This window comes from Chelonia mydas, chromosome 7 (genome assembly GCF_015237465.2).
Source record: "Chelonia mydas isolate rCheMyd1 chromosome 7, rCheMyd1.pri.v2, whole genome shotgun sequence".
Lineage (NCBI taxonomy): Eukaryota > Metazoa > Chordata > Testudines > Cheloniidae > Chelonia > Chelonia mydas.
This window is the reverse complement of record NC_057853.1, coordinates 8,595,415-8,734,470: the sequence shown is the minus strand read 5'-3', so window position 1 is coordinate 8,734,470 and position 139,056 is coordinate 8,595,415. Positions and strand designations below refer to the sequence as shown.

The window sequence follows — 139,056 nt, the reverse complement described above, 5'->3', positions numbered from 1 at the left end:
GTTCATTATTTAAGAAGCATGGATTCTACTTAACTTCTTAAAGCTATTTTCCACCCTGTAGCTTAATGTTGTTGTTGGTCATTTGTATAATTATGTCAACAGCATTTCAACAGGCGACAAGTGTTGATGGTTAGTAAATCCCTCTTTCCTGAATTCCTCAACCCAGTTCCCATCCCCCACACACATCACGGTAATGAGGCATCAGTGTAGGCTTTTGAGAACTATTTAAAAAAACATGGAGGAAGGGCAGTGGGCCTTGCATGAGGCTACCTCTGATGCTGAAATATGGTCAGCAGAGCTCCTAAATATGTGCTTAACTTTATGGAGGAGTGCAAGTGCTTTGTTGAATAGGGATTGACTTAAGCACGTGCTGAATCAGAGCCCAAATGTTCCTCCACAAAAAAAAAAGATGGAATGGGTTAGTGGTGAATGCACCAGAGTGGGAATCAGGAGACCTGGGTTCTGTATTACTGGCTCTGTTGGAGACTTTCTTGGTCAAAATCAAACCCTGCACCTTTGGTCAAATTAAACCTTTCTGTGCCTTTGTTTTTCAATCTATGAAATGGGGAAGTCTTACCACACAGGAGTGGTTTGAAGCAAAATGCATTCATGTTTGTAAAGTGCAGTGGAATCCTCTGATGGAAGGCATTGTCGAGTACAGAGTAATCTCTGTTGACGTTGTTAATTACTAATTTGGATAATAGCTGTCAACAGAAAAAATCGCAGCTGAAGAATGCATCAGCACATCTTGAGGACTGAGAGCAGTGCTATAATGTGAACTGTGGTGAGTAATCTATGTGTTCCTTGGGTATAGTGCTTGAATGAATGCCAAATGCAGGCATTTGGTTTGTGTTTTTCTTGAAGCTTTACATGAAAACTCTGTGGGATGTGTGTGCAACAGGTTATCGTCTCTTCAAAGCAGATCTTAATTGTTCACCCTATGTCTTTTTCCTGACAAGAGAGAACTGCAGAATTAATCCAGTGCAGAATATTAAACATTTCGTTAAAATACTGCTAAGTAAATCAAGAGTAACACAGATGCTCCAAATCTCCTTCCGGTGCCCTTGGTTGCAATACTGCCTTTGATATTATTCAGCATTTTTAACATTCAACCCTGTGGAAAAAAAATTGGGAACACTAGACCTTTTAATTCATGCTTCAAAGAAAACATTTCTGAATGTGATGTAATAAATCAGTCATTACTTACTAAGTAACCTTAAAGCTTTCTTTTTGAAATCAAGAATCCAGAGGAGAAATAGGGATTTTAAAAAATTGACAGCTTTCTGGGCATTTGATGTAAAGCCTGTTTTATTGATCAGATTTCAAACCGTATTTGACATTAGTGCCATGCAGTGACATCAAATCAGAATGTTGTTCTCGCCTTAGAAACAACAGTAGAAAATATAGAATCCCCGTATGTCCCAGAAGCTTGATCTTTCTACAGAAGGGACTTATGGTAGTATTTGAGTATTTCTCAAATTCCACTGACTCAGCTGTCCACAAGCCAACATCTTTTCCTTAGTTTTTTCTGTAATGCAAACATTAGATTGTGAGTCTCTTTTTTTAGGGCTTTTGTGGATAGCCCCATCTTGATAGACCAACATTTACTTGTTCAGGATCTCTTTCTCTCTCGATTATCTAGCAACACATCTACGCTGTTTGCATAACCAATATTCTTCACCTTCTCAAATTAGTCAGGTTTTTTTCAATACAAAAATCCGTGTTGAAATGTCATAGAGCCATGAAGTTTAAGGCCAGAGAGGTCAACTAAATCATCTAGTCTGGGACCTGTATATCACAGGCCATCAGCATCACCCAGTGCACTAAACCCAACAACCAAAATGAGACCAGAGTAGTCTCCTATGGGCTGTAATACACTATTATGTGCCACAGACAGAGAAGTTGAGGTATCAAGGTGTACCAGTGTCTGTGTCCCCCCCCCTCAATGGAAGGGAAATTATTACAGGAGATATATCCAGATAATCCTGGCAAGCAACCCAGACCCACAGGCTGCAGAGGAAGGCAAAAAATCCTTAAAGTCACTGCCAATCTGACCTGCCAAGATTTTGGGATTTCTGTAGGATGGATACATCCATGGATTTAGCAGCCTGTACCATAAACTCTTGCTTGCACTGGAAAATTGATCCTTTGCTGGAAATGCTTTTCAGCAACACTTCCCCCTAAGTCACTTCCAGTTTTGGCTTAAGCATAAGGCCTTTTCTGTGTTAGAAACTGTAGAAATTGTGTTAATTAGCCTAACACCACTGAAACCTATATTAGGACTGGTGGGATTTTTTTCTAGAACTTCCCACTGTATACGAGGCTTCAAACTAAAGCACGCACATCCATTTTAATAGTTTCACAGAAATGTACTGGAGGCTGGCCTTAAGCCTCTGTTTTGAAATGGTGTTAAAATTAATTTTGCCTGCTCTGCAGTTCACATTTAAAATGTGTTTGATCATTTTCAGCAATCTTATTGTAGTGTAGACGAGGTTTAAGCAGTCAGGTGTGAGACCCTCAACACCATCCTCTATGGTATTGAACTACATCTCTTCACACTCTGAGATACAAGAGTACTGCTTTGATTCTCAAGCCTCTTGTGCGTTACAAATTTCCAACTGGGAAACAGAACCTAAATCTACAAGCTGCTATTCAGCATGGTATTTCCAGTCTATTAAAATGGCATTTCTAGTGGCTGCATCTCAGCCAGATGGGTTTCAGAACTCGAAACACAACAAAAGTCACTTTTGTCTACTCAGAGAAGGCTGGGAAACAAAGTGAGTACCCCAAGTACCAGAAAGAAAAAGCCAGGCAGAAGAAAAGCATTAAAATTATATACTATTAGCTTGAGGTGGGTTTTTTTTTGCAGGACTAATTCTGTTTTCACATACCATCTGTGGTACAGGGGGAAAGAAAGCCTTTAAGGGTATTATTGTCCGTTGGATATGAAACAGCATACTCAAGTCAGATACAGCACACGGACTCTAAGCCCTTCAGCGCATATTCATTCAGATCAAATTCTGCAATGTGGGTGTCTCTTCCCAGCTTCATGAAATGTGATAAACAAGCTGGAGCAGTTCAGATCATTCCCTCGCATTTTTCAACAATGAAAGTTGTCTCCCTGTTCACCGAGCTCTGTTGGGTTTCTTTGGAGTTCTTCTGTCTTCTCAAGTCTTTATCGCTTACTTTTCACCCCCCTTGTCCAGCTCACTAACGAATGTATTAATCATTGGTGCAAATCATTTGGGCCTCTTCCCTCTTAACCCTTTTTCAGTGTTGAAAACAGGCCATTTATGCCCCACTCTTTGTTTCGGTCTCTTAATCAGTTTCTGATCCACAACAGTACTTTGTCTTTCATATCATGGCTGCTCAGTTGTATCAGTGGCCGCTTGTGAAGGACTTTGTTCGAGACTTTTTGAAAGTCCACATAATTTATCTCTACCACTTCTCCTTAACCACTATTTGGGGATACACTCAAAGAATTCCAGAGTGGAAGCCACAATTTTCCTTTTACAGAGCCTAACGCTGAGTCTGAGGGTTTTAATTTACTCAATTTTGCCCTTAAGGATTTCTTGATTAGCTTCCTCTTTTCTTTTTTTTTAATTCCCCCTTTCAAAAGTTGTCACCATACTCATTTTTAGCCCCATCCCTCCCCCAAATACATTGAATTTTATTATATTTTTGTCACTATACCTTACTGCCACTAATACTTTAATTGCCCAACTGTAGTTATGACTTGAACTGTTTCCCATCATTCTCTCCACGGAGAAAGCGCTGGTTGGGATACTTCAGTTCAGGACTGAATTCCAATGTTTGGGACTCTGAAGCCTGATGGCAACTCACTAAAGGATGGGACCACCCTGACCTGGATGTGGGTAGTGAGTTTTTCTGTGCATTGGAGTTCTAGCTATTCACTGAAACCATAGTCTGTTGTGGGGAGAATTTATTCCCCAACCTCTCCATGGCAGCACAAATGACAGAAAGGCTGAAGATGTAATGACACTTGTAGTAGTATAAATTATTTACCGAACAATAGATAGAAGAATGCCATCTACTGCAGCGTGCTTAACGAATCTATAGGAAATACTTCTGTAGTCATGCAAGATCATTTTAAATGCAATTTCTCCACCCAAGCATTTCTTGAAATATTTCTCAAGAATATTTTGTTTGCCAGGAAACCAATTCCTATCATACTCTTAACATGCTGCTGGATATGACTGTTTATACGTATTGTCACTTTGAGGGAGGCTTGTGTCGTTGTTGCTTTTTAAATAAAACTGGTATATATTTTGTCTTAGAGATCTTCATTCTTTTGGGCACCCGTGTATTAAGCTTCCATGTTTTCTGGCATGTGCTGTTCATAGAAGTTCATCAGTTAGTAATAAAAAGGCACGAGGAAGAGAAAATATTTGGTGTTAATTTGTAATAGATACAATGCAAGCTCTCCCCACTTTGCTGACATTCTACTGAATTGGTTAGTGAGGTTAGACTAAGGGGATTATAAAGGAATTCCTACCACTGGTTTTCCTGGAATAATCTTCTTTATGCAAGGGTCAAAAAGGATAGGGATTAATAAAGCAATTAGGAATCAGATACAACATGCCATTCTGTTTGCCTACTGTTTACAGAGTCCATTAAAGTGGGGGAGGGGGAATAAATCTAGACTGAAAAGGAAGGCCATTAACCATTTTAAATTGAACATAGTCACTAGCACAAAAAACCCCACAGTCCACTCTGTGGACTTCAGCACTTTTGCTGACCGTTAAGGGCTTGGTCCTAGTCCCACTGAAGTCAATGCAAAGACACCTCGGGATCTCAGATCCACCTGTTGATAAAAAATAATCTCAAAATTAAACGTTGACAGACTTTTTAATGTGTCTCCCCCAAAAATGCAGATCGGCTGAGTATGTACATCTCTCCAGTGAGAGTTTTACTTTTTTACGTATGGAGCATGAGGTGTGGCCCCTCAGTTCTCATTTTCCTTTGGGTGTGCCACAAAGAAAGGGTTTGGCAGGACTTCATTAGCAGAAAGATTGTTGCCCTGGGTGATGCTGAGCAGTCATGCCTATGAGGAAAGACTTGGAAGGTTTGCTATGAAAACAGGGTGTACAAATATTTGTCCTGGGAAATATTTTATTTAATATGTATTTGTATCACAGTATTGAGTAGAAGCTCCCATCAGCGTCCGGGACACCTCTTTGTGCTGGGCACCGTGCATTCACATAATGAAAAGATGGCCCTTGCCCCTAAGAGCTTATACCCTAAAGCCCTATCCTGCAAAGACTTTTGCACGTTTTTAACTTCATGTGCTCCTTGTGGTTCAGTTGACTTCAGTGGGACTACTCCTTTTTCCATCAGATTAATCACATACGGTGTTTGCTGTATTGCCCTGTTGGAGCTGTTAAAGTTCAGGGCAACTGCACCATTATTCCCCGTTCTCTAGTCCAACAAGGGCACCCAGTGTAGGCTCCTGGCTCTTCAGCCTTCTCTGTCTTGCCTCTCTCTCTCTCTCTCTCTCCTGACCAGGGTAGTTTCAGGCTGCACAGCTCCCTGCCTACACTGTGAATTCCCCAGCAAAGTCAGACTCCCGAAGCTGGCCTGCGTTACTTATTTCCTCAGAGATGGTAAACGGTGCAATTGTCACTGTTAAGTTACCACCTTCCCAAGCAAGCACATTTATTCTTAAGGTTAAAGCATTACAGAGAAAACCTTTTAAAAACAATAAAAGAATCTAGAGGCCTGCTAATGAGTTTACCAGCCAGCCCCTCCCCCCACGCCAGCAAGGCCTCTGGTTGGTGACCTTCAAACCTCACACAAGGGTTTCTCCTTTAGTCACAAATTGAGCCTTTGCTTGGAACTAGCACAAAAATGGGCCAAGTCCTTCCAACCCTTCCCAGGAAGAACTGCTTCTCCCCCCCCCCGCCCCCCTTGGACTGAAGGTGCTGTCCATATGTGAGATCAGAAGTGGGCCCTGAGTCAATTTAAACTCAGGCTACTTATTCAAAAGCCCTTTTCTTTGTATACTGGTCTCTGGAGAATCCAGTTTGAACCAGTAGATGCAAGTCTCTCCTGGGGGTGACACCTCTCTAGAGGTGTTACAATCTGAGTGAATTTGCCTAATCACCCCCCACCATTCTTAGTTCCTGGAAGGCTGTGGTCCCCCTTCCCATGGAATTACAAACAATCCCTGGCCCACAAAGATGCATAAATATTTGCACTTTTAATACAATGAGCTTGTAAAATACTTAAACTTAATTCAGTAAGATTTAATTTAGTTTACTACAGTTAGTCCAGGGTATTGTGGGAAATTATTATATCTGTCACCGGGGCCTAACTCAATCGCCTATGTAAACAAACTTCCTCCGTCAGAATTGTTAGCTGCCCCACTCTGAATTAGAACTGAAGTGCCACACGCCTTGTTCCATACAGGGAAAAAAAAATAAATCTAACACTGGAGAGAGACCTACACAGCACTCTGCACATTGCCTTTCATTGTGCATAGGCCCCACTGCGTGAAGGTGAATTTCACCCAGAGTGCTGTGTCAGTCATTCAAACAGATCAGCAGCGTAAGACCAGAGAACTGAATTTTAGTTCTGCTGCACTGACTGTGGTGTTATTCATAAAATGATAACATACAGCAGCAATCCAGATTACACCTAGAAGACACAGTAACTGCACTAGCTTTTGATTATGCCCACTCTGAGGTGCTTCTGTGCTAGAGGATTTTCAGGTTCTAGGAGGTTGGTATTAACTGTGATATACATGCAGATGATCATATAAAGAAAACATCTGTTAATAATCTGTACTAAAAGCATTGTTACTTGAGTTAATTAAAAGATAATGTCAGTGCAATTGGACTGGGTGACTGTCTCCAGCACTAAGATAAATACTAAAAGAAAACCAAGGGGATTTGTAGAAAATAAATGTGGGAATGGTAGAATGCTTGTTTTCAGAAGTAGCAGGAGCCCACTCAGTCACACTGTTACATGTCGTTAATTATATTAATATTCCATATGATGTGCAGCATATCTAACAAGAAAGAGTGAATGTGAATGCCCTTTCACTAATCTGGTGGGTTACTCTACATTTAAGTGGAGAAATGGGCTCAGAAAAGCACATTCCTTTTTGGTTTCCAGAACAGGTAAGTCTATTTGTGGGGAATATGGACATTTTTCACACATGGGTGTTTACTGTGTCCTGTAAATGCCATTGGGTGTTTGGTGCTAAGTTTCATGCCCAAAAGAAAGTCTTTGGCGTTCCCAATAAATAAAGATTGACTTGTCCTTTTTCACTGAACCTGATCCTACAATACAATACACTCAGCATTTCCTAAGGGGGGAAAAAAAACCTTGGTCCAAACACACACCTTGTAATTTACAAACAAAACATATATAATAAACGAGCCCTTTCCTCTGTGACCATTTAAGTGGGTTGAGGGCAAAAACTATGTGAAATAAAGCTCTCTGGAACATAGAAACTAGACAACACAATGGAACAAAATCACGTGTGAAACTGCCTGAAAATGCTGACTAGAAGTTTCAGTCGATAGAGAGCCTTAAAGAGGAAATATCTCAGTAGCTGATAAAAGCACCCATTATCTTATGCAGCTTCTGACCTAGTTCTCGGAGTCCTACCTCTTCCTAAAAGGGGTGAACCACACTTGCTTCCACATCCAATGTTACAGTAGGAGCCATTTCACCACGGCATGAATGTCAGAGTGGCTGCCTCCAAAGCACTACGCACCAAAATGCCAAGCAGTTTAACCTCAGCCACTGTCGTGGCAGGAGGGAGCAGTCCTGCTCTCATGAATCCATGTGCTATAGACCCGGTTACTAGATAAACTCAGGCTCACAGGGAGCAGGACCTGGAACTTGCATCCCCTTTCAGTGGTACAGAGCCCTCACCACCGCTGTGTAATAGCTGCGTGAGGGGAACATGACACACTGCCGGTACGTGACGGCTATGTGCCATTACCCTGTCAGTGAACGTCAGAGCGGCTCAACAGAGTAGCAGCAATCGTTTGCTTAACTAGACACAGCTGCAACTTGGGCTGCTGCTATGCCAGCCTGAGCAAACAACCCAGAGAAAGATTTTTATGTAGGAGAGAGGAAAGAGGTTGTTGAATTGCTACCTGGCAGCTGATGCCCAGATGGGTCTGAAGTGGTTCCCCCAGCATAAGAGGTAGGGTCCTTAACAGTACAGTACCCAAATAAGGATGCATATCGATCACACTCCCTATCAGCTGAGGCAGGGCAGTGGTTGAGAAGGGCCATTGCTTCAAGGCCAGTTACTGGGGCTTTCTTGTAATCTCCACAGCATCCTCCAATTTAGGAGTAACTAGTTGTTCCAATAACAAGGTGACCGGCGTGGGATGGAATTTTGGAAGTGACTAGTGACTTTGGGTGCCAGCTGTTTACACCCTGAACGTCTGCATGGGTCAAGGGCAAATTTAATGGGTGTTTCTTGGTATAAATGTCCATTTTACAGTAAATACAATTATTCAGTATTGTTGAAAATTGGAAGTTATATTGACCTGTATCAACCTGGAAGGGCTGTGCTTTTCAGCTTCTGAAAAAAGTTCTCTATTGCTCTGGTAAAATATTTGCTTCATAGAATCCCCCATTTGCAACAGCTGTAATAAATGTCTGTTTTAATGATTCTATCTCCTGATCCTTCTCAGCAACGATTAATGTCTTGTTTAGCCCTTTGATAGTTTATAACATGCTATTTTCATGCTTTTAAGACATATCTGCAGCTGCAGGTATTTTTAAAGACACTATTCCTTTAAAAGGTCGTTTTAAAACACAGTTGGCACTGGGGTGTGTGATGAATTTTTAATAGTTAAAAACCTAGCCAGAGAGCAAAGAAATGATTTAATGTTGTAAATAAATCTCTTTGTGGGGTTTAATGTGCAAAAATGGACAGCGACAACTTTAAAAACTTTCCACAAATGCTTAGATCTATACAACAGTACACTCTCTGTATATGTATATCCCTAGCCAGTAATGGTTTATTGTATCTTTTTAGGTTTCAGAGTAACAGCCATGTTAGTCTGTATTCGCAAAAAGAAAAAGAGTACTTGTGGCACCATAGAGACTAACCAATTTATTTGAGCATAAGCTTTCGTGAGCTACAGCTCACTTCATCGGGTGCATACTGTGGAAAATACAGAAGATGTTTTTATACACACAAACCATGAAAAAACGGGTGTTTATCACTACAAAAGATTTTCTCTCCCCCCACCCTACTCTCCTGCTGGTACTAGCTTATTTAAAGTGATCACTCTCCTTCCAATGTGTATGATAATCAAGGTGGGCCATTTCCAGCACAAATCCAGGTTTCCTGGATTTGTGCTGGAAATGGCCCACCTTGATTATCATACACATTGGAAGGAGAGTGATCACTTTAGATAAGCTATTATGAACAGGAGGGTGGGTTTGTTTTGGGGGTGGGGGAGAGAAAACCTGGATTTGTGCTGGAAATGGCCCACCTTGATTATCATACACATTGTAAGGAGAGTGATCACTTTAGATAAGCTATTACCAGCAGGAGAGTAGGGTGGGGGGGGAGAGAAAACCTTTTGTAGTGATAAACACCCATTTTTTCATGGTTTGTGTGTATAAAAACATCTTCTGTATTTTCCACAGTATGCATCCGATGAAGTGAGCTGTAGCTCACGAAAACTTATGCTCAAATAAATTGGTTAGTCTCTAAGGTGCCACAAGTACTCCTTTTCTTGTATCTTTTTAGGTAGTGAAGAAGGGTACGAAAACAATGGTTTCCTCTATTCTTGCTATGACAAAGTTCCTCCTCTACCTTGGTGGGTCTTGCGCTTATTGGTGGATTTGCTCGCCTTGGAGCTTCACAGCAACCCTCAGTTTGGCTGTTTTCGTGAACCCACAGTCCAGGTCAACTCCTCCTGTGTCTGACCAGGAGTTGAGAGGTTTGGGGGGAACCCAGGCTTGCCCTCTACTCCGGGTTCCAGCCCAGGGCCCTGTGGATTGCAGCTGTCTAGAGTGCCTCCTGGAACAGCTGTGTGAAAGCTACAACTCCCTGGGCTACTTCCCCATGGCCTCCTCTCAACACCTTCTTTATCCTCACCATAAGACCTTCCTCCTGGTGTCTGATAATGCTTGTACTCCTCAGTCCTCTAACAGTACATGTTCTCACTCTCAGCTCCTCACACACGCACCACCAACTGAAGTGAGCTCCTTTTTAAACCCAGGTGCCCTGATTAGCCCGCCTTAATTGATTCTAGCAGCTTCTTGTTTGGCTGCAGGTGTTCTAATCAGCCTGTCTGTCTTGTCTCCAGAAGGTTCCTGATTGTTCTGGAACCTTCTCTGTTACCTTACCCAGGGAAAAGGGACCTACTTAACCTGGGGCTAATATATCTGCCTTCTATTACTCTCCTGTAGCCATCTGGCCCAACCCTGTCACATTGCATAATAACCATTAGGTTTGGAGCAGCTACTTTGGATCATCCAGGGAATGTACATTGTGGTTGGAGTTCATCTCTCGATCCTGGGTTCTCAGATTGTGGCCTGTGCATTACTGAGAGGGCCACATACCCCTTCTCGGGAAGCCATTCTGAGACTCACATAGTGGAGGAAGAGATTGGGAATGTTGGGAGGGAAAGTGTGAGTCCCTAGAACACCTACTTGTACAGCATGATCCATAGGATTTAACACTGGAGATCTCTGCCCTGGAATAAGCAACAAATTGATACAAATCTGTGGTCACTATGACCAAATTTCTAGATTAAAATAGATGTTCTGCCACATTTCTGCTAAAAAAACAAAAAAACTCCTTGTTATCGGTGACATTAGCTCATGGCAAAAGGTAGAGAATTCCTTGAGGAAGAGGTAATGCAATGAAATTATTCATGTAATTGATTAGCATACTAGTTTAAAATGAAGAATAAAAATAACTTTTTTTTTTAATTAACCAAATGTATTGGGCTGCATGTAATGTACAGCTCTGCCTAAGTTTCCTGTCCATGAGAACCCGTATTTCTGATGCTCTGTCAGCACAGGTTTCTTCACTTTCAGAGCACACGGTAAATCTATCTTTCCGGCCAGCCCTTCCTCTAATCTAAGACTCTGTATCGTCTTCACTTTTTCTGAGCCGTATTAATTCTTGTCGCTAATGGTGATGAATGCAGATGCCACAATTATGGTGCCATTGTAAATTAATAGATAAAACAATATAATGAAAGTTAATAGGAATTGTGCTCCTAAGTCACTTTGTCACTTTTGCAAATCCCACTGGTGTCTAAAATAAGGTTAAATATGAATTATTAGTGTGTGTGAGATAGAGAGTTTTAAAAAGGAACTGAAGTTTGGGGAACTTTGTTTTTGGGCATCCACTCTGAGACGCTTTAAAGGGCAACGATTTTCAGAGGGCAACTGCTCAGCAGTTTTTGAAAATCAGGCCCTTTAAAGTGTCTCAGAGTGGGATTGGATGCCTAAAAATGGAAGCCTCCAGAATCACTAGTCACTTTTGAAAACACAGGCCATAAAAGTGTGTGTGTGTGTGTGTAAGTATATGTAATATATTAACCGGGGGCATGAGGCAAACTTAGCTATAGGAATCATCCTGTGCTTTTCCTGTAATATAAATATAAATCATTACTGTGACACTTTGGAGGTCAACTCAGACCAGTAAGGGGTTCTGCACCACCTGCCCCGTAACCCTGGGTCCCTCCGTGTTGTGCAGCTTTGGCTCAGAGCCCTGAGACCACAGCAGCACAATGGCCTCAGGCTGAATTCCCTCAGCCTGGTTTTATTCCTTGCAGGGTGACACCAACAGCCCTTCCAGTCCTGAGTCTCCCCGAGACTGCCAGTGCTGCCATGTCCAGTGCCTCTCACTGGAACACTCGCAAAGCCTTATCCGGTTCACTGCTCCTTTAAAGAGACAGAAGGCAGCACCCACCTCTTAGTGTGGCTGAGGATTTCGCTCTTCACTTTGAAACACAGCATTGAGATGCTTGTGCAATAAAACAAGAGTAAATGAATTAACAAAGAACAGAGCTTTCAGTGAAGAATTGGGATAGAAATGGCTACTTGCAACCAAAAGGAAAAATACATTTCTAAGACTTAACAAAGCTTAACAAACTAGAAGCTTTTGTTCAAAGTAGTTTTCTCACTTCCCGTTGGGGCGGGAAGAGTCAGGGTGGGGGGGGGTCTAGCACCCCCTGGCACATCGGAAAGTTGGCACCTGTGAATGGGACTTCCATTGTTTTGGTTCCACAGTGTTTAATTTACATTGCCTTCCCTCCTGTCTGGCAGGAAACCTGTTTCTCCCTTTGTTTGGTCTTAGGCTTTCAGGGCTCTGAGCCAAAATGGCACAGAACAGGGGCCCACACGGTTACAAGGCAGGCGGTGACAGAACACCTTACAGGTGTGGGTTGACCCCACAGTGCCACAGATCCCTAAAACAAAACTATACCAACAAAAGCCATAAGCCAGCTAAAACAGAAGAACCACCAAGAACCAGTTAACTAAATTGATATAACTTTTTCCACCCTCTGCCCCCATCCATCCCCGAGATAACAAACCCAAATAGTTTGGGGTCCTGCCCTGCTTATGGAAGGCACTCTGCCCATCCCTGTGATATCCATGTTATGAAAATCTAGACAGAAATATAAAATACCAAAGATGCATGCTCTGGCTTACGTGGAAGCATAATCTCAGCCCTCGATAGAGAAGATATGAAATAGATCCACCCTTGCTGACCTTAATTGCCACGGGACATAGATTAGCAGATGGTCCCATGGATAGACTGCTGCTATATTATTTCATTTGGAGTTTCTATAAATATCTCTAGTTAATTTATGCAAATTTATTCTCTTCTTTTAACCTCCTCTAATGTGTCAATATCTTCCTGGCAATCAGGTATCCAGAATTTAATATAATGTACAGGGTGTGGTTGCACCAGGGCCAAATTAAGGCATATGCACTATAGGATTTTGCCTTAAGCCTCAGGTCCTGCATCACGTGAGTACATCACAGTCTCAGCTCTCATTGAAGGAAAAAAGTAATTCTCTAGCCCTCATGACTGAAAAGAAAGAAAAGAAAGGCTTGAGAACATGACCAGAGCAAACTGAAGCCAGGATGTTTGCCTGAATCTGCAAACAACCTGAAACAATAGCTATGAGAAGAGTGAACGGTACCATGCATCTGAATGGGGTCTTAAATCCAGAGCTCCACCAGCAAAGGACTCTGTATGTGACAAGAGGAAAAAAACTGCAGCAGACCTACTCACCTTTCCAAGCAGATATACCCTGGCTGCTGGGTAAATACTGGGCACACCCAGTATGTGTGTGTTTGGGGGAAGAGGGGAGCGCTTGCACCTCCTGGGTTGGAAATGAGACCCCATGCTGCTACCCTTGTTTCACTGATAGTGACTCCTGCTATCACCATTCCTAGTGAGAGGCATGTTCACACGGAGGAAGTGGGGTCACAGCTGTGCAGCCAAAGGGTTCCCAAATTCTGGTGTGTTTAAAACCCTGGTTTGCCTTAATCCAGCTGTGGGTTGCAGCAATATTCTACAGAAACCTCCTGGCTCTGTGATGTGTGATTGTTTTATCTGCTGCAGTCCCAAACTTCATCAGCCTTTTCTGTTCAATGTCCTATTGCAACCTTGTGTCCAATTTGCTGTCCACTGTCACCTCCAAGCCTCATCCAGTGGCACCCTTTTCCAGGTCTGTCCCTCCTGTTGAATATCTGTGTCTCAGATTATATCTCCCATGGGTGGATTAACTTCCATTACTCGTGGCTACATCTCACCTTATTTTCTATGTGGTTTTTTTTTAACCTTTTCTGCATTTTTGCTGTGTAGTTGATTCTGTATCGTTTGGTGTGGTCACCTCCTTGCTCTTCCATTTCCATTATAGTCAGATTTTTGGGACAGTCCTTTGTGAGGCCCTGCTGGCTGCTGCTCTTTGTTCCTTGCATTTGTCTTTTTGAGAGGAATTGCCGCCTATTGCACCGTAACTACTAAATCATCATTGGGATTTCTGAGACTTCTGCCATACTGGTGGATTTCAGTCCTTCCTTTTATTACCGCTGCTGCTTTGTGCATGTGTCACCTAACCCACTGACCTCTCACTGGGGCTGGGACCTGCAGCACCAACATTCCAATTCGACAAGGTACTTAGGCATGTGTCTAGCGCTGAGCATATGAGTAATTCCACTGAAGTCAATGGAACGACTCACATGCGTAAGTAACTTGCTGAATTGGGGTCTAGGGCTATAAGCATCAGCTTCCACTGATTGAGCTAATGGAGTAACTCCAACAGTTGGCAGATTTAGTAGGCTCTTATCCTCTAATTTCAACCAGACAAAATGGGGACAAAGACTCATGGTTTTCTTGTGTGGGATTCATTGATTCGAAGTCCAGAAGGGACCACTGTGATCATCTAGTCTGACCTCCTGTATAACATGGGCCATAGAATGCCCCCACAATAATTCCTAGTGCAGATCTTTTAGAAAAACATCCAGTCTTAATTTAAAAATTGTCAGTGATGGAAACTCCACCACAACCCTGTGTAAATAGTTCCAGTAGTTACCCTCACTGTAAAAATTTAAATCTTATTTCCAGTCTGAATTTGTCTAGTTTCAGCTTCCAGCCATTGGATTGTGTTATACCATTCTCTCCTAGATTTAAGAGCACATTATTAAATATTTGTTCCACTTGTAGATACTTACAGACTGTAATCAAGTCACCCCTTGACTTTCTCTTTGTTAAGCTAAATTGAGTGAGTTCTTTGAGTCTGTCACTATATGACATGTTTTCTAATCACCAGATCACTCTCATGGCTCTTCTCTGAACCCTCTCCAATTTATCACCCTCCTTCCTGAATTGTGGGCACCAGAACTGGACACAGTATTCCAGCTTCAGTCGCAGCAGTGCCAAATATAGAGGTAAAATAACCTCTCTACTCCTACTCAAGATTCCCCTATTTATGCATCCCAGGATCTCATTAGTTCTTTCGGTCACAGCGTCACATTGGGAGCTCATGAGTCAGCTGACTCCCAAATATTTTTCAAAGTCGCTGCTTCCCAGGATAGAGTCCCCCATCCTGTAAGTATGGCTGATATTCTTTGTTCCCAGATGTGTACATTTACAATTAGCCTCATTAAAACACTTATTGTTTGCTTGCACCCAGTTTACCAAGAGGTACACATGTGACTCCTTTTTCTTTCAGTGCATGCAACAGCAGCAGGATAGGGCTCCAGATTTCTTAATTTCCCAGATTCTTTACCTTCTTGGCATTAGTACCATGGTATTGCAGCTGTCTGTGAAATAATTCCTATCATAGGAGCTCATGTGCCCTGTTACTAAACTTCCCCGAGTCTCTCATTCAGTTCCGCTATCTGGGGGAAAGCCAGGATGGCGTCTGTGGTAGAAGCATTTACTTTTTGGATTATAGATTTAGCTTCTATGTCATTTAGGAGCCTCTTGGAATCATGTTTGGCTGTAGCTGTTACCCAACCGTCCAGTAGCAGACTCTTATTGACATTTCGCTTTTTGCTTTTCATGCCTTGTGTTTCTTACCCAAATAATTTCCCCCCATCAGTGCTCTTGAAGCAAGCACATCCATCAGTATGTGATAGTTATCATTACAAATAGGTTAAGTTCAGGGAATCTTTAAGTCCAGTTTTCCCCTTATACTCCACTAGAAGATCCAGGAAGGAGTAAATAATTAGTTAAAGCATTTGATAAACAGATTAGGCTGGATATTTGAATATGGGGGAGAATTTCAGGTTTACTTATAGTGGGGTACCATCCAGAGGCCCTAAATAAATATCTGGGTCCCATTGTGCTAGGCATCTATATGCATGTATAAGATAAATAATAAAGACTTGCAGAGTGATAGTTTTTGAATCGTTATGTATCCCATCACTGGATCAGAAGCACATATTGAAAGACTAAGGTCCAGATTCTTCTCTCAGCTACTCTGGAATAAATCCAAACGAACTGCATTCACTTTGGTGGAGTTGCTCTGGATTTACAATCATGTAACAGAGCAGACTTTAGTCCCTGTTCACTGTCATTATACTTTTCCATCCAGAAAGGAAGATTGTTTCCAGTCTTACTTAAACTAAGCAGCTTTAATCATTCAGTTTGGACAGCACCAAAACTGGTGTGTGTGTGGGGGAGAAACAAACACCACAGACATGAGAATCCTATAATCTTTGGTTTAGTTGTAATGAAATTTTCCAGAATGAGGAGGAAACAGATGGATTCTGATTAATTTCTTACTGAGAAAATTAAGTATAGACCTCAGCATCCAATGCTGACATCAGTGGGGTGCACGAATGTCACTCATGCATCCAGAGTACAGAAAATATCACCATTAGACTGTATTTCATTTGCCTGTTAGATACTGAACTCCGAAGTGCACGAGGATCCTATGCATTGCATTTAGCCATGAATTAAATATACAGACGTATGTAATCCTTTCCGGTAGGCCAGGTTGCTTATCAAAATTGAACTTGATGAACTGAACGAAAGCTGTATCGCTGCCATCTTTTCTTCTCACTATAGAGTCATTATTTACTGGTAGACAGAATATTAAGACAAGATGCTCCTCCTAGAGAGAATATTCAAATGTCTCTCTGTAGAGTTTGAGTCAGGAAAAGTTTCACCGCTTACTCAAGTCTGTCAAACGATGGGCCATTAGCTTGTAGGGCTATATTTTGATCTCACATCAGTGTAAATCAGAAGATAACTCCACAGTGGCTTCATTGGAGTCATTCTGTGGTTTCACTCATGCAATCTAACCCAGGGGTTCTCAAACTTCATTACACCGCAACCCGCTTCTGACAACAAAAATTACTACATGACCCCAGGAGGGGAGACCTAGGCCTGAGCTTGCTCGAGCCCCACCACCCAGGGCTGAAGGCCTCGGGCTTTGGCCCTGCAAGTCTAACGCCAACCCTGGTGACCTCATTAAAATGGAGTTGCGACCCACTTTAGGGTCCCGACCCTATTATTTCAATGAGTGGTCCCACTGAAGTCGGGGGACCATACAATGTTAGTAAAGTGAGGGAGATCTGATCCATGTTGAGGAAAGATGTTCATTATGACTAACTTACATTGTTTCAGTTAACTGCACTTGACTGTTCAAAAGGATGTCACTTGCATAGCTACCAGTGCATTTCATCACAGAACTTGATGACCGAACATAGAAAGTAGGGGACTCAGATTTTTTCTGTGCTAGGATATTTTTTCTCCCAAAGGAAAATCAATAACATTATATTATAGATGGGTATTTCCTGAGCTTTTGAAAGCTCCCCTACCGGAAAATGAAACTCGAGAGACCCCTGCTTCAGCCCCACCGTGTGTTGTTAAATGCCTGCTCATCAAATGTATACATGTCCCCACTTCTCTTTTGCAGGATGCTGCTGTAGATCAAGATTTTTTTGAAAAGATTCACATTTTGTTGCAAGTGAAATAGGTCTTTCATTTTTAGAAGCTAAACTAATTCTAGAGGCTAACTTCTGGAAGTAGAATAATGGCTGTTTTACGGTGGAGGAAAATTTAAAAATCCAGGTTTGCTGCACTCGTAAAGTCACTGAAGTCACATCTTTTAACATGGAGTGTTTTGAAAATTGCAGATGCACTGAATCTTGAGAATAGCCCCGAAATGACACTACTAAATGGAGTCCATCTTTTAAAGTCATAACCTTTATTTTAAGTGAGTCGTGCAGTTTGGGAAAACCTGACCCTGAGGTTCTTGGGATTTTGATTGTTTGACCGGGTTTTGCCCTGTGCTAACATATCATCTGTTCTTTGTCTGTGAGATACAGAGGAACTTTTCTCAACTTTCATGCTCATTAGAATACAACTGATGGTTTTTGTGGCCAGAAATATGTAAGATTCTAAAGAAGATGGAGATTGATTTTCAGAAAGTTGAGGTTTGATACACAATCGCATGTGGGTTTTGCACACACAATTAACAAAATGGCGTGTACATCCAGGTATTCATACCCATTTATGTCTGAAGCTGCCATGATTATGTGCCCAAAGATGGTACACAGCTTGTGCACCTGCAAACTTTCTGAACAGCACCATTCTCATTAATGATCTAAGCCTGTTCTCACTTCCTCAGTCGTTTCATAGTGCTCGATTGATGATTGATTGGGGATCCAACGCTAGACACTCTTAGACAAACAGCTTCCTGTCTTACGTCTTCCTTTGACTTTGTTGCTAGTGATGAGAGGCCATGCTGCCCTTTCATTGTGTCACCGGTCGTGGTGTCCCGGGAGTGGCTGATGGCCTCTTTTGAGACTACACATTATTATTATTTATTGCCCTGATAGTGTGATAGGCACACCCACCCAGGTTCGGTTTTGGCCCTCCAAACAAAGCCAGAATGTCTGTCTTTCCCTTAGAGAGACAAGGTGGCTGCGGTAATGTCTTTTATTGGACCAACTTCCATTGGTAAGAGAGACAAGCTTTCGAGCCACACAGAGCTCTTCTTCATATATTTCCCTTATTTATTTTAATCTATACCGGCAACCTACGTCAGTCCCAAGCTCCAGCTCTGCACTAAGGCTCCTAATTTAGGGCCTGATCCAACTCTCATTGATTTGTGTAACCTGATTTATGTCACTTACCATTAACCTTCCGCATATTCTTCCCCCCCACAAGAATATGCCTCTCTTTGCAATTTCAACCTAATCCATTCTGGCTACCTAACAGCCCTCTCCCTCTTTAGATAGTGTTTGCTGTCAAAGCTTTTACTTGAGGCTCTTTCACTCTGTGCCAAGTCCAGGTGGTACCCTGCTGCCTTCTTCCTTTGTTTTCTCTCTGTGCACCACTTAAATCCCACTCAAGCCCTATTTTGAGGATTTAAAAGGTGCATTGGCTTTGCTGCTGGACCTCCGACAAGGGAGAATTTCATCCTACTAGCAGAACGGCCATCTCCTACCACAGGCTGCACAATGCTTTTCCAATTCAATTACTGCGTTGCCTCAAGACCTCAGATGCTCCCAGCACTGCCCCTCCAGGATACGATACTTTATTAATGACCTGATTTACCCCATTGCTAGACACAGCTTTCTTGTGCTTACGGTCCTTCATTTGCCGTTTTTACAGATTTTTTTTCACTGAAAAATGCCTGGATTTTACAAAAACTATTATTTTTATTGATTTTTTTACCCCAATTTTGGACCACTCAAGTACATGAAAATACTGATTATGTTCACAAAATGCAATACACTACAGTAGATAGATGTGTTTATGTTCATCTATAGGCTAAGTGTCAATGGGAGGCTTTCTGTTAAAGTAAGGCAATGTAGTGGAAGATACACACACACACACACATGCATGGACTGTTAATGAACCGTTCATGAAATAAACCACAGCATTAAACTGCTTTTACTTTCAATATACTTACTTTTCTCTATTTGTTGCTTTTTTCTGTCCCCTGATATTAACCCCAACATGTACCCAAAAAACAGTGAAATTAATTTTTTGCACTGATTTTCACTTTCTTTAAATTTCTGTAACAAGCGTTGATACACTCCTAGGAAATTTTAAAGAAAATAAAAACTGAATGTGAAGGACCTTGCTCATGCTAGAGATGTGAAGTAATGCAAACTCAAAAAAAGAAAGATCCTGCTCACAACACCAACATGTAGGCCTGGATGTAAAGGAAGAAGATGCAGAGCTGTTAGGCAGAGGTGAAATCACGTAGAGAGACCAGAGGTGGATTTGTGATGAGGCTAACATGGGTGTGGAGCTTTTAATTAATTAATTTGTAAAGTGATCGTGCAATCGAGTATTCAACCACTGCAGAAATGGGTCACGACTAAAAATAGTCGAGTAAATCAGTTAAACTGAGAATATACTCAGTCAAGTGTAGCCATTTCCAAGGTAGAGAATGATTAAAATTGGACGTGAGCGTCAGGTCGCTTTTTTCTTGTTATGTAAGTGTCACACCTGAAAGACCCAATTAGCACTACTTCCCGTGTACAAGCAAGCCATTTTAGATATTAAAATGAGGTATAATGATGAATGAAAGTGTGGGACGTGTCTTGGTTATCCTAGGCTCATAACATATAATTGAATTATTTTTGTAAGCCTATTTTAAGACCTTTGATTTCTGGCTTCTGTTTTTAATTAATCAGCCTGCTCTTGCCCTTGTGCATTATTATGCTGTTCATTAGCATTCCATGAGACTGCAGAAGTTTGACTTCTGAATAAAGTAGTGTACAAAGAGAAGGGAGGCTTTTTATCTAACCACTTAATAATTTAAATGGAACTCTTCTTTAATCATTGTTTAACTGCACGATAGCTGTTTATTTAAAATGTGCATCAGCTAATTTTGCAAGCAGAAATAGAAAAATATGGATAAACATGTTAAGAAATAATGAGCCTTTTAACTATTCTAATCATCAAAAGACTTAAAATGTATCCAGGACTTACTCTGGCTCATCTTGGTGAGACAGTCATAGAGTTCGGTGAGGTGTCAAAAGGTACAAGCCTAGTTCTGTTCGAGGGAAGCAGTGGACCCTGGTAACTGCAAAGCTAAAAGCTGATTGGCAGTGTGAATATTGTTGGTATGGCCTCCAGCTGTGATGATTGGGTCTTGTGAAAGAGGAAGAGGTGGTTTGATCACAGGACTGGGGACCAGGGACAACTGAGTTCTAATCCTTTCCTATAGGTTTACTATCTCACTCACATTGGGCAAATCATGTCGGGCTAGAGAAAGCAGGGACTTTCCCATTGATTTAAATGGTGCAGGATTAAGACCTTAATCCCTTTGCTGGGGTTCCCATCTGTAAAATGGGAACTATAATTCCCCTTGCAGGGATGTTTTGAAGATTCAGTTAGATAGTATTTGAAAAGTGCTCTCAATATACTAAAAATAGTAAGCATATGTTCAGCATTTGTATGTTGAAAATGCTTTACAGCCATTATCTAATTTATCTGAACAGCACGCCTATGAAATAGGTATTAATATTCCCACTGTAGAGGTGGGGAAACTGAGTCAGGGTGAGAGATTTGTTCAAAGGCAGAGACTTCGTCAGAGTTGGGATGAGTTCACAGGTCTGTCTCATGCTCAAAGCGCCTCCCACACAAATGCTGTGTATAACCTAGTACTCTAGTACTTTGCATAGGGTAAATAGGTCTGAAGCAGTGCAGACTTATACAGGGTGAAGTAGCAATGAGCTGAAGTAGTAAATCGCACACAGCCTAGCTATAAAGAAATGAAATGATAGCTCTGAGCAGCCAACAATTGTCCATATGCCTGCTTCACACTAAGAGTGAAATTCAGCACAAGGCCTGCATGGGATGTAAGCAGTGCATGGGTGTGTGCTGTTCCTCTGGGCAGGGGTGAATTTCACCTTAACAGGATAGTAAGGACACCACAATACCACCTCTGCAGACTAGAGAGGAAAAGAAAAACAGACTGTATGAGTCTAAATTTTCAAAAATGACTAGTGATTTTGTGTGCCACCATTTTTGAGTCACCAACGTAAAATACCTTTCAAAGAGGCCTGATTTTCAGAGGGTGGATGGTCAGCACTTCTAAAAAGCAGACCCCCTTTAAGTTACCTCAAGGTAGGCACCCAAAAATTGGCCTAGCCAAAATCATTAGCTGCACTTGAAAATTTAGGCGTGTCAGTTTATATCTAGTGCACCAATCACCATTGTACCTGTGTAAGAGTATTGGATTGAAGTGTGTGTGTCTGTTTAAAAAGTAACTTGCAATTAGGTGCAAAGTACTGCACTGACCAGACCATAAATGTCACTTTAATGTTTTCTGTTGGAAAAGCAGGAAAAACGTTTAAACCGAAGATGTACATTCTTTCTCTATAAAATAGTTCACCTAGAACACAGTCATAACACAACAAACGCTCTGACCGCTCCCCAGCCCGGATATTTGGAATTTTGCACTGATGTGCAACCCCATTACAGTCATGATTATTTGTCAAACGCTGCCAGTGCAGCTGGCACTGTATGAGCCAGAGGAGAAGATGAGGCCCTAGCCCCGAAGAGCTGACAACTGAAGCAGGAGGCCAACACAAAACACACAGATAGAAGCTTCCTCTGGTTCTATCTCAAATCTTTTAAAATATGTATAATGGGTGATTCAGGGCATTTTCCTTGATGTTATTGTCCGAGGGCTTCACAAAAATTTGGAGGCAGGACTGAAAGAAAAAGAGAGTGGGAGCACTAAGCTAAGAATGGAGTCCCACTCACAACGGGCAGCATGGAGGAAGAAATGAAATCTGACACTAAGGGCTTTAGCCTGCTCCACTTTAAGTCACCATTAAAACTCCCATTGATTCCCCCCTCCTTCCTAGGAGTCAGATTGGGCCATAGGGGTGAGGGGAGGCAAGGGATTTATTGGTGGAACTGGATTTTGTGGGACCCTCGCTCTCATTCTCTGCAAAATTATCTAAATGGGTTGCATTTGCCACTGTAAATTTAATAATACAACAGATTGCGCTAGAGAAGGTAGAGTGATTTTTAAGGTCTTGCATATAGTAATGCTGGAAAAGTTAGACAAAGGTCAGTTTGAAGGACCATACTTGGTTGAAATCCACAATATGAATAACTCTTCAGCTTTACTCAAAACACCTGTGGTGGTCCACTCAGTTTATCCACTATCTCTTTGCATTACATGGTGACGATGGCTGGTACTGCAATAGCACTTAAAGGCCCCACCCAAGATCAGGGTGCCATTGCACTATGCACTATACTCACACAGTAAGAGACAAATCCTCCCTAAAGAGTCTGGAGTCTAAATAGACAAGGCAGGCAAAGGGGGATAGAGGAAAGTGAGCAAGGGAGTTGCCCAGTAGGTCAGTGACCCCAAGTCCAGCCACTAGAAAACTGCCGGTAAAACGTCATTTTTTATTAAATGTCACTGAATTTTAAATTTGACAGCCCATTTTCTTATGGATGCAGTATATTACTGACCAGACCTGTGACCAGAGGAAGGTTGGCAGGTCAAGCCTCTGGCATGCTAAAACGCTTGCCAAGTTGCCAGTGTTTTCAAAAGAAGATGCTGACCATATTTGCAGACCAACCCTTTGCTTGGGAATTGGGTTTATCCTCTTCCCCAGCTAGGGCATGCCCAGCTCTCTGATCCTAGCAGTGAGTCTGCTAGACAGCTAAAAGCTTGGGCTGAGCGGGACAGCAGCCTGTGCTGTGCAACCTGGGGAAAACATCCAGATCTTGCACTTCAGCAACTTGTGTTTCCTCACTTGCAGGCCCTGGAGATGCAGCACGCGTAGGATAGGGCACTTCCCAGAACCAAAAGGCATCTCCACTTGTAGATCGGCACTTACTGTGCGCTGTCCTGTGATGGCTCGGGGCAAGAGGAATTGGGAACCATATGGAGTGGAAAGAGGGGGAAAGAAAGAGAATGGGGTACCTTAGGAAGATGCTAAAGGAAGAACAACAGGGACTGTGCTTCCTTCCTCCCTCTGAAAAGGTAGCAGGCAGAGGGACCCAAGTTTAAAGGAAGGGTTAGTGTATTTGGGAAGGTTGCTTGGAGCCTTTGCGGGCTCAGCTGAGCATCCATCTTCCAGGATGTTTATCTGAGCTCGGAGTTCCCACATCCCTCATTGACCCAGGAATTGTTTGCCAGACTGAAAGTGGAGACTTCTTTGCCGAGGCGCATTTGCACTCAGGCATCACTCTTTATGTTGCAGGGGCCGGGTAATGGAGAATGGGACTGCTTGTCAAAATGCGGACATGGTCCTACTGTAGGGTGAGGGAAAATGCATCCACCCTGACTAAATTGGCCTTCAACCTTGGTTCTCCACTTGTAAGGTAATTCCCTTCTCTTCATGTGCCAATATATATTTATGCCTGTATCTGTAATTTTCACTGCATGCATCTGAAGAAGTGTTTTTTTACCCACGAAAGCTTATGCCCAAATAAATCTGTTAGTCTTTAAGGCGCCACCAGACTCCTCATTGCTTTTGTGAATACAGACCAACACCGCTACCCCTCTGATACTTTTTGGGTGAGGAAAATTAACTGGAAGGCGGAGAAAAGGGGAAGGGCGTAGGGAGAAGATGATTTCTGAGGTCTGCTCCCTTTGGCTGGACCTGTTGCCCATCAGCATGACTTGCACCGCTATTCGACACGCCCCGCCAATGTGGGTTCTTGGGTCAATCTGTCCACGTAAGAGATCCGTGAGTTTGCAATCGCTCCCAGTTAGTGCCTTAGCTCCGGCGGCTCATGCTTTTCGCGCAGACGGCCCTGGCCCAAGGCCGGCAGCATCCGCAGTGTTGGTTACACCAAGACCCCCCCACCCCAGGATTTGCACGGGATGGGGGACAGCGGGCGCGGGTAGGTCTCAGCTCACCTATGAAATCTCCCCCCCGCCCCGTTATGAATGATCTGAAACCTTCCTCTTCTGGGGTTAAGATGGCCATGGCGGGGCTCCAGCGGGGCGCCCGGAAAGCACGGGGAAGGGCACGGAGACCTGGGGGCCGGCCGACTGCCCCCCCCCGCTCCGCTGCCAGCGGCGGTGACTCGCCTCCAGCGCGGGGGCGGGAGCGGGGCTGGCCAATCAGGGCCGGCTGCCATGGCCAGGGGGGTGGCTTTCTGGGCCACTCTAGTTTCAAACCGGAGCTGCTGCAGCCTCCCCGGCTGAGTCTCCGCTCGCCGCGCTGGGGCTCGCCCGGGAGTCGGGCGCAGCTGGCCGCGGGGGGAGTCCCCGGGGGGCGCGTCCCTCCCCTTCCCGGCCCCACCGACCCGGCCGCTTCGGATCGTCCTTCCTCCCTCCCCGGCTCCGGCGGGCGCGCTCCGCCCGGGCCATGGGCGATGAGCCTGGGTGAGTGAGCGCCGGGACCCGCAGGCCGGCTGCAGCTGCGCCCCGGAGCCGGGCTCGGCCCCCTCGGCCCCATGGCGAGCGCCCGGCTGCCCCAGGCGCACGGCTGAAGACAGGCCGGGAGAGGGCTGGGTCCGTCGGTCCCCGGAGCAGACAGACAGACAGCCCGGCTCCAGGTGAGGCCGGGGGGCGCCCGCCTGGGTCTCCTAACTTTCGGGGCAGGGGGAGCGGGCGGCTCGCCAGCCCTGGGTCCTCCCCTTCGGCTCCTTGGGGGCCCGGGGACCCCAAAGTCTGGGGAAGGGGCTTGTTCCGAAAGGACCCGGGAGCGCCTGTCCCCCGGTATCCCGTGGCGGCGGGGCTGGGGGACCTGGGCTGCTCGGGGCCGGCTCTCTGCTTCTCGGGGGGAAGTGGGGTGTATGTGAGCGGCCCCGAGCAGGGGAAAGAGCGTGGATCTGCGGTGCGGGGAGCGCCCCAGGGCGGGTCACCCCATCAGCCTCCCTCCGGGGAGAGCCCTTGCGAACGGCTGCCCGTGAGTTCGAGCCCGGAGCCCGGGCTAGTGGCTGCCGGGCGAGCTTGGGGAGGCGGCGAGGGCGAAGAGGCTGCCCACGGCTGGAGGTGGGCTCTGCCCTGGCAGCAGGGGTAGGACCCCTCCGTGCCTGGGAGTTGATGCGACTAGCGGGGCACCAGCGGTGGCCGGTGGGAGCTGCCCGGGTGCAGCCGCGGCCGAACGGATCGGGTTTGCCGGGGGAGGGCGGAGATGTGCCGGGGTTTGTGGGGTACAGGAGGAGGGTCCCCCTCCTTCCTCCTCCAGCCTATTGGTACCCTGCAGCCGGGCCCGCTGAGGAAGCGCTGCTGAGGTCCCGGTTTAATCACGGGGAATTTTATCGGGGAGATAAGCGCCTCGGCCCCCAAGTCCTGGGACAGCCGCGATCCACCCTCCTCCTGGCCCAGAGGGCAGCGCTGGTTAGCCGGGCTCTCCTCGCTTGTCTGCTCCGCTTGTTCGCTTCCTCGCCTCTTCCTCCGAGCGCTCGAGATGCAAGACGGGGAAGCCCTGGAAGGGGCCGAACAAAGTTTCGGTCCCATCAGCCTACCGAGTTCAATGTGGTTACGGTTCCTCTTGCGGAGTCCTCTCCCCTCCCACTACGCGGGTGATCAGGGCTCGTGTCCGCAGCTTTGGGTTTACTTTTGATCACTTGCGTTTGAAGGGCTACAGAGCGGAGCCTGCCCTCGGATGAGCTTTCAGTCGCTCCTAACCACAGCTGGATTTGTTTAGCCAGAGGGATTGCTCTGATTCTGGGAGACTCCAATACCCACCCAGCGCCAGACTGAAATGCTCTCTCCCCTGTCCTGAACGTGTCCGCGTCTGGCCGCTGCCCTCTGTTTTGTCTGGCAGTGTGCGTACAGACAACAATATGTTAAAAATACTCAAAATAAGAAGGTTCATAGGATTTTTTTTTATTGCCAATTTAGACTATATTTTGACTCTTTCTCACTGATTACTCATGCGGTACAAAATGAATAACTCCTGACAGCATAGTCCCCATGTGCCGCTCAGAATCCGCCAAGGTGCATGCTTAATCATTGCATTACAACCTGAGCACAGATGTGTTTTGAAATTGCTTTGACATATATGTTTTTCTGACAGTGTTTCATGCACTCGGTGCATATTTCTGTAATTATAATTGCTATGTATATTTAAAGGGCACAATAGGAATTTGCACTTCGCTAATCATTTAGTGTAAAAGTGTTATTAACAAAGTGCAACATTTGTTCTTCAAACCGGTAATAGTACAGTTTAATCCATGAATGCAATTATCAGAATCATTATGGATAAATAATGACTTATCTGTTCCCAAAGTGACCCTCTGAGTATGTGCAAGCTGCATCAATTCACCAATCAGGACCTCCATTACTTGAAGGTAGACCTAGCATTTTACAATGCTTTTTTTAAAGTACATCTGCCTTCAGATTTGACTTATCTTGCCACCCCCATAAGAAAGTACCAGCATATCAATTTACATTACTAAGAGTATCTATATTTGATGTAAATAACATACTTTCATGGCTGTTCTACCTGTGAAAATGTCATGAGCAATCAGAAAAGCTTATTTTTGCAGATGTCACGGTTACATTTTTGTTCCTGAGAAATGGATTTGACTTCATTTTGCTAAACATTATGGTTCCTGAAATAGTTTTTATTTCCTGGACCAATTGTCTCACCACTGGCAACCTCTTAACATTTTCAAATGGGAGTTCTTGAACACATACTTTATTTTAGCTAGGGATATTACAATCCCCATTCCTCTCAATGAAGCAGGCATTCTTTGCTGACCCCATTCCACTTTGAAAATAAAAAGCACCCGATCCTCTCTCTTTCAACAAGTAGCTTTATTCTCTGCTCCAGTGATTTACTATAGCACTTACATTGATGATACTTGCTATGTAGATGATTGGGGTAATGTGCATGATGATAAAACTGCAGTCAGTGGGGATTAATGCATGGGTATGACATCACCAGCAGCCAATCAGGTGACTGCTTTGGACACACATTGACCAAAACTGTATTCTAAAACTGATTTAGTGATTCTGCATTGCTTCTGGGCAAGTGTTGACAGAATGGACTGATTCTTAACAAGTTTGGATTGCCTTTCCCCTGTCCCCAAAAGGAGTTGAAAAATACCCACTTTTCAAAGATTTCTGGTTAAGAGATCGGTTGAATGTTGATACCTTAGTTTTCAATAAACCAGACATTAGTACAGTGTGCTACTGCCTGATTATTAAAATAAAAAAACCAACCTGATGAGTTCTCAATCCAGACCATGAGTTGTCATCTGAACAATCATGTTTCTGTACATCCTATATTTGCAGCCGCAGGCACTAAATAACATTAGTGCTTTGGATGTGATCCTACTGCAACCTTTATATGAGTAGCCACGAAGGGTTGCAGACCTGGGCCCTATCTTTTTATTACCTTGCTATACCCCAATTAAAAAAAAAAAACAATAGCTTTCGGTAGCTTTTGCAGTATTGGGCCGATATTATTGAATCTGACCCAACTTTTGTAATGCACATAATGTCTATGTACAATCTGTTCTCTTCTACTTAAACATTATTGTTATGTTATCATTTTGGGCCTGATCCAGTGAAAAGATTTTGATTGACTTCAGTGGAATTTGAATCCCACATGTGGATATACCAAATACGGTCTGTTTGTAACTGGTGTACATTCCTTTGTTACTATTTTTTTCACATTCCCTAGAGTTCACACTTTTTTGAGCCGATTTAAAAATATTTTGTGCACCAGGTTCAATCACTGGAGTGTTTAATTTATATTGTTTCTTAGCAATTATTAAATAATCACTGCAGTTTGTATATGTAGGAAGTATTAAATTTCAGTGAACTGCATGAAGTATTCCCGCATTGCCCTGATGTTCCCCAGGAGTTTGTGGTGTTCTTATGCCTTGGCTACCTGTAAGAGGTGACAGGATACATTTAATGAATTACCTTTTAAATTAGAAGGCAGTAAACAACTCATTATTTGATTAGAGGAATATTAAAATTAGTAGAATGTTATAGTCTTTTCATATCCTGTGGCACAATTTTACTAGCTAGGAAGTGACATGGGTTACTGCAGAGAGAGGAAGTCTCTAGAGAATTGTAATGATTTTTCATCTGTGTGAAATCTTATATATTTTAGTTGATACTATTGCAGAGTTTTTGCTTTCTGGTTTAAATTAATACAGTTTGTTATTCTGAGTGAATTTAGCGCTTGTGACGGGTGTTGGGTGGACAGCCTTGAAGGTTGAAATCCCCTAATTAGAGAACAAGAACAGCTTCAGCAGTGCTAAAGCAAGTGTGATAATGGTCTTCAGTCCTGTTTTGAGGGGTCCTCTGCCTTCTAGAAATGAGATGGTAGCTCTGTCCCCAGCCTCACTTAATCTTTGGCCTCTATTCAGGCTTCCCACCAGTGGTCACTGTGGTTTATGTGATGTGCTTAACTGCCTGCTGAGGTCATGATCCAAAACTCGTTGAGAAGACTCCATTGATGTCAATGAGCTATGGAACAAGCCCTAAGAATGTCATTTCAGTTCACATACACCACCAAACAGGTATCACATGGTGATATGGGGTGGATTTGAACTGGTGATCAGTAGCAGTGAAAGTACGTATACTGTCTTCATTGATTCTCCTCTGCCAATTTTTTTTATTTAGTTGGGGTCAACTCCTGCAGTCCTCACTCAGTCAGAACTCCCATTTTGCTGGAGTAAAGACTGAAACTCTCAGGATGATTGTGCCTGAGTAAGGACAGGCTCTATCCGATACTGCTTCTGATTTAAAAACGTGTGTGTGCAGGTAAACAACAACGAGGTGTTTGGCTGAGGGTGGTTAATGACAGTAAACAATTTTCAGGTTCTCCTTGAAGAAAGGTCCCTATAAAATCTTGAAAGTGTTCCACACTTGGAACTCCCTTTGACATTAATGCGTGTTCTTCCTGCTGTAAAGCCACTGCAGGATCAGGTACTTCATTTACAACTACGCTTAATTTTATTTTACGTAAGGGGTGTGTATAGTTAGTAACACCTGGATGCTGCAAAGCAAACATTTCATACTTCTCCTGCAGCGTACGTGTCCCTGCCTAAGCCATTGTATTAAAGAAATTTCCATGAGCCAGGAATGCTAGAATCTCTGCAGCATATATTCACAGAGCCAGCTACCATCCCTGCATTGGCTGGATGGTGCTTTCAGCTGTAATGCATGCTGAGCGCTTGCAAACGAGGGGGATTTACTTTGGGTTTGTGCCACTGTAAGCCGAGTGTCCGTGCTGCTCTATAGAATCCCAGGAAAGCCAATAGGAACCAGCAGGTTATTGCAGATTTCCACAAGCCACATCACTGAAACGGAACACTTTTTAAGTGATTGCTTCGTAGCTCCTTTATGCCATGGGCCTGATTCCTTACAGGAGTTACTCTATTGGAGTCAATGGTTTTATGCCAGTGGACAGCCCAAATAAGGGAAAGTAGAATTAAATTTCATGGTGGTGCTACTAATTTTTTGTAAAATGTAATAGTAATTGAAACACAATGGAAGGGAGAGCTTTGACCATAGAATCTTCATGGTCAGGTCTGTCTTCTTGTAGAATATTTTCCTCAACAAAGTGCCCACTCAAAGAACGTCTCTCTTTCTTGTTTGAAATGACAGCTCCTGTGCTCTGGGAGACTGAGCAATGATAAATAAAGCAAGCAATGGTATTTATAAACCATGCTTTGCATGCAATACTGAAGGTAACAGTTTGGTTAATATACCTGGTAAAAAAAACCCCAAACAAACAGGTTTGGGCTTTGTTGCCTTTGTTTTCTGAACCACCAGCTGCAGTGCAGGTTTAATTATGTTGGTAAAGTCCTGCTGATAAGAAGTGTGTGTTTTCAGTTGGGCTAAGCCTGGCCATCCTAATTGTGGGAACAACTTACACCCGGTAAAGGTAGGTTGGGACAGTGACAGTTTGGTTCTTAAAGGGACAATAAGCAATTTTTCCACGCTGTATCAAGAAAAAAGAAAACACGATTCTGGTTGTCAGAGCAAGCCCTAGGCATGGATAAAGCAACTAACAGATTTAACAATTTTGAAATGAATTGCAAACCTCTGGCTCATGTTTGTACAGTCCAGGATATCAGAACCTATGCTTGCATTTTACAAACTATGCACCACATTCTCCTTGGACATAGATTTCAAGGGTTACTAATTATGTAAGTCTGTGGAGAATTTGGCCCTTTGTTCAGTAGCTTTAGTAAGAGCGAGGGCCAAATCTAGACCTCTTGGAAGCAGACAGAATGGCACTGAATGTTTAATTCTTTGCAAAATTAAGTTTTGGTTTTTGTACTGAGATGCCTTTCAATGGCAAACGTTGCAATGCACAGAAAATTGTGATAGCTTGAGAATCTGATACAGCAATTAAACAGCAGGATTCTGTTCTTCCATTTGTGTGCAAGAGACATGGATGTATTAGGAATTCAAACCTTAGCATAAGTTATTGATGTGTCAATGGACTCCCATATTGTTATCCACCTTAACATTGTGGAGGTTGCGGTATTTTAGGATCAGGGGATGTATGACTGGTTGGGTCTAGTTACCTCAGGATATCTGTGGTGCTCCCATTACTCAGTGAAAAGTTTGTGTTTCTGGTAGTTTGATCGGTGAATAGAAGTACATTGCAGATGTATTTATGTAGTGAAGTGCAGACGTTTTCATTACTAAGGAAGGACTTATCTTGTTACAGTAGTGAATTTAGGATGCTAAGCTGTAATATTTTTCCTGTTTCTAGAATGTTATATTGCACTAAAATCAAATCAGGGTGACATCCTTTTCAATTTAAACCACTACAAGATGCTAATAACGTTGGAGACAGTAAGTTTCCAACTTCAGAAAAGAGCATCATTTATTATTTTTCCTGGTAAAATTCATTCAACCCGCTGAGATTAACTGTAATTTTTTTAAAATAAAAAACTTGGTTTGGATCTTCAGAACCAATAACCCTTGAGGATCCAAGCCATGACATAGTAGATCCATCCTAGTAAAATTAGATTTTTGGGTCTCCCTAATCCCCCCCTGCTTCTGGAAAAATAAAAGATCCTAGAGCACATTTAGTGGGTACCCGACAAACCCTTTTCACTCATCCCTGCCTCCTACTCCCAGTCACTGGGAATGATGAGTGCTGAAAAAATCTTTTTGGACCTGGCTACTTTCTGCTGTTGCCCTGTACGCCGCAGACATTCAGGCTGGTGGGAGAAATTGGCTGAGCCGTTCCCCCAGGTTCCTACTATTGCTGCTCCAGTGGATGATTTCTGATTGAGCACCAGGGTTCTGAAGTTCCTTCTGCTCTCTTCTAATGAACAGAAGAAGTGGGGTGCTTGGCTTTGCTGGTCTACATGTGCAGCTAACTGCATACCTTGCCCCTGTTGCTGGAGGCTCCACTAACTGCTCGTTAGAGGAGCTGTGTTTCAACAACAGGCAAACAGCTGCTGTTTCTGGATTTGAAGTGGTCCATAGAACTTCTTAGGAGGTCTTTGTGGCTGGTAGGGCCTCCACAGCCACCCCAGCTTCTCTTCACAGGTGTTTTGGGAGGAGGTGGGTTACTAGGCTGCATGCTGGGATATATGGGGTTTAACTCATGGTGGTTGTTGCTGGGCCTGACTCTCTTGCCTTTAGTCCTGTGGCGTAGTGCCTTACTCCCAGGAGCAGTCACACTGATTTCAATGGAACGACTTATGGAGGAAGGATGCAGCGTGAACACAGGTGTACAGGACCCATAAGGATTATCCGCTGCGCTTGCGTTAACAGAATATGGGCTGTTTGATATGTTAATTTTTGTATCAAATGTTGTGTGCTTAATTCCTGCGAAGCACCTAGAGTGTAAGATTGATGCAATAAAATTTAAACAAAACACACGTACAAGCCCATTTGTATATAAAAGTACTCGGGCAATTGAATCTGAAAATGGTTTCATAACTTGTTGGAATAAGGAAGAATTGCTGTAAGGGGGTTCAACAGATGGATTCACTTCCGTTATTTCAGGTCCTTAAGCAGCCGTTCTGAAACTTCAGGCGAACATGCGTTATTCCGAGGAATCGGATAACAGAACATTTGAAACTTGCATGACTGAAGCCGAAATGTATTTCAGGTGGGTTACTGGGAAAATATTTACCAATTGCAGGGTTTGCTTGGTTCCAGGCTAAAAGGGAAAGAAATGGGAAAAACTGAGTTTTTTAATCTAACATTGACTTTTAGTTTGGTGCTGGATATTTTATTATTTTTGTTTAGTTTTAAATGTTTTAGCATAAATGAATAGGTATTAACATAATCCGAATATCTTCACAAACACCTACTTTAAAAAATCTGCAGTGAGTCTACTATTTAGGAGAGTCTTACCTGAGAAGGAATCTTCCCCCAATTTCTAGATCTACCTGACACAGATAAATGCAGGGAGGGATGGTTTATTTTATGGAAGGATTAATGGAATGCTCCAACAGAGGAATGGATCGCTATGTTTCAAATAAAGTATGTTTTAAAAATGAATGGCATTCAGCATGTACTCATAAATTAAAAGCACTTCTACCAAAAAAATCTATGTTCGTCTTACTGTGCATGTTGTTAATAGTTCAGGACATTCATTATTTAGATTTAGCAATAAAAAGACCATACAGAAGCTTTGAGCACCTCAAAAATAATTAAACTTATCATAACAATGATAACATGTATATTAACTTCAGCCTGCTTGCAGCATTAGATAATTCAATGGAGATAATTTACCTCAGTCAGCTGATAAATAAATAAACTCCCCTCCCACCCCCACCAACCTGGAAAAATCCCCAGAACATCTCTTTATGTCCATCCTGTGCAGAAGCATACCTGTTCTACCGCCCACCCCAAACCAAAACCCTGAGAAATAACATCAAAGTTATTGTACAAATGTGAGAGCTTATTGCAAATGTAGGGGAAATATTCCTTCCAATGACTTGTTACATGACTTTCAGTTCTTAACAATCTTGCATGGGCTCCAAGCCAACCAATAATGTATCCAGAAATGCCCAAATTCCTGCATATGGTACTCTAAATCAGTTTTTCAGCCCCATTTCATTTGCACTAATCAACCCCCCCCCCATGCATGTATGTAGAGAAACCAATTAAAAGGGCTATACAATTGTTTAGGATTTAAATAGTTAAATTACGGTATAATCCTGCATTCCCCCTAGGTATCCAGTACTCTCAGACTTTAGCAGAGGTTACATATGTATAAGGACAAAAAAATTCTGACCCTGTTTCTGTCTACAGAGCCCGGCAACCAGAATTGGGTTCTGCAGTGGGACTTACTCGCATGAGTAAAGGTGAAATGATCAGGCCCATAATTGCTTCATTTTAAGAAGTTGTATCTAAATTTGAGTATTTCTCAGATAATGTTAATTTATTTGAAAAACTGTAGATCACATTTGTTCTCTAGTCACAATCTATTCTCCAGCTTTCTGTTTGTTGTTTTTGTTGGGAGGATTAAGGGGACCAGCATTTAACCAGTCTCTTTGCAAAAGGCCACGAAAGCCAGAGGAAAATCAATGTTTTTAGCACTAGTAGGCTTTTGAAGTGTGGAAGTTGAACATATTTCCCATTGAATTGGACTTTAGCAGCGAATAAGCTATTAATGTTAAATCTTGCTTAGGACTGTAGCAGATGATGGCAGCTATATGTAATAATTGATTGTTACCAATTTGGTTCTCCTCTTTGCTAAAAACACCATACTAAATAAACCAATTTGTAATGTTGGTGTAAGTACATTTTTATATACAAATAACATGTTCTGTTACAGTTATGTACTGCAGTCTTTTGTTTAAAGTCTTTTTTTTTGCTACACAGAGGGTTAAAGCAAAAGATGTAACAAAAGTTAAATTTTGAATACTTTACTAAAATTGCTGTTTGGTTATGAACAGTAAGGTTTAAGAATAACATTATAAGATGGGGTTTTGAATGGATCTTTCTGTATTTCTAATTGGAGCGCTATCAGTAAAACTGTACCCTCCATATAATACATATGCAATTTGTTTTTAAATGTCAAACCAATTTTTGCTGTTACTTTAAAAAAAAAAAATCACAAGAAAATAATTCTGTTCAAGTTCCCCTTAAATATGACCAAAATGACAATGACATTATTAAGGAGAAGGACCAGACTAGCTGGAGGATATGCATTCGTCACATGAGTTTCACAAATAGATGTTGATTTAGATATTGATAGTAAAGACACGTTCTAGTCATTTTATAGAATTAACAATTGATCAGCTTGTTATGTCCTAGTCCTTCATTACAGCGTGTTTATTCATTATTGTCATTACAAAGCGGAAGTAGCTGAGATCATGATGATTAGCAATGCAAAATCTAAAAGCAGTGAAATCTGTTTTAATATTAAAACTTTTGCACAGATACACCCCTTTGAGTAATGTATTGATTCCTGCATTTCACAACACGACTTAACTTAAACAGTTTTGTCAATTTGCAGTTCACTTACATTTTTCAGAAACTCAGGCCTATGTGTTTTCACAATATCAATGAATCAGGCTTGTAACAATGTAATGTGTAGTGTAAAACATTCTTTTCAAATTATATTAGGTTATGTCTTGGTCTATGTAAATATACATAGATATATACTTACAACTGATACACTTAAATATGCTGGCATAGGCGAATGCAGAGATGGTATTGCAGCAAATATATTCATGATTGTTTGTTTGCTTGTTACTAAATGTATCATTTCTTCTAAATCAGCGGTGACTTAAGCTTGGGCAAATTTCAGAACAAAAATACCCAAAGAAGCTTCTCCTGGTATATTTGACTAATATATTGAAGAAGATAAATAGTTATTTTTAAAATGTATTGCACAGTAGAACTGAACACAAAGGGAAACCATTTTACAAATCTGAAAGTTAAGGTCACCCTGAGATGAAAAGGACACTTACGGTGACTAGAAAACCTCTGCTTCCTGAAGAAATTGAGATTCAAAGTTTACTCTTTTCACAGTTTCTTTTATAAAGCTTTGGGATCCCAAGTGTAAAAGCAGAGTCTGTTTTGATGTTCAGATATCTCAAACTATATAGTACATGGAAAATAAGATTCTATCTTCCAGCCAATGCTATAGATTAGTTTTAGTATCTTAATTTATCTCAGTGTATCAAGCTCTAATGATGCGTTTTATAATACAATATCATACTGTTTTACAATAAAATTGGTAAACATTTAATTTTAAAACTTTTAACCAATACTCCCCCCCCTCCCCATCTCTTCTTTACCTTTCCCAGATAACCCTTCTTGTTCTAAAAATCCAGCACATATTTTAGTCATACACATATCACGGAGCAAATAAGACATAATTCACACTTCTTGTGTGAGTATGGACGTATGCTCAACAGCATTTTATTAGGATTTGTTAATTACACTAATGAATTATTTTCTGTCTGACTCTCTCATCTTAGCTAATATTGCTAACCTGTTTGAGCTGTAGCAAATCAGGACAACATTGATATATATATATCTTTGAAAACTGAATAATGGTAGATCTAGACTCATAATTTTTTTAATTAGGTCATTTATCTTCATCTATGTTTATCAGGGAAAGTACTAAGATGTATTAGCAGTTTTTTAAAATTTTTGTTATATATGTAAACATGTTATAATGTAACCGAGTCGTGTATGGAATATTTCTGATTTCTTCTTTAATTTTCAGCACAACTTTATAGTGGTTTTTTGTGTACTAGAGGAGTTTAATTTGCTGCTTGTTTTGCTGTTTGCAGTGGTATGGCATGTCATTGCTTATACAGTAGTTTAACTTAGGGTGTAATTAATATTTGAGTTCAGACTTTGAGCCTGATCCTGCAGAAACACTGCAATGCTTCTTACTGAGAGTAACAATACCTACCTTTTGTTTAGTGCTTTTCATCAGCAGATCTTGAAGTGGTTCAGTCCTTTAATGTATGTCTCCTCACAATCCCCCTGTGAGGTAGGAAGGTGGTGTTATCCCCCTCTGACCTTTTACAACTGAGGCACGGAGAGGCTAAGTGACTTGCCCAAGGTCACATAAGAAGACTGTGGAAGAGAAAGGGATTGAACCCAGTTCTAGGTTAGCACCTTAACCACTGGACCATCCTTCCTCTCATAGTCCCTTTCTGGTCAATGGGACTGCTCACTGTCGTAAACACAATATGGGTTTCATCCTGTGCCCACTGAAGTCAACAGTAAAACTCCATTGACTTTCATGGTGCAAGTAAGCCTGGTCCTGTTTCTAGGACTGGGTCCATAGCCATTGTGTTATGGATGGTATTTCACTGTACAGAAGCTCATATTCTGCTCTTGGGTAAAATATACTATGAATGTTAATGCTGGCAAAATACAAGGCCAAATTCTGCTGTTACACTTGTGGAATCCCATTGACTTTAACCCATGCACTCAAATCCATTCTCATTTGTTTTAGTAAATAAAAATATGAACAGCTGAAAAATTTAGGAGATATTCTATGTGAGCTCTCAAAAGCCATTTAAAATATGACTTGCAAGATCAACTTAAAAAAAAAAAGACAGAATCCTGCACTCCTTATTTAAGCATAATTCCCATTGTCATCTCTGGGAATGTTACCTGAGTAAGGACTGAATCAGAACATGGGGTTGTATTTCCTATGTGCAGTTGTACGCAAAACAAACCAACCAACCTTCCACATCAGTGAGACTGGATTATATAGTACTGAACTGCTGCGGTTTTTTTACACATGGGAATCTCAAATTTGAAGCCGCCGGCATTTTTTTAGGTTTATATTTACCTTATGTAAATTCCTTCCTACTATATGAATTAAATCTTTATTCAGTAGGGGCCTATTCTAAAGCCCATAGAAATCTAGGGTAAAATTCTGAGGAGAGTAGTAGGCTGACAGGACAAATTATTTACAGCTGGTCGAAATGTTTTTCAATTTTTGATTGGAAAAAGTGCCAATTATTTTTTTTAAATGGGAATCTGCATGAAAACCATGGTCTGACCAGCTCTGCCAATCGTACCCAACATGCTGCCATGCTAAGGTCTCAGTCTTGCAGTTGATTTCATACCTCTGTATTAGTGCAGAGTCCCACTGACATGAATGGGGCTCTGTTTGGGTGCAGGGATCCATCAGTGCTGGCTTTCGTTATGTCAGAGTGGCCATATACTCTCCGGTATCCTGTAAAATTGTCTGCTGTCTGTGGCCTTTGTTCTGGCAATGTCTCTCACTGGAGAGGACCACTGCCCTAGTGAACAATAGCTGGTCTGATCTGTGTTTCTTTGACAGAACTATAGAAGGGAATAAGGGTATATTGCTCAATGTATTTTTCATCTCACTTTTATGTGGCAGCCAGAGAACTTGATTCTGTGGATGCCCTAATGGGAGGAATCCCATATACGGTACAATGCCGTGAACGAGAGAGCATGCTTAAATTGATCTCATCCTTAAATTTATCAAGAAACTCCCAGGTCGTGGTGGTTTTCAAAGATGAAGATCCTATTACCCAGAATAGGATGTAGCTATATATGAAAATTGGGACTAGAGCAGTTTAACTCCTTGTACTTCAGGTCAGTGGGTCACTGTCCCTGTTATAGCATTGTCCAAAAGCAGTGTTGCAGTTCAGTGGTTTTTATCCTCTCCAGAAACTCTATTGCTTCTCTAGAACGAGACCTCAGCTGGCTCCCACTGCTGCTTATCCAGTTGTGCTTGGAATTGTGCTTTGGCTTCTCCTGACACCAGTCTCCCAGCTGCCATGTTTGCAGCAAGTCAAGCCCAGCCAACTGGAAGTGGGGACATCTCAAGGCCAGGCACAGAGGCTCATAATTACAATAGCAAAGGGACCCTAGAGTACCATTCACAAAAAGCCTGAGGTAAGGTGCTAGCACTGGTTTGCCTAGCAGTGGTAACGAACTGCTACTATCGTTGAGTAATAAGTTTAGGGCCAGTGGAGCTATTGGCTGATGGTGGGCAGGAAAAACTTTCTTTTTCAGGAAGTTGAAAAAAATGGTCTCAGCCGATGACAGGGAATATCTCTTCCCTTTCTAGGGAAATACCTGCAGGAGAGGGTATGGGCTGCAGAGAACTATGGGAGGATCCCCTTTTAGTGTTTTCCTAGGGTGCATGGCTTGTTCTCCCCACACCTTATAGGTGGTCATGTCATCAAGGTTTCCTTTGCCTCCATTAAAACCCAGGACCGTCTTTTAAGGTGATTCCTCCAGGATGGAGGAGCTGTGATGCTCCAGTTGGCAGTAAATCTCTGCTAGTGTTTCTGTTGGGCTTGTGTATGAGCAAACAGTCCACGCCTCCTAAATCCCCCTATCTCAGAAAAACATCCCCATATCCTATGGAGTTGGATGCAATTCATCCCAATTACTCTCTGTGGGGTGGGGAGAGAACCCTCTCCCCGAGTATTACTGGCTAGCTATCTAAGTGTAACAGGATGAGTGTTGGCTCAGACTCAGCTTTGATTTTTCTCACTTTTATTGGTTCATCTCAAACTTTAATTTTACTCATTTCATCCACACAAATATTCTGTTTAAACACCAGCCACGTTATGGACTTTGCTACATTCGAAATAACAAAACGGGAGCTGGTGTTCCTAGCTCAGAAGAGGAAAACTGCCAGAAACAAAGAGGTAAATTAGAGCTGATGAAAATTAATTGCAAACCTGTTCAGTCTGGTCTGTCTTATTGTACCATTATTAAATGGTGTTCAGAAGATCTTGGTCGTGTAAAAAAACAAAACAAAAACACGTGCTGACTTGTGAGAATTCAGCAAGCAACAGGCTGGGACTTGAATTTCCTTCAGGTGTTCCCACTTTGATCTTCACTTTCAATTTTTCATATTGTTTTGGGGCCTTATTGTACTGTGAGAAGAGGACCCAGATCTTTGTAAGCTTCATGCTGACAAGTTTCTATTGAATACTCTCCTGAGTAGTCGAGTTGCTTGTGACTGTGTAGAGGGGCTGAGGGGTGTAGTCCTGAAAACAGATGGAGCCCAGGGATCTATGGGGAAAAGAAGCTTCAATCTAAGGGATCCCAAGATCTTTACACTATGTCCACACCCCATTCCTAGGTGTCTCCCTAGAACAGGGGTTTTTCAACCTTTTTCTTTCTGAGGCGCCCTAGACATGCTATAAAATCTCCCAGCCCATCTGTGCCACAACGTCTGGCTTTCTGCATGTAAAAGCCAGGGCTGGCATTAAGGGGTAGCAAGCAGGGCAATCGCCCATGGCCCCAAACCACCAGGGGCACCTAGAAGCTAAGTTTTTCAGGTTTTTGCTTCAGCCCCATGCTGCGGGGCTTCGGCTTTCTGCCCTGGGCCCCAGCGAGTCTAATGCTGGTCCTATTTGGTGGCCCCCCAGGGACCCCTGGATGAGAACCACTGCCCTAGAAGATGTGCTGACATTAGCTGCCCTGACAGGATTGTGCCAACCTACCTGAATGGAGAGAAGACTGCATGGAGCAGAAGTTACTACGTATTTTTCCTAGTAGTATTCACTTTCGCTGGATATTCCATTACCAAGCCAGAGACTTTTCATAATCTTCAAGATTAGCTGTGGAGACCTTGGAGGATCAAAAGAATGTTGACTATTCATGAGACACTGCTACTCAAAGGTATTAAATTGATCAGGGCTCTTGCCAATGGAGAAATAATCAGGAAGATCCTTATGTATTTGAAAGGCAAAATTAAACAGCGCAGAAGTCTGGGTTAGGAAAATGAACATATTTGTTGTGGGTAACCAAAATTAGCTAAGATCATAAACCACATCCGTGTCTCCCAATGTGAACTGCATCTTCTGACATACAGATGCTAGTGAATATTTCATACTTGCATATGCAGGTCCTCACAATGGTGGAATATGCACAGGAGTTAGAGCTGACTTTTCAAAGACGCAGCAAAGTATTTGGCTTATTTCTACCCCCCCTCCCCCTTCCAAAAAACCTCTTTTCGTATAATAGGATTCAATATTGAGATAATGCAGCTCTATTTGACACAAGCAGAATCAGTCTGTTCTCAGGGTCATCTGATACTGTGTACTTTTGATTAGCAAAGTGTGAAGGAGCACGTGCACACACAGTGTTTTATGTATTGAAAATGTTTGCGCTATTATAAACATCACAGTCCTCTGCTGAGCCTCTTTCAGTGATCTTGAGGTAGCTTCTCCCTTTGATTCATGCCATTGGTGCATCACATTGTCGGAGTATGTCAGGGTGCATCACGTTGTCAGGGAGGGGTTTGATTTTTTTCAGAAGGCTTAAAAGAACAGTCCTTGCAGTAATGTGGAAAAGGAGACTTTGTATGTCCAGAGACAGATTAAAATAGAAGCTTTGTGCTGCGGTGTACAGTGACTTACAGAGGTCTGTTGACTTTGAGACTAACCTTCTAGTGAAGAAAAGGCAACAAGAAACAAGGGCATAAAACAGAAAGCAAGCTGCATGGGCGTTGCATACAACCTCCATTGGAAGGGAGTGGATTAGAGAGTCCTCTGACCAATTTATGAGCAGCATTTGGGAGTTTGACAACTAAGCACCTGACAGTTGTTTGGGTGGCAAGCGAATCGTTAAGGAGTGGGAGATATGGGAAATCTACAGGTGTGAACTCATGCCAACGGCATATCAGAGAAGGCTGAGGACCGTTCTGAACTAAACGCTTCCCCTCCATTTTTGAATGCAGTGACACCCTCTGCTGAGTGAAGATTTCATTATCTGCAGGCTGTCTTCTTACTAATCTTGGCCAAGAAGTGTGTCATTTGTAAGGGGATGCTTTCATTTGGAAAGGCGGGGGGGAAATCTATATAAACTATTTTCCTCATTGCTTTTTGCATCAATATTGTTTTGCATTTAGTTAGTAGCCACTAGTAAACTAAAAGACCCTAACAAATTTCCGCTGTGGTCCCTGAGACGTGGTGCATTTCTAATAAGAGTATGTTTTCATTAAATAGTCCTGTTACATTTCTTGCTAATGGCCCATTCTCCATTGTATGTCTGCTCTGCATATTACAATGCTATGGAAGTACGGCATGCTATAAACCTAGAATTTGAATCAGTGACAAACTCAAAATGCCTTTTAAAAAATGTCTCCCATGGAACTTGTACAGTGAAGGAAATTCAGATGGGAGCAGTTAAAGTGAGTGGGTTTCACTTTTGTGTTCCAGCTCATCAATCATTAAAGAGATGCTGGCAGGTCAAATGGGCCTAAAACTGATTGATTGATTTATGAGAAGAATCCATTTTTTTTTTGAAGAGTCTAAATCTCCAAAGCTAAATTAAAAACAACAACAAACATCCATACATTAGGGTCCTAACTAGGGAGTGATTAATTAACTCAAACCCGCACCTGTCCATTAAATCATCTAGTCTGACCAGTTTTTCACAGAACATTAAATTTCTGTTTGAGCCCAGTAATGTGTCTGAGTAACACATGCCTTCCAGAAGGGCATCTTTCTGTGTTTGGAGAAAGGTGTTTTTTGTTGGTGTCCCTAGCCTCTGTTTGCCAGAAGCTGGGAATGGGCAACAGGAGGGATCACTTGATGATTACCTGTTCTGTTCATTCCCTCTGGGGCACCTGGCATTGGCCACTGTGGGAAGACAGGGATACTGGGCTAGATGGACCTTTGGTCTGACCAGTATGGCTGTTCTTATGAGAACCTCCAAACCACAACCTCAGCTAGACGCACACCCTTTCCCTGTGACCTCCTGCCAAAAGCAGTGCATTGGCTGGCCTGCACCTCCACAGGACCTGGGCTGCCACATGTCTCCCCGGCCCAGAGGCCAAATACCTATTTAGAGATTTGTTCCAGGATGCCGCTGCCTCTCTGGGGAGCTGTGGATAGTGCTGTTACCAGATCTCATTTGCTTATAGATGAACTTCAGGGATATCCAGTGTCTGGGGCTAGATGGGTGTAAGAGCAGGGTGGAAGTGGATGAGGAAGTGGGCAGAGGGTTTTCACAGGATGACTGACGGGGACCAGTTGGGAGAATGATGTCCCATTGGGAAAACTCAGAAGGCTTGAGTACTTAGGGACCGATGGAGGTTTTGTGCCCATTACAAATTCTAGTGTGAACAACTTGTGCTGCTCTGTGTACCTGGCTTAGCACACGTGCGCTGGTTCCCTTGAGTTAGAATAACCCATCAAGTGAGGTGTAAATGACAGCATGGGATTAGGCAGGTTTCTGAAAGAAGAGAGTCGGGGAACGCCTAGATTAAGATTAGGGATGTGAATGGCTTCAGCGGTTTGTTTTAAATTGACGGATAGCCCAGGTAATAGCTAGTCAGCCCAAGCTCTTTGGAAATATTTGTCATTAATCAGAGCTCCTTAATGCAGCTCCCTTGGAAAGGGCTCCAGAAATGCAGTCCCAATTAGAGCAATTGTACTCGCTTTATTAGCTCCTTCATCATGGGCACTACTGCAAACAAGCAAGAGTAGGGATGGGAGAGCGAGATCCTGCTGGTTCAGTGCTAATTCCGGAGGCTGAGGCAGGAGGACCGTGCTACTGGAAATCAGAGGTGAAGTGAACTGTGGCGGGGAAGCAGAGTCACTCTGGATTACAGGCCTGAGGCAGTGGTCTCATTGCACTGGCAGGTGGAGGGGGACTTGCACAAGCTCCTCGTTAACAGAGCCAGGCATCTGGGCCCAACAAGAGAATCTCTCTGCTTTTATTTTATTTTATTTTTTTTAAAAAAACCACCCCAAAGGTAAATTTCTATCCTTTTCTCTTGTGAAGAGAGAAACCCATGCAGCTTGATTGCTAGGGCTGAAAGGAGCAAGAAGCTGGGCTCTGCTGCTCCAGCTGGAGGCTGGGCATTGGGGCCTAAAGCTGTGTCTTCCCCTGCTGCCTCAACATGCGCTTGTGTACACGGGATTTTCACTGTACTGTGGCAGTGTCCACATGGGATGTCATTGCGCGGAGTCATGCCCTGGCTTGTCCCGCAGTAACTTGCTGCGTAGTCCAGCCATTAACGTAAAATGAATGAGTGAAGGATCACTCTCGCCTGTTCCTACTGTTTGCAGGAGTGCCCATGGAGTAGGAGCTAAAAAGGCAAGCTGCCAGTGCGCACGATCTCTTCATGCGCCTCGCCGTTCTATTGTTTGTCATAAAGCCCTACCTCCTGGAGGCATGTGGTTGGGTGAAAATCTCAAATTTAATTACAACAACAAAATAAGTTTTTTGTTTTGTTTTTTTAAGTCTTCCTGATGGTGGAGACAAGCTTGAGAACGTGACCCACGTGCAGCCTCAAAACCAGAAAGTGAACAAACAGAGCCCACAATTACATTTTTAAAGTAAGTCACGATTTTTTTAAGGCAGTCACACGATTTTTGAGGGTCTTGACTCATGGTTTTTGAATGCTTAGTGTTGGCAATACTATGTATACCAAAGAATCTTCTTGCTGACTTCCCCCGCGCACCCCCCATCCCTGGGCTGATGCTGTGCGGAGTTGTGATAATGAAATTAGCTATGGGGTGTATATGTTGGGGGAACTTACCCAGGCTCTTTCCAAACTATTAGGCCTGGCTTGGCTTAAAATTTTAGCCCTCTCTGAGCCTGGGATGCATCTGACTGCCACTCACTCAGGGTCTGGTTTCACTCTCAGGGCAGTAATGGGAGCTGGCTCAGACCCTCCGTCTGCTACACCGGGGTGCACCCACCGCAGCTGCAGCTGGAGAAAGTTGCTTTTGCCCCCCCGGTCAACTTAGGATCACATGGGGAATGTGCCGGTGAGACAGTGCTGAGGCCTGACAGGTGGGGTTGGCTCTCTGATGGCTATAGACTCAATTAGCTTCCCCAGTGATGGCTGCAGCCAGCCTCCACATGCCAGTGCCTGCCTGCCCATTCTCAGCAAAGGGCTAGAAAAGCCAATACTGGGAGCAAGCCTGGAGACCCTCCTCGCCACCGGTCCTTCACCAGCTAGTTGAGGCCCCCTTGTTCCACCTGACAGCCAAGACTGGCTAGGGATGACCGCCCACAGTCAGAAGATACTCACCTTCCCCAGAATAGATGACTGTTTCCCTGCTGACTGCCGCAGGGGGCTTGCTTCCCAGCCATCCCACTGATGGCAGGGCACCCACCATGAGGAACAGATGCTAGGTAGGCGAGCTACGTAGAACAGCCTACATGGGATGAGAGGAAAGTGCGGGAAATGAAGGGGAGGGATAGAAGGGTCTAGGAGTTTGCATAGAGGAGGAAGAAGGGGAGGGAGATTTTGTTTTTTATTGGGGAGGAAACTGTATGGAATTTGCAGGGCTCCTTGGGGTGGAGGGGGCGTCTTCTAGGACATGTCCTGAATCTCTCTAGTGGAGGTGGAAAATGGCAATGCTTTTGGCAGGGCAGTGTTGGTGGCTGGCTTGAGGGGATATCCTTAAATCAGTCCCTCACCTTTCCAGTCATGCTGCCATCCTCCATACACCCTATCTGACTTCTCAGCAGCCTGTTGCTCGCCGCTAGGAAACCTGATGAGGCTTCCAGTGACAGAACAGCATGGCATGAACATGATGCAACGATGGCCTTGTCCAATGTTAATTGAAGTCGGTGAGGTCCTGAGCAGGGCACCGAGTCAAGTCCAGTATTCATCCTGAATGCCCAATTGCCGCGTTACATCAGCTGTTCCCATTACCTGTTTGCCCACCCCTCCTTCAGGATTAAAGACAAATCACCTTTTTAAGGTAAGCCATTGGTTTTGAAAGCACCTGTATAATGTTAGACGTTGTTATCCGCTGTGATGCTAGTAATCCATAAATAAGTAAAGATCTGTGAGAACCCTTGTCTGGGTGTATTTTCAGCCTTTTATCTAGGAAAAAGATTGGACAGGATTGGGATAATCTTTTAAATGCAATTATTTATTGATCTCACTTTGACTCATCCCACTAGCAGGAATGCCCTGCTAACCTATTAGCAGTATTTTGCTTTCAGTCAGTGATTATTGAACAATGAGGAGTGGAGTTTAACAACCCCTTTTCAGGAATAGTTGTTGAACTGCAGGATCTGTAGAGGGAGGGAAACATGGGGCTTTCCCCATTTCACAAGGAACAGCTTTTTTAAAAGTGCATTCACTCATCAGAATAAATTTTATGGACATGCTCCCTTAGGTTAGATGAGCAGTTTTTTAGGCCTGGCAGCAGAATGCTTTCCCATTTGGGGGCACTACTGTCCCCCCCAAAAGAACCATTTTAAAGGATTTCTAGACAGAATGCTATTAGGATGCTGAGGGTTGAAGGTATAGCCATTTGACCCCATGCTTCCCTGACTTCTGCATATTACGTTTCTCATGATTATTTAATGTTTGTTTTTGCATAAAGCACCATGTATATCTTTGGCGGTATAAACAAAGAAATAATCCTTGGTTTCTAAGGATAAATTTTCAGCTAGTCCCAAACTGATCTCATTGCAATAGTTGCTCTGCACAGAGATGTGGCTGTACATCTGTTTTGGACCAGGTCCTGCATTCCTTACTTGAAATGTACTCTGGCAAAACTTCCACTGAAGCCAGTGCAGCAAATAGGGTCCTTCATGCATGCAGAGCATGTGGTTGGGTGCCCAGCTGCCCTAGCTGAATGCACTAATTAGCTCAACAGCCATTTTTGCTGGCAGGTGCATGTGCAGAAACGGGTAAGCTGAAAATGTCTGGGATTGCTATAGATTATCGGGACTGGTGCGTTAAGTGGTGCAGTGGGCTGTGAGAAATGAGATGTTCTGTTGCTGGCCATGGTCATGCTAACATGGCTGCCAGAAATGTGTGTCCAGCCTGTAATGACACTTCTGGAAGTTTAGCACTGTATTTCTGAAATGCTTTTCATTACTTTTTTGTAACAATTAGCTAATGAGTCCCATGTGGCGTGATTACCCCTCCGCAGCGGAGACTCTGCCAGTCTGACTCTCTCTTGCTCAGAATGGATGCATGCATTCGACAAGCACATGGTGCGGCGTTTGCACCTCGAACCGTAGCTATTGCTGGGCTTTTCTCTCCTTGCATAAAGTTTTAAGAACTTGGGACAAAATGAGCGGCGGGCCCGGGTTGAGACTCTGCTTGGGGCTGCTGAATGGGGGAGGCAATCAGGCTCAGCCCTGGTCCTGGTCCCAGGGTATGATACAGCAGCCTGTGTGAGAGCCATGCCTGTGGCAAGCACCTCCTTGCCCTGACACCCTCCTCCCCAGAAGTGGGGCTGGTTTTGGGGATAGCACATGTTGGCGATGTGACATCAGAGAGCTTCCTTCCATCAAGAGAATTTTGTTGAACTGTCCAGATCTTGCCACCAGAGAAGCATTAAAAGAGGCCCAAATACACCCAAATCGTGGCCCTGTCTCTGTAACACAGACTTGTTGTACAGTGGCCATTTGCTCAGCCGCTACATTCCAGTTCCATTCCTCTGCATACCCTTGCTGGGGTTTCCATGGGGCCATCTTTCCCCTTCTCTTGGCTTTAGGATTGAGTGCTTGCCCTCCAGCTTATTCACAGCCAGTGACCATCCACATCTTGTTTGTGATGGGCATGGCTGGGAGGAAGCCACTGGAAGACCTTTACTCCTTGAGCCACGGCTAGTCCTAGCAGCCCCCACGCACCCACCGAGGAGGGCTGCATGCAGCTTCCTCTACAGCCCACCACCTTTGCCTTGCAGGGCTGCCCGGAGGATTCAGGGGACCTGGGGGCAATTCAGGCATCAGGGGGGCACTGAAGGACCCCCCTGCCACTGAAAACTCTCGTGAAGGACCCTGCGGGGCCTGGGGCCTGGAGCAAATTGCCCTTCTTGCCCCCCCACCCCCGGGTGGCCTTGCTGCCTTGCATGTCTAGCCGCAGAGCAAGGCAGTGATGTGAGGGGACCTCTACCCCGGGAGCTGCACTGGGACACCAAATGACTGCTGTCTTGAGTCTCTCAGGGCCCACACTTGGATCTGCAAGTGGGATAGTTCACCGAGCTGCCACAAGGCTGCAGGTCAGCCATGCTTTCCTTTAAAGGGAGGGGGAATCTCGCTGGCATTGCTTCCAAACAATGGATATGAACTGGCTCATCCTTTTAAACCTGAGTGATGACTGCAAAAGCTGCTGACTGGGCTACATCATGCCTGTTAGGCAGAGCCCATAGTAGGGGCCAAAGGGGAGCACCAGGAGGCATCCTGCCGGAGGGAAGCAGAATTCCTCTTTTGCGTGCAGAGGGAGCATGCCCATAGGTGCTGGAACTTAGGGTGTGGAGGGTGCTGCCGCAGCCCCTGGCTTGAAGTGGTTTCCATCATATACGGGGTTTACAGTTTGGTTCCATGGCTCTCAGCACCCCCACTATACAAATTGTTCCAGCACCCCTGAGCATGCCTGTATTTCCTTATGCACCCCAGCCCTGCTCTGGGGCTAGTGTGGAGTGGGATGGGGGCCTGCTTCCTTTCTGCCCTCTCTAGGTGTAGGAGAGGAGCAGTCCCTGTGCTTCTCTGAATGCAGGGACTGCGTTTCTGCATGGCCCTTTTGTGGGCCCTACAGCTGGGGAGTGGAGAAGGGTTTCTGAGCCCTTTCCCGCTCTGTAATGGCCAGGTCTCTTGACAGATCTCCTGGGGGAGCTAGGAGCTGTATTTATACTTTAATGGCATGCTTCACTTTTCATTACCCTTAGAGAGTTCGTGTTAATCCTGCCAACTCAGTGTAATTACAGTCTGATTCCCTGGATCCTTCCTGGGATTCCCTGTGGGATAATGTATTCTTGGCTTAGACTCAGCACCTGTCTGGAGGGAAACACGTCTCCCGCTGGATCACCCGCGCCACTTCCTGCGGCAACCTATGTTTCCCTGTAACGCTCCTAGCCAAGCCCTGCTCAGCGCGTGTGATTGGCTGGGAGCACTGCCCAGGAGCGTGAGGCTGCAGAATAGCTTTGCTTGGCTCTCTGCAAGTGGGGGGAAAAAAATCTCCCTGGTAAATGTCAATGAAAGACTTGAAAGCTTGGACTCTGAGAGATTCTCTGCCTTTGGTGTTTGCATAGGGAAGCTCTGATTTCTGGCTCTGTAGCCTTCCCAGTGGAGCAGCGTTATCTGCATTACCTCTCAGGTAGGATGATGATGAATAATAAATAACGCTATATGAAGGAGGAGCCCTATTCTGACTCCCATCCTCACACTGAATTGCACTTTATTGTATGAGTCGTGCTGTTGATCTTCATGGGATGACTCATGGAGTGAAGGCTATTCCACGAGATCTGAGGTGGAAATTTTAAAATTTTTCTACCTGGCTTGAGAAATTTGGCTGTTTGTGGATCTTTGCAGGGAAAAGGGGGATGGAATCCTCTTCATCTGGCTGCAGAGTGGCTCCTCCAGGTCTAATGTGGTCATGCTGCAAGGGATGGTGGCTGATGCATTTATACAGTGGTAGACCCTCAAGCCCCAACCTTTATCTGCTCCAGTGCCTTGCATGACCACACACAGGTGCAGCACCCACGGAGCAAGGGAACACACAGGGCATGTGTGTGCCTAGCACAGACACCCCTGCTCCAAAAAATAAATCTTGCTCTGCTCCTGCAGGTGAAACCTCGTTGGCCCTCTGCACCATTGGATAGAGGGGGAAAAGGATTTCTCCCCATGCAAATCCATGATTCTATAATGTTTTTGACAGGCTGTAACTTCCGATTGATGCCTTGCTGAGTAGCTGGACAGTCACTATAATATCCATATTGCTTGGTTTGCCTAAATCCATGATTTACAAGCTGGAAGAGGTAGGTTTTTGACCTTATGGATGACGATGTGGTGTTCAGAGTTTGTTTAGGGATCATACTTTAGTTAGAAGGCCTTCTGTTGCATCCATCATACGGAGAGACTAAGCTCTTAGAGCGAGCAATAGTAATTTCTTAATGATGTGTACGCAGAAAACACGTACCTGCTCAACTGTTACTAGGCCAGTTCCAACAGCCACACAACTTTTGAGTCCCAGCCTCACTCTTTAGCCCCGGATTCTGTCTCTGCATTCCACTTCTGCAATTTTAAAGCAATGAGAACAGCGCCATGTTTCCCAAAGGACTGCACAGATATTAGCTGGTCCTTACAATACTGCTGTGAGGTTGGTAAGTAGTATTATCCCCCGTTTTCAGTTGGGGAGGCTTTGGCAGAGGGTAAAAATCATTTTCATCTTTGGGGCCCTCCATTTGTGGGTGCCCAACTTGAGACTGCATGGGCCTGATTTCTAGTGGTACGGAGCATCCCACAACTCCCATTTGTTTAAACTGCAGTGCATCAGGCTAGCGCGTTTGAAAATCAGGCCCCAAATGACAAGACTGAGGCCAAAATTTTCATAAGTACACAAGTGACTTGACCCAAGGCTATGCCAGGAGCTGTCAGTAGAGATGGGATTAAAAACTCCAAGGTTTCCCAGGCTCACGTCCAGTCCCCTTGGCTTCATTGCCCCTAGTGACATTCATAGCACAGAAATGACCCCTACTAAGAGCCCTGTTGTGGTGTTTAGTCACTGGCTCACGTTGGGAGTGGCGTGGAATTGCACCAATCGTACGGGCCGCTAAGTGGCACAGTCCAATCCTGAGTGGCCTGATATGTTGCAGGACCCTCAAGATGGTGCGGCCTGTTTCCTTGAGCGCCCCCACGCTCTGTGTAGCTGGGAGCTGTGATTTGTGAGTGGCCCTTGTGTGGGGTGTGCAATATGTGAAAGACTTTTCACCCTCCTCCCCATTCCACAAGGGCCATACTGGTCATAAGTGCTTTCTAATATATGCAACACTCGTAAAATGAGCTGATTCAGTCACTCAGTTAACTTGGATTAAATACACTACCCTGGCTTGATAGGAGCCATTTTGGTCTGCCATGTTGTAATCCAGATGTCTCGTTTTTCCTGCTAGACTTGTGCAGTAATCTGAATCTTCAGGAAATTTTTCTCTGAATGCATTTCCAGGCACTCAGCAACTTCTTTGCCTTGGTGTGGGGAAGAGAGAAGTCATCCCTGTGCCCTTTGCTCCTTCTCTTAACCCCTCTGTGGGCCTGTGTAGCGCCATTCCAGCTGAGATGTGCACAGAACCCCTTTCACATGTGTTAGAATTGCTCCTTCATCATCTTCCAGAAGGAGTGCACGCTGAATAACACAAAGCAGCCTCCTATCTCCCAGGGCTGTAGCACGCCCAGCCCCCTGCTAATTTGTTCTGTCTCCATAAAAGCAACTAGAATACTCCACAGACTGCTGCTGCCACTGTTGTTTCGCTGGGCATGGTACCTTTATAGCATCACTGGTCCCGTTCATTGCACAGGACTGCCTGAGGAGTAAAGTCCTACTCAGCGTGAGTAAGGGTGACACCAGGAGCTGGCCATGCATCAGCCTTGAGTATAGGTCTTTGTTATAAAACTCTTGAATGAGTGGGTCTATAGGGTAAACACTAGCAGACCTTTCTCTGTAGCCGTGCTAATGGTACCAGGAGTTGTTTAACTGTATTAGCTGTTTCCTTGCCTGCCCTTGGGGGCATCTTTCTGTCTTCAGAGGCTGATGCTGTATTGGTCTATGTTGGGGCTGGGTGCTCGGCAAAAAGGAGACGGAGGCACCCCGGATGCAGGGTATTTACTCTGTATTCTAGGCACACAGTGTTGATGCTCCTGCTCTGCTCTCTACACCTACCAGGATTGCACCCTGGAGACAATGGGGCAAAAAGGGGATTGATTAGAGCCAAGCATCCCTGTGCTTGATTTTTGGCTCCCCAACATGAATTCACAGAGACCATTTCCCACCTAACAAATAACTTGCTCTGTTGCAGAACTAACTACAGACACATACCGGAGGTAGCTGGTAGCGACTAGGAGGGGATTATGGCTGCTCAGGTGTCTATCACCCACTCCCCCTCCCTTAATCTTGAGAATGAAGAGAGTCTTCCTGAGAGAGAACATCACATGTCAATGAAGACAAGAGCAGGTGTTTCCACACAAGTATATGGTATGAGATAACACAGCAGTTCTCAAACTGTGGGTCGTGACCCTGTTTTAATGGGGTCACCAGGACTGGCGTTAGACTTGCTGGGGCCCAAAGCTGAAGCCTGAAGTCCCACCACCTGCAGCCGAAGCCCAAGGGCTTCAGCCCTGGATGGCGGAGGGTCAGAATACAGCTTCCCGCACCTGGGGCTGAAGCCTTTTGGCTTAGGCCCCCACAACCGGGGTGGCAGGGCAGACAGGCTCAGGCTTCAGTCCGCCCTCCTGGGGTCATGTAGTAATTTTTGTTGTCAAAGGGGGTTGTGGTGAAATGAAGTTTGAGATGCCCTGAGATGGCGCATATTCTGTGTGAACAGCCCGGATGCCACAGGGATGGACACTTCAGGGCTCTGTATAGATAATCCCATATTCTATGTGTAGCGTGCACTGATGGGCTGAATGGCTTTATTTTACTTAGGTCTCGTCAGTATTGTCTTGTTTGTTCCCCCAATCGTCGTTAAACGGGGCTTTGAAATATTCCAGTGGAAAGGGCTGACTAGCTGTGACAGGTTGAAAGGCTGCCAGCAGAGAGTGGAATCTGACGTCATTAAAAAGCACTTTGAGAGGGTTTGTTTTGCTTAGAGGTTTTAAAAATTGCTAGTAAAGCCTGTTGTGTTCCTGCAGAAGTCTGAAAGGTGCTGGGAACTGTCTGCAATCTCTTTGTAACTGAATTTTAGGCCGTGTGCCTAGTTTTGTGTGTGTTAATGTTAACAGAACATTTGTAGCTTCTATTACCTCACTGTCTGAAGAGCTTTCTTACTTCAGTTAGATGTAAGTTAGGCAGTTGGAAATGATAAGGCCTGACTTTCCTCTTCTGTACTCTGGTGTAAATAAGGGGCAGCTGTACTGAAGTCAATAGTTACCTGGTGTAAAATGAGAAGAGGATCAGGCTCATTGTATGAAGGGTACGGTGCTCTTTTTGTCCTCTTGCACACACAATCTCCAAATCATCTCAGTATTTATTAAAGGCACAACCCTGCCAGCCTCACTCATGCGGGGTCGTGTCTTATTACACAGGACCTCTCATGTAGTAAGATACTACTCAGTGAGAGTCCGATTGGCAGAATCTGGCCCTTAAAGGGCTTGCCTTTTACAGTGACGGGGTATTGGGGGAATGTCTTGGAGTTCAACTAAGGAGACGTTACCCGAAGCAGAGTCATTTCCGTTTTCCTTTAAAGAGTATTATAGCACCATCTGCAAGGGACTTAGGGGTCATGGTAGCAAACCAATTCAACACGCGCTCCTAGAGCGATGCTGTAGCTAAGAGGACTTGCGCAGTCATTGGACGGATGAGATGAGGAATATCACGTAGGAATAGGAAGGTGGTATTACTTCCGTATAATGCATTAGTGACCCACTTACTGGAATGCTGTGTCCAGTTCTGGAGTCCGCCCTTCAGAAAGGATGTTGGAAAGGTTGCAGAAAAGAGGTACAAGTGTGGAAAACCTGCCTGACCGGGAGAGACTAAAGTTGGTGAAAGAGAAGTTTAAGCAGTGACTTGATTCCCATCTGTAAGTACTGACATGGAGGGAAAGATTTCTGGTAGGGGAGGGCTCTTTAATCTTTCAGAACAGGGCGTAATGAGATCCACTGGGTGGAAGTTGAGGCTGGACAAATTGAGCATAGAAAAGGTGCAGATTTTTCATAATGAGGTTAATTAACCACAGGAACGACTTATCGAAGGATGTGGTGAATTCTCCTTCACTTCAAGTCTTTAAATCAATAATTATAATAGACTACCTAGCTCTCATCTAGCGTCGTATGGCTGTCTTTCTAAATGCTGTGCTCTAGCTCTAAGAGAAGTTACGGGCCTGATGCAGGAATCGCCAGGTGAGGCTGGATGTTCTGCAGGAAGTCAGACTAGACTAGACGGCACCTTCTGGCCTTAAAAAAAAAAAAAAAAAAAATCTATGAAATGTGGTTGGGATGGCTACAGGGGGCTAGATTGTGTCACAAGAACATGGCCCCTAGGAAAGGTCGACATGTTGCTTTTCTACTCCAGGAGCATAACAAGGAAAGAATTGTGGCTCATGGAGCCACAGTCCCCCTGCCTGTTTCACCCTTGCTCCCGGGTGGAAGGTAGTAACAGGGCTGGATTTAGGGCCAGGCAACCCAGGTGACTGCTTGGGGGCACCAGGCTTGGGGTGCTCTTTTAGTTGTTAGCAACAAAAGGGAAAAGAGAACTTTTTGAAGTAAAATGTTTCAGGTATTATGTATGTGGGTTCATTTTTCACTAACCTCCTAGAATGTCCTGGACCTTTCTAGAATCTCATGGAACCTTCCAGACTTTCTTAAACTTAAAAAGCTTCTATAGAGGAAACAATTTTTTTTATTTGCTTGTATATGTCATGCATAAATACATTTGCATGGTAGGATCTGTATCATCTTAAATGACTGGGATAAATCATGCATACAAATTGTTTCTCAACATCATGAAATGGGCTACAAATGCAATAAAAAAATAAGGTATTCAAAAGTTTAACAAATGGAGGGGAGGGGCATCAAAGACGCTCCTTGCCTGCGGCACCATTTGGTCTAGGGCCAGCTCAGGGTGGTAAGTACTTCTCTAGTCGCCTATATTAGCTGCAAATCATGACCCCTTTGCCATGCGCGGCCTCAGCTCTGCCTACCCTCTCTTCACCTGCTCCCCAGGCTCGTGCTATGGGGGGCAAGGAGTAGGAGCTGTTCACCGCCTACATAGCCAAGTCCAAGAGGATAAGGGACAAGGGTCTTGATCCCTTTTCTGCCACTGCACAAGTATGCAGGCCAAGGTCTTGGGCAGAGTCTTCAGAGACAGCCAGCTATGCAAGAAGGCCTGCAGGTAGGCGGGTCACTTGTCCGGTTTTAAACTGGGCAGACCTCCTTTTGGATGGTTTGTCTCCTGTCCAGTACTGAAACAAAATGGAACGTGACGTTCCGCCCCCGCTGGTGTGACCTTACATCACCATGCATGCGAGGACACACTGGTGGTGGTGGGGCATACCATTCCTGGGAATATGTGAGTGGCCTCCCTGTACTTCAGGATTGAATTGACAGAGTGGATCTTACTTGTGGCAGAGAAACGGTGCTAACAACATTTCTTTGGTGCGGGGGTGGGGGAAGGGGAAAGGACGGTGGAGGATGACTGGAGGAGTCTGACACCAGCACATTAATATGATTAATGACAAAACTTAATTTGCACGGATGGCTCATTCGAACACAAAGGAGAACTCTCAAATGAGAGGCTTTGCAGCAAGCAGGAGACATTGAGGGGATTTCTCCAAGGGAGAGGCTGGTTCTGAGTTAGAACAATAAGGAGTGAGGTTTCAGAAGGAGCAGTTGCTGCGTATTCTATAGATGAGAGTTAATGAGATTTTTTTTTCCAGTAATGTCGAAAGTTGGAACGGTTTAATATCGCTTTGCTAAATTATGTGTACACAGTCCAGGGCACTGCCTTATTTCACATCAGCCTGGGACAACTTTTTTTTACTATAAAATTGCAATGAATTCCATTTAGGCCGTTTCCAATATCTTAAAACAGAACTGTAATTACAGCGAATGGAAGAGTCAAGTGGCTTTGCTGGCATGGCATTCTTTGGAAATATGTTTCTAGCCCACTAGGGGGCACCCATGTCCTACTAAAGGAAGGCTGAGCATTGTGAAGTATCTGCAAAGTATTTTCAGACTGGTTTTTTTTTTAACCTGCTCTTACCCTTTTAATCTGAACTTCGCCTCAGGATGGTTTGAAAGAGAAGTGATCGTATTATCTGTTGCCTTAAAAAAAACTTGGTTTGCTACACATTAAAAGGAAATAACGCCTATGTGGATGGCATTAAACAATTGCAGACGTGTCTGACCAAATGATCTTAAATACAGTGAGAGAAGAATAGATTGCACTCCCCCATTGTATGAGTTTTGATTTATTTCAGAAATAAATGCTACATGTTAGTTTATTTCTCTTCACAGCAAAATGTTGTCAGCCACACAGGCATAGCTCTTATGTATGAGGACCTTCCCCCCATGCAAGGTGCTGCATTCCCTCAGTTCCCATTGACTCCACAAGGAGGTGCTCTGCACCATTCATGATCAACTATGAAATACCTGGCTCTTATATAGATGCTTTTCATCAGTAGATGGCAAAGGGATTTACAAAGGAGGTCAGTGTTCATATCCACATTTTACCTCCTTATCCTCCATTTTAGATGGAGAAGTGGAGACACAAAGGGGTGAGATGTAATGTCTGAGATAGCCAGCAGGTTAATAGCAGAGCTGGGAATAGAACCCAGGGTTTGGGACTCCTAGTGCAAAGTGTGGTAGCCACTAGACAAAATAGCCTGTCATTAGAGTCATAAGGAATGCTTGCTGCATTTAAAATCAGTTCACTGAATCAGGTGGTTTTAACTGGTGGAAACATTTCCTGAAGAATAAATTAGGTTTGGGATCATTTTGAGAATTGCATCTTTGACACTCCGTTTAGATTACATGAAGAATTAGAGATGAGGGACAAAGTCCAATTAAATAACCTGGACTAATTAAAACAAACACACACAATTTTCTCCAGTAAAGATAATTAGGCCTTTGGAGATTAATAGCTAAATATCCACTACTGGTCACATTTGTTTAGTTCTAGAAATGGGCGGTCTCTCTTTAGGACAATTTGGACGTTTTGTTTTATCACTTTTTAATGTCATGCCAGATGTTTTCCAATCAAACCTTAGCACTGAGCATGGATGGTTTTGAAATGTGTGGCCTGTAAAACTTGGACCTTAATCTCTTTCCCCGCCCCCTCCACTAACAAATTGCATATGTTGATAGCTACCCCCCATTATGCTTCATTTACTAAAATGTAATGGTTCAAAATGGTTAAATAAAGACCTTCAGTAGTTTAAGGAATTTCTCAGCTCTCATGCTGACAAATCTCCTTGTACAATATATGGCATGTGAATTTATTTCATTTATGCAAATTATTTTACAGAAGAAGAGCCTCTTAAGAGATGGGCCATCTGTCTCTGTCTCTGTCTCTCCCTTCCCTCTCCCCCCCCCCCCTTTTTTTTTTTTTTTTTAAAAATTGAGGACATATTGGGTACATTTCAAATTAAGGTCCTATTTATAAATTCTTGGACACCCTTATCTTCTTTTAATAGCTCATTATAAAGGATGTTATAAAATGCACTGGTAATAACCTCTTCACAGATGTTAAAACTAGCTATAAAAAGATACTTTATAACATGCAACTATTGTCAGGAAAAAAGCCCACTTTTTTTTTTGTACTTCTATTTAGTTATCTGCCCCCCATCACCATTAGTGTCTCAGCATCTCACAATCTTCTAATGTATTTATCCTTACAACCTCCCACTGCGAAGCAGGGCAGTGTTTTGCAGTTAGGGAATTGAGGCACAGAGGGGCTAAGTGACTTGCCAGAGTCTGTAGGGGAGCCGGGACTTGACCCATCTTATTCAGCCTTTGCTCATGCTGGTAAGCTTTTACTCGTGTGAACAGTCCCATTGGCTTCAGTGGAACTACTCATGTAAGTAAGTGCTCACCTGCATGAATAATGGTTGCATAATCTGTTTCAATGTCATAAATGGAAGCTTAATATAGGAATTAGATAAGTTCATGGAAGATAGGTCCATCAATGGCTATTAGCCAAGATGGTAAAGGATACAAACCCATGCTCTGGTGTCCCTAAGCCTCTGACTGCCAAATGCTGGGAATGGGCAACGGGATGGATCAGTTGATGATTGCCCTGTTCTGTTCATTCCCTCTAAAGCATCTGGCATTGGCCACTGTCCGAGGACGGGATACTGAGCTAGATGGACCTTTGGTCTCACCCAGTATGGCCTTTCTTGTGTTCTTAAGTATTTATTAACATGACAATAACATATGTGGAAGTAAAAACCTTACGTTCTATGAAAGAACAGTTAAATTGCTGTCAATGTGCATCTAAGAAAACAGGTTGCTTGATTCAGATTCAGTTAATGGATGGATGGAACACTTACTCTGTACAACAAACCACCTTCATTTCACTGGTAGGCTAAAAAAGAATGAATTGTTAGACACCTGTTGTCTTGTACCATGTTGTTCAGGACAGGGAGTTGTCACTGGGTTCTGTAGTACTATTATAGAGCATGAGGAGACGGAGGTTAAATGGACTTTGCATTTTCCATGTAACATGAGAGAGCTTTACAGTCTCCCCATTAAGTTAGGTTTTGAAATTGGGTTAATGAATAAGGGCATGATCTTACATTACTTATGCATCTGAAAACCCCATTGAAAGGGTGCTCAGGGGTGGCAGAACTGGGGTCCCTAGAGAGCCCTTCAGAGTTACTGCAAACCCTGACTTATGCAAGTATATCAGGGTCCCTGTTATTATGGGGCCAATCCTGCAAATTTCAGAGTGCCACCTACTGGTACTGAGCACCCACAATGCCCATGGGCCGGTTATTGCGAAGCACATCTCCAGCGAAGTAAAGGATCTGGCCCATTGAGGCCAGTTGCCATTAAGCAGCTCGCTACCTTCCAGGATCAGGCTCTGAGCCTGTAACTGGCCAATGAGAGTATCGTTACCTGCCCCTGGCACTGGGGACTGGCTGCATTAGAAATCCAGACTTCCCCAGGAGAGATCTTGACTCGGAAGGTCAGGAGTAATTGTATTGTTTGTGCAATCTGTAAACAAGTAATTGTTCTGCTGCTGAAAGCATTGCCACACCCGCTGGGTGATGCAAGAACCAGCATTAAAATCGGCCAAGGGGAACGTTACTTATATGGAAAACAGGCACAAAACCCAGTTTCAGGACTAAAATCTTGGGATTTCTTTTAACATAATCAGGTGAGGATTTTTTTTTCTATTTTCTTTCTCTTATTGACATGAAGCAGCTAGTCGCAGCCCCATGACTGGATTGTGGCAATCCCGTCCCCACAAACAACCCCATTCTTTCAAGAAGTTTTGCATTAGCATGGGGAAGCCTTGAATTATGCTAGTGGCAGTGTCATCAGTCTTTCTCTCTCTGTCTAGTGACTGCAAATTGGAATAACCCATACTTTGTTTTTCTTTAATCAGTAAACACACAGAGCAGGTTACAATAACATTCTCTTTGCTTCTAGACAAACCTTCAGGATATATAAATTAGTATATTTGAGTAGGAAACAGGTATGACCTAAAAACTTAGTAGTATAGTATGGTATTGATTTGTGAAAGGGCAATGTAAAAATATATCTGTCTAATTTGAAATGGACAAACATGTATCGGACACAAAACACGTCAGTCATTCTCTCTTGTATTTAAAAAAATCCTAGGATTTTTTTAAAATAAAACTGAAGTTTTTTTCTTTACTCATATTTATAGAAGAAATTATTAATAAAGACAATAGATCTTTGTCTTCAGATGCCACCCTACTAAAATCTTTCTTGAATAGAGTTGCTGCATTGTATGGATGCAGGCACATGCCAATACTCTCCATGTTGGTCAAACAAGGAAGAGGAAGAACGTGATTTAATTTGTAGCTTGTTATCCTGATATTACTTTAATTCCAACAATTTCTGTTTTTCTCACTGCAAACTGAACAGCAAAAGATCAGCATTGCAAAGCATGGGCTTTCCTGCTCTGAGCATCAGCCACTGAAAGGCACCTGCTAACATGCTTTAATGACCCCAGAGATGCTATGCCCTCCAAAGGAAGGGTGTAATTTTGTATTTCTTAAAAGCAAATTCCTAATTGTTCCCATTGCATAGCAAAATAAGAATAGTGGTGGTAGAAAATAAGAAAAGGTCATTTTGATCACTCAGTAGGCAAAGAGCACATTATTGTGAGCGCTGACAAATTACACGGTGTCATATTTCTGATAGTGGAAGGTCAAGTTGAGCCCGGGGTAGGAGAGAGAACAAATATAAACAATAAAAGCAAAGGGACTCGAATTTTTATGCGATGAAATTTTCAGCTCATTATTTTATGGAACACATGTCAATAAAGCTATTAGAGTTTCTCTGCAGAACAATTTCTTGAAAATGCAGCTTCTGGAAAAACACACTTATCAGCACGAGATCTGGTGACTGTCAGCGACTAGTCCCGATAGCAGACCTGGAGAATAATGTGATCCATTGTCAAAATGCAGCCACATGCGATCTTTCGGAACCTCTGTTCTTTAGATCCAGGGTGACGCTACTAATGTTGCAGTTAATTCAAAATGGGAATGGTGCAAGGTGTCATAATTGCAACTTGGTTTCAGTAAATGGAGTGCTTACTCCCCACCCATCTCCTACCCCTCCCCACCCTGAAACTGAACTGGGATGGGGGTGTGGATGTGTGATGCTGTCTCTGAACAGCTGGGATTTGGCCCGATGTGGAAATACTGGAGTTCTTCCAGTATTTCTGTTTCAACTGGACACCAAATGCACCAGGAATTTCCCAAGAAAGCCTTTTTAGTGAGATTTCCAGCCCAATTCTGCCGGCACCAGAGGTTTGGATAATTCCTGAAATGCATCTGAACATGTGGGACTCCAATAGCCCGTGGAGAGTTTCCCCCTGTGCTGGGGAACTCTTCTCTGCATCCTGCATTGGCCCCACCCACATCGTAAGAGGGAGGAGCGGGCATGACAATGGGTGGGTGGGGAGGTGGCCCAGCAGAATGGAGCTCTGTTATGCCTGCATAGAAGTTACAGCTGCATGGAGCAGCTCTATCTTGCACTGGGGCCAGGTTGCTGAGGAACAGGGAGAGAACAAATGGCTCTCTGCAACGCTTAGGTGGGATGCAGAATGTGCCCCATGGTATTTACCTGATGGAATAAGAGACTGAAGTCAAAGGGCCTGATCCAAACCTTATTGATGTCAATGGGATTTTTTCCATGGACGCCGATGGCCTTTGGTTAGACCCTGAGCAGGACAGGAAGTAGACAATGTTTCAGGTGATCATGGGACCATAATGCCATTCCTAGGTCCCAGAGGAGTGTGGAGCCCTTCCCAATCCCTAGAACTTGCTTGGTGGCTGGGCAGCCTTATGGCTATCAGGAATTACATGTATGATCAAATACTGTATTCACTGTATTTATTATTTTTGAATGGGATGATCTCTACATAGTTAATCCAGTGATCTTTCAAAACTGCCTTGTGATGTTTTCTCTGTATATTTGAAAACAGTTTAACTAGCTCTCCAATACTTTGCTGCCTTTTGACTCTCATTGCATTGTAGATGGCACTGTAAAGCAATGATTTTGTTGACAGAAATCTATTAAACATCACCACTCCAAATTCTAATTGCTGTCTAATCTGGTTTCCTCTGCAGGTCCCCAGAGTGGAAGGAAAATTTCTGAAATGCAGAAATGCTTGTTTGTAGCTGCAAATGGGAATTTGGAATAACTGTGAAAATCGTACTGAAATAATTGTGTTTGACTGGAACAAAATTCTTGCAAAGTCCCCAAGGTAAGACAACTTTTTATCTTTGGAATTGGCAATGAAGATTTGCCATTCTGGTTAGCAGTAATGCCCATTTGAATCTGTCAAAGGGAACAGACAACCCTTTAGCTCTCACCTTGCCGGGGGGAAGGGCCCAGGCCCTCAGTCGCCAGGAAACAGGGTGTTGGCCATTCTCTGTGTCCAGACCCCTGCACATACCTGCCCTCTGCAACGATCATACACCCTTATCCCACCACCTAGATACTTAAAAACTGCATAGGGGAAACTGAGGCACCCCCACACTATTCAGAGGAAACATTAAGAACAGTCCCGCTTCGTCACATCTCTCCCCCCTTCGAGACCGAACTGAGCGGGGTCACTTTAGCCGAAGTTTGAAGTCACCAACGTTCCCATGGATGCCCCAGCATCTCTCCCGTTCCTTGGTGGGAGTTGCACCAGGCCCTTCCAGTTTCACGTCCTCCCTTAGGTCGGGGGTGGTCGATAGGACTCGCATGCCGCATGTGGGAAGGTTTATGCGGCCCGTGCCCTTTTGCCACCCCAAAACCCCCGGGGTTCAAACTGGGATCGGGTCTTCTCCCAGCGCTCCAGTCTGGAGGGCTGCAATTCAGGCTCTCTTGGTTAAGAGCCCCCATCTTGACCTGGGCCACATACTGTTCACTTACAGAACTAGCATGGAGACATTCCTTTCTCAACAACCTTGTCTCCCCAACAAGCTGGCCAAGCACAGCCACTTGGTTATAGGACTGTTTAACTTTCTTAACAGCTTTCACATAATTTTTGAGAGTTCTCCTGCTGACATCACCTGCTGCTAAATGTGGTGAAATGCCCACCTCCTATTATTTAATGTCATCTAACTTCAGTTTTCCTTAACTTTTTTTTTCTTTTAAAAGAGATCTTTATACTAGTGAGTTGTAGACAACACCTTAGTCATTTTCTTATTCATGCAAAGGTTGTAGTGCTTAACTATACAGGTATAGTTAAATTGGTACAATGCCCCCTAGTGGCAATGCATTTATATCCGTCTAAAGGTGCTTTATATTGGTACAGCTGTTTCTATATGATAATGGGAATAAGCTATGCTGGTATAAGGCATCTTTTATACCAGTATAATTGCATCCATAGTACAAGTTGTACCAGTACAACTACATTAGATTTTGTACCAGTATAACGATTTCATTTAGGGAGTTGATTTTTTTATTATGTGTAGGCCAGGCCTCAGTGAAAGAATTTGTCTCATATTGGTCAAGAGGGCCTTGAACTGAAATCCTGGATTCACGCCTCCTCTGACCTTTGCAGGGGTTCCATATTCACATCTACAGCCCAGGCTCCTCTCTCTAGATCAGTACATTTAAGAACTTTTTGCCTTTTTTAGAGTAATTGCATGACACCATGGGCAGCAAACTGCTCCTCCCTGTACTGCCTAAAACTTGGCAGGTTGCGGAGGCCAGATTTTCAGCCAAGTCCAGCACTCCTAATTGGAGCCAGATTTTTAAAAGAGCTCAACTTCCATTTAAGCACCTACATGAGGGCTAGGTTTTCAAAAGTGCTCAGCACCCGGCTGCTTTTATCGAGAACAATGGAGAATCAGCCTCCTCCCTCAGTGAGAACAATGGGAGCTGCCGGAGCACTTTATTTAGATGTCCAAATGAGGTAGGAAGAATTTTCAAAAATCTGCCTCCTTGTGCCTGATTGTCAGATGTTGGAGACTCCCCTTAACTTCGCCTGGAGTTGTGGGTGCCCAGCAGTTCTGAAAATCAGACTCCAAATGTTTAAATTCTAAGGGTCTAAGTCAGCTTTCAGTTACACTGTTGTGCATCTGCAGGAACACCGCTGGCTTCAGTCGTGCTCCTTCAGGTTTACACCAGGGAAACTGAGGTCTGAATTGGGTTAGCAGCAAGATAGTTTGGTCTGTTTCCAATGTTTATGCTCAGAACAATTGAATGATCTTGATGACAAGAATAACCGCATATATCCAAGCTACATATTTTGTGTGCACTACTAAACACCGTGCTAATCATGGGCTCCAGATCATGCATTCAGGGGCATTTGAAGCAAGGGAAGTGTGAAGGCGAAATTCTGCTCTCGGTTAGGTGACTCCCCTTCGAAGACTATGGGGATAAATAAAAGAAGGATCTGGCCTATAGTTATCTTGGCAGAGGTAAGCGGATTCCAAAGCCTAGCTGAGTAGGTTGTTGTTTTTTTTTCTGATTGCCATAGACTTCAACCAGGATCAGGCCCTAGCTGAAAAAACTGATTATCCCACTTACACCAGATTCACAGATTCACTTTAATGGAGTTGCTGGATTCAGACTGGTTTAAGTGAGAGGTGACTCAAACGCCAGACTGATCGGCGGAAATGGAGCTCCTCAAAGTTTAACAGCTGGCCCAGTCCTGAATGAGTTCCACATGGGGAGTACTTCCAATGCATGGCCCAATGTGAGTCTCCATTTTGTGGGTCTGATCCTCATTTACACCAAGACTCCTTTTACACCATTGTAACTGTGTAAATGGGAATCAGGCCCCGTGTTTCCCCCTTTACAGCTTTGTTTGCACAGAGTAACCACACACTGGCTTCAAGAGGCAGGTAGCTGCTTACGATAGGCAGACATCTCCTTCCCTTTAAAGAAGATCTTAAAATCTTGTCTGGCTGCTCTAAGTATAACTCCATTTTCTTAAATCAATAGACACTGTTGACTTTTTAAATAGTCACCGTACAACAAAGATGGTTTATAAAAGAAATTTGTGGGGAGCGGCAGATGCTGCAAGGACAGCTGAGCAGGCACTGATGTGGCTGTCTTTTCACCAGTAAAAAGAAAAGGAGTACTTGTGGCACCTTAGAGACTAACCAATTTATTTGAGCATAAGCTTTCGTGAGCTACAGCTCACTTCATCGGATGCATACTGTGGAAAATAGAGAAGATGTTTTTATACACACAAACCATGAAAAAATGGGTGTTTATCACTACAAAAGGTTTTCTCTCCCCCCCCCCCCGCCCCACTCTCCTGCTGGTAATAGCTTATCTAAAGTGATCACTCTCCTTACAATGTGTATTATAACAAGATCATAAACACCCATTTTTTCATGGTTTGTGTGTATAAAAACATCTTCTCCATTTTCCACAGTATGCATCCGAGGAAGTGAGCTGTAGCTCACGGAAGCTCATGCTCAAATAAATTGGTTAGTCTTTAAGGTGCCACAAGTACTCCTTTTCTTTTTGCGAATACAGACTAACACGGCTGCTACTCTGAATTCTTCACCAGTGTATTTTTTTTTTTTTAATCGTAAGATAATGGGTGTTGCTAAAATTATATTTACAACAGGCTCTTAGCCTGATGGTTTGTGATATTGCAAAGTACTCCTGTGAGCTGTTTGGGCAGTACCAATATTGCCACTAATGAACAAGCGGAGAAGGAAAGCACTTTGTAATGCAGAAAAGGAAAAAGAGGCAAGTTGTTCTAAATGAGAAAACATGAGATCTGGGTTTAGATGGGGTATGTATTTTAAATGTTGAAAATCAAATGGAAATGCTTCCTCAAGCCGTTACGGTCGAGGTGTCCAGTTCGTGAGGTCTCCCCTTTATATTTTTTGTAAACATTCAGAATGTTCGCCCACTTGCGTGATCTGATTAGCCTACCAGTTTGACTTTATAATCGAATAAACAAACTGCCTTGCAATTGCGTCGGGAAAGCTGAACTGAAATCTGCGCCAAAAAAAAAAAAGAGGACCATATAGTTTTGTGTTGTTCATTTTTTGAGTGGCGGTTTGGTATCAATAAGAATGCTCAAGGTAGACTTTTTTCCAAATCCCAGCATGCTGGTTAACTGCAGATCAGGAGTTGCTGCTCTGAAAACCGTATTTAGTTCAATTTATGCACATCCATAAACTAATTTTGAATTCGTTTGAGACATTCTCGCATACAGCATTTGCTGAAAAGATGGAATCTAAGGGTACAAGTGCACAGCGCACTCTTGGGTACTTTGTATAAATAATACATCATCATAATTCAATTTAAGAAAATGATCACATTACCTTTCCACATGATGAATGCTACTGTGGAAGCCATGGCAGAGGAATGAAAGCCGGGAAGACCTGAGCACTAACGCTGCCCTCCATTGGGCCTGATTCTGCCACCCTTACATGGCAATGTATCTTACTCCTCAAATAGTCCCATTGATTTCCTTGGAATGAGCTGTGGAATAAGTTGCTACTCAGCATGAATGAGAATACAGGAATCTGACCTTTTATATTGCAGCAGTGCTGTGAGGAGCAGTTCCCCAACACCTTGATGTGGTAGGCAATGCTTGCAAAGCAGATTGCGGCCAGGTTTCTACCCGGGCTCAGCCCCCATTATTCTCAATTGGAGCTGTTGCATGCTGAGTCTTTTGTAAAAAACCCAGCTACTTCACTTAAGTGCCTAAATGGGAGCTGAGCTTTTATTTTGAAAATGTGTTCTGAAAATTTATTAAATCATAGAGGGATTTTCCTGTTCTGTTTCTGAATCTGAGCTGAGTCCAGTTTAAGATCTCACCTGCTCAAAGTAACATTCAATCTGTAGATATTTAAATTTAATGTTGCTTTGAGTGTGCAAGGTTCTTACTTTTAAACCTCAGATTCACAGAATCTAATGAAGTCACTAAGAACGTACATGGGTGTGTCAATAACCACTGCAGCGCTTCTACTGATGAAACACGCTTAGCAAGGAATTGATCCCAACCCAATTGTGAATTTGATTTTTGTCAGTATTACCTGGTAATAAACCATTTCAATCGCTCGTCGGCATCTTTTCAGCTTTCCTCTTCCCAGAAGCATTTTTACACTGTTCCCTAGTTATATTGTTCTTTCACGCAGCTGCTTTCTTTTCTGCCTACAGGATGAGATTCTGTGCCAAATCAATGCTGCTATCTCACTGGCTCTTTCTGGTCTATGTGTTAATGGTGTGCTGTAAATTGTTGTCCGCCTCTAGCCACCATCCCCGAGGGCACACAGGTAGGAGCTTTTAAACTCATTACATGCCACTGAGACCAATTAATAACACTTGCAGAACGTTAGAGTCCACTTTTTAGCCATGGATAATTGATGAAGCTGTTGACAATGTGTTATAATCAGTGTGAAAGGTTAAAATAACAGCAAAAAAAAAGTTGTAATTTTATGTAGTGCTGTTCACAAGGCAGTTCTGGAGCAACTTCACAGTTGTTAAGATTTTGGGACTTTATTTTTATCATTTTCCTTTTTTTTTTTTTTTTTTTTTTTTTTAAAATCTTAAACAGTTATACGGATAGTTTCTGTTCTAAAATATAGCTTTAACTTCCACCTGTTAATGTAGGCCCTTATCAATGGAAAGATTCCTATTGGATCAGGCCCTTAGTGCTACCCGAGTCAATCCTTCCATTAAATTACCCATACCCTTCTTGTTAAATTAATCCTTACTGTATATTATCCATTTCCCTAGCATGGGTATTGAGGCAAACAGTGAAGAAGATATGATTTGAATCAGAAGAGGAAGTTGCTTTCTTGCTATGTTAGATGGTAGCACTCTTATCTCTAAATGAGAACTTCAAGTCTGATTCCCAGACTTGGGCTCATTCCCAGTGCTAACTGCTGTTCAGTACTAGAAAGTGGAGCTTCATTTGTTAGAGGTTCCATCTTTCAGGTGAAACAATACATTGACGTTCTTCCTAAGCCTCTTCCAGTGATTTGTCCAGGTGGAAGCTAAAGGATCCCTGTGTTCTTGCCAAAACCCCTTCTCTAATTAAAACAAGTTCCAGCAACCTGGATTTGAACTCCGTACAGCTGCTGTATTTGTCTACATGCTCATGCTAATCAGCATTGTTGCGTCTTGAAGAGTTGTACAAAGCACTAACTTGGATTTGTACTATAAGTAACAGTCAGCTGCCACCCAGGTATCACCTGGGGTTCTCCAACACTGTGAAGCCTCTTTATCGGGCTGCTATGTGTTACCTGGCACTGTTTTTGCAACTTGAAAACATTGAGTGCACTGATTGATTCATGAGCTATTGCAATTTAACCTTTCTGTTGTACAGAAAAGGTCTCAAGCTCACTTTGATGCCTTGAGTAGTAGGATTTATGGGAAATTAAACAGAAAAACGGTAAACATTAGTTATTTTAGGACGGATATTTGCTGGGGAAAACTGACATAGCTCCAGTCACGTCAGTAGGAATGAACTGATTTACACTAGCTGTGGATATGGCCTAATATGTATGGTTGGATGTAAATCTGATCTGAAACAGACGTGATAGCTTGGTAGTACATGTGCTGGAAGTGCTTGGTAGCTGCTGCTTGCACCAACTGATAGATGACCTTCTAATTAGGTAAGACACACTGTAAAACGTTCCGTAACTGGCTAAAAAGTTTCAGCACTACTTCAGTTAATTGAACATCATAGGATGATCTAGTGCTACCCTTGTCTCTCAGGTAGTCCTTTTCCTCCTCTGTGGAAATGGCTCACATTACAGGGGAAAGATTGGTTACAGACAATTGCACGTTGACCGAGGAAGGATTGGATGCAGACAATTGAGTGTGGCCTCTCCTGAAAAGTCATTTCTGAGCAGCAGGTTCCTGATCCGACACAACAGTGGAATTTTCTTTCTAGAATGCAAGAAAATTAGCAGTCGGAAAACACGCTTCTATAGATGTTGTCATTCAACCAAGAATTCAATCACAGCCTTGTAAAAATTAGCTTTTTCATGCCTTTTAAACTGCACTTTACAGACAATCCCAAGGGAAATACCTGTGACAGGAAGAGAACATCTATTATGTGTATTCATGATGGGTGTTTATGAAACAGTGCAAATGATGTCACTTTGCATGTCAGAATACTTAATTGCATATTTTGAGTTGACAAAAAAATTCTTTCTCTCCATATCAAGCAGCTATTGTAGAGTATAAGCAACCTACTTGAAAATTACATCAATCTGCTTAAGTGGATCACTCTTAGGTCGGTCCAAGACACATACAACTAATAGACTCTTAAACTTTTGCTTCTTATGATAAATTAGGCCAAAATCTGTGGTGCGAACTCAGGCAGAACTCCCGTTCAACTGGAATTTGACCTTTCTTTTATATAAGACTGTATATTTAAGTGATTAAACTTATCTATTAGTACAGAAGCAATGACCCAATTCTTGGGTGGAGGTCTAGGAAAACATCGATAGGCCGCTTTCAAAGTGGCTGGGAGAAAGTGTTAACCATGGAGGCACTGAGAGGGCATAAGAACAAATTCAACCTTTCATCTCAGTGCAGAAATCTTCCTTTGCCCCTTCGTCAAACAGCTGCAGTGTGTCGTTCACATGGGGAGATAAGAAATATGTCTCACTACAGTGACATTACAATGGAAATCTGAGCCAAAGTTAAAACTGCACCATCTGTGTTCTGTGTTCGAGTTCACTGTACACCAGGAATGATCGAGGGTAAGAGACTCACAGATTAGACCTTCCTTCCTGACATTCTGCTCCCAAAGAGCTGTTCTTTAGTTTCAGCAGCTTCTGAGGAGTTTGTACCTTCTCCCTCCAGCCCCAAAACAGCACCACTGTTTTTCAAAAGTGATTGTGTAAGAGGAACCTTTTGCCAGTAGGTAGTAATGTTCAGTCTCCCTTTTAAGAATAGTTTCACTTTAACAGGAGTCCACAGAGCTTGGTCTGGATAGACTCCAGAAAGAGAGGCTGCACACCTTCTGAGAAATGCTTATGCACACTGAACAGGTAACATTACAGCATGTTCATAGTATCCCACAGGGGCCTAGCTTTTCAAAAGAAACTAGTGGTTTTGGGTGCCCAGTTTGAAACACCTTAAAAGGGCCTGACTTTCAGAAAGTGCTGAGCATCCACCCCTGAAAATCAGGCCCCTTAAGGTGTCTCAAGTTCCCAAAGCACTGGTCACTTGCGAAAATGTAGATCCAAATACCAGTATTATTACTGAGGAAGGTGATTAACCCCTAATGACAGGGGCTGGTAGGATTCAAGCTGGAAAACCCTGTTAGGTCCCCCCCCGCCCCCTTTTTTTAAGTCCCTGATTCAAGGAGAGACTCCCATTGACCTCACTGGTGTTGGTCTGGGCCATAAAGAATACAAAGTTCTATAGCAGTCTCACCAATACTCCGCTTGCATGAGTGACTCTGTCCATAAGAAGCCAGCAATCAGCAGAATGCTGTCAAAGTGGAGAAGGTATCCTGGAACATCTTGTCTGAGAAATAGGATCTAGGCACTACAGTAATACGAAGACTAGAAAAGCCAAGGGTTAATCTTTGCACCCTCCCTCTGTACTGCCCCACTGCTCTGTCTCCCTTTGTTTTGCAAAACATCCTTCACTGCTGGAAGGCAGCAACACAGAACAGACTGTCCAGATACAATGCATTAAAACTAGAGCTCCGAGATCCTGATCTTGACCCCAACATAGAGGCTTGGGCTTGTTTGTAATTAAAATAGTGTAATCTGTTTGACGTACATTTCGAAAACATGCTTTAAAACAGAGGTAAATAAGCAACGAGCAGGAAGAAATATCATCCCTATACTGTGCTGGAATGGGGTGGGGCCACTTTTACTTCAACAAGGTATCGTTTCTGTCTTTGTTTAGCAGTCCTAGATGGCAAGTTAGAATGTGTGGAATAAATGCTTTCTCAGGTAACCGCTAATTTATAGGCAAGATTTGCAGGTCAGTTATTTTTTGTTCACTGCCTCTATCACAAGCCAACTGAGTAGCTTTGGCTTTCTTCATGCTGTGCCTTGTTCCTTTACTAGCTACCTGAAATGCTCCTGAAATGGGTCTGCTTGCAAGTGGTTAGGTAGTGTGACCAAATAATACTTGGCTTGTTCTTACCCAGCAATGGAAAATCCGTGCTCTGAAGCCCACAACCTTCTCTAGCGACTCCTTAAAGCAGAGCCCTGCTCTGTATGGTTTACATAGGAACAGCGATTTATAGTGAATGCAAGGGCCAGCTTTCATTTGCAAACTCTGATGGGGCAGGATTGTACCCATATTGATGACCATTTTCTGGAATTCCACCAGTGTTTTACTTTGCATTCTTTAAGTGATGCATGAATAGGGAACACAGAGATATGTAACGGCTTGGTTTTTATACAAACCATCTTAATGAATAATACAGGAGTGCATATGACATCGAAAACAAAGACTCTCCCTTCTTGCTTGCTGGGCTTAGGGAAAGAAGTGGCTTTTTCAAATGTGCTTTTCCCCCTTCTCGCAGTGCTTTCCTGGGAGGTGTTAGCTCTGCCTAGCAGTGGGACCATCAAATTAAGTCCTTCGTCCGCCATACGAGAAAACCTCCTGTCATTTAGTGTGTGCAAGTGTTGTATGTGTATAGGCAGGGAGCAAAGAGCTACCGTTGATGGACTGGCAGACTGTCTGCAGCACCAGAAGAGAATGTTTGGATAATCATATCTTTTAACCAACCCCTTTTCTGTTCAGCAAACCAAAGCTGAAGAAACAATCATCAGCCTGGTAAAAGCTAGTGTAATGCACGGGCAAAGTGTGTACTGTCCCCCTCTCTAGTGGTTAGTTGAGTACAAGTTAACGGCCTACTATAGCTGACAGCCTAACTGCTATCAGGAGTTAATGGGTGTGTGTGTGTGCATGCATGTGTGTGTGGGGGGTGTTGGGGAAATATTACATAAGTAAAGTAGGGTATGGTTTTGGGAATCTGATCAGAAACAGGGGAAAGAGTAGTGTAGCAACACAGTAAAAGTCTGAAAGTGTGTGTGTGTGTGTGAAGGACTGGATGTTGTTGGGGTGGATTAGGGAGCCAAGTGGCAGCCAGCAGAACAAATGAAATCTTTGTAACCAGAAGGGCAAAAAACAGAGGGTCATTCCTTAAGCACAAAACTGCAATTTGTGTTTCAGTGTGTATGTCTAACAATGTTTGCTCTGCTGAGATTCCTTCTCATTCCTATGAACTTGAAATGTCATTGTCACTGAAACTGAAATTCAAATGTATCTTTCTAGTAAGATCAGTCAGGGACATTTTCCTCTCTTGATCATGTTTTTGTGTCAGGCTTTCTTGCTGCAGACTCAAGACAACAGTTCAGCTCAGCCATGAGGACTGTCAACTTCATGGGTGAAATCCTGCTCCCGTTGAAGTCAGTGGCAAAACTCTCATTTGACTTCACTGGTGCCTAGACTTCACCCTATGTGTTTGATTGAACACCTTAGATTCCAAAAAATGCAGTCATGCAATGCATGCCACCAACAATGCAGCTTTCTGGCAAGAACCCTCCTGCTGTGGTTCTCCCCATGACATTTTCATGTATGGGGAAGGTCGTCTTTCCCAGCTGGAGCTTCTTTAGTCAAAGTGTACTTCCAGCAGCCTTTCAGTTCCACTAGAGGGCCCTGTGATGCTAAAAACCAGCTCTGATAATACAGAATAGCAGTCAGGCAGGAAGCTCTGTCTCATGATCTAAGTCATAACTGTGCATTTTACTAATTAGAATTGTGAGCCCTTTGTATTTCCATGGGTCAGACATGGTTAGTGCACAATATGCTTTAGCCCTTTGTTCCATTTAGCTCCTCTTATGTCTTAATGTTTTATTCAGTGTTCGCAAAAAGAAAAGGAGGACTTGTGGCACCTTAGAGACTAACCAATTTATTTGAGCATAAGCTTTCGTGAGCTACAGCTCACCTCATCGGATGCATACTGTGGAAAAATACAGTAGATGTTTTTATACACACAGACCATGAAAAAATGGGTGTTTATCACTACAAAAGATTTTCTCTCCCCCCACCCCACTCTCCTGCTGGTAATAGCTTATCTAAAGTGATCACTCTCCTTACAATGTGTATGATAATCAAGGTGGGCCATTTCCAGCACAAATCCAGGTTTTCTCCGGGGGAGGGGACGACGACCTGGATTTGTGCTGGAAATGGCCCACCTTGATTATCATATACATTGTAAGGAGAGTGATCACTTTAGATAAGCTATTACCAGCAGGAGAGTGGGGTGGGGGGAGAGAAAATCTTTTGTAGTGATAAACACCCATTTTTTCATGGTCTGTGTGTATAAAAACATCTACTGTATTTTTTCACAGTATGCATCCGATGAAGTGAGCTGTAGCTCACGAAAGCTTATGCTCAAATAAATTGGTTAGTCTCTAAGGTGCCAGAAGTACTCCTTTTCTTTTTGCGAATACAGACTAACACGGCTGTTACTCTGAAACCTGTTGTTCAGTGTTTGTGTTTTATTACACTGCTACCAAATATAAAGGTAGCCACAATATGAAGTCCTGGCTCTTCAAGTACTAAGGTGCGAAAGGCAACTCCGTTTTAACAATAGGATCCCTTTACAAAGTCAGAGTTCTCTGCGGGAAATTTTTTTATGAGCAGAAATAGGAGGAAAAAAACCTTGTTCCTATTTTCTGTAGTGGTTATTCATTTTAAATAACAATAGGGGCTTAGTACGTGGAGGATAGATTTTGACAAAGACTCCATTTTGGATGCATGGGTCTGCTACCACTAGGAAGTAATTCAACGTTAATTTGGTCTTTTTATAATGTGAAATATAGCCTCTGGTGTAGTTTTCCACAAAAGTGCACTTTCGCCTTGTAGAATGTGATCGTATGTGAATAGACTTGTGTATTGTAGGGAGCCAGAAAAAATTACAGATTAACTGATTAATGCGAAGCTTTTGCATAACGTGTTTCAGGATCCTGAAAAAAATACTGTCCTTTCTCAAAGGAAGGGGGGCTTTCTGAATGATTGAGTCTCATTTAACATACACACGGCCAACTACAGTGTAGCAATCTGTGTAGCACGAGGCTCTTTCCCACAATATCAAGGTGACCTTATTCTAAAGCCATTGGGAAAAGCTTGTGAAAATACCGACTTATTTTATTCATTTTACATTGACAGCGTCATTTTTTATAAGCGAGCTATCTGCAATAAATGATACAGCCTCACATCTCATTGACCAAAGTCCTCACCAAGCGGGGTTTTTTCTCTTTGCCTGATCTATTTTTTATAACCGTTCGCGCTTTTTTTTTTTTAAAAAAAGAAAAAGCTGTAAAAGAGCAGGATCATGCAAACATGAAGGGAATGGAAGCAGTTTCTTCTGTTGCACTAGAAGGCTGGTGTGGCTGGAGCCTGGACCTGCTTGATAAATCAAAATCCTCAGCCAGAATGGAAAGGAATTTCCACTTCAGCATTTATATGAATGAATTGAGCATGGTAGCAATGGAGCATGAGGGGGAACAGGTTTTACTTCTTGGATGGTGGCTGGCACCCATGACACCCTTGTGATGTGTGCCGGGGAAGTCAACCAGTCATTAATGTGCCCAGTATTTCTAGTGAAGACGGAACTGGGGAGGAAGGAAGGTTCTGGGGCCTTGAACTGGAAATCAGACAATTCCAATTTGATTCCTGGCTCTGTTACAGGCTTCCCAGGTGACCTGTTGCTTTAATTTAGATGTTCTACATAGGCCCAAAAGATCAAAAGTTTTAACATGACCCTGTCACTGTCCAGCATTAAACCATTTTAAACAAGGTTCAGGGTTTGATATACAGAGACCTCAGGGCTGCTTAGTACCATAGCAAAAATACCATTAAAAATCATTTAAACCTTTTATTAAAGATACAGAAAAGATGGAAAAAGCATTGACACATTTCAAGTGTAAAGTATGCCTTTAGGCTTTTGTTTAAACCATATCCTAGGTTTCTGTTTCCTTTCCCTTTAACTGGAGAGGTTTTGTAAGGAAAAGTGGCTTGTTTGACAGTCTTTGAGATGGTAATACCTGTCCTTTCTGGGGAAAGGAGGAGAAGTGAGTTGGGATGGGCTGGAGCTTGTATCGTTAAAGTCTGATTCTGTTTCCTGGAAGATAAAACGAGATGCACGTGGAAGGGGAAAGAAAAGAACAGTGAAGATAGAAAATGTAACTATCTTTGGTGTTGAGTCTCACATGCAACCTTGCTGCTGGAAAACCACAGGCACTGCACAATGTCTCATCAGCCACTCCAAGACCTGGCAAACTTGTACCAGCATTGGGCTGTTTAGGGCATTGCTTTTAGCAGCCTCTCTGGTCACCGGCTCAGAGAAGCATTGCAAAATATACAGTCTTGGGTGGCTAAGCCAGTCTCTGATTAGACTGAAGGCCAAAGGAGAAGGATAGGAAAGAGAAGAAATAAGATGGAGAAGGAAAAGGACTGTGTGTGTGTGTGTCACACTCACACACAGTCTCACATCCCAGGTCGTGGTTGGGATTCATCTTGATCCGGTGGAACTGGTGATGTCATCACAGTCCCTCTCTTGGCCTGGTCTGGTCAGGACATTTCTTGAGACTCACTGTATACTCCTAGGGACATTCTGTGCCAAAACATTAAAAATCCCGCACACTACTTTTAAATTCTGCAAAATTCTTCAAATTTTATTGATCAAAATAGCACTACATATTCATGCAGGTTTCAGTTATTTGGGTAATTTATTTCAAAATACCTGTCAGCATGTATGTCTATAACAAGACCGACACTCACAAAAGTTCCCCCAGGTGTAGAGAGTTAAAGAAAACCCTATGCCAACCTAGTTCCCGTTTCTCTACCCCCTCCCCCCAGAGCCCAGCCACAAGGCCCTCCTTCCCCAGATACCCACACCCTCTCCCCTCCAGAGCCCATCCGTGCCCCTCTCTCCCAGCCCAGATACCCGTCCCCTCCCTCTCCAGGGACCCAGAGGGAGAAACAGCCTGATGCTCGCTACCAGGCTTGCATGCAGTTGCCTGCTTATCAACCTCCATCCCTCAGGGCATGCTGGGAACTGCAGCTGCCAGGAACCCTCCCTTCCCCCAGCAGTGCCTTCTATGTGTGTGCTGGGCTCTGCTGGGTCTAGTGGCCCCCTAGTGGCAGCTAGCAGCACTGCAGCCCATTTCTGTGGGGGAAAGGGAATTCTGTGCACACGTTAGTTTCTGCAAAATTGTGCAGTGGTGCAGAATTCCCGCAGGAGTATACACTCTGCTCTGCCTGAGGGGAGAGAGCCTGCCCCACTCCTACCTCCTCAGAAACACCCGAAGCCCTGCCCTTCCACGCTGAGCATGCCACAGTAGCAAGCGAGCGGGACAGTGTGTCACTCTCACATGCATGACTGCCCATCTTTCTCCCCCTCCCCCACCCCCACCCCAGCAGTGATTTACCTTTCTACCAGCTGCTCCGGGTGCCCAAACCAACCTGCCTGTGCTGCCAGGAAGGGATATGTGACTACTCTTGCTGCTTCCTTTTGCTTCCCCATCAGAAGTCATTTTTCTGTGGGGAAGTAAAGTAATTTGTGGGGGACATGAATTCTGTGCATATGAGGTGATGCAGAATTCCCCCAGGAGTAACTGTAACATCACTGAGCGTTTGTCATTCTGATCCCAGCATCTCAAGAGATGATGTGGGTGGTACTCATGTTAGGGAAACTCACTTGTTCCCTTCTTTTAGTCAGCAATGGTGGAATAGCGCATCCCCTTATTATTTCGTCTACCAATTAGACCTAATTTCCAACACAACAATTTTGGTTAATTGATTTTTGGTTCCACACTTTGTTTACCAGACTGGATCTTAACCCAGTACTTCAGTGATATTAGGAGTCTCTTTTTGTTTGGACTAATTCAGGTTTTCAGACTCCCTTTTCAACATTTATTGTTATTGGTTATTGTGACATGTTATGAACTTTCATTCACTTTTTACAGTGGCGCTCACAATGAGGGTAAATTTGTAGGCTCAATTATAACAAGTCGTTTAACCTCTCTGGGTGAAATCCTGGCACTGTTGAAGTCAATGGGAGTTTTGCGATTCCTCCATGCCTCAGTTCTCAATCCTTTCCTTGAATGTCAGGTCCCTTTCATCCCACTGTGTAGTGTCTGTTTAGATTGTAAGTTGGTCATGGCAGCAGGGACTGTCTCTGCCTATGTGCCTGTACTGTGCCTGGCAAAGTGGATTTGTGAGGTTGGTTGGAGTCTATAGGTGCATCTGGAATGCAAATGATGATAATGGTAAAGGGTATAATATTAACTTAACTGGAACTACAAGAAACACAACTGGAGATTCAGCTGATTTTGCCTTTCTGCCGAGTGTTTGGAAATTATTGTACTTGTAAAAAGTAGGATTAATGATTAACAGGTCAAAACTTTTCATTAATTAATCTGGGGCGGGGGCGGGAGGGTGGTTTGTCTGGAGCCTAGAACGGCCAGGGAAACGGGGCTGAAGACCCTTTCACTTCTGTTTAACCAGTTTGAATTCAGCCTAGTGGTGCTCAGTGTTGGCCATCAGAACACTATCACGGGGTTCAAAAGGGAGCAAGATAGATTCATGGAGGATAGGTCCATCAATGGCTATTAGCCAGGATGGGCAGGGATGGTGTCCCTAGCCTCTGTTTGCCAGAAGCTGGGATTGGGTGACAGGGCATGGATCACTTGATGATTACCTATTCTTTTCTTTCCCTATGGGGCACCTGCCATCGGCCACTGTCAGAGGACAGGATACTGGGCTTGATGGACCTTTGGTTTGACCCAGTATGGCCATTCTTATGTTCTTAAGTGTTTGGTAGCCGTGTCTATTGAAATCCATACTTTTGGTCCAGTTCCCAGTGGACAAGCATTCACCTCTCTCACTTCACCCGTACGAAGGGCCCACTTTGGCAGCTTTGTAGCTAGTCTCCACCGAGATGCCAAGGACTGAGTGGAAAGGAGAGCGAACCTGTAGAGGTGATCTCTTCAGGTCTGAGCACGTCATGGGGTAAGTAGAGAAGCTCTGTATTGCCAATGCACGTGTTGCGGCTCGTCTGTGGATAGAGGACTTCACACTCCAGAGCTGTCTGTCTGACACCTCTCACTGAAGTTCGTACAACCCAGAATATATGGGACAACAACTCTCAGCAGAAAAAGTTAGATTTTACAATATGACCTTTATTGATGAGGAGACCAGTCATTTGTTATGGAACTCGTAGCAGAGGTACCGACTTTCTAATATGTCGGTGGGTGCTCGAACCCTGGCTCTGCCCCAGGCCCCACCCCGCCCTGCCTCTTCCTGCCCCCGCTCCACTGCTGTCCCATTCCACCCCCTCCCCTGAGTGTGCCCCCACCCTTGCTCCTCTCCCTCCCCCCAGCGCCTCCTGCATGCCGCGGAACAGCTGATTGTGGTGGGCGGGAGGCGCTGGAGGGGGGAGGGGGGGTTGCCGGAGAGTGCTCAGCACCCACCATTTTTTCCCCTATGGGTGCTCCACCCCCGGAGCACCCCCAGAGTTGGCGCCCGTGACTCATAGTGCAGTGCGCTGCAAATCACTGCTGTGTGGAAGGATGGAAATTGCTCTAGGGCCTGATTCGGGTACCCATACTCATGCTGAGTAGCGCTTACCTGAGTAGCCCCGGGTTATCGAATAAGGGCCTTAGAGTGAACTTCAGAATAGGACTCTGAAGTGGCACTTAAGTGTTACGTAGGCCTTGTGCGGCACAGGGATGAATTTCACCCTGAACAAATACCAGCCTACAGTCTGATACGAAATCCATGGAAATCAATGAGTCTTTTCATTGACTTCAGTGGGTTTGGATCAGGCTCTTCGCGACTGTCTGAATATTTCTTGTCCTGACCTCTGTTTCTGTAAACCAAAGAATAGCTAATTTATAGCGGGTGAAGCTGTCAACAGATTCCTTGGCATTTTGCTTTGGTCAAAGAGCCTCTCCCAAGTGCTGCTTTTCAAAGTGAAATGCAGCTGTCTGTTTTTCAGTTTACTGCGGTAATCTTGCATTCTTTCAGAAAAGTGAGAACCCCTGGAGGACAGTGGAGTCTAAATGGGGAGATTAAGCATGTCTTGTTGGGTTCAGCAGGGTAATCTCTTCTCATCAGACTGGAAATGATATCCATCAGCACAAGAATGGATGCCACGCTCAACATTCATTATCTTCCTGGATAGCAATCTTTAACAGTACTCGCTAGAATAAAAAAAAATTATGAGCAGGCAACTCCAGGATCAACATTTCTATTACCTGGTATCTGACCCACCTTCCTTTGGGGATTTCCACTTTCATTTTCCTGCGGGGGCATCATCCACATCAGTGGATCCAATGATGTCCATTGCTGTCATGGTTATATTAGAATTTTAAGCCATATTGTTTGATAAGTAGGAGGAAGAGTTTCTATTTGTTAGTCTCTAAGGTGCCACAAGTACTCCTTTTTCTTTTTGCGGATACAGACTAACACGGCTGTTACTCTGAAACCTGTCATTAAGCTTTTATGTATCTCTTGCAATATTTCATCAGCATCTCTCCCCATAATCCTCCTAAAGGCGATCTTCTCAAAGGGCACCATGAGACCCCCATAAGTGCTATGGACATATATACCCTGCTTTTATTTTCTGCTTTGAGTGATGACGCGAGTCGCTAGTCTATTCAGTAGGTCACAGGTAAGGCTTCTGGTATGGAATGGCACAATCCTCGTCGTAAGGTATTTTCGTTATGTTTTTGTCTTTGATTTTGTTTCCTGTTATGTTTGCTTGAAGTCCTGCTTGGCAAAAATAAACGTACTTAAAAGATTTAACGTACTCTTTTGCGCATGAGGACGATCAGCTAACAGCACAGACTCAAACCCTGAATTGTGCAAACTGCCATACACCATCTACTCCACCTACACCCTTGCTAGTGTAACCTCGTGTGTCTCAAGAGAAGCTCTGGGGAGTTTCTGATGTGCTCAAAGGTTGGACAGTGCTGAGTCTGGTAACCCCATTTTCAGTTGTGCACTGAAGTGACATGCCTAGTGCATCTCTGAGATTCTGTTCTTTTTCAGCCTACATTTTCCACCCCACCCCCCATGACTCAAATCCCGTTTTTCAGCCTACATTTTCCACCCCCCCCATGACTCAAGTCTTGTTTTTCAGCCTACTTTTTCCAATTCTCTCCTCCCCTCCCACCCCATGACTCAAGTCCCGTTTTTCAGAAGAATACTGGCTCAGCTGTGCCTAGCTTTGCACAGGCTTGTAGACAGCACAATGAGCCTTCCTCACGCCTCCCTCCCTTGGGCAGCGGCTGGAGGCAGCATAAGGAGTTAAACACAAGGACGCAGGCTCCAATGTTAGCCTCCCCAGAAAGAGCCAAGCTACGTCCCTGCCCCCCTTCACGCCAGCTGTTGCTGAAGAGCCAGAAATCGAGTCCTACGAGATCTTTGTTGGATGTCAGACAATGGCTGATGCAGCAGGTTCAATTGCTGTGGGACACCTTTGAAGGAGCAAAGACCGTGCCTCTTGTAAATCAGCCCCCGCTTTGTGCACCCATTCCCCACTGTTTTACAGTGTCACGCACACAGTGTCATTAGAAGGTGTCATAGCTTTCTTTGTTCCCTTTAAAGAAGTCCTCGGCAAGGTCCAGTTGGTACACTAGGCACGGTCTGAAAACGCAGGAGCGTTTGGACCCATGTGATTACAGTTCACATGAACAGTAACTTTGGGAACATTCTGATTTGTGCTTTTTTAAATGACAGAGTAAATGTCACCAATGGAAGTGATGAGTTTCCTTCAAAGACTTGACATTTTTGAAGTGGTGGGGCCGTCTTCGGATGAGATGCAACATATAGTCTCACTGGCATTTGTTGTCCTTTTCAGATACCTTTCTCCCTCCTCCCCCCCCCCCCCCCCCAAAAAAAAAATAAAAATAAAATCAGTTCATTTGAGAATGAAAGAAATAAAAAGGCAGAGTAATTTGGCATAGTGCAACTGACATCACATTGCTCCAGTGATTTACACCAGCTGAGGCTCTGGCCCAAAGTCTGTGTACATAAATATAGATGTATCTTTCTGTTGCTAAGTCATCTAGCTGTAACAAAAGGGTTCAAATTATTCAGTTTTTCTCATCCCAACTGTTGTGGCTGTACAGAGGGGGGCCTGCTGGCTTCTGACTCTGTTCTGTTTGGAGCTGGTGTTGCTAGAATTCTGAAAATTCACGTTACCTGCAGTGATTTTTTCCTTTCAGATTTTTTTACATTTCTAAGACTCTCTTGCTTAAAAAACAATATCATGATTGTGCTGGAAGTTGACTTTTAGAGATTTCCCCAGCTTGGCTGTCTGTCAGGATGAGCTGTCTGAGTTTGGGAGTGCCCTCTCTCTTGGAGATTTTAATAACTTCCTTGCATTGTGCTCACCTCTTTGATTTTTATCATTTCATGGAACTGGGCAAAGGAGAGGGAGAGATTACTGTAATTTTTTCCAGCCTGCCCCCATGCTATGTTTCTGCGTCTGAACTACAGAAGAAAGCATTTGTGTGGTATTTCTGTTGGTAATACCATGACAGGGGTGTGATGATTTTGTTGTTGTTGTTCGTTATTTCCACCGGAAATGCAAAAAATGCCACCGAAGGCAGACATTCTGTTGAAACAGTGTGAAAAATGCTGGCATCAGCAAAATGCAGTTTACTCTGAGTGATGCCCCAGTCCCCAAACGACGAGCCAAGATGACTAGTCTGCAACGTACGAATAACTCTGCTGTGCTGATGTCAAGAAACATCCCTTTTATCTGACTGAATCGCATGGTAGTTTGTGCCAAAGTAAACAGAGAGATACAGTTTACTGTGAAAGCATATCCCCCTCCAATGGGAAGAAACCACCTAAATAGTGGAACAGTGACTATCGGTGGGACAAAAACTAGAAGCATTTATCCAGCTCCCACAAAATGAGGAGATTTGGATTAGCTGGGACCTGGATCAGAACCAAACCTGGTTTTGGTTTTGCAAAACCACTCCAATTTTTTGTCTGATTTCTAGCAGTGACCATATTAGGCAGTACCCAGGCTACAGTACTTCGTAGACTGAAACATGGGCTTCTTGACACATTTTTCTAAGTTTCAAAACAGAGTTCTGAATTGAAGAAAATAAAATGCAACACACACACATGCACCTATCATTGGAGGATGAGCTCCAAGGCCAACATTTAGCCATGAATGCCTAAAGTAAAGCACCAGATCAATTGGTTACTCTCTAAGGTGCCACAAGTACTCCTTTTCTTTTTGCGAATACAGACTAACACGGCTGTTCCTCTGGCACCAGATTTAGGCTCCTAATAAATGGGTTGACATTCAGAGGTGCTGAGTACCCAATGGACTAGATGTAGGTGCTCAGTACCTTTTGAGAATCGGGCCACTTGTTTCCGTGCCTAAGGAAGATGCTGCTTAAATGCTCAGTTCTAGAGAGAAACATTTGGGGTGGCATATTCAGCTTGGCCGCAATCATGCAAAATGCTCAGTATTTCTTGTTTACATTGTGATAGCTCCTCGGAGCCCCAGTCATGGACCAGGATCCCATTTAGTTAGGTGCCATTCAAACACAGAACCAAAAAGTTTTCCTTACACCAAAGAGTTTACAGTCTAAGGGGATGTGGGCAGTGCAGACATCTGCCAGCAAAGCTATGTGGGTGCAGGATGTGAAGAGGCATGATCCCTGACTAACACAGCTGGGTTGGTAAAAGCCCCCAGTGCAGTTTTACCAACTTATTTTTGCCAGCATAGTTCTTCACTTTGGGAGTGGTGGAATAAGCTATACTGGTAGAAGTGGTAGGAGCACTTTTCTGATAATGCTATACTGGTAAAATGCTCCTGTTTTAAACATGACCTGAGTAAACACTTGTCCATGGGGTAACTTTACTCACGGGAACAGATCCATTGAACTCAGAGACTACTCAATAATAATAATAATGCCTACCTACTTATATAGCTCTTTTCATCTGTAGCTCTTTAAGTGCTTTACAAAGGAGGTAGTTATCCTTATTGCTCAGATGAGAAAACTGAGACACACTCAGGTGAGTAAAATTATCCATGTGCATGTTAAGTATTTGCAAGTTCAAGGCCTAAGAGATGAGCAAATTGGATTAGGTGCAGAACTGTGCCCAAGATTTTTTTAGTTTGCCTTGTCTTGGACTTTGCAGCTTAGCTCTTGTTTATGCAAAGTATAGACCAATTGCTTAAATAACATCACCAAACTAGTTTTTGATAGCTGCATTTGCTGGCTAGCTGCTCCAAAGCTATGCAAAATTCCAGGCTGACAAATGATTGGTAAGCGCCGACTGAAATTATTTTCAGTATTTCCTAGGCCTCAGTCCATTAGCTAAGTTGGCCAAAAGGCCATGAACAGAAATGGTATTCCTGAAATATTATTAGCATTTTGCAGTGAATGCTAACTACTTTACATTTACAGTCTATTACGTTTTGCTCACTGTATTTTATTATGGAATGTGACAGGGGGACTCTCAGACAGAGTGTTGTGACATAGTAAATAGTATTAGCAAGGTTATTTTATGCCCGATCAAGGAAAAACTGAGTTGTGAAATGATGAAACCAAGCAGGGAACAGACAATGCGGTGGGGGGAGGAGAAGAACAACATGTTTTTGGTGCTGCTCTAGCAGATGGTTGTAATAAGAAAGCGGACATCGCTAATTGCCAGACTGTGGTTTGCCCAGGATGGGAGTGTGTCGGAGAGAAGAAAGCAAAGCGCCTCAGCTTCTCTTGCACTTCCATTGCAGGGATTGGCACAGCTGCTGAGAGTCTACTCCAGTGGGTAACAATTCATCTCCTGCAGGGGGCCTCTACAAGGCCATCTGTCACTTAAGCCCCATTCACAGTAGTACTGAAAGGGTGCTTGCCCTGGCCCCCTGCAGAGGGGTGATTTCACCTTCATGCCTGTCAGCACTACTCCTCGTTATTGCCCATAGTGTCGCTAGCCAGCTCCAGAAAAGCAGGGTAGAGGCAGGGCCGTGATCCAGACTGCCCACTGTACCAACCAACAGAAATGGTTAGTGCCCACTGAACCCCCTCAGGTGCGACACCCTGGCCAAAAGGGCAAATGCGATCCTTGGATGAATAACCACAAGAATCTCAAGTAGGAGCAGAGGTAATTTTACCTCTGTCTTTTGTATCTGTGGCGTGACCGCTGCTGGAATGCTGTGTTCAGTTCTGGTGTCCTCAACTCAAGATGGATGTTGGTAAATTGGTGAGGGTTCAGAGAAGAGCCATGAGAATGATTAGAAAACATGTCTTAGAGTGATAGACTCAAGGATCTATTTAGCTTAACAAAGAGAAGGTTAAGAGGTGCCTTGGTCACAGTCTAGAAGTACCTGCATGGGGAGCAAATATTTGATAATGGGCTTTTCAGTCGAGCAGAGAAAGCATGATCCAATGGTTGGAAGTTGAAGCCAGACAAAATCAGAATGGAGATAAGGTGTAAATTTTTAACAGAGAGGGTGATTAATGATTGGACCAATTTACCAAGGGGCATGGTGGATTCTCCATTACTGGCAATTTTAAAATCAAGATTTCTAAAAGATCTGCCCTGGGAATTATTGTGAGGGCAATCTATGGCCTGTGTCATATAGGGGGTCAGACTAGAAGATCACAGTGGTCCTTTGCACAATGGTCCCAGAGTACTTCAGGGGCAGTACAGTTCCCCATTGCTCCTAATGCAGGGGTCAGTGCCTTAAAACTGGGTCCTAAAGCAGAGTTGGGGTCAATAAGATTCTGGTTCAGATGCTCTGATAAATCCAATAATCTGTTTTTAAGTCTGACATCCTTCTTTGCTTTTGGCTCTGGAGGTGTTGTTTGGCTGGGGAATGAGAGGCAAGTTTACAGGAGAAGGTATTTTCTGTCCATGCTGGAAGGCAAATGGTGTAGAAGCAAGGAAGTGCACCGATCTAATCCTCCTGCTGCTGGTGCATTTATTGTAGAGTTTTGTGTGTCACTAGAGGAGTTCTAGGCTGCAACTCGCAAGTATATATTCATTGCAAATCTTATTTCAGAGCATTCTTTTGTAATGTGTTTCTTAAATATCAGACTGTCACTTCTCTCCACCCTTTGGGGTTTTTTTCTCCTCTGTATCTGATTAAAAATTTATAAGTAATAAACTAAAAAAAAATTGTCAACGGTGCTGTAACATGCTGTAAATAAAGTGTAAAGGAAAAAAATGGATGAAAATGAAAGACAAGGGGATATGACACACACCGGGATAAACACTGAACCTTGAGAGGAGTATTGGTGTATAAAGAATGTCATCCAGTTCCAAAGAGCTCTTGTGCTATGAGAGCTACTTGTTGTTTATGTCATCAGATTTATGCAGAAAAAACTATCCACGCTGTGACAGAGAGAGAATGTCAAGCTGATTGATAAAGTGAGCAGGACATGACAGTCTGCAAGGAGGACGAAAGGCAAAAAATCATTTTCAGTGGAGACAGGGTCTCATGATAATGTTTAGCGCTTGATAAGCGGCTTGAGGATCAGAAATCAGATTTAAATTACTGGGTGATGAAATGAGATGGAGATAAATAGGTCTGTTCTAGTGATTACATCCCCTCTTGACTAGAATCAGAGATTAAATAATATATTGTACTTCTTCAGTTAATTCCATTTTCCTGTTTTCAAACAAGGGTTGGAATCCAAAACAATTTTAAGCAGTAACCCACTGAAAATGTGCCAAGGCAAAGATGATTTTTTATGTTACACACTGTAGCAATCTTGTCTGTATAATGTTTATATGCATTTATTAATTACTGGCTCTTTGCTATTATAGAGCCATCTTGTTAATGTTTATTTTTGAGAGTTTTTTTATAAACCACAGCTTTGGTAGTAAAATTAAGACATTTGTTTACTGACCATAAATTGAAAAGCTCTTCAGAAATATAAACCAGCTGGACCATAGTGCTGTAAGAATTAAGCACGCTGTTGGGGACCTTGGGCACAATTCTCTTCTTGGTCCAAGTGACACTGAACACAGGAGTGGTGGGGCAAAGGCAGGTATAGGCTACACTTGCAGATCCCTGCCCTGTGGCTGACCAAGGTCTAGTTTGGTTTCCAGCAGCCTCAGGGCTGCTCTAAATTATGCTTAGCTGCCCATAAGCCCAAGGGAATATTCTAGAAGCTAGGAATTGCTGGAGAGTAGAGTCGCTCTGGCTGTGTTTCCACGTCTCCAGGAATGCCCCCTATACCAAGAGCTTCAAGGGGAGGGAAGCATAGAATCACTGTGCTGGCTTTACATTACTTGGGACTTGTCCTTAAGCAGAAGGAAATCCTGTGTGACTAGGTAAGCTGGCTTTATAGCCCCTTTGCACCATGGTGAGTGGAAGCTTGTTCCTGGGCTGAAAGTCCAATGAGCATGCGAGGGTCAGGAGCTGGCAAGCTAAGGGGTCAGCAGGCATTTGGGATCCACCACCAAGAGAATCTTGATTGCTGGCTATTGTTTGGGAAAGTTCTGACCATGACAAGAACAAATGGAGGTGGGAATGTTCCAAGACTGGATGCAATGATAATTTTAAATCTGTTGTATTTCCATAACACATCTTAAAGTATACAAAGGATAGGGGTGGGAGAATAACACACAGGTGCAGCAGTGTTTTACTGGCAAAACCATGCTGAAGATATGGCCTGACAGATTCATTCTCATGTTCTAGCCTCAACATGAGGCCCCCCCCCACACACACATTCACATGATTTGCTGCAGGAATTTCCACATGTTGATGCCTTGTTGTAAAAGCCCATTAACATCAGGAATTTACCTTTGTCATAGATTGTTCTCTGGCAACTTGTCTTGGCTTTAAATTATCATGGCCTCTGTTTCATTATTCACCAGTAATGATGTGGATGATGAAAATGTAAAGCTGTCATTTATCAATTCAGAGGCCTTCAGTTAACTACCATGGGGTGTTAAGTAGAGAACAGAGAGAATCAAGTTTAGTATTTTATTCAGCTTTGTTGTATTTCAGAGCCATGGAGCTTCCAAGTATTACGACAAGGCAGAGACAGGAATTTAGGACCAGATTTGTAAAGGTATTTAGGCACCTGAAGATGCAGATAAGCACTTAGCGGTATTTAGATATTTACAAAAGCCTAAGTACCTAAAGGTGCCTAAATAGTGTTGTAAAACTGGCCCTTAGAGCTCAGAATCTGATATTTTCACTTCATGAATTTAGGTGCTTTACAAAGATACGGTACTTAGGACGGAGGCTTTTCATTCCCCTAATTCAGGGGAAAAAAGATATATTCCCAGTATTTCTTATGGGTTCTCTGGGAGGCCTTGCCCCTGGTACACAGATTAATGTAGAAAACAGCCTTTTCTTCCACTTCATCTTTTAAATTCTATCCATCTATTCAGGCCAGAAAGGATCATTACTATGTTACAGGCTGATCTCCTGTATAATACAGGTCATAGGACTTTGCCCAGCAATTCCTGCTTTGAGCCCCAAAATCTTATCACTGCTGAAAAACACATGGGATCAAAATGGAAAGAATCAGCAGAGCAACTCTCACAGGCAAAGTACTTCTTCCATCATAGTACAATAACAGTAGACAAGCGCAATTGTATCTCATTAGGATTCTTTAGGAGCTGACTTTGTTCTTTATTCCTCTGAAAGTGACAGCTTTGAGTTTTGATGGCAAGATGCACAATAATTTTCAGCTAAGCATATGACAAGAACCCACATCCCATACCTTATAGTGGTCAGCCATCTTTACTCAGGTTTCAGAGTAACAGCTGTGTTAGTCTGTATTCGTAAAAAGAAAAGGAGTACTTGTGGCACCTTAGAGACTAACCAGTTTATTTGAGCATGAGCTTTCGTGAGCTACAGCTCACTTCATAAACTGGTTAGTCTCTAAGGTGCCACAAGTACTCCTTTTCATCTTTACTCACTGATTTTTTTAAAAAAATTCATCTTCACCACTAGGAGGCAGTACAGGAATATAGCAACATGTTATGTTCAGCTTCTTGGCTGAATAACATACAGAGCTGTCCAATTTAGAACAAATTCCCCCAACGTTAAGGGGTTTTGTTCCTATTTAATCTTCTATACTTTGTCACTCTGCATCCATGAGACACAACAACTATCTAATTTCCTCTGTTGCATCTGGAAAAAAAATCCCTGTACTGGTTGTTAAAAGACCCAGGTGGTTGAGTAACTACATAGTACATTAGAGATGTACCAGGGTGAATTTCATGGGTCATACTGCAGCCATGAACAGTCCAGACCATTGAACATTCAGGTCAGAATTTTACCTGGAAAGATAACTGGCACTGAATATGAACCTTTCCCCTCTGGTTTTTATTAGGCTATATCAAAAGCAATTAAAATATGCAGGAATTTACTTCCAGATAGCTCACACAAATAATTTAATTGATCACTGCTTAAAAATTATCCCCATCTTAGCTGGTTTTGTAAATATATTTGCCCTTCAAAAGTCCCATTGTTGTTTAGAGCAGCTTCAGCATGTATGTGGTGATTTAAAAAAAGCAATCTACTTCACTAAAATTTTGTAACAAAATTTTGTATTGCATTGCACATTTGCAGCATAAAATGTTTCATAGCTAAACATCAAGGTTTTATGGTGTAGTTTTGTGCACACGCTCCTTCATTTCAGAGTGTTTGCATTTAAATGGTGGCCAGCTAGTCTCTGAAGTTAACAATCTATTAGAATGAAAATATGGGAAATTGACATCAGTGTTGGTGCTGTATTTTCAGTCTATTTGTTTGCACAATCCATCCAGCAGGAGGGGAGAGATTCACGTAGTAAAGGCGCTCTCTGCAGTGTGATAGATTTGAAGTCTCCAGGTTCACGAAGGTGAGATTTCTGAGAAATGCAACATTTGGGGGTGACCCTAAATCAACAGCATGAGTTTTTTTTATTATCCTTGGATTTCTAGTCTCCTGACATCTGTGGGTCTGGTGACAATGTGTTCTCCTGTATTCTTGATTACTTTGTAATAGCTGTGGTCAATTTCAATTCATGTTCATATGAATATCATACTCTCTGTCTTTGGAGTTGGTTCCTAGTTTAAGAAGAAATGATCTTATTTTTCCAGGGCATCTGAAAATGGTATTAAAGAGTCCAGTGGATAGAGTGTATAGGCAGTGCTATATATTTCCAAGCAGGGAATACAAGTTTGAATCACAGGTGGCTTTTTTCCCCACACAGGCAGCAGGGCCTCCATGCTGTGCAGACGGGAATGGAGAGTGAACTGTGATTCTACAGTAGCTGTAGCAGGACCGTTAGGAATCCCAGCCAGAGGGTATCTGTTATGACACCAGGCGAGTGTGTGTAGATCAGGGGTAGGCAAACTTTTTGGCCCCCACTTTGGGGTTCCGAAACTGTATGGAGGGCTGGGTAGGGAAGGCTGTGCCTCCCCAAACAGCCTGGCCTCCTCCCCTATCCACCCCCTCCCACTTCCCACCCCCGACTGTCCCCCTCAGAACTCCTGGGACTCCCCGCCCCTAACTGCCCCCCTGGGACTCTCACGCCTATCCAACCCACCCTGACCCCTATTCACACCCCCGCCCCCTGACAGGCCCCTCAGGACTCCCATGCATATCCAACTTCCTCCTGTCCCCTGACTGCCCCCTTACTATGCCACTTGGAGCGCCCAGCCGGAGCCAGCCGCGCCGCCCGGCCGGAGTGCTGGAGGCATGGTGAGCTGAGGCTGTGGTGGAGGGAGGACAGCAGGGGAGGGGCCGGGGGCTAGTCTCCCTGGCCGGGAGCTCAAGGGCTAGACAGGAGGCTCCCATGGGCCAGATGTGACCTGCAGACCGCAGTTTGCCCACCTCTGGTATAGATAGTGAAGTGAGGGGATGTTATATGAATTTTCTCCTTTAGGCCTGTACAATTAATTTGGCCCTTAATTTCATGACAAAACACATTCTTTGCAACCTATCTCCAAACCTGCTTGGACAGATGGAGATAAAAACCTTTGTGAAATTTATTGGTGTGTAGTAGCCACATACACTGGCTACATAAATTATCTTGTACTGCGCTATGCAAATCGTGCCTGTCAGACTTATAAAATTGTCAGAGCTGTTTGGGTCCTCTGGTTAGTTTAAAAACCCAAAGGTAAAAATCTCTTTGAAGGAGGATTTCTAGGAATAAAGAGATCTCTTAATTAGGGTTAATTGTGTCATCCAGCTAAGGTAACTGGTTATCCATATTAATCTAGCCCTGAGATTGACCCTGTGGGAATGGTGCTGCTGAATGCCCCAGGTAGCTGATGATGAATGAATGCACATGTTTTAAGGTCCAGGGAGAGGACAGTTGGAGTCTATTTTGCTGACAGGCACGCAGGCGTGCGCGCACACATAACTTGGGAGTTTTAAGGGCATAATTGTCTACTGGGATTCCCCTTGTACATTTGCTAGAAGAGGATGCAATTGCACATCTAAAGAGATGATTAATGTAGTTGAAATAGTTATGTGAACGGGTTACTATTAAGTAAGATCCCTATGTTGGTGTCATCTGCTATGCAGCAGGAATGGTTGGAGCTTGGGAAGGATACTCTTTTGGTTGCTGTCATAAAATAGCTGTTTCCTCCTCGTGTCTGGCTGACGTGTTTCATTACAGTTCATTCTGATGTAGGATGATAACTCTTCTCAGGTGACCTAATGGCTAGAACAATCTGACGAATTCAGGAGGGACCTTGAGCGTTTGCACGTCAGACCAAATGGGTCTGTTGCAGAGCAAAACTGAGAGCAGTGGCCTGCCATTTGGGGGAGGGTGAAGAGATCAGTATTTGGGCAAGCAAAAGCTTAAGGCAATTTTCAAAAAAACGTGAAGAATCAGTTAAGTTTCAAAACCCCATAAATTATAAACTTCTTTTCTGAGTGTTACCCAAGCTAGATGAGATGGGGGGGTTATTTAACATCAGGAAGGCTGGCTTCCTTTTGGGGACGCTGGCACAGGTTTAGGACTCAGACTGGCAATGGAAAGCTAGCTGAAGCAGCTATGACTGCTCCGTAATTTAAGCCTTTGTAGCATACCTCTCAAGCGAATACCTGAGCGGCCGACTTATCAGATCTCTTAATTTCTGCTCAGGTAACTTATTCTAGTGCTATAAAAACTCCACGGCCCACCTGTGCCACCACTGTTTTTCTCATATAAAAGCCAGGCTCAATGTTAGGGGGTAGCAAGCAGAGCATTTGCCCAGGCCCCATGCAACACAGGGCCCCCAAAGCTACGTTGCTCAGGCTTTGGCTTCAGCCTGGGGTGGTGGGACTCAGGGCCCCAGGGATCAGCCTTGTGCGGTGGGGCTTCTTTCAGCCCTGGGTCCCAGCAAGTCTAATTGCCAGCCCTGCTTGGCGGCCCCCCCGAAACATGCTCGCGGTTCCCCAGGGGGCCCCAGAGCCCTGGTTGAGAACCACTGACTTAGATGCTTCTGAAATCCCACTTGTCTAAATCTGCCCCCTGTTAGTTGCTTTGATTATACTAGTGATGCCACTTTTCATTCCAAAATGACAGGGAAACAGTGATGGCAACTTGCCTATCGCATCTTTTTTGTCCTGTTCAGTGCCAAAGCTGTAAAGTGTATTTTAACAGTACACCACAAATAATTTCAAGATGGTAATACCGTAACGTTGGAAAACAAGTATTTAGTTAGCCAAATCAGATGACTGCAGTGCAATGCACTGCTAGAGAGGAGATGCACTTTCATATCTCAGTCTCATGTTTGAATCCCAGCAGGCAGAAAGGAAAAGTCTACCCTTGAAATCTGAAGGAGGCTAATTTGAGACGTCTTATAGCTTTCTTTGTGTAACAGTTCTAAGCATTCTTGCCCCTAGTGACCTAATTATGTCACCTGCATGCTGCACAACTTTGTACTTGAAGCAAGACTGCCACAAGGCATGTGAGCTTTGTAGTGAAATTCCCCATAAATTGGATTTCGTCTCTTTGCTTCACTATGAGCTGCTGACTTCAACAGTTTACCAAAGGTTGGAAGCTCAACTCTTTTCATTTTGTTTTGTTTGTTCCTTCCAAAAGGCCAAGGATGTGATGATAAAACCCGTAAGTCTTTTTAATCGTTACCGTGTAATTAGAGCTCAGAGAGGCTGGAAAAAGATGTCCTGTGAGGAAGCTCTTTTCCTTTAAAAAGCTCTCCGAACATGTAAGTGAACCTTGATAGAGCTTTAGGGGAAAAGCAGTCATGGAAGTGAGGGAGGGAGGGAGGGGAAAAATATCCAACAAAATCAAGGCTATGTGCTATTTTTATTTAGGGCTGGAAAGAAAAAATTCTCTGGCACCACTCGGACTCATTTGCAGATAAAAACAATTGAATGCTAATTATTTCGAAAACGCCATGTCAGAGCAAGAAAGACTGATTCTGTAGCCCAGTGGTTAGGGCCCTGATATGGAAGATCTAGGTTCAAGTCCCCGTGTCCTAACCACTACACTGGTGGCTATTCTGGGGTGGGGGTGTCCCTCCTATTTACTGTGGAAACATTTCAATAAATTCTTTGGTTTAGTCTCCGTGTGGGACAAGAAGAACATTTCTCACCGAGCGCTAATATTGGCAGCTTTCTCCCTTTGTTTCTCTCCCACTAATCTCACGATCTCTGAAGTCTTAAGCATTTGAAGACAATCCTATCAGTGCTTATATCCCTGGTTTTATTTCACACCTTAGCCAGCTTATTTCAGCTTTACATGCAAATAGCTCTGTTTTTTTCAAATGAGGTTAGTTATTTTTGTGGGGGTTGGGTTTTACATTTGTTTTCATATGAAACACATAAAACAAAGCCCCTGAGTGACAGCCCTGGAGAATGACAGCTCTGTTTAGTCAGAGTGAAGGCTTTCCCACAATGCCTTGCCGATGTACCTTAACTCGAAGCTGCCTCTAGCAATGAGATGGCAGTGTGATTCTGCCTTTGCTCTCTCTCTCTTTGTGTCCATTACACCTGGAAACTGGATTGAGACTGATTTCCCAAAGGGCCAGAAGATCCATTGGATATTAATTTTTTGGTTGCTACTGACCTGAGCCACGTTTGAATCCGGTGAAAGGTTCTAGGTCCCATTGCCAGTTCCTGGAGCCATCCAGTCTCCTGCTGCCTGGTTTTCAGGTTGTAAAATGATTCTTTCCACAACACACACCTAACACATTACATTTTAGAGAAGCTGAAATAAACAGAATTTAAAGTCGTAGGGCCAGATCCTCAGCTGGTGTAAATCAGCCGAGCTCCTTTGGCTGAGAATATGGCTCATAATATTTCGAAGGAACGCACAAAGGTGCATCGATCCAGATTGGTCTTTCGTCTTTATTGATCTTTCATCTGTCATGAGAAATTCTTGGTTCCTGTGAAAGTCGTGTGAAATCTCCATTATTTGTTACGTTGTGAACAAATAAAGTTATTGCACCAAATGCTCCACAACACGAAAGCACCAGACTATAAGGTCTGCAAACTGAACCCCTAAGGGTATGTCAACATTTGGACCGGGGGGGTTGAGTCCCAGCTCAAGGGGACATACTCCTGCCAGCTCTCATTGAGCCAACGTGCTGAAAGCACTAGTGTAGCTGCAGCAACTAGTGGTGGGCAGGGTTAGCCGCCCTGAGTACAAACCCGTCCGGACCCCGGGCGTACTTATGTGGGCGGCTAGCCCAAGCCTTGCCTGTGCGACGCGACTATTTTTAGCATGCTAGCTCAATGAGAAGTAGTGCAAGTATGTCTGCTCGAGCTGGGGATCACGCCCCCAGCTCCACGTGTAGACCTATCGTTTGTCACAGGACTGCTTAGGAACCAGTGGGATTGCCACTCTAATATGTTTGCCCTTAGTTTTTAAATCAACAGCTGTTTGTGGAATAAGTACAAGATTGCAGAACTTTAAAATGAAAACCCTGGCTGTTTTCCCCCAAATATTCAGTTGGGCCAGAGATAAGCTGTACTTTTCCTTGGCATATGCCAACATTTGTGTGGCTTGAGTTTTGCTGTGCATCTACAAGAGATCACTGAGCAGCAAGCCAGAAGGAACTCAACATAAGCATCGGTTTTGCAGAGAGCTTCTTCACCATGCCTGCATGCTGTAAGGTATGATAAATGAAAAAGAATGCAAGGTGGTTGCTGTATCACTGAACAAAATTTCATTAACTATCAGTTAAAATGAATATCAAACCCTTCCTTCTCAGCTGAAGACTCAGCAGTTGGTATGATATTGTTAAGGAAGAAAGGATGTTCAAGTGGACACACTGGGCTCAGCTGGCATTATCTAAAACTATGATTAATATAATTGATACTTCAGGAGGGATTTTAGGTTATGCTGCTAGATTTCTTTCCTCCCATTGTGGGTCTAGTTCTGTGGTGATTCTTTTACAATGATTATCTTTCCCTCTTTTTTTCTTTTCTTTTTTCTTGTTTAATATTTTGGATGTCATCCTTTGTCAGCCATACCGTAGATGGACTTAGGAATGTTTTCCCTTTTAATTTTGTGCTTTGCTTTGAGTCCTATGTGTTTTATTAACTGGGTTTATTTTTGCACTAGTTTTGGGGGTGGCAGCTACAGGCTTCGTTAACGGAAGTCACCTGTCCCGCCATCCTAACCAGAGGAAGAGGCTGAAGACAAAAAGGAAGGATAGACTGGCTTAGTAGCAGAGAATGGCCAAGGGCCTGCACTAATGATTTGTGAGCTCATAGGTGGACAAAAGGGGAAAACCACGTTTTGAAGATGAGTCCCGATCCAGATCCAGGAAAGCAGTTAAGCACACACTTAACTCATATGTTGGAGGATCTGGGACTGAGTGATCACTGAGCATGACAGTTACCTGCTTAAAGTTAAGCATGTGCTTAAGTGGTTTCCTGGGTCAAGAGGGCACCTTGTGTATTCATTTACATTAATGCAGAGTGGGCCTAAACACTACCATTAGGACAGGGGTGGGCAAACTTTTTGGCCCGAGGGCCTCATTGGGGTTGCAAAACTGTATGGAGGGCTGGGTAGGGAAGGCTGTGCCCCTCCCACTTCCTGTCCCCTGACTGTCCCCCTCCGGGACCCCGGCCCCTAACCGCCCCCCGGGACCCCACCCCCATCCAACCCCCCTGCTCCCAGTCCCCTGACTGCCCAGACCCCTATCCACACCCCGTCCCCTGAAAGGCCCCCCGGGGCTCCCACACTTATCCAACTCCCCCTGTTCCCCGTCTCCTGACTGCCCTCCGGGACCCTCTCCCCCCCGACCCCCTTACCATGCCAATCAGAGCAGCATGTCCGGCCACCGCGCCACCTGGCCGGAGCTAGACACGCTGCCGCTCTGCTCGGCAGGAGCGCGCAGAGCGCTGCCCACGCGGCGGCGTGGCTGCGGGGAAGGGGGAACAGCAGGGGAGGGGCCAGGGGTAGCCTCCCCAGCCGGGAGCTTAAGGGCCAGGCAGGACAGTCCCACGGGTCGGATGTGGCCTGTGGGCCGTAGTTTGCCCACCTCTGCATGAGGATGTTTTCAAACTACTGTACATTTTAATTCAGTATCTCTCCCTTGTAACCCTGTGGTATGATGCAGTATGCAGATAGCTGAGTAAGAGGAGGCACTAGTTTTCAACATGAACAAGTCCACTGGGTCATATTAACCTCCTTCAGTCTCTGTGCTAAATAATTAAAATAAACGAGGTAGTGTTTAACTATATGCATTCAGAGGGTTCCTGGAAGAGCTTGTTAGTTCAATACCCTAACATATTGTCTTCAACCTTCCTGAGCTCCAGGATGCCTTATTAAATATTTAGTGAATATTGCTGAAAAAGTCAAGATTTGCCTCTCTGTTTTTGGCAATTGATACTTTCAAATGGCTTTTTTATCCCTTAAAATACTGGCCACATATAAATAAGTAGCTTTCCAAATTTGTCAATACCATATGCCATAAAGGAAGGAAGTCCAGTATTTTTCATTTTGTTAACCTAGATCTTGATAGTACAGCAAGAACAAATACTCTCAGAAATCTTTGTTAGCCAGTCTTTATCCCTGACTTACTGTAAAAACCTATCCAATACCTTTTCAAGTGATTGATGTGACAGCAATTCCTTCAGATAGAAGCAAAATATGTGTCAGTTGCTGACCATGGTTTGAAGCTGTTGATATCTTTCTGCTCGTTTCCAAAGCAGTCAGAATGAGATTAGCTAATTGAACAGTAATTATATGTATTCACTGTTGAATGGTAGTTATCGGTGACAAGCGCTTAGTGCTTGTGAGCTAAATATGTGCATCAAATAATTCAGAATGTTACATTTTTAAAAGTTAAGGCATTACCCTGCACTAGTGACATCACTGGAAGTTTTACCACTGACTTCAAAGAGCTTAGACTCGGGCCCTTAGAGGTGAAGTTCTTGCGAGGGAAGAGGGGAAGATTTTTTCTTTATACTAAGCGGTTTTGCTGTATAACTGGGCACAAGGTAGCTTAATGGATTAAAATGGCAGCAGTGATCTTGTGTCTTGATTGCAGTGAATTAGGGGCAAGGCAAAGACCTCTAGGAAAGGATTTTATAGTTGAGCCCCTGCTACAGCATACTGGATAGTAAACAACAAAATAATTTATCATACCGAGCCCAATGGCATCTGACAGTTGCTTATCTCTGCTCGGTGCTGGTGAAGGGGCAAGGCAGGACATAAACCAAATTGTATCTGGTCTCCTGGCTTCTTACTGGGTGAAGTTAAGACCATGTCTCTTCTGCCAGTTACTGTAAAATACTCTTTTTTTTTTTTTTTTTTTTCCTGGTACTGGTGCCTCATCAAACTCTTCTTGCTGTTCCATAGCCCCAAATTGAGGTTGAGATGCATTTCCTTTGTTTGGATTCTCAGTTGAAAAGTCAGGTAGGGCAAGGTGAATGTATTTTATGGAGCTGTACAGAGAACCTTATGAGCAAAGATATTTTCTGTTTCTAATGTTAAGCTAATTGATTGTCTGCATCCCTTGAAACATAAACAAGCCAATAGTCCACCCCTCCTCAAATGCTTTAAATTACCCTTTATATGCTCTTAAGTAAGGTACTGGACTGCTAGCATGTTGAATCTAAACATAGGTTATATTCATTCTAGTATATTGCCAGGTATCCTTATTCCGGACCTTACCTGTTCTTCCAGCTGTGCATCGTGATCAGTCAGAACATGATGATTGCGACTGTTAACAAGGAAGAGTGAGGAAATCCTGTAAAAGAAGACAGTCCCACTTTTGACAAGATAATTCAAGGGAGGATATGTTCTGGTGTTTCACCAAAGTGCCCTCGTGCTTTACATGGTTTAGATTAGCAGTTATATCTCTGTTACTTTTTGCTTTTGGGCTGAATTGCTGCTTTGAATTGACAGACACTTTAAAAGTTTATCTAAAGAAAAGACCTACCTGTAGTTGAAACTGTCAAGAGTGTTTAAAAAATTATTCATTTCAGTCTCCTTTACCTAATTTCCGTGTCTTTCCTAGCTCTATATGACAAAGCATTCCTGATGAGAAATTTCAATGATTTTAAATAATGAAAAAAACCCCCAACTCATGCTTTACAGATGCTGTGTACCTTTTAATTGCTGAATACAAAATGTCTTCCTGCGGGGGATAAACAACACTATTTTTTTTCTAGTACATTGAAAGTAGCTGTCAAATTTGCTGCTGAATAGCATCTCTGATTCAGTGTCTAGTAGTTAGCAAAATTTAATGAATACTTATTGCAGACTGCAGTGGCTCCCAGTAGGAGGGTTGCTGGGTTTTTTCTTTTTGACCCACTTCGTTGTTTGTTTTTTATATTCATTCAGTTTTGTGAAATACCCCTATTGGTGTCCCTTCCATAAACTAAAAAAAAATAAATCACACCATGAACATAGACAAAAGGCTACCCATAAATAAATCCACCTCAACCTAGACCCTCCTCAGCTACCTTAGAGAAGGGGGGGCCGGGGGGTGGGGGGTAGACTTTGTGGTTGACCAGAAGGTTAAGAAATCTGGACTAAGGCAGGGAGGGAATTCCAAAACCTGGTTCGGAAAAGAAATACAAGGATGATTCAAGGTCTGGAAAACCTGCCTTGTCGTGAGAGACTAAAGAAGCTCAATTTATTTAGTTTATCCAAGCGAAAGGTAAGAGGTGACTTGATCATGGTCTACAAGTACTTACATGGGTAAGATATTTCTGTTACTAGAAGCCTCACTAATCTAGCAGAAAAAGGCCTAATGAGAGCCAGGGGTTGGAAGCTGAGGCTGGACAAACTTAGACTAGAAAGAAAGCTCCGTTGCTCAAAAGAGAGGGTATCTAACGACTGGAATAAGTTACCAAGGGGTGGTGGTGGATTCTCCATCTCTTGAAGTCTTTAAATCAAGACTGGCTGTCTTTCTAAAACAGCTGGCATAGCTGAAATAGATGTTATGGGCTTGATGCAAAAATTACTGGGTGTGGTTCTATTATGCAGGAGGTCAGAGTAGCTGATTCTAGTGGGTCCCTTCTGGCCTGAAATTCTAGGAACCAAGGACCCCTTTCGGAGAATACTCTGCCCAGAGCTGCTGCTTGTTTGTACAGAGGAGGCTCCCGCACAAGTGCCTCTGCTGATCTCGGGCTGGGCAGTGTATCACAGGGAGAGAAATGCCTCTCTAGTAACCAGGTTCCAAACCGTGTAAGGATGTATTGGTTGAACCCAGCATCTTGAGTTCTACCTGGAAGCATGTGGGAAGCCAGTGCAGATTACCGAGGGTTTAATGAGCTCCCAGTGTATAACCCCTGAGTGAGCCGGCTGTAGCATTCCATCCCCAAGCATAGCCCCAAGTAGAGCTCATTCGGGCAATCTGATCTTGAGGTGACAAAGGAGCGGATACTTGTGGCAAGGTCCGCGTTGGAGAGAGCGGCCCACGCTCATCTTGCCACAAATGGGAAAAGTGCTTTTTGCTACAGAAACTAGCTGGGCATCTACAAGCAGCCCACGATCTAACCTCCCCTCCCGCCAAAATAGTGGGGCACCGAGATGGTTCAAATAGCTCCCCACAGCCCACCAACATTCTCTGTGGGAAATGCTGGAATCCAGCAAGGAAATGCGATTTGAATCTCCCTGAATCATTGCATCAGATGGGGCTTCTGAACTCTGCCCTGGAAATAAAGGAGATGGAGTGGCTGTCTGGTTAAAGGGAACTAGAGAAGTCTCTGCAGGGAAACCCTAGGAAAGCCAAGCTTAGGAAGAAAGCCTGAGATTTTCGTTATTGGTATTTGAGCTACCAAATATCTAAACGGCAGGGAGGAGGTTGTGTGTGCACTAAATAGTGTGCCAGATCCTCAGGTCCTTGATTTCAGGGCCAGTTCAGAAGCCAGGCCTATGGGCTGCTCTAAATTATGTTGGCTGGCCATGGCCATGCCTCCTGTACTGCATGGTGCACGAAGTTGGGGACTTGTCTGTTTTCTTCTCCCTTGCACCATCCATCAATGCAAAGGGAGGTGGTTTGGGGCCCAGGATCCAGCCCAGTGGATGTAGGTTCCCCAGTGAGTGGATTACTTGGTAGATTATCATTGTCCTTGCGTTTAGCGACAATACCAGTTTTATGTTCTCACTCCTCGAATGTATTAGCATTAAAACTGACATGCAGGGATGCAATGGATGAAGCTAAAATGATTATATATAGCTGATCATAGCTCAGGTATCCCAGGACAAGAATTTGTAACTGCTGGGGACAGGTTTGGATTCTGACCCATTCTCAGTGAGGTAGTAATTTAAATTCTTCTTAGTGTAAACAAAATAATTGAAGTGAAGTACATAGGCAAAGTTCATTTTTATAGGCCATGCCCAAAGGCCCAATTCTATAAGGTGCTGAGGCTCTTAAACCTACACTTTAAGCCTACGGGACCTCTGTGTGTTCAGCATTTCACCAGTTGAGCCCTAAATCCATCAAGATGTAGCCTTTATAAACTGAGCTGGTTATGTAGTTTCAGGTGGTTGAGATTAAACGTGTATCATTATTTTCTAGATTCTCAAAATACAGTATGTTTGGGGCACTTTCTATGGGGTGAAAAAACTGCTTTGAAAGCAACCATTTCTGTGCTACTGTTGTGGAACACAGCTGCCTTGTGAAAGCTTTTCAACTAAGGCCACTGCCAGGGCTTGCATATTTATGATCACCCCAAGCCATCTCCTGATCTGCCACTGATCTCAGAATGAAGAAAAATCATAAACAGAGCCTCATCACAGCAAAGGACTCACAACATTGTATATCCTGCACTGTATTTTATTGTTTTAAATCCAATGACTGGTTTGTATCTATGTCAGAATCTTTCAGCCTGTTCTTCTCTCTCAATCCTCTTCCCCCCCCCCCCCCCCAGCAAGGGCAGGAAAACCATGAAGGGGGGAATTTTACTTTGACTTCTGTGTTGTAATATTTATGCTTTTAGAAGCAAGAACATGGAAACCTACGTCAAAATTTTCTTCCACTTTATATCTACGATCAGTGAGTGGCTAACAATATGTCAGCGGGAAGTTTTGAGGCCATATATCATATATAAGATGACAAATCAGATAAAAAGCTTTTGCAAAGCCTTTACTTTGTCAGCAGTTTTATGCTGAATGTTTTGCCAGTTGCCTAATAACAACTGAGGTTCTTATTTAATAAGCTATTAGGTATTTTTTACACAGTGATATTAAAGTGCTCGGATTTTTTAAAAATACAGTTTGGCATTATAGTTCCATTATTTAATCTCCAGTGACTGGTAGTGTGTACTCCAAAAATTAAACTGCATGTTTAATTTCCCCCAACAGCAAGTCTTCTAATTTCCTGTGCTCAGAGGAATGTTTATATAATCACAAATGCAGTTGCAAGGGGACTGGATGGCTTAGGGCATTAGTAATGAGATACAGAGCCTTTCACCTCAAGGTCACGGTTTCTAATCCAGATCTGATTGGAGGGACTGCGAGTGCCTTCTGACAGGTGTTTGGTGTGAAATGAGCTGAAGGTCTCAGCACTCTTAGTGAATAGATAGCCCCATCGGAAAAGTCACCATCACAGGGGCTTTCTTTTTGGCAGTCTCTTCTGGGAGGTTCTGGGATGAGTGCAGATAGACTGGAAACTACCCTCTGGCCTGTACAGGACACGGTGCTTCTGCTGCTCATAATTTTGGCAAGCAGCAGTGTGAAATTAACAAGATTCTGGACAGATTCACTGCTGCTGTTCAGAACCTTGAGGGCAGCCGGGGGAACGGTCCAGAATCAATGTTACTTTTCTGTGGCTGCGGCTACTACCGCTGCTTGGAAAGGTGATGAGTGGCGGAAGGGGAAGGAAGTGAAGTTATTCATGGGGGAAGGCCCATTAGGTAGAGGTTGTTAGAGACCTAGAGTGGCAGAAGTGCCCCAGCGTGGAGGCTCTGGAGAAGGAAGGGGTTAAGTGTGTGCCTGAGCGAGCAGGAGGAGGAATGGTACTCTTGGGCAAGCCTCACCTATAAACACCACCTTGCCCAATTGAGATGCCAAAACAAGCCTAGTTCAGAGCAGTGTGTGTGTGTAGGTCTTCATAATATGAACCTCCATCTTTCTTGCAGATTTTGATCAGCGATAAAATCATTAACAAAGTTGATTTTGATTGCACTTGCTGTCATGATTCAGCAGTAATTAAACTGCACTTCATGCAGGTCTCAAGCACCTGCAAACCAGATGTCTTGCAGAGAGAGACCCATTGCATTCTGCCCTCTATTACACGGCGGCACATCTATCAGGAGCAGGGCCTTTTGCTCGCTTCCCACATCAACCCTGCTTCAGCAATGAAAATGAAGGATTCCATATCCCATGACCATTACCCCCTCATCTACTCACTTAATCCAAACTCTATCCTTTGGTGCATTGAACTGGATAAGGTACCAGAGGGGCCTAGTACATTTTTAAGATGCCTATAGGTCTAAGAACTTGGTTATAATTAATATGACTTGGCTTGCAAATAAGGTGATACCCAGTTTAAGATCAGGAAGAAGTGTCCCAACCATGTTAACAAGAACTTGATATTTCTTAATGAGACACAAGCAACAGGGATTAAAACAAAAGAAAAACAAAACTGGAGCAGTTGAGCTCGTCTTTTGAGAGTATGACCAAAGGGAACATTTTGAGAGCTTCTTTTTTTTTTTTTTTTTTTTTAATAACGTGCACAAATTACAATGGAAAATGACCGTTCTAATTAGAGGAACATCTTTGTCGAAAGATAGTGGAACTAATGACCACTGAACGAGGTCACCTTTAATCTTATTCAAAAAGGGGAGATGGCAGGGCATGGCTGTTAAAGTCAATGGCTCTTCGGGGAGCGTGAGCAGCACTGCAGAAGTTAATGGTGTGCCCTCTCACGCCACCTGTGGCTGCTACGTTCTCCTTCAAAGCAGCCGTCGAATGTCTAACAGTTTTAGAAATGACATCTGCTTCTCTCCCCTAGTTGTTTCCCTCACATCTGCAGCGACTGTGACAAAGCACGTGCTCCTCTTTGTTCACCCTCATTGCTCTGACCTTTCCTGTGGCTCATTTTTTATGCTTTGCCTCCTTAATGGCTATCAGCAAGTGCAGAAATGAATTAGAATAGTCTCATTAGGGTTTGGGGAACATTCACCTGGTGAGGAAGCCCATTGTTTTCTTGAAAAATAAACATTCTTCAGAGCGGAGACACTCACCAGCGTGCTTTGAAAATGCCATTTCCGTGCAATTTTTCTGCCTCCTCCCCCGTATGCTGAGTGTTTTCTGCTTAGAAGGAGCCGGCCCTGTTTTCTTCAGCAGGCCATTTCCTGTTTTTCACACTCTCCTTCTAGAAAACTCTCCTACTCCATTGCATTTCAGTGGAGACCAAAATCCAGACATTCAAAAATTTTGTCTTAACCGCTGTGCCTGTAGCTGCTATCGCTGTGGTAACAACTGACCTGCTGGCTACTGTTGTACTGTCATTGTTTCCTGTTACGAACGTAGGTAGAAGTACTCATAGCCGCTTGGCTTCTGAGATGAGTTTGGCTGCTTCAGCTCAGTTCACAGCAAGTGGATTTCCACATTATGGGGGCAAAAAACCCTCCTAAATATCGCAATCTGCAATAGTTGTCCATCTTGGCAGTGCTTTTAATGAAGAGAATAAGGATTGAAATGCCATACTGGCTTTCCCCAGAAGTGATCTCTCTAGCCCAGGCGTAAGGCACGGGCTAGCGAAGCTTTCCACGGTCTGTTCTTGTTGCATGGATTATGGAGGTGCCCTGGTGACTGTGTAGTTAGGGTGGGATCCACAAAGGGATGCAAGCGTTGCAGTGCTGAGTGTCTATTGTTCAGGCTCCTAGAAAATCACAGGAACACTCCTGCGATCCCCAAGGCTGAGTTAGGTGCCCAGGCGCCCTGTGCCGTGAATGGGGGGAAGAGTGGGGGAGACAGGCAGCTAAGGATACAATCCAGAAAAGCTAGCTTAGGTGGGCAGCCACCTAGCACGTTAGCCTATGGGAGATGCTGCTCAGAAGGGTGTGTGCTAAGCCCTACCTCTCTCTCTCAGAAGTAGGCACCTTTGTCAGCTTAGTGATCCACAAACGAGAACCTGCTGCCCCAAGACAGGATGCTTCGGTGCCTGAGCTGGCTTTTGAGAGAGGGAACTAGGCTCCTGCCTTACTCCATGCAAAAGAGGAGGGCAAGGAGCAGATCTTACTTCTAGCCCAGTAGGTAGAGCATTCATCTGCAATGTAGGAGACCCCGGTTCAAATCCTCCTTCTCTGCTAGTGAGGGAGAAAGGATTTGAAGAGGGATCTACTACTCTCAGGAAAGTGCTCTAACATCTTAACTATGGGATATTCTGAGGTGGGGCCCCCTTAGCCTCTCCTGTTGAAGCTGTTGCACTCTGGATAAATAATGAAAGGGTGGTTAGAACAGGGGGACTAGAGCTGGGGTCTCCCATCTCCGAGGTGGGCTTCCTAAGCACTGGTCAATCTGGTTCTCCCTCTCTCTTTCTCCGGTCCAATGACCGTTGTAGTATTTATCCACAGTGGAATAGTCTGTGGAGAGCAAGTGCGCCTGAGAATGCGAATGACTCATTGTCAGACAGGGTCTGTTTCAGTTAAGAGGTTGAACTTGAAGTCCCTGATGCTGAAGTGTTCTTGGTGCAGGACCTGAGAGTTAGAGAACTAAGATGCCTTAGAATTTTGACCTATCAACGTTCTGGCAAAGTCTCTTGTGTTCCGAGTGGGATCTATAAGTAACTACTGCCATCTGACTACAGGAATGACACACATGCGCGCGCGCGCACACACACGCATATATGTAACTTTAAATGGTGCCTTCTTCATAGAAAGTTGTACTAACCCATCATATTATCAGCCTGGGAAAATATCTGATACATAAATATAGCTTCAAGAAATATTCATTACTGCAACTTGCCAAATGAGAAAATAACCAAATTAGGATACAACGTACCGCATCGTTAGAGACGGCAGGTTTTTGCACCGGAAAATAAAAATGCAGTTATTGGTCTAATCCATGCACAACTCTGGTTAACACTAAGGGACTAATAAGGGGAATCTGGCATTTTTCTGCGACCAGGAAAAGAAAACGCCAGAAAGGAAAGATAACTGTCAGGCAGCAATCGCGGCCCATCCCTGTCTTCCAAAACCATCTGCAATGTCTGCTAGTGAACCTGTGGCTCAAGGATTGGACTCCTCAGTCACCAAAGGACTCATGAAAAATAAAACATGTGAAAGATATCAGCCTCGACCTCGAGGGATTACCAACGAATAAGGGGAATAGAGAGCTGTTAATTATCTGTATTACAATAGTACCTACATATTGAATTGTTTTAAGGGTCCTTTCTAATGCGTAAGTTTGGACATGTACGGAGAGGGTGACTATTGGCCTAGACTTTTTTTGGCCTGGATGTTGTTGTGTTTATAAGTTGCTATGTGGAATAAATGTGATGTTTTTTAAACCAGGGTGTGCGTAACGTATCTATAAAATGTTCTGCCTGAAGTAACTGCGGGGTGGGTGGGAAGACCAGTGGGAAAGGACTGGAAATTTTCAAAAAGTCCCTCTGCAGAGAAACTGGTCAAAATGACCTGGCCAAACTTGCACAAATATGTGTAATCGATCGTGGTAAACCAACCAGAAAAGAGAATAACAGCACGAAAATAGCTTGGACAGCACAAACAGAAAGTTGACTCATGCATATTGTATGAGGTACATAAGATACTTAATATTCATGATATTCAGTGGTGATTGGAAGAGGATCTAATAACTATGTAATTTGGATTGTATAAATATGAGAGAGAGATTGTAAGGGCTGTTGGAACATCCTAGAATAAATCTAACACGATCTGTCTGCTCTCCAAGAGAATGGTAAATTTCCTTTTTCTGTACATCTGTCATTTCCTACTTTAATAGTAATTATAATCTCAAGGAATGCTCTTGCTTAAAATAAAGGTTTGACTTAAACCTGAGTGTGTACCTCTCTCACAGGCTCCAGCTGAGGGCAGGGCTCATTGCGCTTGCCCCTGTATGTACATACAGACACAGCCAGGTATTAAACCTAGATCTCCTGAGTCCAGTGCCTGGACTACATCATCATTCTTTCTCAGACTTTAACTGAACTGAAGCACTGAAATTTTCAAGAATTATTATTCAAAGACTAGGCAGATAAAAAGGGACGGTTGAGAGGATCAAGTGCTCTGCAGCTTCTTGGGAGAATATTTTTACATGGCTCTCTCTCTTTCACAATCGCAGAGTGGCATAAAATACGATGCAAATGCAGCGGGGGGGGAGGTGGGTTAAAAATAAAAAGCAGCAATAAAAAATGGCTGTTTCTTTCTTCAGTGTGCTTGAAATTTCACTCGTGCTTTGCACTTAAAAAAATGTACTTGCTAAAATATCCCAAGTCCAAATAGTTGTATAACCAAAATGGAAGCTCTGGTAGATAATAAAACCTTTTAAAATGTTCTCATGCCACTCAGAATTAAAAACGTGTTTGCGCTGTTTAGTTTCATGACCTATTATTGCTTAGCTGGCAATTGGATCTTAAACTTAGACTATTCCAATACCATGCTTGTCTATTTCATCAGAATACACCCAAGACAACCATGACAGCTATATAAAGCTCGTTTTAAAACGAGGCAAACTCTGAACATCATTAAGCAACAATGATCAAGGCACAGGGTCTTTCCCAGAGATTAATGACCAACTGAGAATTCGCTGGTGGCCCTCTGCCCAGTATGTTAGCCAATCTGATTTCTTGTAACATCTCTTTACATTCCAGTCACCTTATATTTTAATATGTGCCTGTCGTTTTAAAATGTCATTTCACATTTCCCAGCCAAATGTGTCCTACTCATTCACAGTAACCTTCACCAGCTCTTGCTTTTCCAGGAACCAGTTCTGTTAGTGGCATCACATGGTTTGTAATGAACACAAACCAATTAACAGTGAGAAGGAATTACTGTTGAAGCTGTTCTTTCCAAATAAGAATAATAAAAGGAGAAATAGGAAAAGAAAAACCTTTATACAACCCCACCTTTTAAAGACAAACATCACTCTTAGATCTTTCATGCGCAGAATCTCACATGATGGCTAAATAGTGAGTAATTATTTATCTACTTTTCTGTAGAGGATCTCCCAGTTAATAGGACTGTGTCTGAATTTGGCAAACTGATTTCATTTAATAGGTGAAATACACCCTCGTATAAAGGACCAGCACAGGTTCTTTGCACTGCTTAAGTTCCATTTAAATACTATTCTGAGTGCTTCAGGGAGATTTAATTAGCTCATATGCCTTGTGTGGGCTGTCTGAGTTTCACCCCTCATACTTGGAGGCTACGGGGCTGATTTTCATTTAAAATTAAGGAAATGTTTCTTTCCAAATGTGTTCTGTTTTCTAGCACGTGACATTTACTTAATCTACAGGTAGCTAAAGCAATAACTTCGGAGCTAAAAATTGCTGTTTCACAGTCTCCAAGCTCACATCATTCCTGTCGCCTGGAGGATGATACATTTTGAATTAACTAGATTAATTGTTCAAGGCAATAAGGCCAAAACTGGCCACTTGATATCCCAGGTGATGGGGTATCCAAAAGGCTTGATCCTCAAAATTTGTTTGGTTAAAAGAACTTAATTTCCTTTTTGTGTTGCAGAGAGCCATATGCTTCACAAAGGAAATAACAAGTATGCAAGAGACACATGATTATGAATAACCTAATGCTCATCCACTGTATATGATCTGACCGGGAAGTGGATGAGTGGTTATATGTAGAAATAAATTATGAATACTACATCAAAAAGGGGGGAAGCTCACATAATATATATATACATATTTTAAAAGAATTCTCTGCTGTATCTTTGAATGATACAAAATTCCCAGAACAATCTGAGACCATCACAAGAATAAAACAAAAGTCAAGGATGTCTCTGAGGCTGACGGGTGCGATGGGTGAGACTGAGATAGAAAAATACGGGAAATCTATTTGATGATGGAAAAGAGCAAATGTATTTCTAAGCCTTTTCATCTGCCTCACTGCAGTCCTCCGTTTGATTTCAATGATGTTACACTGGCATAAAAGTGGAGTAATTTGGTAGTGAACCAGACCCAAGGAATAGGATCTGTGCTTTTATATGAAGGGACTGCTTTCCTGCTCTAGTCAAATATTGCTTGTGTCTGTACATTAGCAGCATCGGCCACTTAATTATATTAATATTGTCATCCTAGCATTTGTTTTCACTAACAGGTGAATTAAGGGGCTGTAGACCCAGTCCATCATGGTACTTAAACACTGAATCCAATGAGACTACTTGTGTACTTAAAGTTAGGCCTCTGTTTAAATAACTTACAAAATCAGGACCTCCATACTGTGTTCTGTGTATAGTACGTAGCCACTTCCATCAAGGTGGGTGCCTTACCCCGGGAGCTGAAGAGTCCTCCAGGGAGCTAGTCACATTCCCTCTCCCTTTCACTCACGATAAAAGTGTGAAAGAAGGGGCAAATAACAGGAAGAGGGCTGCCTATATATATGCTAGTGAGTGAATGGTAATGGGCCATGGGGGAAATATTGATGCAGTGTAGAGAAGAATACTGCTTGTTTGCTACAACATAGACTGGAAAATGCAATCCTTTCCCTGCATTCCTTCAGAACCACATGTTCACAGAACTGAAAAGAACTGGACTAAGATGTCAAGCTCCAGACAAGAAACAATTAGCACCCGTGTACTCTGAGGTGCAAGACACTTTATGATCTTAGATTTCGTTTATACAAATGACGCACGTTTTAGGCCAGACTGATTACCGATACCTGGATGAGGAAAATCCATATTCATTAACTTTAGCTCAGTACCAAAGCATGCAGGGTGGTTCATCTTCTAATTCTTCATTTGCGTCCAGGTCACTCTCCAATCACTGTCCTTTTTTGTGCAGCAACTTTCCCCGCCCCCCAGCCCCCCCGCATTTGCAACACCTGCTTCTGTCACAGCTGTTTTGATTTATCGACCACTCAGATTTAATACTTTGTTCCTTGGTGAAGTCTTGGAGCTCGTGTCTAATCTAAAGTCACCTACACTACTTATTTTAGGGGATTTTAATCTCCATATGGATGTGCCCTCTGACACCGGCCAAAGAATTCACTGTACTACATGATTCACTCCAGCTTTGTCAGCACGTCCATGCGCCTGCACATCTGAGAGGTCATGCTTTTGATTTGATTAACTTCTTGGGTCTCTCCTGGCTTGCCAATACACTTCTAGATTTATTGTGCCCTTAGGATTCCACACAAATAAGTTGCTTGTTTGAAGGGATTTGTCGCCTCAGCTCATCACTTCCAGCCCAAAATGAGGAATGTGATCAGCGTTCATTCTCCAGCTGGAATTTTGCAATGCTGGCTTGTTGTTCTTTGCATGTGCTTGTATCATTTACCCTGCATGACCCAGGGAGTGCAAATATATTCAAGGGAATGAAGGCTTTAACGCTTTGTGTCTTATTCACGTTGTGGTTTGGGTTAAATCTTGGTGTTATGGGCTGCCGTCTTTCATTCAGGATAAATGTAATGAGCTGGCTGAAAGAATAGCAGTAGCATCTAAAACCCAGGCACATGGAAGGCTTGAGAAGAAGCTGAACTAGGGGGCCCGAGGGGTTTCAGATGAAGGGGTCTGGTTTGGTGGAGCTGTTTCTGTCTGAGAGCGTATGAGAGAAGAGGAAGTGAAAGTCATAGAGTTTAAGGCCAGAAGGGACCACCAGATCATCTATCTGGCCACCAAACACCACCGAGCACCCTAACCCTAAACCCAGCAACCCAAAATATTACAGCTTACAGGAGACTGAATATGTGCCCCAGATAGAGAATAGAGACTGAGTGGCCAGAAGGCTAAGCAGACAGCACTGGGTAATGTGGCCCCGAGAGAAGGCTAAGAGAGGTAGGTTTGGGACATGGGGAGCTGGCTGGAAAGGCAGGTATGGAACAGTGACCAAAGGAAGTGTCTCCTGCTATTTGATTTCTACTGCGTTCAGGGAAACTAGACTTTATACATAATTATTGTAAATAAACAAGACTGCATCAAAGAAAATACCTGGTTCTATCATCAGTTTCTCCTCATAGTGGAAACAACCTGCATAGCCCCAAACTTTTGACTAGCAGCTCAAGGCAAAGGGGTTAACAACATAAATGCTTTGGGACTCAGAAGTCCTTAAGCATTGAAATCAGTTTTTAAAATAAGGAGTGCACCACATCTTTGCTTGCTTGCTTTGTGCAGATGAATTTAGGACACCAACAATCGTGGTAGAATAGCTGGGCAGCAGCTATGTATTTAAGGAGCACAAGAACAAGGAATAACAGACTTAGCTCCTTGCTGTTTGGAATGGCCATTATTGCCTAGTAGACCTTTTTTGCACCACATTGTCTTTTGTTCATTGTGTCCAGGTCATTGTTAAAAAGCCCATCTTAAATATTTACCCTGAAAACAGCTGGGCTTGAGCTCATTCTAATCTCTTGTGGCGAGGTGCTCCGCAGTCCAGAGCCCTCCTTTGAGACTAGCATCCTGAGACTTTCACACTGGCTCTCATCAACTTCATAGCTCTGATGAGTGAAACTGGACACAGTTAGGATGCAGTGGTGATCGTTAATATAGACCCTCTGCTTTAGTCCCTTTACAGCTTGGTCACAACCCAATCTGCGGGAGCTCCCAGTGGCTTCTTGCACAGTCACTCTGGCTGGACTCCCCACCCCTCACCCTGCTCCAGGGGGGCATTGAGTGTCCACAACTGCGACACCCCGCTCTTATTGTGTATGCTGGCCACATGCTGCCCTTCCAACCACCCTGTGCTGCTGTGCTCATGTTCCGGCCACACCCCAGGCCAGGGCCCCCCTCCTGGCCTGACCCCCACATGCCTCCCTGACCACAGCACCCTGGGTGGTTGCCCAGGTCGCCTGTCCCTCAGAGCATCCCTGAAGGCTAATTCAGAAAATACTCTGGGTGCAATGCTTTCCTCCCATTCTCTGGGAGGGGAATCTGGTGCTGTGTTGCGTGTTTTCTTCCCTGGGAGTCGTGGGGACCTTCTGCAGCAACTCCGCATAGTTGGGCCTATGCAGAGTGAGAGGAGGGATTCTGGGGGTAGGTACATGGGAGCATCTGCTAGCTGCAACATACTTCCTTTTGAGACTTGGTGAATTTCTGAGCAGAAATCTGCAAGTTAGTAGTGCACCAAGCAGCATCGAGTCCTCTCCTACAGTGCTTCTCCCATTTGGAGAGCGAGTTAAGGCCAATGTGAAGAGTGAACTGTCCATTCTAAGGGAGCCAAGATACAAAGGAATAGGGATTTGGTGGCCTGCATTGGTGCCCAGTTTCTGTGGGGATGGAACCGCGGGTCGCACAGGGTTTCACACCTTGTCTTCTCTGCCAGGTATGAATGCCCTCCTCCCTGAATGGAGGTGGCCAAAGAAACTCCCTGAGGAGAACCTTGCTCTTGATCTGTTACCAACAGAGTGTATCCCTTCTTGGTGATTTCCCCTGTTGGCATGCCAGGATGTAACTAAGGGCAGAATTTGGATTGCAGCTCTTAATAGGGGAACAACTGTGAGTTCTGAGCATTTTTATAAGAGAGCTCATAGGGGCTTTGCTCTTCAGAGTCTGACTCTCTAGAGATCACCTTCCCCTACCCCTCTTTGCAGTTCACTCTGTAATGGCTTTCCTGATGTCTTCTGGCACAGAGTTCACTTCCTATGGTCTTCAGTCTTTTAAAATTCTTTAATCCCTGCTTCTCTATTGTGTTGGCTTCCCAAGAGTGCATTGATTACAAGATATTTTTGGGCTATTCATGAGCTGTTCTGTCCTTATGCTGTAAGCTGTGCCTTAAAAGCATGACAGGAAGGTTTCTTATTCAATGCAAGATGAAGATTAAAATGTGCAGAAAAGTGGAATCCCCATTCTTAAGTTCCTCCTTCACGGGGTTCTCTGCCTTTGGGTGGGTGCAATAGGTTTCAATAGATCTAGGCAGAAGAGTAGTCTGTTTGAGTTGGTGGTTAGTTTTGTGCGTTTTGCTAACTCTAAAAGCTGCACCACAAGCTAAAGACTCAATGCTCCGGGCTGCTGAGCTCTGAGGAGCAGAGTGTGGAAAGCCAGCAAGCTAACACTGAGTATCGGGGGGTAGCCGTGTTAGTCTGTATCCACAAAAACAACAAGGAGTCCGGTGGCACCTTAAAGACTAACAGCTTTATCTGAGCATAAGCTTTCGTGCACCCACGAAAGCTTATGCTCAAATAAAGCTGTTAGTCTTTAAGGTGCCACCGGACACTGACTACTGAGCATTCGCTCAGCACCTGTTCAGACATTTCCTTTATAGGTAGGAGAAAGTGCCTGCTGCTCAGCAATCAGCGTAAATACCTTTAAAGATGTGCGTGGATGAGCAAAAGGTAGGCATGACCATGAGGATGGAGAAAGGGCAATGCAGCGAATGCAGATGATGCACATAGCAGACATCATCTGGCTTTTCAGTGACTTCCACTGCTAAGTGGGAGGAATGGCTTTACCCCCCAACGAACTAAAGAGCTGCACTAAGAAGAGAAGGGGCAATCAAGAAGGTCTTTTATTCCACTCTCAAAGCTGAGCACCCTACCTTTACCAAGAGACAATTAGAGGATGTCTTTCCTAGCCTTCTTGAGCAGTCTGGAAATATGAAAAATTGTACAGTAATGTAGCTGTGATACTGGCAGACCAGATGCCAGCTCATGCTGAAGCCCCAGGTCAATTCGCTTGTGTATTAGTACAGATTAAAGTAATTGTATTTGGTATTTAAACTTCATGAAAACTAATAGGTTGTTACTTGCATTGTTTTCACTTATTTGTATCCTGTTATAATGTAGTAGCAAGTATTTACATTGTGCATACCCCTGTAAGTAAATAATGCACCAAATGCGGAAGAAGCCTTGTGGAATGCAAATTAAGAATTTTAACAGAAGAGTGCTAATTTGAAAGCAAGTGGTCATTGTGTGTGATGATCGGAGGTCAAAGGCTCTAAATACATTCCTCACTCAGTGTCATCAAAAGAAAAGACCATGTAGGTAGTGACACTGTCAGCTTGTTTTCCCGTGAGAAGAAGCTATAAGAATGGATTAAAAGAAAGATCCTTTATCTCTGGACTGTTTGGATTCTAACAGGGCAGAATAACTGAATGAGAAGATGGAGATCCCCAGAATTATTCTGGGTAGCCCTGAGAGACTTTTGGGAAACTGGCAGATTACAACATCTCTGCTACCCTTTGGAATTATAGACTGTGACTTATTTGTATATATATTTTACCTGCTTTAACCTCTCAATAACTCTCATTTCCTTTTCTTAGCTAATAAATCTTTAGTTAGTTTACTATAGAATTGGCTACCAGTGTTGTCTTTTGTATAAGATATGGAGTACCGATTGATCTGGGGTAAGTGACTGGTCTCTTGGGACTGGGAGCACCCGATGTGATGTGATTTTTGGTTTAAGTGAGTTTTTATCATAAAGTCCAGTTTATCTGGGTGGCAAGAGTGTCTAAGGGGGACTCTCTGTGACTCCATGGTAAGACTGGTATAATGATCCAGGAGTTCACATTTGGTACTGGTTGGGTGAAATCTAATTGTAGAACACACCACCAGTTTGGGGTGTCTGCCCTGTTTTCTGACAGTCTGCCCTGAGGTAGGCACTCACTATTGTGAGCTACTCCAGACAGAGTGACAGTAGCTACCAAGCCAAGGTACAAAATTCAGTTTTGCTTTCTGCAAGTATCCTATTGTCACTGAGCACCAGCATGGCCTAAACCCTGCACTTTGCTAACATGGTGTCATGACTGTAATCTCCACACACATAATCATTTCAAAACAGATCTTATTTTTTAGGCTGCATGCCTAGGGCTGAATCCTGCTAGTCTTAATTAGATGAATAGCCCCATTGGCTTAACAGGACTACTCATGTAAAATAGGCAGGATTTGACTTTTAAAATGTATGTTCCTTCAGCTACATATATATTATTGGATATATTCCATCCATATGATATACAAACCTGTTAGGATTTGCATCTCTCAGCATAACAGGTTAGCATCTTTTCCTAGTCATTAATTGCTGGACACCAGATGCTAAGCGTTGATGTTTCGTATATAGTGCATCACAGATTCAAATATGTACATTTATGTAACGTATGTGTACCGATTCTTGAATTTTTCCTCACTCTGTTTTAAGGTATCATCTTTTTGGGCCCAATCTAGGCCCTGATCTTGCTCAATTAAAGACAATGGGAGTCTTGTCCTTGACTTCAATGAGCACTGGATCAAGTTCTTATTACCTATAGAACATAAGACTGAAAGGGACCATCTCAGTCATTGAATCCATTCTGCTGTTACTGCAGACAATGGGAGTTTTTACATTGATTTCATTGGGCATTGGATCAGGCCCTTTGTTTGATTCTATTTAACAATAAATAAATAGCTTTTTTAAACGAAAAACAAGCTTCTATAAAATCTTGCAGATCTTCAGGCTTCTGTTTATTGTGGCTAAAAATTACTACACAGAGAAATTGTGTAGAACAATCGTTTGGAATAAAGTGGTGTGGCCAGTTTCATTCTTTATTTTATATATTGACTTATGGAACATCTACTGTCCTGGAAGCAGGGTTTTTATTTATTATTATTTATTATATGACTATTAGGGACTTGCATGAAAATACACAGCCTGCCAATAAATCTAATACGGTAACTATAAGAGAGATACTTTTATGCTGTGTTCAACATTTTTCATTCTATAAAATGCCTTATGTATTTTACTGTGGTCGCATATTTTGCTTAAAACAGTTGTGTGTGTGTTTTCCCCCTCTCTGGAAAAAATAATACATATATTTTACATTTTGAGTCTTCAAATGGAGGAGTAAATTTCCTTTTTCAGTATTATATATATCTAGTTTTCTGTCCATTAATATTGTTCTACATACCAATTTGACAGCAGAAATCAGACATATCTCCCACTGGATTTGAAATACTTGTGAAAGCAAAACACACACAAGGAATCGAAGTAAGCCAATCTAATTAAAAAAAAACCATTTAATTTTTTTGTACTCTCCATGTGTGAAAAACCTCCTTAGAAGCTTAAATATAATATTCCCAGCTTTGCTGATTTTTTTTCTGTGGCTTTTTGTTTTGCAAACTCTGGGCTGGATCCTGTGTATTTTGCGCATGCAAGTGGAAAAACTCCATTCATTTCAACGGGATGTTTTTGCGTGAGTGAGCAGAGCAGGATTTAGCCCACTGATATTTGCTGATGCATGTTAATAGAGAATGCATGTCTGCTTTGTGCACTGCTGTCTTCATGCGTTAACTAGAGATGGGTTAAAACTGCAAAGTTCTGCTCTAGGTTCACTTTCCCTAAATTTAGGGGTGTTCAGATCAATGATTTTGATTCAATTGATATTAGAAATAAGGGACAGGCACTAAAGGCCTGATTCCGATCCGATCACTCACGTTGAATATTACCTTAGAGGTAGTTAAAGTCAGTGCCTATGTGTCTCTCCTACACAGTCCCCAATAAGGGGCGATTGAGGGGTAGTAGGATGGCTCTGGCCAGAGCCATGCTGTAGGGTAGAGCAGTCACTGAATGGCAACGTCTTAATATGACAGGTTCCTTGGAGCGGCCTTGTGGTGTAGTTAAAATGCACCAGAGCATATTTTTCCCATTGTGGACAATGTTTTGTTTTTGTTTTTGTTTTTTTTTTCAATTTGCTGGCACGTCATGATCACTTAATAATCAAACATATTGTCACTGAGTACTAGTGGACAATGGGGAGGGAATTTCTTGGCAGTTAATTGGGGAGCTAATTCATCTTGGCCCAGATGGTCATTAGCTTTTAGGAACTGTCCATGCTACAGTTCATTACTGCTACTGACTTGTGTGCTTGCTTCCCCCCCTCCCCGAGCTTTTCTGTGGCTGGGAGAACAGAACAATTCTCCAGGGCTTGTCGCCAGAAAGTTCTCTGCTTTTTTGATGTAGCTGATGTACTATTTGGTACGGTCTTCGTCTAGGTTTCACTTTCTTTTTATTTAACCAGGCCTTTGATATTATGTACCTGCTTACACTTATGTGTGCACCTTACATTCTTTTCAGACAAAGTCCCAGAGCTGCTTTGATGGCAAATACTTTCCGACTCTCTGCCTCATCTTTGTGTCTAGCTAACTCATTAAAAAAATCTTTTATATGGCATTGGTAATGGACAGGGTGCTTTACAAACATAGATAAGACCCATCCAATGCCTTTAAGACCCTGTAATCTAAATAAGACAAGACAAACACAAGGCAAGGCACTTGTCAGCAGTTCAGGAGATTGAGAGTGTGGAGATAATTAATGATGAGAAGGGGAGAGGGATTGTTTGAAGTGGTGGTACTGGGGAGGGGTTGGAAGTAGTGGAGAGCGGGTGCTTGGCAGATAGGGAGAAGGAAATCCTCCCCTGCATAGTGATATCAAGTCATATCAAGACTTGATAGGAGGCATGAAGATGAGTGGGGGGGAAAGAGATGAAGGGGAGAGTAAGAGAGGAATTGGAGGATGAGTAGGGGGAAAGGAGAGCAAGGTAACATTATCATAGATGAAGGCAAGGAGCTTGAATCTGATCTGATAAGAAACAGGAAGCCAGTGGAAGTATTTAAGCAGGAGAGTGATGTTTAGATGTATTTGTAGATCTCTCTGCCTATATCATCCGCCTGTCTAGTCTATCTAGTAAACTTGTCATTCTTTCTATGCGTTTATAAGGGCTGGCTAATTGATGGAGGGAGGCAGATAGAAAAAACAAGCCCTGTTATGATGAACTAATCTGAAGTAAATATAACATGTGACGTGCAAGTCATGTGCCTGATCCTGCAGGGGGCGCTTTGTGCCTTCCTTTCCAGGGGCTCCAGCGAGAATCAAAGTGGCTCAGCGTTTTGCAGGACTGTGCGTACTCTCACCACAGTAAACTGCTACATTTTCCCTGCATTGATTCTCTTTTGGCACCATGACAGTAATACCCCTCCCCCCCAACACTTCTACCTCTCTGATTATTAGGCCACCACCAGGTCAAGCAAGGAACGTGTGAGGTCGTCGCAGTGCATCGTTGCTGCAATAAGAACCGAATTGAAGAACGGTCGCAAACAGTCAAGTGCTCTTGCTTCCCGGGGCAGGTGGCTGGAACAACAAGGGCCCAGCCCTCTTGCGTCGAAGGTAAGCAATCTCCCACTCACTCCTACTGCTCTTTGGCTCTCTGAGATGTTTAGTCTCCTTGATTATTTGACTTCTTGCTGTCTAGAAAGCATAATCCTTCCTTTTGTTAATTTTGGAAACATCTCTGTTTGTAGATGATAATGAGTGCGCATAAATCTTGGTGTAATTAATCTCCTTAATATATGTTCTTGTTCATTTCATGTCTGTGCCGATAAAACTTCTTAGTTTTTCCACATAAAAAATTGTACTTTAAACTAGCCTCAAAACTACACAAGCCAAGACATTTTGAGTTTAATCATTAACCCATCCAGTTGCCTCTAGACATAGCAGCATGGCCATGGAATCATTGGGATGTAAAGAAACCACTGGCTGGTCATCGATCCAGTACTTCGTAGCCATGGGCAAGCAGATTAGTACTGGGACATCTGGTTTGTGTGAACTCTCCTCTAGGCTGGCGTAATCCAGCACCCTATATTGATGATGAGCGTCTGCACTGGACCCCCATGTGTCTCCTCTGGCCTACATCCATTCAACTTTTTGTGCATTCTGACCCAAATGAGATGGCGGGTGAAGAATCCCAAGGGAGTTGATTATGTACCATTGAATTGGATACCACAAACAGTAGGTGGCACCCCTATGATCTGATAAATGCAAAAGCATAGTACAAACTGATCTAGTCCATCACCCTTGCCTTCGGGTTAGTTTGAAGAACTTTACAATCCATAGGCACAATGGCACAGTTTAAAGATAGATTTACAGTCTTCAGTTTGTTGGCACTGCTACATATCTCTATTTTTTAAAAACACTGGACTAGACTGATTATAAATTAAAAAGTTATGAAAGAAGAAATTTTCTCTTGAGTTGAGATTTTATAATGCAGCCAGCTAGAGTGAATTTGTGTAGCTGAAATATCTACCCCCAAAGACTCAAATCTATCTAAATATTTCATTGTTTGTCTCCGAACACATATTCTGCTTCTGGCCATGGGATGTTTTTATGTTAGGAAATGGCTAATATAAGTCTTCATTGGCTTCTTTGTCAGTAAGAATTAAAAGGATCTTTATGTATAAAAGTCTGTGAACTTTACATTTAAATTGAAATAAAGCAGAAATTTTTTAGTAGTTTACTGCTAATTAATATTGACACAGAAATCACTGTCCTACATTTTTGTTAATCCACAAGTAAGATACTTATCTTCTGTTTTCATTGCTTTTCTCACAAAATCATGACCTTTAAAAGTTAAATATAAAATACCCTCGGTTTCTCTGACTTTCTATAATGTTTCACTTTAGGAACAATCCTACAAATAAATGTAACTGTCTGATTTTAGTACTTACTGTTACCTATTTATATGTTTTCTATTTCTGAGACCCTGTTATTTTATTTAGGAATTAGATTTGGCTTGATGTCTGAAATATCTTGTAATGCAGGGGCACAATTCAACCTTAATTTTTCAGTTTACTGAATAATTTTTCCTGTAGAATCATATGCAGTACCGGTACCTTTTATGTAACATTCCATGCAACAGTTTTACTGTTCTTTATGGTGGATAATAAAGTTTAGACATTTATGAAAATATACTTTAGCGTTACAAAGGTAACACTCTATGCTTTCATGACAGAATGAAGTGCATGGTGCAGTGGAAGTCTAATTTATTTTGTCAGAGCAAACACTTGCTGAAACAATTTAATGACTTCTTTTCCTTCAAGTGTGCTTGAGATTAAATAAGACCAAACATTTAGAATGCAAGATTTTTAGTTATAAAAGCAGAAGCTCTTGATTTGTTTCCCCCTTAAGGTGATGTTTTAATATACTTTTATGTATTTTTGTAAGTGGATGACATTTTATTCCTCTCCTGTTGCGCAGAACCCATAACTATCTGCTCACAGGCTCAAAATTGGATTTTTGACTATATACACAGACTTCTGTAAGCCTCAACAGTGCAAAAGCCAGAAAGAGATAATGTTCAACATGGCCCGAGTTAAAGGTCTTGTTGAAAGCTCAGTGTTACTGGTTACATTCTAACTGAAACAAAGTGTAATTTAGAGTGCTTATTTTGAGTGGCTTTTTAAGGTATCTTTTTTTAAACTTAGCTAATATTATTTATATTCGGGCAGCACACTTCCCTTTGTATTAAGCACTCGACATACATCACGTAATAATAATACTAAAAAGACCGTCCCTGCCCCCAAATTCTTGACAATCTATACAGCCATAGTAGAAGAAAAGTGAAATACAAAAGACTTTACACACAATTTCACAGTGGGGTCCTGGTCCAGGACTAGGTCTCCATATTACGCCAGAACATGAAACCGTTGTTCAACCTGATGAATACTTACTCACATGATTAGTCCTATTGATTTCAGTGGCGCTACTCACATCAGTTCATGTACCATTATGTAAACAAGGGTGATACAAATGGTATTAGTTCAGGAAGAATTACGATGCCAGAATGGAAAAAATCATTAAGGAAGAATAGGAAGCCCTTAGTAAAAATACCTTAAATAATAATAATCCCTCTCTCTTACCTAGTGATTTTTGTCTATAGATCTCAAAGCACTTTACAAAGGAGGTCAGCATCATTAACCCCATTTTACAGATGGGGATGCTGAGGCCCAGGGAGGTGAAGTGACTTGTCCAGGGTCACCCAGCAAAACAGTGTCAGAGCCAAGAATAGAACGCAGTTCTCCTGAGTCCCAGTCTATACTTAGTAGTCTTTGTAATGGACATAATTTCATGCAGACTGCCCTAGGGCCAGGAACCCCAGGCTTCCAGGGCCTGTAGCTCTGGTGAAGGTCTGCCATGTGGACTATCCTGGGGCCAGGGGTCCCAGGATTTCTATTTCTGTGGTGTTGGGATTTCTCTCAGGTTCCCAAGGACCCAACTCGACTCCGGACTCCTCATCAGGTTTCATTGTTGGCATACAATCAAACTACACAGAGCTGATCAGACTCATGGGTAGGGGTGGGTCCAGGGCATACCACAAATCCAAGGAGTACAAATATTCATTACTTTATATAAAAATGAAACCTATATTGACACATGCGTCTTCCATTCTACATCATATTGTGAACTTTATGATTGGCCAGGTTATTTTCAGGATCAATTCCTGTACATATCATCCGTTGTTCACCTGCCACATGCACACAGCCTGTTTTGTTAGTTTCCTCCCCTTGTGCTTATCTTCCTTCTACACATTTGTAGCCATTGCTTCTGACACAATTATTTCTTGCCCCTGTTTTTATAGCTTATCTGGTTCCTGCCCTTGGCTACTGGGGCCACTCATACTAAGTACGGCCTAGACATGGCTCTTGGACAGGGCTTGTGGGGTTTCCAGGTTCCCTGCCGTGGAACCAGGACCCTGGAGGTCCTGGAGTAGGTCTCCAGGGTCTGTAGTTGCAGGCCAGTCTTGCCATGTGGACTGCCCTAGGATGGCGACCGGAGGGCTTCCAGACTACTGGGCCAGTTGCTACCAATTCCTGAGCTGACCTGAGAGTCTGGAAGCCCTGGGGTCTGAAATTAACATTCTTGTCAGTTGCATAGCTGCTCGCAGTAATGACACTTTCTTGGCTTTTCAGCAAATTGGGAAATTATACTGGTTCCTGAGTGGAGTTTTTTTTTTTGTTTGGTCTTTCTCTTGTTTCATTAACTTGTTTCTTGACCAGATCCCATTGAAGTAAATGGGAGCCTTTTCATTGACTTCAGTGAGATATGGATTGGGCCCTAAGTGACCTTTGTTACTAAGTTCTGTGTGTTATGGCTTTTGGTGTAAGTAGGCCATGAAATAGGTTTTTAAAGAAATAATCCTTATGGCATTTGGAGTAGAATCATAGCTCAGCTGGGTAATTTGAATTTTTAAAATAGCTTGGACAGATGTTAAAGAATATCACAGAAGGTCGAATTAAAACAGCAATCTTACTACAGGAATACTGTATGTTAAAATAGAGTACAATGTAGTGAACTAGTGGGTCAGACTTAAAAATACATTCAAACAAACATGGTGACATTTAGGGCCAAATTTTCAGTGAGGCCTCAGTTTTGTGCTAATTCATAATGGCCAGGTGTGCACGTAAATTCGGGGTTATGCGGTCAGGTGAGTGCCCATGTGCATTTTGTGTAGACCTGGATACTGCATGTTCGCTTTAGAAAATAATGTCACTACAGAGTTAGGCATGGAAACTTGGTACTTCACTGGTCAATGAGTGTGGCAGTCACCTTAGCTGCATAAATATAGAAATGAGGCTTTGGGTGGGACACAAACTGGGAGTGAGAGAGATGCAATGCCACAATGCAGCCTGTCCATAGCAACTATCCAAACCCACAGGCTGGAATAGTGTCTACTGCTGCCCAGCATACCCGTTGTAGTGTATTAGGACCTCTGGATATACGTAGTCATGGATGCTTTGGGTCTTTACTCTGCTCAGCTCTAGCTACCAATGTGCATTGGACTGGTTTTGACAAGCACAGAACCCCTTTTTATAGAGCACAGGGCATGCAGAGGTCCATACATGGTTAATCCATCCACACCCCCATCCTGGGAATCAGGGGATACAGCGTGCCATAATGGAGTTATGCCAACTTACACCTGCTGGGGATCTGCCTCTAACTGTTGTGTAGAAATTAAAATTTGCCAAACAAATCTGGCGAGGTGAGGAATTCTACCAACGTAGGGCTAATTGGAAAACACCTTCTTCTGGAATGTGCCTGGAGAGGCGAAGGTTGGTCAGAAGATTGTTGGCAACTAACCATGTGCTACAGAAAGGAATGCAACATTAATTAAATCCTGGGAAACCCTTAAGTGCCTTAAATTGAATCCTCATTCATTTTACCCAATCTCATTTGTAAAATGGGTCTAGTAATATTTTCTGTGTTGTGAGGCTTAATTAGTATTTGTAACATGCTTTGCACTTCTAGAGTCTTTCACTCAGGGAACTTAAAATGTTGGTAGTAGCAGAAGTCAAAGTAGCTCTCTAAAATGAAGAGTGGAAAGGTGTATTTTCCCACCAAACACAGGAAAACCCCTCTGGTATTCCCTGGCAGAAGTACAGGGTGCAGGGGGGAAAGAGTATTTTTCTTTAAATTTTTTTTTATTTTTTCCTTTAAAATAAGGCATGGGAGCCGTATATTTTTATTCCATGTTCATGATAGCCAACTTATTACACTTTTTCTCACTAAGGTCATTGCACTTTGAGTACAGCAAACAAGGAACCATCTATTTGTGTGTATGCGTATCGTATATACAGAGAGAGATATTTTAGTATTGAACGCTATTGGCTAGATTTTTGGTTTTTGAAAGTCTTGAGCAAAAAAAAGGAAGACTATTTCTTCCCCCCTGCCCTTCAAGCCTCATTTCCCTGGGGTTCTTTGAGCCTCCGAAGACAGGCCAGCCACATGCTTTGAGAAATACTACTGTCAATAAATTAAGCTGCCAAGCTCAGAACAGAGCGCAGAATATGAAAGGAAGAATTTTTAGTAAACAGTGAGTAAAAAAAAACAAGAGAACCTGCATAACTGCCTAGTGTTGCAGCTGTAAGATGTGATCAGAGCCATAGAAAATTTGGTTTAGTAAAGGTCAACTCCTTGTGCTGTGAACAAGCGGTAAACACTTAAATTCAAAGTGATCATTATGACATTTAGTTTTCTCCCATTTCCTTTGTAGAAATAAACTTCCTTGAGTAAGTACCTAAAGCTAGGATGACAGACACTACCAAGAGGATAAAGCATTAATAATTCTTCTCTGTGGTGAAGCTACCTTTCCTATATGTGTTAAATGTATCTCTAAGTAAATCATCACAAGTTGAACTATCCCTCACCCAGGGCAATACACTATTTACTAGTAATGAAATCTACTATCACTTCCCTGCGGAGCTGTGTCAGCAGATTTATTCCAGGTAGGGCAGTCCACAGTCGGTTGGTAGATGTCACGCCAAACTAGTCTTCTGTTCCCTCAAGATGTTGGTAGTATATGAAATTGGTGTACTCAGAAAGGACAGTGATCAATTGTTCTCTATGTCCGCTAACGGTAGGACAAGGCTTAAGGTAAGTAGCATAATCTGAAGCAAGGGAGATTTAGGTTAGAGATGAGGAAAAACTTTCTATCTATAAGGATAGTTAAGCTCCGGAGTAGGCTTCCAAGGGTCGTTTGGAATCCCCATCATTGGAAGTTTTTAAGAACAGGTTAGACAAACCCCTGTCAGGGGTGGTCTAGGTATATTTGGTCTTGCCTCAGCACCGGGGGCTGGACTAGATGACCTCTCAAGGTCCCTTCCAGCCCTACATTTCTATGATTCTATTTGAAAAAATAGTTACTGAAACCTCTCCAAGAACTCTTCAATTTGATAAGGGGAGGAGATATTTTAAATCACTCCATGGTTCAAACAGTGATAGGGACAGCAAAAGTTAAGTAACTATTTCTATGAAGAAGAGTTTAGTCTAAAATCCAGCCTGAGAACTTTCCTTTTATAGTAATACAGAATGCATTTTTCAAATGAGTAAATGTGGCCAGAGACCTAAGAAATACGGCGCTACAATATAGACATTATGGACCCAAGAGAATCCTGGCATAAATTGACATAAGAATTGGTGCGATACTATAGCAAAGAATTGGTGGTTTGCTACATCAGATAGAATAAAATATATTAAGTATATCAAGAAAGGGTTTCACTTATTCTGAAGAAAGGTATCAACACAGAACAGAAACCAGCCAATGAAAGAAAAGAAATTGGAATATCATTGAAAAAGAATCACAACTAGAAATGAGCTGAAGTTGAAATATTTGGGCCATTTAAGAGCTTGCAGGTCCAATGCCTGATTTACTCTTTGGTGCTTTCAGTTAGTGGCTGTGCTGGCTTTTTATGGAATAGGGTACTTCTGGAAATTATGGGCCTGATTCACTGTCATATTTATTCCGTTTTTACACCATTTGAAATCCGCGGAGGTACTCGGACGTAAAACTCTAATAGTGCAGGGGTGAATCAGGTTCTATATTGCAGTGTTATTCAGCTGGCATTGGAGATTCATTCCTGAAGTATTGCTTTGAAAGGGATATTCAATCAGGTGTTAGGAAGGGGTTGAGAGGAGAATGTAGGTTGAGAACACAAACGAAAATAGCCTCACATTTAGTGATGCCCAGTGTGGGTTAGTCTCAAAACATATCATGACCAATTAATTATAATGGTTGCTCTCAGTACAAAAAAGAAGCTGGATAGAACAATGAAAGAAAAGAAATAATTGCATGTGTACATGGAAACTGGGAGGTTAATAGAGAGAATCTGTGCTCGGTTAGTGAAACAACTTTGTACTTAGAAATACATGCTTACCTAAATACATGTAGCATGCAAAACAAATCAGAATTTTGGCAAATAGCAAAGATATAAAACAAACTGATCAGCTGGTAATAAACTCAGAATGGAAATGATCTCTAAAGTGCCACGATGCACAGTTAAGTTTCATTCAAATTAGTCAATCAATAATCAATCAGCTGGAGTAGAAGCAAATACCTGGTGACAAGAACCATGTATTTGTTCATTTATATCTCCGATAGGTTGAATGGAAAGTATCAGAAGTCAAACTATTATTCCAGAAAGGTATTTTTCAGTCCACAGATGCCTCTAAATGCCACCTAGACTGAAAGAATACCTTGGAAAATAAGTAATTGAATCAGCATTTCAGCAACTGAATCTTCCAGTGTCAGCTTGCTGTTCGTTAACCTAATTTGACGGTTGCAGCAGTAGGAAAGTACCTTTGGACTAATGAAAAATTGTTTATCCTTTACATGAAGTAAACTGTGTTATTTTTGTACATCTCTTTAGAACAAGGTACTTTGTTAAGTATGAAGTTCAGTATTTTGTGCACATAGTAAAATAGTGCAAAGGAACGAAATCAACATTTGTCGCTATATTTTATTTTGCAATCCACGTTAGATTATGTAAAATTGCAGACCCATGTCTTCCAAATTGTTTTCTGTGATTTGATTAATCCCACCTACAGTACTAATGTTAAGTCAGGAACGCATTGCAAAAGTTTGTAACATTTTGTGGCAAAATATATCTGTTGTTTGTTTGCATTAGTAAGAAGTCACGGCTACTTTTGTAAAACTAAAAAGCACAGTCGGAGACAAATTGTGTTGAGTAGAAAATTATTAAATCTGCATAAAGTATAATAGTCTACTGTAAGAGTTACAGGATGCAATTGAAAGTAGATTCTTAGTTTACTATTCCTATGCGGTTTTTTCAGTGGTATTAAAATAGAGTCCCCACTCCTGGGTCTTTGTTCTACGTGAGTCTCTGAGAGAACTCTTGTAGCTCAAAGGTCTGAGCCATTATATTTTCTTACCCGCTGACAGAGCTGCTTCCAGCCTACCACATAGATCCAGGTTAAACATTTACTATCCTGCACTCAACAGATCAACTCCATTTGAGTGTAACTTTTCATAGCAAGCATGTGTGATGTTCTCATTAGCTGCTGCTGTTCTTATTTATTAATTGTATTACACTGATGTGAGCATCATCTGCTTGTGCCATTTACTCTCCATCTTGTCACTAGGTTTTTGGGCCTATCAGCTGTGGCTGGGTTCAGGGCTCCCTTGGAAATCCATTTCATTAACAGTTCAGACCAGATTGGAGTGGTCATAAGGAAGTAATTGCCAGAATTCTTCCAAGTCCCTGCATGTCCTGCTTGGGATGGTAGTTCTTTGGTTAGAGACAAGACCATGAGCCATGCCCAGTCCATCACAATGGGAAAGAGATGGTACCACTTCAGGCCCCAACCTCCTCCTGACCATGTTAGCTGCAGGGTATGAGGACTGAAGCCTAGCTATGATCCTTACTGCCATTCTGACACCTGTTTGTCTAGCTAAGGTAGTTTATCACCATGATATCTAAGCGTCCATCTCCATACCAGCATCATGGAACCGATATCCTGTCTATCCTGAGACATGGATGCAGCAGTTGTGGACAAGTAGTACTTGGCTACACACTGCAGTAAGGCTCAGCAATGGGGTGTGACTTCTAATGCACACCAGTGCGCTGCGCACTAACTGGCCTGTGTCCACCCTGATGGTGTGTACAAAAATCCCCTCGTGCCTGCTAACATAATACTAGTTTTGGTGTGCATTACTGCACTGTGTAGACAAACTTGTAAGTGCTAACATACATAGGCAAGAAGCCAGGGCAACTTAAACATTCGCTGGATAGCATAAATAACTCAACTCAGTGAATTCAATGGGACTGCAGTACTCATGTGAGTAAGGGTTTTAGAATCAGGTCTTTGCAGACTGGTTAATCATGGTGAATACATTTTCCGCCGAATGGATAAATGCGAGATTAAATATAAAAAGAACAGGACACTATAATTTTTAAACAAATAAATGGCTCACGGGTAATTTTCCTGTAGCTGAAACAATCAACTTAATAGAAAAGATTGTATTCTGTTTCTGTTTCTAGCCTCCATTGTCATCCAGAAGTGGTGGTGTCACATGAACCCTTGTCTGGATGGAGAGGACTGTAAAGTGCTACCGGACTATTCAGGTTGGTCTTGCAGCAGTGGAAATAAAGTCAAAACCACAAAGGCAAGTACAGAGAGAGTGTATATTTAAAAGATATGCAGTGTTGTTGTAGCCATGTTGGTCCCAGAATATTAGAGAGACAAGGTAGGTGAGGTGATATTTTCTATTTAACCGGGTGAGAGAGACAAGCTTCCGAGCTGACTCAGAGCTCTTATCTGTGTAACCTTGTGTCTCTCACCAACAGAAGTGGGTTCAATAAAAGATATTACCTCACCCACCTTGTCTCTCTATATTTAAAGGTGACAGTCTAGTGACAACATGCGCTCGTTTCCATTGCCCCTGCTCCGCAGTTAGCATCAATCTCGCCATCTTCAGTGTTTGGTTTTTTTAAAACAGTGATGTGTGTGATTGCTCCCAGCTGGATCTTAGCTGAGGAGCAAATACTCCCCTCTCCAGCACCTAGCTTGATTAAATTAGCTGGGTGCTATACTGATCCGGCAGAGGGCCGAGTTAGGGCCTGCACATCCCTAGCACCTCTCTCGTTCTCAACGGAGGAAGGGCTAGGATCCTCATAGTGGGTTATCACGTGGCTAGCTCTGCCTCAAACCCAAAGGTCTTCCCAGAGAGCTGAGTTTTGCACTGCATGGGGGTTAGCATCTCCTGCACTGTCTCCCCAAAATCCTGCCCTCTCATCCCTTTTCAGCAGGACGTCACCAGTGCCCTATGGCAGGAGCAGGATTTGCCCCTTCTGGCCGGGCTTGGTCTGTCCTGAGGACAGATTGCTGAGCATGCCTTATTGCGCCTGTCAGCAGAGAGGGTCATTGTCACGGGCAAATATTCAGTCAGGCAAGCTCACCAAATTCATTTTGGGTCCAACTCTTCAGCCTTTGATCGGTGAATAAACCATGCTGCTGTGAACAGTCCCCTGGAGGTCAGTCTGTTTGCGTGAGGAAGGACAGCTCACTTGTATTGATAGCAGGATAATGACCTTGACTTGCAAAATGAGACTGCAGGGCCAAGATTTTCACAAGTGGCTGACTAAAGTTTGGTTCCCGACTCTGTGGTTAGAGACCAAAATGAGTGACCTGACTTTCGAAGGTGTGGAGGATCTGCACTGATTTCTGAGAGGAGCCGTAAAGCTCTCTGCACCATGGAAGGTCTGCCCACCAACTTAGGGGCATAATTGTGGGCTTACCTTCAGCTGCCCATTTTTTAATGTCTTGGCCAAGGTCTTAGTTAGGAAGCCCAGATTCCTAACTAATGACCACTGACTATGAGGCAAATATCTCATCCCTCTGACTATTTAACAAGCTAAAATTAATTCAAGGAGCTAAGATTTGGCAACACACAGTGGACTGTGTGTCTAAATATATTGTGAAAATAGCAGGCAACAACCTGTAAAGTTAAATGGTTAGCCTTTGACCCCTCTCCACATCGCTTCAAATTGAGAATGGATTCGGCTGTTGGTTATGAGTTAATAAGCAAATGTTGCTGCCAGATTCCATTTGACAATGACTGTTTCACACAGTAGTGAAAGGATATAATAAATTCTATATTAGATCAGAAAAAATTAAATGTATCAGGCAACTGTTATGTGATACTGTGAGTAGTCATTAGCTGGGGGTTAACAACCCAGATCCCATGATGATGGGCTAACTAAATACCCAAGTAGAGAGGTACAATTCATAGTCTGAAAAACTCTGCTGCTGTTTTCAAGGTTAGAGTAATTGTTAAAAATTAATATTTGCGTAATACTATAGTCCTGGTAAAAACATATAAATCATGCCATACCCCTGCCTCCCGCAGCTTACCATCTCTGGCCCGGATCTTGCAATTGACAGTCCATGTGTACAGTGCATTGTAAATTGCAGGATTGCGGGGGGATGGGTCCATTCCTGTGAGTTGCTAAGCTCCTACTGCAAACTGCTGATTATCTTCCATCTGTGTTAAAGTCCATAGAAGTGGCGTGCTCTCATGGGATCAGGCACTAAGTCAGACATGGAATGAGGAGAGATGACTTCAAACAAAGGAGTGAGCTGGAGAAAGTAGAAATTATATATAGGAAGTAACAGAGCTACCCCCATTGACATGAGTGAGGGATCTAGCTCTATATATCTAGTAAAAGGCAAGTTAAAATAATTTTTAAAAATTAGGCACGGGTTAGGTATACTCAATGGCTTTAAAAATGAACAAAGGAAAGGGTTAAAAGGCCAAACTAGGAACATTGCCAGGATTAATAACATAAGGGCTGGTGCTGCAAGCACTTTAATGCATTTGGTTTCCTTTGCTCCCACTGATTTCAGTGGGACTGACCAGGCATCTGAGTGTAACTGCTGACGTTTGTGAGTGTTTGAAGGGCCTGGCTCATAAACAGGAAAGAGGCAGCAGGAGCTTGGCATGGGGCAAATTCAGCAGGTGCCATTTATATTATTATCCCCAAAATAAAACACCCTGCAACCAGCAAACGAAAGAATAGGCTAATGCATTGTGATCGCCATGGGGATGTCTTCAGAAAGGCAGAGTGGGGCAAATCATTCTGCCTTCAGTTAGACCTGTGTGAATTCCTAGACCTACCCAAACCCATTGGGGTCCAACTGAGGGCAGAGTTTATCGCTGAGAAAGCTAGTGTTGTTTCATGAAGTCCCTCCTTTCCTTGGCCCGGGGCGTGCAGTAAGTTCTGCACTGTAGCAGACCACTCTGGAGGGACATTTAATGGAAAGGGTATGCAAAGAACAGGTACACGTCACTTGTTCTAGCATATTTTAAATATGAGAAATGTTCATTGTAAAATGCAGTGAGGGGAAAAAATTGTTTTCTTAAATGGGCAAATGTGTGAATTCATATATTGGCAAATACCTATCGATAGAAATACAGAGAGATAGGTATACTGGAACTAATGCTCTGACTATGCTGTGTGCATGCTTTTTCCCTTTTCCACTCCCTTTGGAATTTTTTCTCCCTCCTTTTGGATGGTAAACTCTTGAGGACAGGGACTGCTTTTCTATAAGTGTATGTCTAGCATCCGCCACAATGAGGTCCCTAATTCTGACTCAGGACTTTGAGCACTGCTTTAATATAAATACAAAGATGAAGAATAAGTAGCGTTATGTTTCAATGTCACCTAAGCTTGGGATCCTCTTGAACCAGTGACAGGCTGCATTTCCTTCTGGGCACAAGACAATAGCTTCTTCAAAAGGCCACCCAATGAGCTGCCCAGCAACTCACATTTCTTAGTATGAACTCTGTGATAGATCATTGCTTCTTTGTGGTTATTTTGTTTAATGTATTTTGCGTGCGGACAATGCAGACACGTTACTGCTTATGCTCTGTATTCATATACATAGACACATCGATATTAAGGTCAGAAGGGACCATTATGATCATCTAGTCTGACCTGCACAACACAGGCCACAGAATCTCACCCACCCGCTCCTGCAATAAACCTCTCACCTATGTCTGAGCTATTGAAGTCCTCAAATCGTGGTTTAAAGACTTCAAGGTGCAGAGAATCCTCTAGCAAGTGACCTGTGCCCCACGCTACAGAGGAAGGCGAAAACCTCCCAGGGACTCTTCCAATCCTCTCTGGAGAAAAATTCCTTCCCGATCCCAAATATGGTGATCAGCTGAACCCTGAGCATGTGGGCAAGATTCACCAGCCAAACATACGATTTGCTTACCCATCCAGGCCTTTCTGTATCTATCTGTGGTGCTGCATTCCTTTATCAGGAGGTAAATCTGTGAGGTGTACTTTGTGAGGTGGGACTATGAATGTAACAGTGCTAAATCCCCAGTAGTAGTGACATTTCATTTAGCACTGCAAAAAGACAAAAATCTCATAATACTGTTCCCCAAGTTGTCATGACACTATCACTGGTTTTTAGGATTCTGCCACTTGAGAATAATTCTCAAATAATAAAACTTTATTAATCCAGCCAAGACTGACTGGAAAGGTATAAAACATTTTATGTCCTTGATTAATTTATGCATATACAGTAAATTCATTTGTATAACTGCTTCCAGCTATCGTGTAGGGCTGTTACAAAAAATTATGAAGTCTGGCACTGCAGTTTCTAAATAACTGTGTACAGTAGAAGATTTTACTGTAAAATAAACAGGTTGATTTTACAATCATTAGTGTCCTGTGGGAGAAGAATTATGTATGTTGTAATCAGCGATCAGGATTTTTTAAAAAACGAGTTAAGTAGAATTGACAAAAATAGCACTTTAATGGACAAAAATCTTGATTCCCCATTAGGCGAGTGGTACTGAAACAGGACACTAGTTGATATAAAATAGGAGAACATAGGAACAGCTGTATCTGATTAGACGAGTGGTCCGGGTGACTCAGTCACAGTAGCTGGCTGAATGCTTCCGAGGGAAAAGTTATAAGAAACCTCTAGATAGACAGCTCTAGAATGACCTGCCCAAAGGAGAAGATTCTTCTTAATGCCCACAATTTAGTGGTTGGCTTATGTCTCAAGTTGTGAAGGTTTAAATCCATTCCAAATTTAAAAACCAGGTTTATTTAATCGATTTACATGTTTGATTCCTTTTTGAAGCCTATAAGGTCTTGGCCTCGATGATAGTTGGTAGCAGGGAGTTCCAGAGACTAAATATGCATTGCAGAAAGTAAGTTCCTTTGATCACTTTTTACGTTGACTTTCAATTTCATCAAAATAGTAGCCAGACATGCAGTCTGAGACACTCATATATTTACTGTGTATTTATAGATGTAGTTACAATGACTAATCAAGGAGAGTGAAACAAGTAAATGCTTCTTTCTTGGAGTAATTGTCTCGTGAAGTCAAATAAAAATGAATGGAATACTTTCTGCCCATGTTTATATTCATCAAAGAAAGCAGACCAACAGAGCTGTTTTAAAATACATTTTAGTTGTGATTAGAAACTAGATTTTTGATGTGCTTAACTGCTGACCAGTTAGCAATTGAAAAATTTCTGGGAAACTTAACAGGGAGTATATACATGTGTTAAACTTCAAGCACTGTTTGTAAAGATACAAGCACTTGCCTGGGCAAAAGCAGCATTCTCAAGCAGGACTTCATCTCCTCTGAACTCAGGCATCTCATTTGCCCCCATTGTCCATCATCTCAGTGTCATTCATGAGTCTGAGGATTCCTTTAACTCCCGTGTCTGCAAATCTGCCCATCTCCCTCTCTGGAAACACTGTCTGTGTTTGCCACTGCCTCAGCTCCAACTCCTCCGACCTCCTCAATGCTTCCACCTTCTAGTTTGGACTATTTCAACTCCTTTCTCCAAGGCTTTCTCAAGTTGCCCTGGAGAAAGCTGCTGCCCACCTTCTCACACAGATATAGGAGCATGTCCACATTGACTCACAGAATCAGAGAAATGTAGGACTGGAAGGGACCTTGACAGGTCATCTAGTCCAGTCCCCTGCACTGAGGCAGGACTAAGTATTGTCTAGACCATCCCTGACAGATGTTTGCCCAGCCTATTCTTAAAAACCTCCAATGATGGCGATTCCACAGCCTCCCTAGGTAATTTGTTCCAGTGATTAACTATCCTTACAGTTAGGAAACTGTTCCTAATGTCCAACCTAAACCGCCGTTGCTGCAGTTTAAGCTCATTACTTCTTCTTAACCACAGAAGAGAGGACAAGAACAGTTTATCACCCTCCTCTTATACACTTAAAGACTGTTATCACATCTCCCCTCAGTCTTTTCTTCTCCAGACTAAACAAAGTCATTTTTTTTCAATCTTTCCTCATTTTAAAATAATTTTTGATGCCTCCTCTGGATTTTCTCCAATTTGTCCACATCTTTCCCAAAGAGTGCTGCCCAGAACTCGACACAGTACTCCAGTTGAGGCCTTATTAGTGCTGAGCAGAGCAGAGGAGTGACTTCTCATGTCTTGCTCACAACACTCCTGCTAATACAGCCCAGAATGATGTTTGCTTTTTTTGCAACAGTATTACATTGTTGACTCCTATTTAGTTTGTGATCTGTTATGACCCCCAGATCCTTTTCTGCAGTACTCCTTGCTAAGCAATCATTTCCCATTTTGTATTTGTGCAACTGATTATTCCTTCCTAAGTTCAGACTTTGCATTTGCCCTGATTGAATTTCATCCTATTAATTTCTGACCATTTCTTCAGTTTGTCAAGATCATTTTAAAATCTAATCCCATCCTCCAAAGTGCTTGCAACCCCGTCCAGCTGATATCATCTGCAAACATTGTAAGTGTACCGCTCTGTGCCATTATCCAAATTATTTATGAAGATATTGAATCTTTAAACTCGACTAGTTTCCATTGCCCATGTCCAGAATCCAGTTCAAAATGACCCTCCTTATTTATGAAACTGCACAGACTTGCTCCACTGGCCTTACTGACTCTCTGTATGTTCTGTCTCTTTTCTGCCTCACATTCTTTACTCACCTAGCATCAGCCTCCTCTCCGAGGCCTTACACATGATCACTGTGGTGGTGCAAGTGCCTTCAGCTCTGCAGCTCATGCCTTCCAGAGCCCTGAATCTCTCTGCGTCATTGACACTCCATCTGGTTTCCACATTTATCTGAAAACACGTCTTTTCTCCCTCCCTAAACCGCTAGGTTGGCTCTCGTTGTGCTTTCAGTGTTTAACTGTGCCTCATGTTGTCTGGCTCTGTAAAGCATTCTGGGATATCATTTTAAAGAAAGGTGCTATACAAGATAATGCCAGAGGGAGAGGTTTTCAAAGGCACAAATGGCACGCAGGCATCTTATTCCCAGGAAAAGGGAATTAGGAGTCTAACTGTAAATATGTGCTTTTGAAAATCTTTCCTTCTATTGCCAATCTTTCCTTCTATTGTACTTTATACTAGTTTATATGACTTCTGGTTACATGCAAGTAATATGCAATACATAGATATGCTGAATGTAATGTAATAATTTAACATGTGTTCATCTAAATAATTCCTTTGCAGGAACAAAACAGTTTTATCACCATTGCTCTGATAGTTTCTATGTGTGTAACTCTCTCTCTCTCTCTCTCTCTCCTTTTGTAGGTAACACGGTAGCAAAGGATAAACCTGTGTGTCATTGCTGGAACAATGGGATTCTCAGCTGTGTTCCTTTTCTATTTTACATAGTCCCATTTTTTCCTGAGAATACGGTAGACTTTACACTTCAAACTTACAAAATTAGTGAGCCTAGAAGGGCAATACTTCTTTTGACTATGGTGGCACTTCTTGATGCAGGATTTCCCCATGCAGAACTATACACTTTTAATTAAAAAAAAAAAAAAAAAAAAAAAAAAAAAAGGGAGAATTATGACTCTACTGAAAATACACTTTGGATTCTCCAGGATCCTACACCTGCAAGCAATTCATAGAAACACAGACCTGTTCTTCTGAAGCACATCAACTATAAGACTTTATTTACGGCACTGAAGGCTGTGAAATCATTTAAACGATTTTAGATCTTTCAAGTAGCTTGGGGGAAGATGGTTACATTAGAAAGAACCGGCATAAATTCATTAGAAGGTACCATCTATCATGCAGTACAATGGACCAATGTAAAGCTGGTCTAAAAGCTAAATGAACCTAAGGGATAATGGTGGTAAACCATGTCTCAATGCATTTTCAGCTGTGATTTAGTAAATATTGGTAATGTATGAAGGTGAAAAAATGACTCTCGTAAATCAGTAGCATTTAGCGTATGCCATACTTTTTTTACAATCTGTGCAATTATATTTATTTCCTTAGATAGTTCCAGCTATTTTAAATTTTACATTCATAAGTGGCAGTGAGGGAATGCAGGGAAGAGACTAAATCTGAAAGTAGATACAGATTTTATTGTCTTAAATAAATCCGTTCTCTAAGGGAATAACAAAGTATAAATATTCCTTGCCTCTTTGATTCAAGATATGGAAGAGAATTTAGCCATTAGCTAGAAATATTCATTCAGATGCTTCAAAACAAGAGCAGAAACTAGAACTGCATAAGGAAAGCTTACTGGAAGAAGGGTAATTTGTTTAGATTTTCATAGCGTTGGTTGTATTCTAATAGGAAACTTACTTAAAATTCATAAGTCCTAGATAAAAAAGGGATCTTCACTTTCGATTAGTTCTAGTTTATAATGATAATAATTAAGTGTCCAGTTCCTTGACAGACTAAATTTTCAAGCTGATATACTTTGTGACACATCATTGTTTCATATTATTTTAGATGTATCTCATTCTGCTTTTCTTACTTGCCTGACTGTTACACTTTTTTTTGTCATCAGACTTCATAAATAGAACTGTATAAGGAGGTGCAGTTGCAGCCCGTCATTTCATGGTTACATCGTTTTATGGCTTAAGATGCACTGGAACAGAATTAAAGCCAATGATGCAGACAGATATCATGCAGATGAACTGCTGCTAACCCAGCTATTGAATACATTGTTATGCTTTATGTAAATATTACAGTAATAACATGCAACTGGTTTTTTATATATCCAGAAATGCCAAAAAATTGAGACTGTTGCACTAATTTAGTTCATTGTGCACAAGCTTTCTAGCTTATGAGAAAAATACCATCAACAATGTGAAGCTGTTTAGTTTGTTTTGTTGGAGTGAGTATAAATATTGACCCAGTCTTACTCCCATTGAAATCAATGGCAAAACTCCCTTTTGATTCCTGTGGGAGGAAGAGCAGGCCCTATATTTTGATTTTGGTCTCTCACTTTTAATTATGTCCTTTGATCACTGCTGAGATCATGGTGGCTATTGTATTTGTTAATAAGTAAATGAGAATTTTTCTGCTACATGTTTTGAAAGCTGCATAGTTATTCCACCTAACAGCCTTTGCTCCTCGAATGGACTCAACATTTTGATTTTTTTTTCATTGTAATTTAAGAGTAAATTTAAAGAATCGCCTGAAGGATTTAAACTATTTGTATGCACACATGCCCAGTGATATAGTTTTAAGTGAAGATTGTTGTTGCTTTGTCATGGTAGCCTAGGCTTGATTATTATTTATCTGTTGTGGTAGGCACTGAACATACGCAGAATAAAACACTGTCCCTATTTGAGAGAGTTTATAATCTAAATAGACAAGGCGGACAAAGGCTGGTAGAAAGAAGCGGTTGTTATCCCCATTCCACAATGGGACTTAGGCTACTCTCCACTATGCCTGATTTGGAGCAGAGGCTCAAACGCAGGTTTCCCACCTCCCAGGAGCTTGCCCTAGCTCTCAGGCTACTGGCTAGTCAAGGATGGGTCTCAGCTTGCTGGCTTCTGTGAATCCCTTTCTTAGGCACCTAGCTTTCCCCATGCATTGTACAGGGAGAATGGGCAGCTGTGGATTCACTGGGCAGCAAGGCAGCTAAAGTATGTCTACACCGTGCACTCCTGATGGCGGCACGTCGAGTATGTGCCCTGCACGCTCACGTAGCATGGGTCTAAATAGCGGTGTAGATGCTGAGGCACTGCATAGGTGAGTGAAGACATGCCTGAGGCCTGTGGGTATATACCCCATATGGCACTCTACATGCCTAAGCAATCCCTCCCCTATCTACACCACTGTTTTTAGCAGTATAGTGTCCTGCTACTTTCCAGCTCCAGGAGCCTTTCCCTGCTGCCTCATCCTTCCCAGGGCCTTTCACGGATGGGTGTAGCTGCATACTGCTATGTGGACAAGCCTGCTTTTCCCTGTGGCTTGTAGCTACATGTACACGCCGCTGCCCGTGGTGTGCAGTGTAGACATAGCCAAAGAGTCAGGCATTGCAATGCTGATGCCTAAGGTCTGTTATGGATCTAGGCCTAAGTGTCTTGCCCAAGATCACACATGGTCAGTCGGTAGCAGAGCTGAGAATGGAACCCAGGCATTCTGCGTCCCAGTAACCACAAGGCCATTCGCCTTCTCCATGGATGGAATAAAGGCAATACAGTACCTTACGTACCTAGACGCAGGCATACTGAAGATACGATTTCAGAGCCACTAAAGAGGAAGAAAACAATGACGTAAGTTCAATAACACAGGTTCTGCAATGTACAGCTTGCCTTCCTAGAACATCATCCTATGATAATGATTTTATATTTAAAAGCAGCTTTCTTCTCAAAGGATCTCAGGTTGATATACAACCTTTCTGGATTCATTGCGCATACTGTAATCTATCTAGCTTTAGGTATGGTGCTGCCCCTTCTTCTAACACCAGTGTCCCGTCTCCGACATCAGCATCACCCCTCTGCTGGGTGGTAGAATTATAGGGCCTTACAAGTCAGCTTCCTACTGGAGGAGAAAACTATAGTGCAGAGTCTGGGTATGTTCTAAATGTAACTTGGTTTATTTACCTATATACACCTATCCTGGAAAAGAGATGGTCACAAACAGCATGCAGGCAATCCTCTCTTCCAGAAATCTCAGCCCAGACTGCTTTGCTCCTAGGAAGCTACTCTCTTCTGAGAATTGTCTCCAAATATAGACAATAATGGAGAGAGAAAACTCTATCTGCTGCAGCATCTCTCAAAAGGACCACAGCATATTAAAAACATACAATAATACAGCATTTCTTCACAGACTAAAACCTTGCTCACACACTAAGAAAAATATGTGTAAATCTGTAAGACTGTTTAATAGTACCATCTGGTGACTCTCACTATAACAATAGGAATCACTTCAGTCACTACTGAAATACAGCAACTTCTGCACAAAACATTTAAACTGTTTGGTAGCGCACACCAACCCTATGAACCATTTTGGACTTGAAGTGAGGAATATTGTAGCCAGCAGAAACTATATGGAGCTTTTGGGTAGGCACAATGCAGTTGCTTAAATTGGAATTCAGAGAGACACTGGTATTAGCATATGTACTCTTGCGCAATCTGTAATGGTATCATTAATGTCCACTAAGCAAACAGCTCATCTGAAAGACAGTACCTGCAGCAGCATCCTCAAGCACCAGGCCATGGCCTTGATCTGGGTAGACTCAGAGAAAGGAGTGCTCATCTAATTCCTGTAGCACCTGACTCCAGCACTTCAGGTATGTCTACACTGCACTGTAAACCCTGGGCTTGTGGACTTGGTCATTCCAAGCTCATGCGGTTTACAATTGCTGGACGCAGGTCTCACAGCCATGCATGTCCACTCTGCACTATGCAGCCCTTCTGATTTGAGTCTGCAGCTTGACCCGTGTCCACACTGCAAAATGACCAGGGTTGGACCTGAATCACGGTGGTACTCTGACCCACCCCCCATAGCAGGGTTCTAGGGTCTGGGTCTGACCAGAGTCAAACTGATTGATGCGTGGACAGAAGGGGAGTTTGGGCTCAAACTTGAGTCAGAGCCTGGGCTTAAGGTAGGTCTACGCTGCAATAAAAAAAAGTGTCACTGAGTCGCAGAGCTCGAGTCAGCTGACTGGGGCTCATGGAGCTTGGGCTACGGGGCTGTAAAATTGCAGTGTAGATGTTCGGGCTTGGGGCTGGAGCCTGGGCTCTGAGATCATCCCCCTGTTGCGGGGTCTCAAAGTCCGGGCTCCAGTCTGACCCTGAATGTCTATGATGCAGTTTTATAGCCCTACAGCCTGGGACTTGCAAGCCTGAGTCAGCTAACCAGGGCCAGTGGCGGCCAATCTTTTATTGCAGTGTAGACACATCCCAAGAGGTCTCTTGTCCAAGTAGAGACGCTAACCTACTCTGCCTAACATTGGAGATTTGACTACAGTACTTCTCATTGCACGGAAGCAAGGTTGCTGAGATCTTCAATCTATTTGTGATGCTTGCAGTATATAGTGAGCTCCACTTGAGCTGTATTAACATTTTAGCTTAGGGATCAGGACCCGATTACAATGTTGGGGCTTTTGGGCATTGCCATAATATAAATAAGTATAAAAGGGTAGGATGCCCAAAGTGCCTAAGGGTATGTCTATGCTGTGATTAAAAAAAACTCATGACACCGAGTCTCTGACTCCAGGTCAGCTGACTTGGGCTTGTGGGGCTTGGTCTTGCAGGGCTAGGAATAGCGGTGTAGATGCAAGGGAGGAGGGTCTCAGAGCCTGGGCTCCAGCCTAACCCTAAATATCTACACTTCAATTTTAGAGCCCCACAATCCGATCCCTATGAGTCTGAGTCAGCTGACTCTGGCCTGCCAGGCAATGCCATGGCCCTTTTATTGCAGTGCAGCCCTACCCTAACTGACTTAGGAGCACATGTTCCACCGATTTTCCAATGGAACGTGGGCTCCTCTGGGTATGTCTACACTGCAAAAAAAGGTGTGTTCTTAAATCATGTTAACTCACCCGTGTAACCCTGAGGTTAAAATAGCTGGGAAGCACAGCAACTTGGCTTTTAACCTTGGATTAGCAGCGTGAGTTAAAACCTGTAGGGGAACCTGCCTAACTGAGTTAAAGGCTGAATTCCCGTGTCTTCCCTGCTAATGAATCCAAGTTAGCTAACCCAAGTTAAGAACACTCCTTTTATTCACAGTGAAGAGACACACTCTGCCACTCATGCACTTTTGAAAGTCCCACCCAACATTTAAAAATTGTCTTTTACAAGCTAGTCCCCTTAGTCCAGTTCCATAAATGTAGGTTTCAGCTCCCACTTTTACTCATTTGGTTGGAAATTCACATAGGTAATGGTTTAGAATAACAGCCTCATTAACGTGCAAGAGTCGTTTTGCATTTTATAAAGCCCTATGGCTCTATTATTGCTATGAAGACAAAGTCACCCACAAGAAGAAATTAATTACTGTTAGAACACTTCAGGGGCTGTTCTACCTCAATGCCTGTGTGTGTAACTCCCGTTAATGCTAATGGAAATTCTGTGCACTTGAAAGGAGAACAGTTCAGTAGTGTAATCACGTGATTACAGCACGTGACACAAAATGATATTCAATGAAATCTTGCCAGAGAAATCAATATGGGCTACACTGAGCTTTTGGCCCAGCCCTGGGCAAGTGGAAGCGCTCAGTTGTACCACACTAGGAGAACGCCAGAAAGGAACTGTGTTCCTGCAGAGAAGTCAGATATTACATCCTTTTATTGGGTGCAGGTAACTTCCCACTTCACATTGGCTCAGTGGCATAGTGGGAGTGGATGTGTGTGTGGGGGGGGGGGAGGTGTGACAAGGCTCTGGCCTCTCCATCTGTTACCGCCCCCTTCCAGCCCATCTAGTCAGTGGGTGGAGGAGGGAGGATTGGGCATGCTCTCCCTGCGTGGCTGAGGCTTGCTCGACCATATACCTACACAGTCCTATGGGTGTGTGTTTTTATGATAAAACACATTTAACTAAGACACTGCCTGCCGAGTCGTTGTAACGCAGGGGCCTCTAAGGATCCGGCACCAGCACTGCACCTTCTTCATTCAGCGGAGGGTGAAGAGGAGAAAGCGTTTAACTCCCCTCAAGGGGAATATCCTAGAGCTGACTACTCCCCATCTCAGAAATGCCGGAAGGAAGGTGTTGGGGCCAACAAGGCCCGGGGCTCGCCATGGGATGGGAGGTTTGTTTCGTTACAGACTTTGGCCAAACCGTGCTCACACTTGCCGTTGTGACTCTGTGGACCTGACTGAGGTGGCACAATTTACTAGAAGGCAGAATGTGACCTATCGACAATGACAGGGACCAGTTATCCCCTCTGTGCTTTGATCTAGGAAGTGGGGGAAGGATCAGTAACTCTACTCACTGGTTCCCCCACCCCCTTCTCTTATTGGCTGCAGAGGAGACATCATGCGTGTTCTCTGCAGTTGCAGGTAGAGGGAGTCTCCATGCTGAACCAGCAGGGAATTTCCTTACAGAAATATTCTCTGACATGAGAATCCCTCCATGCTTACAGGCTTCCACCTGTTTGGGAAGGGTTTGGCACAGGCATGGATAAGGAACTAATAGGAGCATGGCAGATGGGTGGGAGGTAGGGGCGGAGGAATAGTAAGGAGGCGCTGGTGGAATGATTCAGCCTCAAGAAACGACCTGGTCTCAGGAGCACAGATCTTTCTGCCTGTCCTTTGCCTGAGCTCATGATTTAGCCCATAGTAATTATCCAGCGGGATGTTCTTTTGATACTCTATGTGACCCCTGAAGTTGGATAGACTAACTGGGCACCTGAGACTTTGGTAATCTGCAAAGCTGCACAGCTCAAGCAGTCATCAGCATTCATCTTCCAGGAGCAACGAAGCTACCCCCATGAACATCACCAAGAGAGAGTGCTGAAGAGCTTTGCAACAAGTGGAAAGTCATCCCAACTGTAAGATGTGAAAATTAGGAACCTAATTCCCATATACATAATATAGCCTATCTCCAGCTGCATATCTATGCATCCCAATGCACACTTCCAATGAATTTCTAGTTTAGGAAACCAGTGGTTTTTTTTTTTTTTTTAATTGCTACATTTTACAATGAATATTTCTCTTATTTAAAATTCACTAGAGCAGCTGATTTTCAAGCAAAACAGACTGCTGTTTGCTTACTCTTTAAATTGTGTCCCTCAAAGTAATCTACTGCAGGGGTAAAATCAATGTAAAATGCATTACTCTAAGTCCCAGAAAAGTAAAGTAGGAACTTTGTGAAATAACATTGACATTCACAGGGCTACCCTCCACCCTCAGTTAGACTCGCACAA

General features: G+C 43.1%; 1 protein-coding gene across 6 annotated transcripts; it reads left to right on the top strand.

The window, feature by feature from the left end:
- Positions 1–24,240: 24,240 nt before the first annotated feature.
- On the top strand, positions 24,241–133,529 carry TAFA4 (TAFA chemokine like family member 4). Of its 6 annotated transcripts, none has more exons than XM_043551859.1 (8): positions 24,241–24,328; positions 43,557–43,651; positions 44,793–45,031; positions 60,548–60,684; positions 65,550–65,665; positions 114,845–115,000; positions 124,444–124,527; positions 131,527–133,529. In XM_043551859.1, the coding sequence occupies exons 4-8, from the start codon at positions 60,605–60,607 to the stop codon at positions 131,751–131,753; spliced, it is 663 nt and encodes a 220-aa protein (XP_043407794.1). In that variant the 5' UTR covers positions 24,241–24,328; positions 43,557–43,651; positions 44,793–45,031; positions 60,548–60,604; the 3' UTR covers positions 131,754–133,529. The 6 variants fall into 6 exon arrangements, with proteins under 6 accessions (XP_043407794.1, XP_043407795.1, XP_043407792.1 ...); XM_043551860.1 differs by lacking the exon at positions 24,241–24,328 and adding an exon at positions 24,611–24,988 and having other exon boundaries at positions 44,814–45,031; XM_043551857.1 differs by lacking the exon at positions 24,241–24,328 and adding an exon at positions 24,611–24,988.
- The last annotated feature ends 5,527 nt before the right edge of the window (positions 133,530–139,056 follow it).

Excerpts from the sequence above, each read along its gene's own strand:
- TAFA4 (XM_043551859.1), top strand. The coding sequence starts at position 60,605 with ATGGGAATTTGGAATAACTGTGAAAATCGTACTGAAATAATTGTGTTT. Across the intron at positions 65,666-114,844 it reads CCATCCCCGAGGGCACACAG|GCCACCACCAGGTCAAGCAA; the intron begins GTAGGAGCTTTT and ends TCTGATTATTAG. Across the intron at positions 124,528-131,526 it reads AGTGCTACCGGACTATTCAG|GTAACACGGTAGCAAAGGAT; the intron begins GTTGGTCTTGCA and ends CTCCTTTTGTAG.